We start from the raw sequence: 144,179 nt of genomic DNA, 5'->3' as shown, positions 1-144,179 counted from the left end.
GCTTCCAGGAAATTTCACAATCTCTCATTTTTCAAGTCCAAGTCTAGGGGAAGATACATCCCCATTCCAAACCCCAATTGTCCATGCCTCAAAACTTAATCCTAGCACTTATCCAACCTCTCCTCATGAGATTTAACTAGAATTTGGGCAGCATAACCTTTGTTTTCTCAACGTTTCCCAATTTAAACAAAAGGTACCTAATTGATTCTCAGCCCAACCAATTCAATAACTCAATACATAAAAAGCATGCATATATTGAATTTGTAGTAGGCATCATTTACAGTACATATTCATTACAAATCATGGAACTTAGCTTACAAAACACTATGATCATTCCCTTGGCTCCCATCAACAAAGAGATAACCAAAGGCATGAGCATAGGCTAAGTCCATTCCAAATAAACAGAACATACATCTATCAATTATCTATTAATTACAATCCTATACATGTGAGCTACCAAACAACATGTATAATATCAAAATACAGGATCCTCATGCATCACTACTAGTCCAAGTATGGCCACTTGCCACTGGTGGCTCTTGCAGCATCCTTACCTGAAAGGGGGTCCCCACAACACGGGGTGAGATATACGAATATATCCAGTAAGCCAGGGGTCCTTGGAGCATCTCTCCACCCCACAGTTCCATATCAGTGTAATAGCAATAACAATAATAATGCAGTAAATACATATCTATGCAAAGTGCAATAACATCTCCAGGAGAAATCCCTCGAGCTCTCAAGCTGTCCTAAGGAAACTCAGATGCAAATAGTTCTACTGGCCAGCTAACTACAAAGTATGATTTACGCATCGTCATGCAACATACCACATAGGAAAACACCATCCTATGCCACACCAAATGCATACGCATACGTATAACAAAACATTACACTATTTCATTGCATTTATATACATTATAATCACCACTACCCTTTCAGGGCTTGGTGGAATAATCAAGGGAATTACACCCAAGGTCCGAAGGCTTACCTCAAGCTTCAATTCGACCTTTGTTCACCACCCACGGATTCTACAGTCAGTCAATTACAATACTCCACTTCTCAAACAAAACCTACACAAGGTTTAATGCAATTAACACATATTGCATCCAATAACATCTCATAGCTATCAACCAAGCTATACAATTCATACCAAACATAAGCATGAACTTACCTATCCAATGGAGCTAATCAAACTCCATAGCTTGCTCCAATGGTTGGTCTCTCAAGGTAGGTCCAATTTCCTAAATCCTAGACAACACCAAGGCATAATCAACAACCAACCAAACCAAACCATTTATTAACAATGCAAGAAATCCAATATCTAAGCGTCATATTCTTGCCATTTTCCAAATATACTCATTTAGCTATCTAAGCTCATTTTCACCGATTAAATGTCGTTCCTAGCATTTTTCACAACATGCTCTAAGCTCCATTCTTCCTAGAACATAGCTAATTTAACAACATTTCATCAAAAACCCTAAAACACTATTCATAAACCCTAACTCATGCAATTTCAAGGAATCATGAGGTTCAAGGGGTAAATCTTACCACCAATGGTTGCACAACCAAGGGTTGATGGCTCCTCAAGCTTCAATGGAGGTTGAAGCTCTCAAACACCTCAATTTCTCCAAAAGGTCGAATTTTTGAGGGGCAATATCTCACCACACAAAGCTCCCCACTAAGAACCAAGCTTGGATTAATGATGAGGGCGAGATTCTAAGCGATTTAGGCTTTTGAATCACTCAAAATGGTCAAGGCTTCCTCCCTCCTCTCTCTCTTCTTCTCTCTTCCTTTCTTCTTCTTCTCCTTCTGTTTGCTGGTCCGACGGAAAAATGGGGGGTTTTAGGTTCTTTTTGCTTTCTAAGTCACTTACTTAGTTAAGTGACTTATGTGGGTATTGGTTCATCTATCTATTCAACTTCATTAATTACCAAACTTTACCCAAAAGTCTGGAATATTATTCTAGGAATATTTATATTTATATTTTTATATTTTGGGTACTTTTGCCTACACCCATTTATATCCCTTAATTTTCACTAAGTACATTTTTTAATTCCAAAGTGACTCAGATTCATTTAATTAAGCCTTATACTTAATTTTACTCACTAAAACATGTTTAATTATTTAATTACATGTAATTTGTTAATTAATTAGGTTAGGGCTATTATATAATGTCCCACATCGGTTGGAGAGGAGAACGAAGCATGCCTTATATAAGGGTGTGTATATCTTTCCTTGTAGAAGGCCTTTTGAGGGTAACCCAAAACGTAAAACCGTGAGCTCGACACCGCTTGTGCGCATGGCAAAGCGGACAATATCCCCCTACAGGGTTTGGGGCTGTTACACGCTGCAAGTTGGGTGTAAGCTACAAAGAGAAACCAATAACGAAGCAAACGCAGGTTAGGGCAGTTATAGATCCAGAGCTTTTTCATACAATGAAATAATGAACCGTTCATGCTAAAAGATGCCTGATAATTAGTGACAAATTAACTAGGGAATTGCTTTTATTATGTAACATAACTTAAAAGCAAATTTTCTACTCTCACAAAAGGAGGAGAGAGGAGAGAGAATAGGAAAAAGAGAAAAAATTTAAAGTGAGTCCCATATAAATTTGTGTGTGTAGGAAGATGATTTTAGGTTATGTTACATGATAAAAACAATTCCCAATTAACTATTTTTTTGAAAAGCAAACAGGAAACATAAAAACAAAAAAAGAAACTAGGAACACCTCCTAGACCAAACTACTCCTACATAGTCCCTTTCAAGTTTGTCACGACAACCAGAAGGAGGCGAGTCAAACTCTTGTAAAGACCAATCAAAGGAGTAGGCAAAAGAGGCCATCCAATCAGCAACCCCATTCCCTTCCCTATGAATATGGGAAATTCTAACCCTCCAATTCCAATCCAGCATATTCCTTATGCGCAAGACCAAGTTAGAGGCTAGATGATGAGAGCTGCACCCTTCTCTTATGAAAAACTGGGCTACTAAGGAATCACCTTCAAGCCAGACAAAACGGAAACCTTTCCTCCATGCAATCTCAAGCCCAATGAGACAACCCCAAAGTTCTGCTAACAAAACATTACCACAGCCAAGATTTTTACAAAAGCCAACAAGCCACCTTCCACTAGCATTCCTAAATACACCCCCACAAGCAGAAGCTTCTCCATTATTCATACTTGACCCATCCACATTGAGCTTAACCCAAGGGTCCGAAGGAAAAACCCAAGAAACTAATTTCTCTTTATTCGAGTTAGTCTCAAGACCAGCAACCCGAAGCGTGTTTTCTGACCAAGAAAAATCTTCACCATAGACCATAGCAGCTCTAAAAGTGCCATAAGCAGGAACAGAAGATCCCTGAAAAATTTTCTTATTCCTAGCTTGCCAAATGAAACAGGAAATGATACCAAACAGAAGAGGCCATGATGGCAAATTGGACCAATTACGATCCTCAGAGATATTGGACAACACCCATTGCTGAAGATTAAGAGAGAAAAAATCCTCCCAAGCCTCTCGCTTAACTGCAATCTCCCACACTTTTTTTGCTGCAATACAATCTCTAACCGCATGTAAGGAAGTTTCCGTAAAACAATTGCACAGATGACATATATCTGAACCCGCCATGTGCCGTCTGCAACGCCTTTCATTTGTCAAAATTTTATCTCCTAACAACAGCCAAAGGAACGTACGAATCCGTTCAGGTCCATGCCACTGCCAAACGCGATTCCAAGGTAAATTGGTAGATTCCTCGTTACCCCTGGATATGGCCATATAAGCGGACTTCAGCGAAAAACTCTCATCAGATGTCCTTGTCCACAAAATTCGGTCATGACCATTAACATCCGAAGGAGGAAGGATGTTATTAATACGAGCATTGACGTGATCAGGAAGACTATGCTGGAAAGCCCCCCACATCCAACTTCCGGAGGATGAGACAAGATCAGAGACCATTAGCTGATGATTTATCTGAGAGGGATCAGAAATAGCAGCATAGGATGAGAGTGCACCACAACCCGGAACCCACGGGTCATCCCAAAAATGAGTAGAATTTCCATTACCTAGCAAAATTCTGGAATGCTGTAATATCACAGGCCAAGACGAAACAATTGCTTTCCAAAGAGAGGAGCTATTCCGAGTAGCAGAAATATTAGGAACCAAATCAGACTGAACTTTATACTTGGTCTTTAAAACTCTAGCCCAAAGCGCGTCTGGATTAGAAAGGATCCCATAACCAATTTTCATAATAAAAGCCCTGTTAACTTCCTTCATTTTCCTCAGACCCAGCCCTCCATGATCTTTATCCATGCACAACTGATCCCACGCAACCAGATGAGGACGAGTAGATGCTCTATTAGAACCCCACAAAAACCTCCTAATATGTTTCTCAATATCATTGCAGATTCCGAGAGGAACAACAGAAACTTGCATTGTGTAGGCTGGAATAGCTGAGAGAACAGCTTTCGAAAGTGTAATTCTTCCTGCTAGAGAAAGACTGGTGTGGTTCCAGGCATTAATCCTAGATTGAACTCGATCGAGGATATGACTGAAAGCCGCCCTCCCAACTCTGCGATGATGAAGAGGAATACCCAAATACTTTCCAAGATCCACCGTCCTTGAGAAGCCCAACTCACCACTAAGTTCCTCTGCCAAAATATGATTCACATTGTGGGAGAAGAGAATTTTTGTTTTTTCATGGGGCAAACAATTTGACTTAAAGTGATGAATGAGATCGTTAAGAGGTAGGTTGGCGCGGTCTCTCTGGAGAAGAAAACGATGACAAATCATTTAGATGGTAGGAGACCGTTTATAAAGATTTGAGCTCCATGAATCTATGATATATGTTGAAGTACAATGGCGTGTAAGACTCTATGTAATTGGCTGTAAATATTTAGAATAAAGCTTGAGTGTTGTTGTTGTTGCAAGCAACATGTACCATTATAAATATATCAGTATCAATGTGTTCTAGTAAGTAACCGATTTGACTTGAGAAGACAGAACATACAAAAAGGGAGAGTTAACACAGCTATGTAATAACCGTATAAGTCAAATAATTCATTAACTTTTTTTTTTCCACTAATGTATAAGGAAAGCAATGATATAGTAGTAAAGAGAATATTAATAATTCATTACCATTCACATATATATATATATATATATATATATATATATATATATATATATATAAAGCAATTCAGTTCAGTACCACAATTTGAAAGTCGGATCTCATAAGTAAAAACCAGATGATTTTTATAAAAATATATTATAGATTTAAAAGAATTCTTCATTTAATATAAAAAGGTAAATTTTTGAAATTCTTAGTAACTATCCAAAACTTGTAATGGCATTATTCTTATCATATTATGTCTTCCTATTTTCATTACTACACAACTAAATATGAGTGAAAGCATAGAAGAACTGGATACTGATGAGTATCTTAAATTATGAATTTAATATAACCAAGGCATCAATAAATGATATCTAGCTATATGACAGTACTGTATATGCTTTGTTGAGAGCATGAAAGCACAAGCATCTATTAAACATTGCGCAGAAAAGTCAGTATATATAAGCAACCATTCAAAGTAAATTAACTTGTAAAAGATAAGGTAGATATTTAACGTTTATGTTAGGAATGAGATTTATCATTTAAGTTTCTTAAATCAAAATAAAAAAGAGAATTAAGAATAGATCCTAGTGAAAGATACATTATCAGGAGCTTAGGTTCATCAATCTGACGCTACTAGAAATAGTTTCCTCTTATTATCTAGTACAAGTGAAATTGTTTTCAATGACCTTATGGGTGTGTTTGGTACAGGAGAAATTTTTTTGTGACCGGGAATCATGATTAATGGGAATTCAGTAGAAATTGAGTTTACTTGGAATCTTACGAAAGAGGTGTTTGGTTCGCTAAAATATTACCGGAAATATTGGGTAAAAATTACTGATTCCATATTTGGTTTAGAACGAAATATGAGGTTATTTTACAAAAATAACCCCAAACTATTTTTACTTTTGTAATTGATAGATTGGGTCTAGATTTTTATGTATATTGGGGTATTTTTGTCTTAAAATTTATTGTTGTGCTTTCCTTTTGCTTGGTATTCTGATTGGTATTCCGAATTACCATATTATTTTTGGTAATCTGAATAGTGACTTTTCTTTATAAATCAAATTACCGGTAATCCTTGGATATCCGGGAATCGTAATTTATTCCTTCTACCAAACATGGTAATTACATTTACCAAAGAAGGATTACCGGTAATCCTCTCCAAAAACTTGAAACAAACACCCCCTATAGGCAAAGTTGTAAGAAGTACCTTTTCAATTTGAATAAGGACTTGTGTCTCTGGATGATCTTCTTCAGATTTGAGTATCACCAAGCCACAATGATATACCTCTAGTTCTTCCAGCACGGGCAATTCTAGCGTGTGCAATCCAGGATAAAAGCATTTGAGTACTGGCAATTCTATCAGCACCAATGTGGTCAGACAATTAAACACAAACTCTTTTGTTGCTCCTTCTGCGGTTAATTCATCCTTTGAGAATATTTCTACCAACTCTGCACAGTATTTTACTCTAAGCACTTCAAGTGTGATAAGATCTTTAGCCATCGATGCTGGAAACAAAATTTTAAGGCTATCGCATTTTTTAACTTGTACATCCTTTAGCACTTGAAGGCCAATAATTCCTTCAGGATCATTGTCCCAGACATGCTCCAGTTTTGGTAGATCAGTTAAAGACAATATTTTCAAACTGAATATTCCCAAAGCTTTTGTCTCCTTAATTTTATTGCTATTAAATATGGGGAAAACATTTTCTCATGTTGCATGGAAATTCAATTCTCATGTTGTGACCCTTCGATTTGCGTGCAAAGTTTTTCTTTTTTTAATAAATGTGGGACCCACCACTAGTTGAGTCACAACATAAGAATTGAATTCTCATGTAACATGAGAAAATCAAACCCCTTAAATATCACCTGCACTTCACTGCAATCCCTTATTTCTAACTTTTCCAAATTCTTAAAGCAAGGAATTAAATGAGATGGAATTACATGCACTAGATTATTACATCCTGCTGCCACCAAACTTTTCAAACTGCGAAATCTACTCACTTGCACCAAATCATGGCTATGCCATACTTGTTCTATTAATTCAGGATATTCAGAAAGCTCCAGATCCAGCGTGTATTCCCAGGAAAGCTGTAGAAACAAATAAAATTAATACAATATAAATTATTACCGGGCACTCTAGATTTTAATGGTACACCAGGAAAATGAAGGTGTTGCGAGTTAAGACTCTCAACCAATCACTTGGATAACATACTTTTTCGTTTGGGTACGGCTTTGACCAAGTCCATCATTGACATGTTTTAATAATAATCTTATAGTAGATATACCAAGTTGTCTTTGCAAACTTCAAGATGAACAAAAATATATAACTTTGATTCAAAATATCTCGAAATATCTATACAAAAAGTAAATTAGTCATAAATCAAAACATATAACTACACATAGTATAAAGCTTCAAATAATATTTAACAATATGAATTGAATTTATATTATTGGGTTCACTTTTTCTGCAGGCTGCAGATAAGTTATCTGCAATAAGCCCAATACGACGTCGTTTGGGGCGAAAATTATGACGTTTTTGTAATTTTAATTTATTTCAGGATTATAATAGTCTTTATATTTATAATTTTTTAAGATTTCAATACCAAAACGACGTCGTTTTGAAAATAAATGCAGACAACTTATCTGCATTAATTACAGAAACATTTTTCCCTATATTATTTTGATTAAAAAGAAAATGTTTACGATGATGGGAGATTCTCTCCATTCTTTGACAAACAACTAGATGAAGCAGTCGAATTAAAATCATGACGCGCTTTATCGATGAAGACAAACATGTAAATTTTTATTTTCTCTCTTGGAAGAAGAAAACCTCATAAAACTAAGAGAATTTGTATTTATCAAAGAATAAGTATACCTTATCTTTGAAAACTTTTTGTATGGTGGCATTCAAGTCATCCTCCCAATGCCATTGCTCTTCCTCTTCTCCTACAACGACAAGTATTTTTAGCAGCTTTGGTGCACTCGCGCGGGTGACTCTCGGTGAATGTTTTCATCATGGGGCAATCTCTCACAATCAATTTTTCCAATGATGGGAATTTAAATTCACATTTCTTGTAGCTGCAGAAACTCGTGAGGTATTTTAGACTCGCAAGTTCTATAGAAATCAATTTGCTAAATACAATTTCGATCACTCCGTCTTCTTCATTTCCCTCATGAGTTACTATTTCCTTTACTTTTTTACATTGGATTACCTTCATGGTCCTGAGTTGAACCAAGCATTTGGCCGTTGAGGATGCAATTATATAGTTTAATCCAATACATTCAGTTACTTCCAAATATGTTAAGTGAGTCAAAGATACCGAGGAAGGTACTAAATTGATCAAATTGCCGCAGTCATGTAATTCCAAATGCTCTAGTCTCTGTAGAACTGGGTCTCGTTCAAATCCTAGTTCCTTTATCGATGATGCCCAAAAAAGCAATAGCTTAAGCTGTAATACGGTTCCCAATCTTTCTTGTGGCGCAATGTTTCCACTTGGTACTAACTCAACAATGTCAGCGTCTAACAAGTCTAACCTTTCTAGATTAGGCATTCTTTGCAGAAACCAGTAGAGAAGTTCAATACTTGTCAATGACGTCAAACAAAGCTTTTTCATACGGTGCATTCGGTCAAAGAAAGCTTATAAGAATTAATTGGTACTACCTATACTAACAAAATGCATCTTCTATTCGGCAGCCCGGAACGGAAGAACTCCATAGTTAAGCGTGCTTGACTTGGAGCAATTCTGGGATGGGTGACCTCCTGGGAAGTTTTCCCGGGAAGTGTTCGAGTGAGGAAAAAGCACACTGAAAAGTCTCGTGTTAGTATGTGGGGATAGTCATTGATTCTTGAAGTGGCCGGGCGTTACAAGTGGTATCAGAGCAGGGCCTCTCTTCCAGTACGGTGTGGTTCGAGGACGAACCAGGCGGAAGCTGGTGGGCATGTAACATCCCGAGCGCTGATGAGGGCGGGGAGTGATCGCCGGTGCAAAAAGGCATGGACAAGGAGCGGCTCCTGACAGGCTTCCAGTGGGGGGTTACATGCATGAATGAATCGAATCGACACCCGAAAGAGAGGGATTCTAAAGACTGCACAGTTTGGGATAGCTTATAAGAATTAATTGGTACTACCTATACTAACAAAATGCATCTTCTTTTCGGTAGCCCGGAGCGGAAGAACTCCATAGTTAAATGTGCTTGACTTGGAACAATTCTGGGATGGGTGACCTCCTAGGAAGTTTTCCCGGGAAGTGTGCGAGTGAGGAAAAAGCACACTGAAAAGTCTCGTGTTAGTATATGGGGATAGTCATTGATTCTTGAAGCGGCCGGGCGTTACAAGACACACTTTCACTGTGATTCTATATTTTTGTAGGAGGAAAGCATGGAAAGAAGATGTTACAAACAAGAGTTTCACGCGAATAGCGTGATAATGGCGCAGATTGCGCCATGTCCATTGCCTTTTCACGCAACTGGCGTGAATTTCACGCTGATAGCATGAAAACTAAGGAAGAAACAACATGCTACTTTCATGCTACTTCACGCTAATAGCGTGGATTTCATGCTAATCGCGCCAAGGTGGAAGAAAAAAGGAGCCAACCCACTGCCTCTTCACGCAAGTAGCATGGAACTCACGCTAATCGCGCCAAGTACAGGGATCCTCAACTAATCGTCCGCGCGGATCGCGCGAAATTGGTGTTGATCGCGTGGACGTTGCGAATGCAGCCTGATTTTATGGGATTTGATAAAAATGGAAATTTAATCAATTATCTCATGAGATTATGACCTGATTGGATTGCTGGTTATAAAAAGGGAGTCAGAAACAAAAAAAAAAAAAAAAAAACTTTTACACTGAGAGAATTACGAAGACAGAGATCGGAGAACAACTCTTGGCGATTGAAAGATTCAAGAATTCTTCTTCTCCTTTTTCTGGTTATATTTTATGAACTCTTTTCTATTTATTGAATTGTTAGACATGAATATGTCTGGCTAGTCTTTTATTATTGTGGTAAGAGTCACAACCCTTGATGTGAACCCTTCTAGTTTGATTAATTTTATATTTGTTTATTCCAATTGAATTTATTTTCCTTTTTTCTTCATCTCTTAATTCTTCTAGAACTGATCACTCTATCGGGATTGCGAGGGTTAGGGTTTTTAATAGGGATATTGGGATTCTAATTCCAGACAAAAAAGAAAGTAACTGTTCATGTATGCACTAGGGATAGGCTACATGAACCACAAACATTAAGGATTCACTGATTCAAAAGTTTAACCTAAAAAGGGATTTATAAGGGATTAGGATTCTAATAGTGTTAATAAAGTTAAGATCACTAAGGAATTAGGGTTTAACTAATCAATTAAAAGATAGTAAATTGTTTGATCAATGGTTAAATTAAATGTAAACATTAATTCAGATTACAAGGTGGAGATCATAAATGTGTTGGCATCTCTTTACCGCAATATTCTCTTAAATATTTTCTCAACCTTTAATATCTCGTTTTTGAATTTCTTAAGATTCTTTGAATTATTCACACTTTATTAAATTGTTCTCAATTTCCACAAAACACAATTATTCTCAAACCAATTTCATTAATCCAATAAGAGAGGAAAAGTTATAATAAATTCGGTGCCTCAATCCTCATGGAGACGATACTCTACTCATCCTTTTATTACTTGGAACGATCGGTACACTTGCCGATTTTTTGAAATAGCTTAACCTGATGAAGATCTTGTACTACAAATTACTTGGACAAAGGATCAATTTGGATATTCCTGGCATTATTGGTGTGAAGAACTAATTATAAAAGTGTACGGTAGGAATTCATGACATTGTTGTAATCTCTTGTAAATATATGGTTTCTGGAATACTGACATACATATATCCTATGTTGCACCGACACGGGATACGACATGACACGACACTCCGACACCTTAATTCTAAAAATGTTAAATTTTGACATGTTAGGACACATTTTGATATTATATAATATTTTTAATTTATGTAATGTATATTATATTTAGTATTCAATAATTTAACAAAAAAATAAAACTATACTTATAATACCCATCAATTTTGTAAAGAAACATAAGATATCCCAAATGTTTATATTAAACCCAATAAAATCATAATCGTAATATAACAAATCTAATAGTTGGAACTCAAAATGCAATACAACGTAATCTTTGAACCTTTTTTGAACCTTTCCAATGAGTATTGGTAGGGGTGTTTATCAACCGATCCAAACCGATTCAAACCGCGGTGACCGAACCGAATAAATCGAAAATCGAAAAACAAAAAATCAAAAAAAAAACCGCAAATTTTAATTGGATTTGATCGGTTTTTGGATGGGTTGATGAAAACCGATTCAATCCAAACCGATCCAATATATTATTTTCCCTCTACCTACTTGGACCTTTCCTTAATCATAGCCTAAAAATTTCTAAACCCAAGACCCATTAACCCATCATCTAAACTCAAGAAAAAATGTAGTCACATCTTATCAACAAAATTTTATCTTTGTAGAGCTTCATATCTCATTGCAAAATAAAATAAAATATATATATATATATATATTATAATTTACTAATTCTTTTTTATTTCAATTTTTTTTACAAAGCCAATATATACAAAAGATGTTATTTGTACAATAATCATGAAATAAATTTCAGGATTTTCAAAAAACCGAAAACCGATCCAATCTATAATACCCCAAACTTAAGTATTTAATTAATTAATTTTAATTAAGTAATTAAGCCTGAATTAGTGAGTAAAATTAAGTATAAGACTTAATTAAACGAATTGGAGTCACTTTGGAGGTAAAAAGTGTACTCAGTGAAAGTTAAGGGGTATAAATGGGTACTGGAAAAAGTGTCCAAAATATAAAAATAAAAATATTAATATTCCTAGAATAATATTCCAGACTTTTGGGTAAAGTTTGGTAATTAATGGAGTTGAATAGATAGATGAACCAATACCCACATAAGCCACTTAACTAAGTTAAGTGACTTAAAAGCCAAAAAGAACCCCTACCCCATTCATTCCCCACGACACCCTGCACCAGAGAAGAAGAAAAGAAAGAAAAAGAGAGAGAAGGAGGAAGGAGGGAAGGAGAAGGGAGGAAGAGGGTGAGAGGGCGATTCTCCACCGATCGGAGTGATTCCAAAGCCTAAACCACTCAAAATCTTCCCCTCTTCCATAATCCTAGCTTAGTTTTGAGTGGGGGTTATTGTGGAGAGAGATATTCTCCTTCAAAAATTCGAACCCTAGGTGAAATTGAGGAGATTGATGGCTCCTACCTCCATGGGAGCTTGGGAGGCTTCTATTGCATGGTTGTGTGACCTATTGTGGTAAGTTTCCACTTCTCCAACCTTGTATTCATGGAAGTTTCTTGAGGTTGATGATGATGAATAGTATATTTTGGGGTTTTATGAGTTTGAGTGTGATGGAGGCTTGGTGTCTTTGAAAATGTTGTTAGTGATGATAAATAAACGGTGAAAATGAGTTTAGATTGTCATTTGAGTATAGTTTGACATTTGAGTAAATTATGCTTGAGATTAAGGATGCTCTTAAATGTTAAGATATTATTAGCATCAATTGATTGTATTCCTTGTGTTGATAGGATTGAGGCAAGAAGACCAAGTAGAGTGACCAACCTTTGTGGTTGTGTGCAATTGAGGAAAGCTCAAGAGCAAGGTAAACCTTTGGACCTTGGGGTTGATCCCATTGAGTGTTCCACCATACTCCATGGAGGAGAAATGGTTTATGAGATGTGATATGTAATTATGATTGTAATTGTATGCTCATGCATTGATTCATGCATTGATACATGTTATGATTGATTGATGATTATTGGTTGATGTTTGATCGTTTAAGAGTAATTGAGGAATGGTTATAGAAGTAGCAATAATGAATGAGGTAATGGTTGAGGATTGTGATTGAGGTTATGAGTGATAGTATTATGATGAGAATGATTGGTAGGAACTTCCCTTGGAAACAGCCCAATGTGGATCTCCATGTGGTTAGAGCCTAAGAGGAACAGCCCTATGTGGATCCCTCTTGGAGGTTCCTAGATTGAGGAAAGGACTTCCCTTGGAAACAGCCCGATGTGGATCTCCATGTGGTAAGAGCCTAAGAGAAACAGCCCTTAGTGGATCTCTCTTGGAAGTCCATGTGATGCTTGCTGATAAGAATGTGTTAAGCTATTATGATTATGTGTACATCGAAAGTGAACCTTAGGGTGGAGTGATCTCCAAGGACCTCTGGTTTACTGTGAGATATACAAATATCTCACCCCGTGTTGTGGGGCATCATTTCAGGTACTGATAGAGGTGAGGTTGATCGAGGCAAGAAGCATGAGTAGATTGTACCTGATATCTGGGCATGTTGAGTTGCATGCCATTTAGCATTGCTATATGTATATTTTGATGCCACATGATGTATTTTGGAGGACTTAGTGCATGATCATTGTAGTAGTAATGGGTATCTGATACATGGTTACTTGCTTTGATCATGTTCCTTTTGTAACTAAGTCCTTTGGCATGTATATGAGATTTGTAATTAAGACATGATGGAATATTGTAAGTAATGAAGATATTTATGTATGATGCTTACTGTAAGTTAAATGCATGAATGTATTTTATGTATTGGATTGTTGAGCTGGAAAGTCAATTAGGTACCTTGTGCTAAGTTGGGAATCGTTGAGAAAACAAAGGTTATGCTGCCCAAATTTTAGTACAAGCCATGAGGAAAAAGGCATGTATGTCCCTTTAGATGTGTTTGTATTATGCAAGAACTAAGAACCATTTATGGAGAGGAATTTATGTGATAGATTTGGACCGTGGTGTATGTATGGAAGTTGTAGATATTTTTCTTAGCTTTCCATAGAGACCAATATTATGTGAATTGGGCAAGTACAACTCTAGTTAGAGGAAAATACTAAGAATTGGTGAAACCTTCAGAGCTTTGGCGCACCTGGCGCCAACCTTGGCGCACATCACGCCATTTTGCTCGAAAGCTTCTGTTTCGTAGCGCAAATCGCGCCGGCATTGGCTCAAATCGCGCCGGGATCACCAGCTGGCGCACCTGGCGCCAACCTTGGCGCCTCCAGCGCCATTTCGACCGGGAGCTTCTGTTTCTATGGCGCCCGCCGCGCCACAGCTGGCGCCGGTCGCGCCGGGATCAGCAGGATTCACGCGCTCGTTTCGTAGAAAACCCATAACTTGGGCTGCAGTGCTCCGATTTGAGCGCGGTTTGAACCCACGCGTAGCTAACGAAGAGATCTACAATATAGTAGAAGTTGTGAAATAAATAAGAAGTAAATTAATGGTTTAAAAATGGAATAAGAACATGATGTTAAGCTTGGTTTATCTGATTCCGCGAGGTAATATGGTTATGATCACGCAATTGGATATTTTAAATTCGACGTCGTTTTAAAAAGAAAAATTTACCCGGATTTTTAGTTGAGCCAATGTGATTGTAACTGCGCTTAATATCATAATGCGATGTTAACAAACTGGTTCTAGAACGGGGTGTTACACAATCCAAACCGAAAAAAATTGGATTGGATTGGATCGGATCGGATTTGGAAAAAAATTCAAGCCGAATGGATAATCATATGATCAAACCGAAAGAATTGGATCGGATGATTTTTGCTTCCAAAACCGATCCAATCCAGACCGCGAACACCCCTAAGTATTGGAGTGTCGGAAAGTGTCAGTGAGTATCGGAAAGTGTCGGACACGACACGTTAGGATTTTTGAAGTGTCGGTGCTTCATAGCATATATATATATATATATATATATATATATATATATGGGTAAATATTTTTACTACCACTTTAGATAAGATTATTTACAGCTACCATTTATAATTTTGTACTACCTATAGTATATAGTTATAACATTAAAGTTGCTTGTTTTCTTCTCTCTGCAGTAATTTTTCAAAACCTGCTGATGTGGTGAGAGAGAAAAAAACAATTTTAATGTTATTAAAGAATAACTATAGATAACCTTATCTAAAGGGCCGTAGAAATATTTTTTATTATATATATATATATATATATATATATATATATATATATATATATATATATAATTGTTACTAAAAAAAGTTTGTTCAATTATTGGTGGATTGTTCTGTACAATTTTCTTCTTATATTTGTTGGTTTGTTTGTGTTATAATATTATGATTCAAAAATACTTTAACTAATCATTGGAGTAATTGAAAAGAAGGCTACCAGAATCCCCCCTACAATACACTTGTGATTTGAAAGCTTGGGAAGATGAGCAAACGTTGAACCCCCATTAGAATCCAGATTTAAATTGAAGCTAGATAGAAATAAATGGACAAACTACCCTGTTCGAGAAAAGACCAGTAAATGGAGCAATGGTCCGAATATATGCCAAAGTTGTCCCAACCAAGAGGAATCTATTCTTCATGTGCTGCGTGATTGTAAGTTTGCCCGTGAGATTTGGAATGAATATTGGTTTAGAGGAAGAGTGCCACATGAATTCTATAGGTTGGAAACAAAGGACTGGTTTGAAAGAAATATGATGAAGAAATAGTTTTCTTATAGAGCATCTGATTGGAGAGATATATTTTTTCCTACATACTGGTTTTTATGGAAATGGCCAAACCAACAAATCCATGAAGATGGTGTTTGCAGACCTTCCAGAGGTTTCATTCTGATTTCGAATTTTATAGAACAAATCAAGAAGGCTAGAATGAAGGATAATGCGAATTTGCAAAATGCATCTTTTGTTCCGATCTTACGAAATTAGATTCCTCCAGAAGAGGGATATGGTTTAAGCTCAATGCAGATGGAGCATCATCCAATATTAGGAATCAATCAACATGTGGAGGTATTGTGAGATTTCATAATAGCATATTCAGAAGAAGATTCAGCTATAATATTGGATATTGCAATCCACTAGATGCTAAACTTTGAGATATTTTAAAGGGAATTGAATTGTCATGGGATACAGGGATAAAGAAGTTGATGATCGAGAGTGATTCCACTATTGCCATCAATTTACTACAAGACAGACATGAAGATCCTAGAAACTCAAGGGTATTCAAACAAATTCGAAAATGGTTGTCACAAGACTGGACCATACGTTTCAAGCACATTTGTAGAGATAGTAATTCTTGTGCTCACTGGCTAGTGAAGTACTCTTCTAGGACTTGTAATATGATCAATATCTATCTAGACCCTCCTCAGCGTTTACTAGAGATGCTGGAAGAAGATAGGATTAGTGCTATGTCTGTTTTGTAATCTGTTTTTGGGGCTTTGCCCCTCCCCATTACAAAAAAAAGAAATAAATGGACAAAATTAAGGGTTAACAAATAGAACAAATATACCTTGCGCAAAAAGTTCCTGTGAATTTGACTCTGGACAAACCACTCGCATTTTTTTTAATATATATATATATATATATATAAACAGTGCATAATACAACGTACTTACTGAAATGATTTATCTTTCTTCTTCATAACAATCTGTAACTTGTAAGTTATAATCACACACATTGTTACATTAATATATAGAACAATGTATTTCTTCATCAAATCGGTAACTTAAAATCACACAAGATTTTTTTTATTTTTTATTTTTTTATTTTTTAACACACAAGCAAACACAGTAATACTGGATTAAACACAAAAAAATAAAAAATAAAATAGGAATACTTGACAACTTTGTTCCTCTTCAGCTCCTCATCATGTCCTCTTGTTGGAGTCGGATCAGCCTAGACAATTTATAAAACAATGGTGTTAGTTTTATAATTTATAATCCCACACATTATTACATTAGTATATAGAACAACGTACTTACTGATATAGTTCATGTTTGTTCTTCATGACCAGCTGTAACTTATAACCACACACATTATTACATTATTATACATAACAATGTATTTCTTCTTCATCAACTGTGCAACTTAAACCCATACAAGCATAATTCTTCTTCTTCTTTTTTTTGGTTTTTTGTTTTGTTTTGTTTTGTATTTTTTTTATTTTTTATTTTTAACACAAACAATCATAGTAATGCTAGATCAAACCCAAAAGTAATAATATTGGTAGTACTGGACAACTTTGTTCCTCTTCATCAACTTTCTTTGTCATCACTCTCCTCTTCCTGACCTCTCATGCATTATTCGAGTTCGACTCAGCCTGGATAAATTACAAAAGCATCTGATGTTAGTTTCATAACTAATATTAATCACACACATTATTACATTAGCGTATGGAACAATGCATTTCTTCTTCATCAACTGTGTAAATTAAAACCACACACGTAATTCTTTTTTTTTCTTTTTCAACACAAAAGTAAGCATAGTAGTACTGGATTAAACCCAAAAAAAGAAGTAGTACTGGACAAATTTATTCCTTTTCATCGCTGACTTTGCCATCAATCTCCTTTTCCTCTCTGGACTCAGCCTAGACAAAGTATAAACACAATAGTTATATAATAATGATGAACAAAATAATTCAAGATTTAACCATTGAAGCTGTAAATTCTTTATTGAAAATTAAAAGTAATGTTTCTAATTAACATTCTCATAGGACACACTTCTCAAGAAAAAGGATGCTAGATGTAGAAATTTTGTGGTGTAAAAAAATAAATAAACTATTTAACATACTCCTTGCCATCAATTTGGGACAGAGTGACAAGGCAAACAAAATATTCATTGTTTCGTGTCTCTCTAATAACAATAATATATAATGTAATGTTCAATAAAGTTTGTATCATCAATAAAAGAGAAAAAGATAAATGAAGAACACCTACCGTTGCCAGAAACGCCTTCCGTATGGTAGAATTGAGATCAATTTCCAATGGGATAGCATCTGAGTTCTCCTCAAATTTAACTCTTAACAACTTGTCTGCATTGATGGTACCGGGACAGAAAGTTTCCATCCTGTGGCAATTGAATACTGACAATTCCTCCAAGGATGGGAAACTTAAACTAAAACTCCCATTATAGAAGCTTGTGAGGTTTGGTAAATATTCAAGATTCAAAGTTTGGAGCTCCCCAAATATTATCTTATCATCAGGGGATTCAATCATACAAGGGAACGTGAGCTCTAGATTTGTTCCTTTTGGATCTGCATTATCCTCTGCAACAATTACCATCAGCCCCTCACAGTGTTTCACAAATAGATTTTCAAGTTTCACAAGATCTTTGGCCACTGATGCTGGAAACAAACTTGTAAGGCATTTACAGTTCTTAACAACTACTTCTTGAAGAAGTTGCACCTTTAGAAATCCATGAGGATCTTCATTCCAAACATTCTCCAGATTTGGCAGCTGCTCTAAAATCAATTTCTTGAGGGAAAAAGGGAGGGGGAGGAGGGCTGGTTCCATAGTTTTCATTTTTCTGTCTTCTGTTATGCATTTCACATCAAATATGGTCTTCACAGAACTACAGTCTCGAACTTCCAGCCTTTCCAATTTAGTTAAGAAAGGAAGTAAATGAGACGGCAGAACATCTGATAAAAATTGGCACCCATCCACGATCAACACCATCAAATTACTGAAGCACATGTCTGGGACTGGCAGTATTCCATGCCATATCTCTTGTAGCGTGCTCTCTCTGAGATCCAAATGTGATATATTCCGTGCTTCCTTTGAAATCTGCGCATGCAAAAGAATGAACTCAAAAATTTATTATTTAGGGGGGTCGGTAAGAATTGATATTTAGAATTATATTTTATTTTTAATTTTCCTAACACTGAAATTGTTCAAAATGTTAAAATTGAAGTTTGACATTGATCATTAAAAAAAATCCCAGTTCTTGTATTGATCATATATGACAACTTACATATATACAATTCAACGATGACCTTTCCCTATCTTATCGAAGTTGTTTTGAATTAATTCCATCACATATTCTTAGCTTTGCTATCTGACTTAATAATATCTTAGGCTTGTCCATTTCTTGTTATATATGAGAATACTTTACTTTTAAAAATGCTTCAATGAGACCTCCTAGTTAATGAGAAGGATAAGGATGTTTTTACACTTGAAGTTTGATTGATTTGAATTCACGATTTAATGTTAAATTATTAGTTTAGTTATTTGAAATTTTTAATCATATATAATTCGATAAGATCAATAAGAATATGAGAGAGAGAATGTTATTCATCCGATACATACATACCTTTTCCGCAAACCTTTTGTGCAGGGTATGATTAAGATCACCTTCCCATCGGGGACTTCCATATTCGATGATTAAACTAACTCCTGAAGACAACTTGTCTGGATTTATTACGTTGAATGGACAGAAAGTTTTCATCCAGCTGCATGAGATTATGGACACATTCTCTAAGGATGGAAAGCACAAAGTTGAATTCCCTTTGTAGAAGCACGTGAGCTTTGGTAAACTTTCAAGATACAAATCCTGGAGCTGCCCAAATATTATTTGTTCATCCTCATGTGATTCATCCCCCTCTCTGGACACTATCTCTTGCATTGATTCGCAATAACATATCTTCATCATTTTGAGTCGAGCCAAACTTTTGGCTGTTGAGGATGTAAACAAATATAGAAGACTTTTACAATGACGTACTGTCAAATGTGTCAGATTGGTGAAAGATACCGTGCATGGTACCAAGTTTATCAATCTTCCACAAAATACTACTTCTAATGTTTCGAGATTTTCAGCAATGGAATGTAGCCAAGAGTGCTCTAAACCAATGGATTTGAGATTATCCAGATCAAATAGACTGAATTCTCTGAGGTGCGAGAGACCTCTAAGAAGACCTCTAGTGTAAACGGCATTAGGTTCAGCTGAGAAGATCTCTTCGAAAAAACCCACGCTTAATACAAGCTTAATAGAAGCCTCTAAGAATTGCCGTTGTTCAAATTTCAATCTTCGAGATACTCGATTCCAGCGGAAAAAACTGTTGAATTCTTCTTCAAATGGTTGAATTCTTCCATATCGAAATTGCAATTCTCGAGATACTCGATTCCAGCAAACCTCCTTGTTTCCAATACCGAATGTCAATTTCTCCAAGCTGGGGATCTGGATAACCTGTAAAGATAAAACAAATAAGAAAATTATAGGCGAACAGAAACTATCAGAATATCAACTTATTTTTCTACTACACAGATTTGAAGTCTTGTGCAACTTTCTACATCTTCATGATGAGAAAATGAAGCTCTACTTGCATTATCCTATATATTTAATATGAGAAATTTTTATAATAATTATCAACTTCAATCAATTGTAATTTTTCATGTTTTAATAAAAACGGGCTAAGTTTCCATATATATATATATATATATATATATATAATATGAGAAATTTTTATAATAATTTTGAGTTTCAATTGTAATTTTTCATGTTTTAATAAAAAGGAGTAAGTCTTCATATATATATATATATATTTAATATGAGAAATTTTTATAATAATTATGAGCTTCAATCAATTATAATTTTTCATGTTTTAATAAAAACGGACTAAGTCTCCATATAGGGTGCAATATAAAACCCAGTCAATTAGTGATCCTTTTAATTTGGGCTTGGATATCTGATTAGTGTGGTAATAGTGTAGACCTAACTCATAGGCCCATGATAGGAAGGAGACTAGGGTTAATAAGTGTGGCTAAGTGCCCTCTGCATTCACAGTGTGTTGGACAACCGTCACTCTACAACTTGCCCCATCAATGGTTGTAACCAAGGAGTAGTGTGAATTACAGAGGAAGATCTTAATCTTTCCAACTTTGCAGGAGCATCAGAGAAAATAAGAAGCAAGAAAGCCAAGAAATCAAGAATCATGTCTTCAACAAATAAACCTAAATCTTTTGGTGTTCTAATTTCATATAATCTCATCTTAAATTTTCTTACATTTAACTGTCTTTTTAGTTAATCATGCATGGTGTTAAATGCTGAATTGTTTTTGCGTCTTAAGTTACTTACAATGTTGTGTTTAGTATAATAACCGTTCAGTTGTAGATTTAATTATAAATTAATAATTTTAATTATAATATTAAAGAATAATTATAAGGAAAATAGAAAAGTCACTTTTAATGAAAAATGAGTTAAAAAAAGACTGTCAAGAGGTAAAAATGTATGTAGACAAAATTACTCAAAAGGTAAAAGTAATATCATGGACATTATTTTTAGGACAGTATGATGATGAGATAGCTTAAACCATAGATAGCTGAGCAATATATTTATCTATGTTATGTTTGATTTGAGGTGTATTTGACATGTTAATTAGGTGAAAATTTTATAATGGGTAATATCCCAAAGGTCCAAAATACAGACGAAATGCTGTCTGCTTTATTTTGGCCAACAATATGTAAAGTTTGCCATACATGAGGAAAAAGAGAAGATTTATTCAGTTTACCGTACTATCGTATGGATATTAATTTATCGGCTATAGACAAGGCGTTAGATTTAGTATCCCTTAAAATTTTACAGGATTAGTTTACTCAATGGAGTAATAATCTCTTATGGTGGTGTTTGGTTGAGGGCTTTTTCAGATTATCCCATGCAAATGAAGTTGGCAATCTGATTTGCACTTGTTTGGTATAGAGAGAAATGGCTGATTTCCTAGGCAACCATAATGCATAGCATTTTCAATTTTGTGAAAGAATGCTAGACTTTGGCACTGTTTAGAAAGCATTGTGAGAGGTGGTTTTATATAGATAGCTGGGTAAATCACATGGCTCCACAACAAATCAGACCATTATACCCTCTGACAACTTGTATGAGAGATGCTATGATATTATCGTGCTTCAGATTCGATTGTGCAGTTGGAGCTTATGCAAATGGCTGAGGGGATAAAAGGTTGGGCTTTATGCAAATGGATCCTACTTAAAATATTTTAATCAAATCATACACATTATAATATCTACTTCTAAAGCCTCCTTTGAGAGCTGTGCTCTCTGCCCCCTCCGAGGCCAGGTCCTCTATTTTTTATTTTTTTATAACAACAGGAATTAAAAAAAAATGGCAAACAAAACACAAGGATGCTACTATTCAGCGCTAAGAAGAGGGACATTTTTGTAATTTATAGTTATTTTAAAAATATGGACATTTTTGTAATTGTAACTTATTTCCCCATCTATATTTTACTTCAAACCAAACATAGATTTTATAAATCTTACATAATTTGCCTGGTTAAATTTTTTCTAACCAAACAACTTTTTTTATATTTTCCTATCAAACTCACTTTTCAACCATTTCCCTATCAATTACATTTTCCTAGTATTCAAAAAAAAATTCCTCAACCAAACGTCCCTATAAGTTACTTTCGACCTTGAGAGTTAAACGTGTTTAATCCCTTAAAAGAAAATTGGTTAAGACGGGATATTCTCCAAATTCATACCATTAATATTCAATTATCCAAACACGTTTCAAACAACTAATTTTACAAATATACGTTTTATTCAATGAGTAAATACCTTTTTGGTCCTCAGCAAATTTTACGAAGCCCGATTTAGTCCCTAGCAAATAAAAAGGCCCATTATGGTCCCTAAGAAATTCAAAATGGACCAATTTAGTTGAAATTGTGGTCCCTCACAATTTCAAAAAGGCCTATATTAGTCCTCAAAATGACTAAAATAGGTTCATTTTGTATTTTTTAGAGACCACAATGGACCTTTTTATTTGCTAGGGACTAAAACGGACTTCGTAAAATTTGTTGAGGACCAAAAAAGATATTTACTCTTATTTAATTTGATCATGCATGTGGAATCAATATGGAGTCCCCTGTCTCAACCAATTTTCTTTAAGAAATTATTCTTAAACAGATTTTCCTCACACAATTTTCACGGCAAAAAAGTGTTTTACAAAGTTTATATATTATTCATTGGATCCTATTAGGACTGGCCACACAACTAGAGTAGCACTTGGGAAATCCTTGCTAGGGAACCATGTGTTGGGTCAAAAACCAATATATATAAAACTATATATATATATATATATATATATATATATATATATATATATATATATATAGGATCAGGATCATTTTATACCAGTATTATAAGTTACACTCTCAATCTTATCCGTTGATCCAATTTATATCTAAGGACTCAAATTTTCTAGTAATGTGAGCCATTGGATACAAGTGGATCAATGATCAATATTGAGTGTAAGACTTCTAACTTTTACACCGGTGTAAGAATATCCTGCCCTATATATATGTTTATATATATATATGGTAACATCATTTCTAGCCGCTTTACGTACAGCAACGACAGGTGTATGATTATGATTCTTCACATTTAATGCTTTCATCTTTTGTATGATTATGATTCTCCGCATTTAATGTTTTCAAGTATATATATGGCAAGTATTTGATTGATGCACGTACAACAACTGCAGAAATGTAAACCCCTATATATATATATATAGGGCACGATCATCTTACTCCGGGGTAAGAATAATAAATTTTACACCAAATCTTAACCATTGATTTTCTACATCTAACGGTTAAGATTTATTAGGTCTCACTCATTAATTAATTTTTAATTCTTAATAAATCTCAACCATTGGATGCACGGAAATCAACGGTTAAGATTTGGTGTAAGATTTATTATTCTTACACCGGTGTAAGTTGATCCTATCACTATATATATATATATATATATATATATATATATATATATATGATTCTTTGACACCGGTGTCAAATTTAAAGTTTGACGCCTCCTCTGAGAACTGTTAGATCAAAAAAGATCAATGGTGTCACATGCTTACAAATCAGAGCCGTTGATCTTTTTTGATCTAATGGCTAACAGATGAGGTGTCAAACTTTAAATTTGACACTGGTATCAAAGGATCATACCTCATATACATATATATATATATATACACATATATATATATATTCGTTTGTTCTAAAGACGTCGTTTGGGGGTAGAAATCATGGTATATTTGTAATTTTAATTTATTTCAGGGATATAATAGTCTTAATCATTCTAATTTTTTAATTTTTCAACATAAAATGACGTTTTTTCTGTGAACATTAGATAAAATTGTTTAGAATAATATTAGATATCTTTTTTTCATATATATATATATATATATATATATATATATATATATATATATATATAGGGAATGATATTGTAAAAACCAAGTTGTGTTACTACCAATCAATCTCACCGTTAGATCGATTATATTGATCCAACGGTTATATTTATTTCCATCTTTGTATGGTTATGATTCCCCACATTTAAAGTGAAAGCATTAAATATGGGAAATCATCATAACCATACAAAGGTGAAAATAAATATAAAGTATTAAATTTGAGAAATCATGACCATACAAAGATGAAAATAAATATAATCGTTGGATCAACGTAAACAATCTAACGGTGAGATTGATTGGTAGTAACATAACTTGGTTGTTAAAATATCCTTTCCCTATATATATATATATATATATATATAGGTAGGATCCTTTGACACCAGTGTCAAATTTGAAATTTGACACCTTATCGGAGAGTCATTAGATCAAAAAAGATCAATGATGTCACATGTTTACAAATTAGAGACGTTGATTTTTTTTTATCTAATGGCTCTCAAATGAAGTGTCAAATTTCAAATTTGACACTGGTGTCAAAGGATCCTACCCCATATATATATATATATATATATATATATATATATATATATATATATATATATATATATATACACACGAGGAATAAAAACCAGTTAATTTTTACAACAACAAAAAAATATTATAGATTTGAAAGAATTCTTAATTTAATATAAAAGGTAAATATTTTTTATGGAAACAAAAGGTAAATAGTTGAAATTCCTAGTAACTATCCAAAACTTGTCATGACATAATTCTTATTATATTTTGTCTTCTTATTTTCATTACTACACAACTAAATATGAGTGAAAACATAGAAGAACTGGATACTGATGAGTATCTTAATTCATGAATTTAATATAACCAAGGAATCAATAAATTATATCTAGCAATACGACCGTACTGTATATGCTTTGTTGAGAACATGAAAGCACAAGCATATATTTAACGTGCGCAGAAAAATCAGTATATATAAGCAACCATTCAAAGTAAATTAAGTTGTAAAAGCAAAGGTAGATATATTTAACGTTTATTTTAGGAATGAGATTTATCATTTAAGTCTCATCAGTTAAATAAAAAAGAAAAGTAAGAAATTTAGGAATGATATTTATCATTTATATATCATTAGGTTCATCAATCTGAGGCTACTAGATATAGTTTCCTCTTATTATCTAGTACAAGTGAAATTGTTTTCAATGACCTTATAGACAAAGTTGTAAGAAGTACCTTTTCAATTTGAATAAGGACATGTGCCTCTGGATGATATACCTCTAGTTCTTCCAGCACGAGCAATACTAGCGTGTGTAATCCAGGATAAAAGCATTTGAGTCGTGGCAATCCTTTTAGCACCAATGTGGTCAGACAATTAAACACAAACTCTTTTTTTGCTCCTTCTGCGGTTAATTCATCCTTTGAGAATATTTCTACCAACTCTGGACAGTCTGTTACTTTAAGCACTTCAAGTTTGGTAAGATCTTTAGCCATCGATGCTGGAAATAAAATTTTAAGGCTATTGCATATTTCAACTTGTACATCCTTTAGCACTTGAAGGCCAATAATTCCTTCAGGATCCTTGTCCCATACATGCTCCAGTTTTGGTAGATCAGTTAAAGACAATTTTTTCAAACTGAATATAATTCCCAAAGCTTTTGTCTCCTTAATTTTATTGATATTAAATATCACCTGCACTTCACTGCAACCACTTATTTCTAGCTCTTCCAAATTCTTAAAGCAAGGAAGTAAATGAGATGGAATTACATGCACTAGATTATTACAATCTGCTGCCCTCAAACTTTTCAAATTGCGAAATCTGCTCTCTTGCACCAAATCATTGCTACGCCATACTTGTTCTATTAATTCCGGATATTCAGAAAGCTCCAGATCCACCGTGTATTGCCAAGAAAGCTGTAGAAACAAATAAAATAAAATATAAATTATTACCGGGCACTAAATTTCATCAAAATTTGTGACTAAAAATATTTCTGTAAAAAAGTTTGACGAAAAAAAAAATTTGTCACATTTTTTTACGGAATCTAAATTTCGTCAAAATATTTCACAAAAAAACATATTCATCAAGAATTTCGACGAAACACATTTTCATCGAAATTTTTTGACGGAAAGAAATTTCATCAAAATTCTTTACAGAATTAAAATTTCGGCGAAAGTTTTCGACGGAAACATTTTCGTTAAACTTTTTGACAAAAAATAATTTCGTCAAAATTTTTAGCGAAACACATTTTCATCGAAAATTTGCGACTAAATATTTTTGTCAAGTTTGTGATAAAAAACATTTCCATCAAAATTTTCAATGCAACACATTTCTGTCAAAAAATTTTGTAAAAACTTTTGACAAAAAATTTTGACGAAAAAAATATTCTGTCAAGATTCTTTAGAGAATCTAAATTTCGTCGAAAGTTTCGAATGAAACATTTCCCTCAAAACAATTTCCGTCGAAATTTCGTCAGAACACATTCCTATCAAAATTTTGAACAAAAAAATTCCGTCAAAATTTTGATCGAAAAATATTCCGTCAAAATTTTTGAGGCAATTCTTTTTTTGTTTAAAACATTTGATGGAAGAAATCATTTTCGTCAAAACTTTTGATGGAAATTAAATTTCGATAGCAAATTTATTTTTGTAAAAATTTTCATTAGAGAAAAAATTTCGTCGTTTTTCGACAAAAAATATTTCTACGAAAAAATAATTTTGTGATGAAATTTTCGTCATTTACAACGTTGAAATTTCGACAAAATTTTGTGACGAAACCAAGTCAAAAACGGGTCAGGTCGGATGTGACCCACTTCAGAAACTAAGTCAGGTCATATCCGACCCGATTTTGAACTAGTTCAAAAAAATCCAAACCAAGTCAGATCTGACTTGGATCAAATTAAAGCTCGTCAGATCAAAATACCTGAATTATAAAACCAAGTTGGGTCGAGTCAGCACAAAAACCTGACCCGTGATGACCAATGCACACCCAAAACCTCATAGAGCTAGGAGAATTTGTATTTAATCAATGAATAAGTAGTACCTTATCTTTGAAAACTTTTTGTATGGTGGCATTCAAGTCATCCTCCCAATGCCATTGCTCTTCCTCTTCTTCCTCTTCTCCTTCAACGGCAAGTATTTTTTGCAGCTTTGGTGCACTCGGGTGACTCTCGGTGAATGTTTTCATCATGGGGCAATCTCTCACAATCAATTTTTCCAATGATGGGAATTTAAATTCACATTTCTTGTAGCTGCAGAAACTCGTGAGGTATTTTAGACTCGCAAGTTCTATAGAAATCAATTTGCTAAATACAATTTCGATCACTCCGTCTTCTTCATTTCCCTCATGAGTTACTATTTCCTTTACTTTTTTACATTGGATTACCTTCATGGTCCTGAGTTGAACCAAGCTTTTGGCCGTTGAGGATGCAATTATATAGTTTAATCCAATACATTCAGTTACTTCCAAATATGTTAAGTGAGTCAAAGATACCGAGGAAGGTACTAAATTGATCAAATTGCCGCAGTCATGTAATTCCAAATGCTCTAGTCTCTGTAGAACTGGGTCTCGTTCAAATCCTAGTTCCTCTATCGATGATGCCCCAAAAAGCAATAGCTTAAGCTGTAATACGGTTCCCAATCTTTCTTGTGGCGCAATGTTTCCACTTGGTACTAACTCAGCAATGTCAGCGTCTAACAAGTCTAACCATTCAAGATTAGGCATTCTTTGCAGAAACCAGTAGAGAAGTTCAATACTTGTCAATGACGTCAAACAAAGCTTTTTCATACGGTGCATTCGGTACTTCCCAAAGTTGCGTTGTAACCATTTCGCTTCTTCTAAACCAATGGCAATAAACTCCAAGTTGGAGATGACCTAGAGAAAAATGTAACAAAAGTTAATAGTTGAAGAAGAAGGAAGTAACTTTATATATATTGTATGCTTATCCACTTAGCTTAGGAGAATTTTTATTTTTATTTTAAATAAAACAGTTATTTTTCTTTGATCATAGAATTTGCAAAGACAAACCCCTCATACAATATCAAGACTAATTAAGAGGCGTTCTCAAACATCATCATCATCATCATCATTATTATTATTTAACAAGAAGTTCTAATTAAGGGAAGGAACGCCCCAATCCCCATGCAAAGCCAGCCTCATCGAGGATTTACGCTCTCTAAAAGTGAAATGATGACAAGGAGTTCGGATAGTCTACATATAAATTTACATGATCAAACTATGTGCTAACATTGTACCCAAAAAATTAATGTAAACAAAAAAGAGGGGTAAAGAAAAGACTGTATACATGATAATCAGCGTGTTGAAACAGCATAAAAGTTGGGTCATTATATTTAATATTAGTGGGGGAAATTTTAGAGGGGTCGCACGTTTGGTATAGAATTTTAGGTATTTTATTTACCTATTTATTTGTATCTGAACATCCTGCAAGAAGACTGAGCATATCGTTTTTCCTTGATGTCTACGATAAAGATGGAATTCTTATGAGTTGGAAGAATATTGTACTAGTTAATGATTTCTTACCTTTTCAGCTGAGAAAACTGCATTTCCTTCTTCATTTGTGGTTTCTGTTGTGAATGTTTGCAGCATATCACAAGATACCACTGTCAACTGCTTCAATTTTGGACACTCTATAGTATGTCTCCCCATATAGAAACGCTTAATTTTTTCTAGGTAACATAATGTGATCCGAGTTACTTCAGGAAACACTAATGGTTCATTGCTAGTTTCTGAGCCATCTTCCCCGGCAACAATTTCCATTATTCCATCACAAAACATTACCAAAAGGTATTCAAGCTTTTCAAGATCTTTGGCCACAGAAGCTGGTAAAACACTGCTAAGTTTATCACAATCAAAAACGCCTATACTTCGCAGATTTTTGAAGTTAAGAATTCTTCCTGGATCTCTGCTCCAAACTTGCTTCAGGTTTGGGAGCTCGTCTACGAGAATGAGGTCCAATTTTGTGTCTATCCTAGATGCATCTATTTGCTGAAAATCTTGGACTTCAAAAATCACTTCCACTGACTTGCAATTAACAACCTTCAAGATGTTTAATGTCCTAAACCATCCTTTCATGTGACTCGGAAATATCTTGTCTAGTTTTCTGCACCTTACAATGTGCACAGAAATGAGACTAGAAAAGGAATCAGCACCAATGACTTCAGCTTGCCAAATGTCTGTTAACATATTCATTTCGGTGAGGCGGATTTCCTCCAACTTAGGAAAAATGCAGACCTGCACTTTGATACAAAGAAGCCATTAGGAGGTAATGAAACTTAACGAAAATGCACAACAAGGAAGAGTGAGCAAGAACTTCACACCGATACAAACCTTGTCCTCACTATTTCCATCAATGCTAAAAATCTTCTTCATCATCCGACAGTCACTAATAAAAAGGCCTTTCAGTTTCTCCAAACGGCTAGCCACAGACAATGAACATAAATATTCCAAGTTATGACAACCTTCAACAGTTAATTTTATTAAATTTTGAAAGCTGGAACTTGACAAAGGCTGGTCTCTCCATATCTTATGGATCTTGATCGAGGATAACTTCAACCTCTCTAAGTTGGGAACTTCAACCTGCAAGCACACACACAATTACTATATTTGCAACAACTAAAAAAAAATAAATATTATTGATCATAAATCAGTTATACCGGAGGAAAAGAATACAATATCATACCATTTCACTAAAGAGATAATGCTCATCCTCTGCAATAGTGATTTCAGTGTGATCCCTGTTTGTTGTTTGCCCTTGTATCAATTGAGGTGCAGAAGGCTTCTCAACCTTAGTATAAAAACTAGTAAATAACGGTAAGGATTGTAGTTTCAAGGACCGTAACTTATGAAACTCAACCTTCTCAGAATTTACTTGTCTTTCCTCAATAACAATCTCCTCCAAAGAATCAGATTCAGAAACATCAATTGTTTCTAAACTAGCAAGAAATTTCACCATGTAAAAGGAGAAGAGATTCTTCAAATGGGTACACATCTTGACCTTTATGGTTTTTAATTTGGAGAATGACGCATCTGTAACTGGACTGCAACATATCATCTTTATTTCACTCAGTTTGTAGAGACATAGAGATTCCAAATTGGGAAAAGCATCCTGAGGCTGGGACAGCTCCATTGATTTAATGATATATTCAATATCCCCGTTATTAATGATCGACAAGTGTTTCAGATATGGAAATCCATCCAAATTCAACTCATAAAACACATTCTTAACACCATTTAGCTCTCCCAACAACAAGTTTTCAACTCTTCCAAACAACAATTTTATCCCTATCTGGGAATGAATTTGAGTGTCATCTTTCAGCTGCAATGCCAAAGATCTTAATGCTTCATACTTATTGGGCATCCTGAAATCTCCAACTGAAAGCATCTTGAAGTCTCCAATCAGGATCTTGTAATCATCTAACTTGTCAAAGAGCAAGTTCCGAGGTAAAACTACAGCACTAGGGATGCATAAGTCCACAATTTTCAATTGATGCAGATGCTCTAGCTCAGAAAGAAATGACTTATGACTTTGGTTTGTCTCTCCTTCCTCCTCAATTTTCATCAAGCTCTTTCTTATATACAACTCTTCTAAACACTTCAAGCTTGACATAATATTCGGTGGAATCCCCTTCCCTATGGAACATTGGCTGATGTCTAACAATTGTAGCTTAACTAAGCACTCTAGCTCAGCTGGCAATTTTTGGATTTGAGATCCAGAAAAGCTGAGAATTCTTAATTTTTTGAGCTCTCCTATGATGGATAAGTTGTGAACTAGAGTGCATCGCTCCAAACAAAGCATTGTGAGGTTTAATAGGGATTTGATGGAAGATGGCAAGCATGGTAGATGAATACCATTCAATATTAATACTCTGAGTTTTTTCATTCCTTCAAAAAAATTCTCAGGTATTTTCAAAGATGGATCATCACTGGCAATTTGGAAGAATTTAAGTTGAGGAAAATTTATAACTTTAGGAAGCTCAATGATATCACTATCGTGTATAGAAATAGCAGTGCACCTCTCGAGTTCATCCTCGTCTGGCCAGTCATCTACTTTCCCATTTCTCAAAGTAAATACATTTTGCTCCTTGTGTGCTATAGATAAAGCAGCATCTTGAACCATATCATGCATTTTGAAATTATCACTAGAACTTCCGTCCAACAGCAAACTTGAGTCTTTTAGCTTTTGGATAGATGCATATATTCTATCCCGAGCTTCCCTTAGCGCATAGACCCCTTGAAGTATGCCCAAACCAAAACAATACTTCACCAAGTCCATAATCAATGGTTGATGACCCATTTGAGCACAAAGTAAGAAAATGGATTTGAGCTCCTCACTTTCTAGATGGTCATAACTTATCTTTACCGAAATCTCCATAGATTTCTGCACTCCCATCAGTTCTTGCTTTTTAAGTTTTTCTAGTGTAGTTGCCCACACTGACTCACTCTTATTTCTTAATGCCCTTCCAACTGTAACTATTGCCATGGGCAACCCTGCACAGTATTTCTTCACAATTTCTTGTTTAAAACTAGACATTTCATCAGATATCCCAGCCACCTTCTTAAACAACACCAGAGCATCCTTCTCATCTAATTCCCTTACGCAGAAAATGGATGTTAACTTAACATCCATTTTCTCAGACAATACTTTTTTATCTCTTGAAGTTAGCAAAATTTTGCACCCTTTATAATCACCAAGAGATTTTTCCTTTTTCACCCCTTTGAAGTTAAGATCCTTTTTATCTTTGATTGTCATCTGGCTTAAACTGTCATCGTCGTCATCATCATCAAATGGAATCCCTAACTTATTCAAGTCTAATTTATCCCAAAGATCATCCAAGATTACAAGGGTGTTCTCCTTCTCTTTCTTTAACCTCCTTCGCAGACGATCTGCTCTCACAGTCTCATCTTCCTCTTCCAATGTCAATCCTAATACATAAGCAATAACTTCCTGGATATTTTGAGGTCTGGGATTGTCTGTTACCTCTGCTATAGCTACCACACTGAACAACTTCTTAGCTTCCTTAGCAATCTCTTTGATTAAAGTGCTCTTGCCCACACCACCTGGCCCATACACTCCAATCATCCTCACTGCGGAATCTTCTAGTTGTTCCATTATTTGTTCCATTGTATGTTTTCTTGAACCAAATTCCATATAGCCAACATTAGACAAAATGGCATCTATGGATGTTGGGTTCTGTTGATAGGAAACTCCATCAAACCTGGACTCATCTATTAGTAACTTAACATCTGCAGCCATCTTCTTTGCTTTTCTGCCTAGTCTGTGCCTATTCCGCAAATTGAAAAACCTCGTTTTTGTGTGGTCTTCATTGTTCTGAAACTTCTCGTTTATGTCAGTTATAGTTTTGTCCACTTTCTCAAGCCAAACTCTAACCTTACTTTCTATTCCTCTCATATTATTCCCAGCTTCATCAACTTGATGTTTCACCCTCTCTTTTTCAAGGCCAAGATTCTTTACACGTTCCTTTAGTTCATTAACATTTTCCCTGTAATTCCAGATGTAACCCAGATGCCGGAAACTCAGGTCCCACACAACATCAATTGCTTTTTCTACAATTTTCGAGGCGCACTCCATGCTCTTTCTTGATTTTCTTCAACTACGTACGTACGAGGTACGAGTACGACTACATCTCCTTCCCAACAGAAGAGGAAAAGTGGAAACAAATCAGTAAAGAACTAATTAAGAAAAGAAGATGATATTTCATCAAAAATATCAACATCAACATCAACGACACATTTATCTCAAATTAATTGGAGTCGGTGGTAAATGAACCCACATGAAAGATACAAAACCGTTGAAAAAAATAAAAAAAGCAAAAAATAAATAAATAAAAATAAACAAATAAAATAAAATAAGATAAAATAAAAATAAAATAAAATAAAATAAAATAAAATAAAATAAAAATATATGTATATATAAATAAATAAAAGTAAAAAAGAAAGGGACAAGAAGAAGTGGGGGAAATGAAGGGGAAAAGGGCTAAAAAGGGACCATCTGGAACATAGGAATAACAGCGGGTCTAACCCCCCATCATACTTATAGCTTTTCTCCAATCCGTTCTAAGACATACTGTCCGCCAATCTATATCTCACTCCATTAAATCTTGTTTTAATACCTTCCCTCAAGTAAGTTTCGGCCTACCTCTGCCTCTTTTTGTGTTTAGCTCTTGGTAACAAACTTCTGTTCTTACAGGAGCATCCATGGGCCTTCTCATGACGTGCCCAAACCACCTCAATCTATGTTCTCTCATCTTCTCGGCTACCGGTACTACTCCGACCTTTCGTCGAATATCTTCATTTCTTATCTTATCCATCCTCGTGTAACCACACATCCACCTTAACATCTTCATCTCTGCTACTCTCATCTTATGCTCATGTTGCCTATGTGCTGGCCAGCATTTCGCTCCATATAGCATTGTCGGTCTTACTGCCGTTTTATAGAATTTTTCTTTTAACTTCAGGGGAATTTTGCGGTCACATAAAAATGCAGATGCACTGCGCCATTTCATCCACCCTGCTCTGATTCTGTGATTTACATCCTCATCAATCTCTCCACCTTTTTGTAAAATGGAGCCCAAGTATTAAAAACCATCTTTTTTGGGTACCTCTTGACCATTTAGATGCACGGGCTCTTGGTCCCTATCTCGTACCAGAGAAAACTCAAACTTCAGATACTCAGTCTTGCTTCGACTTAATGTGAATCCTTTGGATTCCAATGTGCTTCTCCACAATTCAACTTTTCTATTAACACCCTCCTTGCTCTCATCAATAAGCACAATATCGTCTGCAAAAAGCATACACCATGGCACTTCCTCTTGAATATCTTTTGTTAGTTCATCCATAACTAAGGTAAGGACTTAGAGCCGACCCTTGGTGTACACCTACCGTGATAGGAAAATAACTTGATGATCCGTTACAAGCTTTTACACATGTAGTAGCCCCATCATACATATCCTTGATTGCCTTTACATACTTTAATGGAACATTTTTCTTCTCCAGAACCCACCATAAAACTTTCTTTGGAACCCTATCGTATGTTTTCTTAAGGTCTATGAACACCATATGCAAGTCCTTCTTCTTTTCTCGGTATCTTTCCATTAGTTGTCGCATCAAGAAAATGGCTTCCATGGTACATCTTCTTGGCATAAATCCAAATTGATTTACAGAAACCTTGGTATCTCTCCTCAAGCGATGTTCAATAACCTTCTCCCACAACTTCATAGTATGGCTCATTAGCTTAATGCCTCTATAGTTTGAACAATTTTGTATATCTCCCTTATTTTTGTAGATAGGCACAATCATACTTTTCCTCCATGCATCAGACATCTTATTCGTCTGGAGAATCTTATTAAAAAGATTGGTCAACCATTTTATTGTCACATCCCTCAGGCCTCTCCACACTTCAGAAATATATTTAGAATAAATTTGAAGAACGGTAGACAAAATTTCTAAAAAAATAAATAAGCAACATTTTACATTCACCAAACCGATGGAAAATCCATGGGATGGAAGGTTTGAATTTATTTGTGGGGATTAATGTTTCTCATAAAAATAATTTTATCTCTTACAAACTCGTAAAGTATACGAGATCTATTTTTTCTTTCTTTCTTGCTATACATAGGCTTCACACCTATAATGAGACAGTAACTTTAGAGTCTATCTTTGATGAAAAGTAAGTTAAAAATGACAAATAAGGGGATAAAAATGTGGATAGGAACAATTAGCCAAAAGATAAAAGTAAAAATAGAAACATGACTGGAAAAATATTCTAGTTCATTGGATAAAAGTTTGGTAATAAATAAATGTGACTAGATAGATAAATTTTTATCCAATTAAACTTCACTTAACCTATGTAAGTCAAAAATTTCAAAACATTCTTATTTCTTTTTCGTCTTCCATGAGCATCGACACAGGGAGGAAAAAGAAGAAGAGGATTTTGAGTAAAAATCTTTTAAAATTCATAGAGAGAGCTAGAGACCTCCAAATCACTCTTTTCCAAAGTCAAACTTATGATAAATTTCGAGAGGAACACATTAGTATCTATATTTTCGGGTGGGGTTCACTGTAGATAGAGTTATTCTTCCCCTAAGATTTCAGATTTCATGGAAAATATGGATTTTGATGGAGCTTGAGGCCATGGGAGCTTGAAGTAAGATTTTCCCTTTATTTTTGGGTTTGTGGTAAGGAATCACCTCTCTTTTCTTGTTTCCATGAAATTTTAAGAATTTTAGGTTTTGAGATGAATAGTGCACGAAAATTTGATGGTATGGATAGGTAGAAAGTGATTTGGATATAGCTTCCTTTATTAAATATGTTTAGAATTGCTTCTTGATGAAAGACAAAAAAAGAAATCATTGTTTATCTCACTATAGAAAATCATGATTTTTGACTATATGTCAATTTTGAAAATTTAATGGTATAAGTAGTTGGAAGGTGATTTGTAAATGAGTCCCTTTGTTAATCATGCTTGGGATTAGTTCCCGTAAAAGGAAAAATTATGAAATCGCCATTTAGAACACTTTGATAAATTGTACTTAAAATCAAGTGTAGGTGTCTTGAATGGTAGTCTTAAAAATTGAATGTGGTAGACTAGTATATATGTATTGATTGTCTTCACATATTTGGAATAGGCTGTGATATTATGAGATTTTGGTTGTGACACCTACATCAGAGGACATTGCTTGCCCGATAAGCTTTCGATTCTTGGGGTTAATCCCTCGTTTGTTTCATTAGAGAGTGAGGGAGGATGATACTTTTATATGGTATGTGGATATGACTTGCTATATGGTGCATGTATATGTATGTATGTTTGTGTGCCACACAAAAGGAGTAACCTTGTGTGTGAAGCATAAGAGGAGTTACCTTATGCGTAGTACAGGATGAGTTACTTTGTACGGGTATGTTGCAAGATGAGTTACCTTGCATAATGCATATATATTTTATTCTCTGGCCAGTAGGATTATATTATTGCGCACATGCATTGCCATACATATTCTGATGCATGCATGGATATTTTATATATTTTAATTATACCATAAGTGAGCTTAGGGGTGGATAAGCCCTCCAAGGGTCCCTAGCTTACTGAGGTAATTATATTATCTCATCCCGCATTATGGGAATTACCATTTTAGGTACAGGAGCTGACGGTGCTGAGGTATCGCGTGGCAAAAAGGCAGACGAAAGATATTACCTGACCTGATAGTCAGGATTAACTTGTTATTTTGATATATACTTGATAGGGTTCTATTTTGGATATGTATATATACCATATTATTCTTTTGGAAAGCATAGGGAGTGTTTATGCCATATCGATAGTTTGTATATGTTGTTAGTGATGCATGCTCAGGTTTATGTTACTTATTTAATTGAATCTCTTTACTTTATTTGATGTAATTATATAAGTAACATCATGGACTTATTTTGAGACAGTATGATTATGAGATAACCTAGGCTATAGATGGCTGGGCAACAGTGACGAAGCCATGTTAGGACAGGGTGGGGCCTTAGCCCGGGCTAACTTTTAAAAATTAGCCATGTTTTAAACGTGGCTAAATCACTGTTTTAGGTAGATTTTCAAAAATTAGTCACATTTTAAACGTGGCTAAAGAACTGTACATGCTAATTTTTTTTTGACCTGGCTAGGTTGCTATGTTGGCTCTGCCACTGCTGGGCAGTATGTTTTATCTATATTGTGGTATGCCTGGATTATATTAAACTATCAATCAGGTTGAAATTATCATGGTGGCAATTATCTTTAGTGGTCCAAAATATAGACGAAATGTTGTTTTTTTTATTTTGGTCATGGAAGTGAAAAAGTTGGTAATACATAAGGAAAAAAAAAATTATTCAGTTAGTTTCCGCATCAATTAACTTGAGCATGTTGTGTTTAATATCATATGAATGTTAATTAATCTGTTGTAGACGGGGCGTTACACACACTTTTATGTGTATATAAGAGATAAAATTATCTTCTACAACATGAAAAATATTAATCTTAATTTGTGTTGGTAAATTCTAAGGGTGTACAATTTGACCCAACCAATTTATGGAAAAACACAAAGTTATGTCATTTTTAATGAAACTACGTCATTTTGGTGTATTTTTACATTCTCTCTCCTCCATTTTTATTTTCTTTCTAATTTTATAAAAAAGAAAAAAATTACAAAACACACCAAAACGTAATTTCATTAAAAATGAATAACTTTGTGTCATTTAAAATGATAAATATTTTTTTTCCAATTTATTTGAGTTAATTCGTTAATGGTCAGATATAATTTGGGATAATAAATTATTAACTAGTCTTATACAAACAACATTCATTGTTTCACTCACATTATTTTATTTATTTTTATAATTATAATTTGAAAAGTTAATTTTAAATAATTATCAAAATATCTCTTGGAAAATAAATGTTTCATTTTAAAATATTTTTTATAACACTAGAATCCTAATACAAATGTAATTAATTGTATGTTTATTTCAAGTTTTTTTTAATATGTGTGGTGTGTTATTCGTCATAAGTTCATAACAATGAATAACGACTTTAAATCATAAAGTAAATTCAATTAAAATTTTAGTCATAGTTAATTTTATTTGTGATAGTATATATAATTGAATTGTATTTTCATCCTAAAATATAAATATAAATATAAATTAGCGATTTTTATTCCATATAACTTTTAATATACTTTTACTAATATTTCGTTTACAAAATACTTCTATTAATTATTTTGACTTTCATTATTCAAAATTAGCACCGATAATAATTTGATGTAATAATATGATCATACAATATTATAAATTACGACTAAATTAGATAGGCCGCAGAGACAGTGGGGTTTTATAATAAAAGTACATCACTTTTATAACTTTTTGACAGTATTGAACTCTTATTGCTTCATTTGTAAATTTTATAACTCAATTTATAATATTTAACATAAAATTTAGTGTAAATTATTTTTTAGGTCTTCAACAAAAATTATGGGGCCAATATTAATCCCTTAAAAAAAATTGATTTGTGGTCACTCTACTAAAATTCAAAATAGATCCTATTAGTTGAATTCATGGTCTCTATGAAATTCAAATAAAATTCACATTAATCCTTCAAAAAAAACAAAAATGGGTCTATTTTGAATTTTTGAGAAACCACGAGTTGACTTTTTTTTTCCTAAAAGATTAAATTGGACCCTATGATACTTTACTCTAAAATTTATAGCTCAACCATATGCGATTAAACTCATCCTTCAATGATATGATAAAAATTATTAGGAAAAAGTGTTTTTCCTATCACAGTATCTTTTGAAATCCAAATGACATCGTTTTATGATTTAAAATTAAAAATAAAAAGTATAAAACTCAAAACGACGTCGTTTTGGATTGCATTTATCTCATGTGACCCAAACTCATAATATAAAAATATAGCAAATATTTACATATTCATTTGAGCAATGGATCCCTAATATAAACACCGCAAACAAAAGGCAAGGGTAAAGGAACTTACCTTCAGTGTGCAACAAACTTAAAATGAGGAAATTCTTTCATCCTTAATCTGCATCTCCCACTCCCCCACGTTTTCCTTCCCTTATATGAATATTCGCCTCGTTTTGAAGCTGCTGCCACGCAAGATTCATAATCGGGTTAAATGCATTTTGTTAAAAAAAAATACAAGTTGTAGCTTTAATATTTGTAAAACCACGACTGTTAAAAGATCCAAATATGCATTTGTCTTTAAGTAGTATCCTTCTTTCGATGAGCGAAATTTCTTAATCTTAAACAATAAGCGAATATAGATCGATATTAGCTACAAAGAAAGGAACAAACCTCTGTTCTTTGAATTGGAAGACCGTAATAAATGTTGTGAATTAACTTCTTGATCACTATTCTAAATCGTATGCAATAAACTGAACAGAGGACCAGAAGTGGGGATGTTATCGATGAATGAGAAAGAATGCAAAGGAACAAAGCTGAGATATCCTTGAAAGTTGTATATGCTAAACTTATTGGCATGGATGGAGTACTGCATTGAAAAAACCAACACTGAAGTGATCCTCATTCTTTGAGTACTGCATTGGAAAAACCAACACTGAAGTGATCCTCATTCTTTGAGTACTGCATTGGAAAAACCAACACTGAAGTGATCCTCATTCTTTGAGTACTGCATTGGAAAAACCAACACTGAAGTGATCCTCATTCTTTTACTTTTGAGGTGTAGAGGTAATCCTCACTTTAACTTTTTTTTTTTAAACAGAATTCTCACTTTTTTTTTTTTTTTTTTGATAACACAGAATTCTCACTTTAACTTTATATATGAATGATTCCTCCCGATCTCAATTGTTATCTTATGATGCACCCACACTTAAAAAGCCTGGAGTATTGTGTCTAATATTTTCCAATATCCGACACTTTTACACATTTTGACATTTTTCATTATATATCATGAAAAAATTAATCAATATTTTATCAAATTGATATAATAAAAATTAAAAATAAATATCGAATAAATCTCACCAAAGTGTATAAGAGATTTTTCATTTGAAAATATAATAGTAAATATTTACATCTTATGTTTCTTTGCAAAATTAATAAATATTATAAGTTTAGTTTCATTTTTTTTTGTTACATTATTAAATATTAAATATAATATACACTACATAAATTAAAAATATTATTTAATATCAAAACATATCCTAACGTATCGAAATCTAATATTTTTTAGAATTAACATTTTAGAATATCATTTATATCGTATCTCGTATCATGTGTTGGTACCGGTGCAACATAAATCTTATCTTCATTGCATTATTATTGATAAAAATATCTAGAATATGGAATGTGATGCCCTCCTCACATATTTTAAAAATGGTGGGGTCCACATTGATTGTGTCTATAACATGACACAACCAATTTCCTACAACATGATACATTTATTTTCATAGTAAATAATTTATTAATCATCAAATATTCTTCATTCAAGATAATTTTATAATTCATTTAATAATTAATAAGGTTAATAAATACACTTAATGGACATTATATTATTTTATTTTTATTTTTCTATATTCAAGATCAATATATGGAGTAAAATATGCATTTTTCTATTTTATTAAAAAATAATACACTTTTGACTGCCATTTATTTCTTGCACTCACATGAAAGTATGGAACCCATTTTTTTCTTTCTCTCTTATCTACGTATAGGGTCCACTCTTCTATATGAGTGCAGTCTTGCAGAAGATAGAGATGTTTCTAGGAGAAATATTAATCCCAAAAATAAAAAGTTGAAACTATGAAAAGTGTAACAGTCCGTTGTACACCGATATTGTTAACATTGATTATGATATTAAGCGTAGTTACAATCACAGCAATTCATTTATAAAAATGCGAGTAAACTTTTTCCTTTTTTCTTACGCGAACATTTAAAACTATAATAAAGCGTAATAAATAAAAGTTGTGACCGTAACTGATAACTCTTTGCGGAATAATAATTTAACATGCCTAGATATCATATAACACTCCTCTCAAGTCACTAAGGGGTTCCCATAAATCCACTTAGCTTAAATTTCACTTTTACGTTTTCTATCTATCTGAACACGGTTTGGTCTTTTAATTACTGCGGAAAATCTGCAAGCCGTTCGCTACTCATCTTTTTCGTATGTTGTTCTAGATTTAATTATCTTTCTAACAAGCTACCACACGAGTTATAAAGTTCTCGTTTGCTCCGGTTATCGCCGTTTGAAGTTGGACAAGCAAATTTGCCAGCCAACCCCAAACAGGGCTCCAAACAACCCTCACTCTCTCAACTATTTTGGAAAATCCACTCATCCAATTGTTCTCAAATGTTTATACAGTAAACTAGACACTTCAAGCTTCAATTTGACATATCATGCACCTAATTTGACAAAGAAACGAAGCGGGAATAAATTCTCCAAAAACTGCCAAAAGCCGCCCCATGTGCAGGGGCGTTCTGAAGAATCTGAACAGTCTGTGTCCTCTGTCTCCTACAGGGTTGCGTGTTTGGTTAATTATCGTTTTACTCTTCCTTTGTATTTTGACATTAATTTCAGGATTTTCACTAATCCTACCCTTTAATCCATATTTAATATATTAATATACGTTTTAGAAGTGCGAGGTGTTATAAAAAGTATATGGGTTCGTTTTTTCTACGGTCAATGTAGATAAGTGATATACATTCAACTCAAAACGACGTCGTTTTGGGTTGAAAATCAAGTTATTTTTGTAATTATAATTTTTTTGGGTTATAATAGTCTTTCTTATTATAATTTTTTAACCCAAAAGACGTTATTTTGGGAGTGAATGTGAATAGCTTATCTACATTCACTTTAGAAACATTAAAGCCAAAGTATATATATATATATATATATATATATATATATATATATATATATGGGTTTATCGTTTCTGAAGCTGCTTGAGATAATTTTATCTCCGGTTACTAAATCATAATCGTATAAAGATGGATCGATGGTGATAAAGGAAGAGAGAAAAAAAAGGAATCATAATCATTCAAAGGTGAATCAATTAATATAAGGAAATAAATAAATAAAATGACATCGTTTTAGGGTGACCGGAGATAAACTTATCTCAAGTTGTCGGAGAAATATTTTTTCCTATATATATATATCAGATTAATATAAAAGTATTAAAAGAAAATAAATGAAGTAATAAATAAATTAAAAACAATTAAATATAAATGAATTAAATTAAAAATTTATACAAAAATTAAATTAAAAATAAATGTTAAGAAAAATTTATATAAATTAAAAATCTATACACACCATCAAGTCATAGACAACCTATCAGGAGTTTCGAGAGGTAAAGGGACTGTTGAGATCTCCAACAAACAAAATAAAAGTTTGCAATGAATACGATTAAAAAGTTGCTATCAATAGAACTTAATGCAGCTCCTCCAATAAATGATATTTTCTTCAGTTTCCCGTATCATGAAATTGTCAATAGAACTTAACGGAGCCTATAATAACTCAAATAATTAAATTAAATAATTAAAAATTATTTAATAGTTAAAAAAAGTTGATTAGATAAAGAATCTAATATTTTATAAGTTAAGTCATTTTGAGAACAAAAGTGCAAATAATAAAAGTTTTGACGTAAAAATACAAATATATAAAAAGTTATCTGAAACTTAGAAATGATTTAGTGGAAAACTATTTCATGATTTGTAAGAGCTTAGAATCACATGTTAAATACTCTAAAGTATTGAATGAAAGAGAATTAAACAAGAAGGGCAAAAGAGTCATTTACTAATTAGATATTTTTGACTAAATCAAAATCCACTATGCACTATTCATTTCCTCAAATTTCATTCTCTTCGTGGTGAAGCTTTCTCCTCCACGGCCAAACTTCATTTTCTTTCAACCTTGAAAAATCCATTGGTGATCTAGCTACGGAAATGATTAAGTTTCTTCATGAAAGTTGTCAAGTTTTCCATAAGGAGCAAAGTTCACCTATTAGTTTCAACTTAGAAGTCTTGTGAAGGAAGAAAATCTCTTTCAAAGTTTGGGGGGGGGGAATTGATCTTAGTGTAGGAAGAGTGTTACAACTCTTGAAAGCTTGTAAAAATTTCCTCTTACCCTCCTAAGGAGATTTAAGGTAACGAAATTAACTTACTTTTGAGTTTTCATGGAGATTCATGGATTTAGGTTTTTGAGAAAATATGAACTTTTGTGATTCATTAGTCAATTGTTGAGATTGAACGATGAATTATATATGTATGATATGATGAAATGCTAATTAGGTGGCAACATGGGCTTATGATATGATGATTTCATGAGATTTGATGAACTTTAGGATAAAATTTGGGTTCTTTCCAAGAGGGATTCAAATTCCAACCTGTAACGTCTGACAACTTGCAAGGATCAACGACTGTCCCACACACTAACACGTAGAGCCGGCAAAACGGGCTCTGCTCAGCGGGCCAACCCGCCCAACCTGCCAAACGGGGCGGGGCGGGGCGGGTCAGTGTAAAATAGGCTCGGGCTGGCGGGTCAACCCATCCAACCCGCCAAACGGGGTGGGGCGGACTGAGTTTTTCAGCCCACTTTCAAAAGCGGGGCGGGGCGGGTTGACTCATTTTTTGGCGGGTTGATAGCGGGGCGGGAAGCCCACTTTGCCACCTATACTAACACGAGACTTTTCAGCGTGCTTTGTCCTCACTCGCACACTTCCCGGGAAAACTTTCTAGGAGGTCACCCATCCCAGAATTTCTCCAAGTCAAGCACGCTTAACTATGGAGTTCTTCCGATCCGGGCTTGAAGGCCGAAACATGCGTGAGGGAAAAACAAAATTTTTCGCAAGCGGAACACACATGCATATCAAGATACATACTTTAAAGACGTATGTCATACCTTGTTCGTGAGAACTCAAGATGATCAAGGTAGGTCTGAAGGGTTCAGACCCTCTAACGTTGATCCACACCACCCGCGTCTAGATACAGGAACTCCTTCCAGTAAGGCCGCCGATTGATCACCACAATAAGGCTTGCTATGCGCTCAGTGTGTGATGCAGGAGGCTAGGTAAAAGTGTTTAGAAGAGTGAAGTGTTCTAAGAGAAAACCTCACAAGGGGGCGCATAGAGAAAACCTCACAAGGGGGCGCATAGATGAGTAGAGAAAGGCTTGGCTTTTCACAAAAACCTAAGGAGGAACTAACTACACATTAAGCACACAAGAGGAGCCTTTTAAGTTTCAAAAACTAATCAGATTTTTCTCCCAAAAATCTGATCAAAGTGGCGCCCTATGGGGAGAGAATAAGTGGAGTTGTTGCATTTCAAAAATTGCCAACAACATCCCAGAATATTCTCATGAGACTAAGTTCAAAACCTAGTCAGAAATCTGATCAAGAATCATCATATAATCAGCTATATGGTGCGCCCCATATAGCCTAAAAGGTGACCAGATACATTTGAGTTAGTTGCATTTCAAACTTAAATCAACTCACTCAAATATTCTCCCAACAGACCGTATCTTCTGGAGCTGATTTTGATGATCAAATCTAGCCAAAATCAGTGCCCCATTATCCTTGGATTATGTCCAAAAGATCTCCTCCTGATATGTTCAAACAAGATCTCATCTTATCCTTTTGTTATGAAACAACTTTTCATAGCCAATTCAAATTCGAATTTCAAACATTTGAATTCAAACTTTCAAACACTTAAATTTTAAATTCAAATTCAAATTCTAAATTCAATTTCAAAATTCAAATTTCAAAATTCAAAATTCAAATTCAAATTTCAAATTTCAAATTTCAAAATTCAAAATTCGAATTTCAAAATTCAAATTCAAAATTCAAATTTCAAATTCAAAATTCAAAATTTAAACATTTGATAATTAATTTAACTAATTAAATTAATTAGTAATGTCTTGGACTATCCAAGCCCATTACTTTGATCCATGCGCCCTCCACCCTCTCTGTGGAGTTCCAAACTACTTCTTGGGCTAATAACAATTGTTAGACCCAATACCTTTAATGCTAGAGCATCTAAACAATTAGGTGTTAGTGTGTGACCCATTAGGTCCAACATAGCCACTGACATAAATGGGATTGGGCTCAATAAACCCACAACTCATCTAATGACAACACAGAGCACTAGCAATGCTTTGTTGCCCCAGAACTAGTTAGATTAATGACTTGATCATCCTATTACACATATTTGGTTGCCGTATATATTTCCTTTCGTCTCGGTTACCTTCCCATAAAACCTAGGGTAAGGAAGCGTATCAACCCCTGCGGTTTAGGGTAAGCTTTATTCAAAATAGGGAATCTTCAATTTACAAACTCTAAAGGCAGATCATCTCATGATCTCTTTTACTATGCATAGATTCATGAGTCCCTGTAAATGTCATCCCGATTTCTCCGGTTTACAGATAACCTAATCCCTCACAGAGATTTGACGAATTCCTTCAGCTTATCACCCTAGCCCTGTGTTCTTTCAGGACAAGCCCAACAGTATACCTATGAGTCTCTATGTTTCAGGAATACGAGGTGCACAATCAAAGCATGCCTTCTAGAACACAGTAATAACTTCTGGTCTTAGGAAAGACATACCCAAATATAAAGAGACTACTCTAATGATACTCTCTGTGAGAGTTCCTCATAGAGTCTCTTTGTTGGTCTGTTCAGTGCGAGCTATACCCTTATAGGTCCACCCACGACTTTAGCTAAGACATCTCCATATCTGTAGCTTATGAGGTCTTTACCTTGCATCCAAATACAAGTAGATAAGTCGTGATAGTCTTACCCGAGATCACTGATCCCCATTCTCAATGTCTCTAGACTAGGAACATAAAATTAGGAATAAACATGCAGTATCCTTGAATCCTCATGATCGTGATCTCATCACAGATACTCAAGAGATATCTATTTTATTCCAAGGGGTTTATCCAGTTACTCATATAAATATTAATAGTAATATTGAGACAAAAAATGAAACAGGATAAATAGTGCTTTTATTTGCGACAATATAAAAGGTCTACATATGTCCTAATCTAATCAAAAGATTGTCTCTAGCACATCTATATACTAACATTTGCCACCTATACTAACACGAGACTTTTCAGCGTGCTTTGTCCTCACTCGCACATTTCCCGGGAAAACTTTCCAGGAGGTCACCCATCCCAAAATTTCTCCAAGTCAAGCACGCTTAACTATGGAGTTCTTTCGATCCGGGCTACCGAAAAGTAGATGCTTCTTGTTAGTATAGGTAGTACCAATTAATTCTTATAAGCTATCCTTAGTTGTGCTTTCCTATACCAGCACAATCTCTGGAATCCCTCTCTTTTCGGTGTTATTCGATTCATTCATGTACCCCTGCTGCTGGAAGCCTGCCAGGAGCCGCTCTTTGTCCGTGTCCGTGCGCACCGACGATCACTCCCCGCCCTCGTCAGCGCTCGGGATGTTACACAACTGACGATGAACAATGAATAGTTATATGTGAACAATGCTAAATATTATTATATTTAAAACATGTAATATTGAATGTCATGAAATACTAGGGTTATCTAAAATTATTTATTAGCTTACTGATGGCTACAGAATATATATATATATATATATATATATATATATATATATATAAGGTTATATTTATAAATTTTTTGTTTACAAACTACACTAAGTTTGACCAATCATACTTCAATCAAGAGTGCATGATCGGTCATACTTAATGTAATTTGTAAAAAAAAAAAAATTGTAAATGGATTCTTCCCCTATATATATATATATATATATATTATTGATTGAACTCACATATTTGGTATATGTTGGATTAGTGTGGAATTGGTGATTTTGGCTTCTTGAACACAAAGAAAGTAAGATGAAAGCCTACAAAAGGTAAACTCTTAGATCTTGAAATTAGTTCCACTTAGTGTTCCACCACACACTCCTAAGGAGTGTTGGGTAATATATTAGATGATTGTTGGTTTGTTAGAGTGGTATAATATACACTAACACAGTTTCACATATTTATTCTATACTTAGTCAATAATTTGAACATCACGAGCTTAAAACCCTGAAATCTATTAGTGTGGAACAAGTTTCCAGCTTATTTCTCCTTTATTTTAAGAATATCTCTATCTATAAATTTTGGGAAAAATATTTCTGCAGTTAATTCAAATAAATTATCTGCATTTATTCACAAAACGACGTCATTTTGGTGTTGAAATGTTAAAAAATTATAAATATAAAGACTATTATAACCCTGAAATAAATTGAAATTAGAAAAACACCATGATTTCTGTCTCAAAACGACGTCGTATTAGGCTTACTGCAGCTAACTTATCTGCAGTAACTGCAGAAAAAACGAACCCATTAATTTTTCATATACTTGAGATAAGTTATTTTTTTAAAGAACTATAAATAGTAGTTTATGAAAAAAGAGACAATATTTAATAAAAATATTTTTTGAAAAAAAAAATTACACACCCTTGATTTTAAATATATTTATTCATTAATTGATTAGTTCGAATGGAATATATCTCACTGGAAATGGCCTCTCCCATCCCATGTCCAGTTCTCGGCAGCTCTTACAAAAATGCACGCGCTTAATTTTTAACAACTTTAAATTATTTTCTTTTGACAAAAAAAGGGAAAAATATCTATTATTTTAAAGAATATAAGTTTATACCATTTTAGATTCAAATTGTTGATTTCCGTTCATCAATGGTTATAATTTATTGAGCCAAACCTAATGGGCCAAATTTATTATTAATTAATTAATAATTTTGATCCAATAAATTATAACCGTTGATGAACGAAAATTAAAGGTTAGAATCTAAAATGATATAAGTTTATAGGCTTTTTAACCCTTTTGCCCCTAATTAAATAATTAATAACCAATTTGCCCCTCCCCCAGAACTATCCACCGTCCTGCCCCCATTTAGTCGATTAAGTTGCACTTTTAATCGATTAAATGGGCTAAACTCAGAAATTATGAAACGCGAATTTTAGTCGACTAAAAACTCACCTTAATCGACTAAATTGTTTGCACTTTTAGTCGACTAAGAACATTATTTAGTCGACTAAAGATCGCGAAAAACCCTATATCCAGACCTCTCTTGGTCTCATTTTCATTATATTCGAAATCAAAACTCCTCTCTTGGTCTCTTTCTCTTGTTTGTCAGCTGTGAACCTTCCAATCACCCTTCCATTTCATCCCACCACCTCTAAGGCATAGTAATTGTGAAATCATTGTCATTTTCCTTTATTTCTCAATTGTTTCCCCCAAATCCGAACCCTAACCCCTAAAATCTGATTCCTACCCCCAAAATTCGTGTGAAAGATGAGCTCAAGTCCAAACATGTATGTTACCATGATTTACTATGATGGAAAGCATTATGAAGGCCCCAACGGTGTTCAATTTGAAGGAAAAACGAAAATGTTGAAAATCAAACGGGGCACTACGTACAATGAGCTGAAGACGAGGATTAACCAAAAATTGGGGCTACACGGCAGCCATGGCGTTCAACGGATGATCGCCAGGGTAGAGTCTACAGTTGGTAAGGATGCTATATTCTACATTGGTAATGATATATGTGACGATGAAGATGTGGATTGTGTCATAGATGCAATTGTGGACCGAAAATTTCAAAACTTTATTGAGATATATGTTGAAATAGACTGTGGTCAATCTTCATCTGCACCTGCGCATGGAAGAAGTCAAAGTCAAGAAGACAGAGTGGTCGGTTTATCTGCACCTGCACCTGTCTTAAGTCAGATACCACTGAGGAAAATAGACGAGGATGAGGATGAGCATGACGAGGATATGGACAGTGAAGACGATGGTGAACCCGAGAGTGTTATTCCGCTGAGTGACACCTCAGATACGGACGTAGAGGGAAATTTTGACGCTGATACTAGTTCAGGAAACTTGAGTTCCCAGGTTGAGATTCAATCGCACCTTCAAGGGTTGAGATTCGGACTTGGTTGGAGAGAGGGGACGAAATGGAGCGATTTAGTCGATTAGGGTTTGAAAATAACCCCCTTTGCGAAATGGGGGGTTTTTAAAAAATCTGATCTGCGACATTTAGTCGACTAAATAATGTTCTTAGTCGACTAAAAGTGCAAACAATTTAGTCGATTAAGGTGAGTTTTTAGTCGACTAAAATTCGCGTTTCATAATTTCTGAGTTTAGCCCATTTAGTCGATTAAAAGTGCAACTTAATCGACTAAATGGGGGCAGGATGGTGGATAGTTCTGGGGGAGGGGCAAATTGGTTATTAATTATTTAATTAGGGGCAAAAGGGTCAAAAAAGTAAGTTTATATCCTTTAAAATGAGAGATGTTATTCTCTTATTTTCTTTTGACAAAAAAATTAAAAGTTATGCAAAACGTCGTCGTTCTTGCGTTTTCTCTTTGGTCTCCCAAACCCTCGTCACTTCTCCAGTTCGCTTCACTGCAACACCTAAAATCTCATTTTTGGTGGCGAATTGAAGGTGACACTCTTCCATTTTCGTCAAAGGTAAGAAAGGTCTTTTCTTTCTCCTTATCCTATAACCATTTTGGTTGATTGCACCTTCTTTCTACAGAGGCAATTTAGTTGTGTTATCACGATTTTGTGTGTTTTGAATGGTTGAAAGTTGCATTTATATGAATAATACTGGAGGAATGTCAGAAGTACTTCTTCCTATGACTGAATGTTATGGCGCATCAATCCTTTAGTTAAATGTATGCTTGTCAAACCTATGAAAGCAGAACCTTATTGTGTATTTGATTTTCATAATTTTCTGCAGAGTAATAAAAAAATTGTAACGAAATCATGAAAATGAGAAACAGAAAATTGAGAATAGAAAATGTTTTTTATTCTCAATTTTTATAATGGAAAGGAAAGCAGGATCCATTGCTCTCTCTCTCACACACACACTCTCCTTGTATTTGTTTGCTTCTTTTTGTGTATCTGATGTTTTTGCATATAATCAGGATGAAGATGTCATTGATTCGGCCTTTGCTCTTGACAAGGCGAGGATTCAGCACAAGTTCTGAGAAAATTGTTGCGTCTGTGCTCTTTGAGAGACTCCCAGTGGTCATCCCCAAAATTGACCCTGTGGTTTATGCATTTCAAGAATTCTCGTATGTCTTTCTCTCTACTTTCGTTGACTTTGATATTGTGCTCTGCTTTAATATTAAATTTTTTTGTCAAATTAATATAAAATGTTTGGATTTATCGTTGTGGGAGAAAATAATCCAGTTTTTAAGGAAAATGGTGTGCTGCTGCTGGAGGAATGTAGAGAAGGAAAGGATGGTCAAACTAAAGTGTTGAACTTAAGACTCACTTAGTTTGTGTGTATTCGGTGATTTGCAAACTAGTTGCTGGATGAAGCATCCTGCTAGCAGCTATCATTATTTTTAGTGTTTTTGCAAACTAAGGTTGTCTTCTGGTTCACAGTTGCCTAGATTATAAAAATGGCAACGTGGTTGTACAAAGCTCTAAACAGGGTCCAGGGACGGGTCTTACCCATTGTATGGGTCTATAGTAGGCAAGCCATACCTTACATTTGCAAGAGGCTGATTACATCATTCGAACTTGTGATCTCTAGGTCACCTGGGAATAACACCAACCGATATGCCAAGCCTCCCAATTTATATGAATTTATTAGAAAAAGAGAGTAATATATGATATCGAATATCACTGCTTTCTTCCTCTTCTGATTTTTAAGATGGAAAAATGAGATCAAGGACATGAGGATTTGCTGTTAAAATTTCTTGGTCAGATGATTATGCTGTGGTTTGTTTAGTAAACTTGAAGAACCCATTTTAGCACTGATTGTAATTTTTTTCATATGCTCTGTTGTCTGTTCCATTCTCTTGCTGATATTGTGGTTGTTGTTCTTGTTATAGTAACTTTTTTTTCCGGGTTTGGATGGTTAGATTTCGATGGCGACAACAATATCAACGCAGATATCCTGATGAATTTCTAGACAAATCTGAGGCAAGGTATAAGCACTCAATAGGAGGTCATACTTTAAATTTTTTTGTTATTAGTTTGAAAGTTAGAGTATATTATAAGCTTCAAAATAGTATATTAGTATAGACAGATTATATTAGTAAGCTTCAAGAGAGTTGAAAAGATGAAAAATAAAATTAAGAATGAAAATAATGGAAAAGAAAGAAACAGGCAGTGAAAAAGGAATTTGTGAAACTGATTTTTTACAAAACAGTTCACTATAGATATTTATGAACTCTTTCTCTTACTAACCCTTAAAATTAATGTTACCATTAAAAAGTGTGCATCTCTACATTGTTTTTGCTAGATTCCACTCACTGGCTTCATTAAAGTGCAATGATAAAAATGTTTGATATTATTTTCATCTCTTTCTCTCATTCTCATTTCCCACATGCATGCATCTGTCTGTTTAAGAGATAACACAAATGGCAAAATACAGATAGATCCTTGTTTTCATCTAGAGTTATGTGAAAATTATGTACTACCAGGGGGAAAGGTGATTATCAGATTGACTATGTGCCAGCCCCACGAGTCACCGAAGCTGACAAAAACAATGATCGAAGGTATGCACCAATTTGAGTAGACTGATCACTTGTGTAATTTACGGTAACAAATTGTTTTCTTTTGATTTTTGGAATATATGAAGGAAAATGAATGCTATCTAAGAGATGCCATCATGTCAAATACTTATGATTTCTCCAATATAATATCAACTTGGTTCTTATATTGTCCTCATCTTTCTTTGGAATGGGGAAGTGTACATTTTCTTGGACGTGGTGTTTAGTTATGGATATTCATATCAAGGGTCATTTAGTTTCTCTTTTTTACTCCCTTACATGCTTTAGTGGTGATTGAATGAGTTTAGCTTTGAGTAATTGGTGATTATATAATACTGATGCAATCGTGCCATACGGATATTTAAGTTGTATTCTTAATGCACCTTCAGTCTTAAAAAAGCCTTCTTAGTAATGTAATATCGCGCTGTTATTAGTTCTAACTGAGAAATACACTTATACGAGGGCAGGGTAGGCCAATCTTAGTCCTGCGACTGAGGTAACAGAGTCATAGCTAATATAAATTGAATGCTTTTGGGAGACTAGAAACTTGTTTAGGCCATTTGCTTACTCTTGTTTATTTTATTTTTATTTTTATTTTTTTAGAGCTGAATTTTGCTTCAGATTTAATTGTTGTGTGACTGCATATTATCTTACTACTTGCCTCATTAGCTCATTACAAAGAGCTCTTGACAGAAGACTCTACCTTCTTCTCTATGGTAATGCATATGGGGCTCCAAGCGGGAAGCCTCTGTGGCATTTTCCAGAGAAAGTTTATGAATCAGAGGATACCATGCGCAAGGTGAACATTTTTACATGGCTTTCCTCTTTTATTTCGTTATCTTCTTTTTCCTCCTAATTTTTGAAATTTTGCAGTGTGCAGAATCCGCACTGAAATCAGTTTTAGGAGATCTTTCTAATACATATTTTGTTGGAAATGCTCCAATGGCCCACATGGTTGTTCAGCCTACAGAAGACATGTCTGGATCCACATCTTTCAAGGTATATTTACAGGAAATTTTATGGTACTTCTTGTCTAGTATTGGAAGGTTGACATCTTTCAATATGTTTATTTATATCAGTATCTGTTTGCGTTTTCTGGAAGTGCCTTCGTATGCCTTTGCTTTTTTGGTTTTACCACATGATTCCAAAACTAGCCTTTTCAATTCTAATGTCTTAATTGTCCATGTGGAAATTGATTATATTTTGTCATCCTTTCCTTTGCTGAAATCTTCTGTCAGAGATTCTTCTTCAAGTCACAAGTGATTGCTAAAAACAAGTACAGCATTGAAAAATGTGAGGATTTTGTTTGGGTGACGAAGGATGAATTGATAGAGTATTTTCCCGAGCAAGCTGAGTTTCTTAACAAGATGATCATTAGCTGATGACAGTGAAGCACAGTTGTTTAATTAAAATTATTGCAAATTAGTTCATAGAATGACTCTGGAGAACCTTACAAGAAGATCAAGGTTTCTACTCACAGCAGAAGGTTTCGATTTAAAGTTCAATGTGACATCTCTAATTTTGGGGGCTTATGTATGATTTAATGGATGCTGGAAGCCTATTGTTCAAAAACTTTTTTTTTACTTTCATCTCTATTTTTTCCTAGTTGTACTGTAATAAATAATTTGCCTTGGTGACTGTGACGTTGAGAATACGTAACCCAATTTTGTTGATATTGTCACTGTTTGGATGTCTATTTTGTCAGTTCACCAACTAGTCTTGTTTTGGAGTCCAACGTAACATTTTTCTCCTGTCTTGCCAAGGACCTTTTCCCATTTCTTTGGTCTTGAAGAGTTGTACTGGCTACCTTCACCGCTAATTATATTTTGATAAAAATTTTAATTAAAAATATTTTGTGAAAGGATATGGTGTTATTTACTAGAAACTAGCTTCTTAAAAATAAAAAAGGTAATTTGTATAGCTAGAAAATAGAGAAACAAAAAGTTTATAATTATGTGGAGAGTGAATTGTTTGCGAATTGTACATGAAAGCATTGACATAAATCTTATACGTACAACTCTATTGGTATTAATGCCTATGATGTAGTGACACGGGACACGACTCGATACGTCGATATGTTAATTCTAAAAAATGATATATTTTGACATGTTGGGACACATTTTGATATTAAATAATATTTTTAATATATATAATATAGTTTATATTTAATACATATAATAGTCTATAATAAGTCATATAATATAATCAATCAAATATTCAAATTTTGTAACATAAATAAAAAAAAAATCGTATCTTGTTAATTTTTCATGTCAAATTTCGTAACAGAAAAAAATTGATTTATAAACAATTTTTTATTTTATTTTTAGTTAATAAAAATATTAAGACTAAAAAAAAATATGTCAGAGTGTTGAATACGTGTCGGAAAAAGTTGATTGCGTGTCGAAAAAACGTGTCAGAGCATGTCAGAGAGTTGACCACGTGTTCTAAAATGTTGACTGTATGTCATGTCGGTGTCTCACATGCATTTTTTCAAAAGAATGCCATGTCCGGATATAAGAGATTAAGGCAGTAAAGCATACTAGAGTTTTATATTTATGCTTATCTACGTATGAGTCTATCGTTACTCTACCCTTAAATAATCATGAAAATAGTTTTGTGTAAGGTAAACAATTCTTCAATAGATTTCATATTTTTTATGTTATAGGAGATAAAATTATTTATTATATATTTATAAAAGTTTGTGGAGTCTATATGGGCTCATGTTAAAAGAAAAGAGAGAAAAAGAAAATATTAATTTCATATACTCTTATGTTTGTATACGAGATGATTTCATCTCCTACAATATAAGAGACATTAAACATTTCTTTAAAATATAGTTTGTCCGTGTATGGAATTGTTTTTGGGTTTTATAAGAATTATGTTGTAGGAAAATTGATTGTGTAATATTATAGAGATTCGTTTTGCGTGCTTTAGTTTTTTTTTTTTTTTTTAAAAGTGCGGGGCCCACAAAATATTGTGTGTGTAGAAATTTTTTGTGTGTTATGTGACATGATAGATGCAAACACCATTGTTTTTCCTTTGTGTTTTGTTCAGCGATTCATATAAAGATTCAGTTTTGTTACGCTCTAAAACATTGTATCACAATTTTAGGAGTAAATGCAGAACCTTCGAAATTTTCACACCCATTTTCTATCGGTTAAATTAATCAAATTTAATCGAACATTATACGTTGATTCAAAATTTGCGTAAAAAGGTATAAAAATTTGATTTTCCTAGTAAATAATGTGACATAACACACATCAAGTTTTTAAAATGAAATATCGAAAGCGTCAAAGAGCATGCAATTGATCAAACCTATGTTCTACCGGTTGGTAAACAGAACATTTTTTCAACATGTGTTATTAATTGATGGTAGAATCCTTGTGTCCTAAGGCAAGTTAAAACAGTGAGATGCTTAGATATAAAAAAAAAAAGGCCTTTTCACCATAGTAATGTGAGACAGGAAACATTTACACAATTAATTCAAATTTTAAATATTTCGTCAAAAAGCAAACAAAAAATAAATAAATATTTTCTCAAAATATTATAGGAGATAAATTTATCTCCTACACAAATATAAAAATTTGTAGAATCCATGATTTTTCTTTCTCGCTCTTCTCTTTCCATGGATCTCACATATTTTATATGTGTGTAACATATAAATTTATCTCCTATTAACATAAAAAAATATTAAACCCCAAAATAATTCAAAAACCTATATAGGATCTGCACATTCAAATTGTGCACCAGGTGTACGTTTCACTATAATATTTTAAAAAAATATTTGAATTTTAATTCAATGGGATGAAAAAAATTACTTCCCAAAAAAAAGAGCTAAATTTAGAAATTAAAGATTCTCTATATTTCCACCAAAAAACAAAGGAAAAATAAATAAATAAAACACTAGTCTCTACTATTTTGGACAGTTTCCTATATATAATGGGTAAAGTGTGTGTCATTTTAAAAGATGTAAAGTTGTGTCATTTTAAGAAAGAGAAAGAGATAGATAAAGGAGGAGAAAGAGTTGATAAAAAAAATAAAGGTATGAGTCTCATCTCTTTGTAAGAGTGAAAGGATATAAATTGTATCATTTAAAAGGATAAACACTTTTCCTATATATATAATGGGAAATATAACAATCATGTTGCAGGAATGGCACTGTTCATTCCTCCAACAAGGATACGGCGTCGTATCCTGACTTTGGTCTGACTTTTTTTTTTTTTAAGCGTGGGACCCACACTTGATTTGTGTGTGTAGGAAAGTGCTCTTGTCATGTCAAATGAGAAGAAGGTAACCTATATATAATATACCAAAGCAAGCTAAATTTCAACTACTTCTGTTCAACTGCTTTTTAAGTACATGCTATGTCACAAAGGAGACGTGACCTACATGCATCTTCGTTATCACCAATGCATGCTCTCAGTCTCATTTAGAATATGCGTGTGTGAGTGGCTGCCCAACCTCTTCTACCTTCCACCATCTTTCTCCTTTTATAAATTTCAACCCTAAATTACTCTCATTTTCTCTTCAGTCTCAATTCCATTCTAAGACCTAATGGAAAGCCAAGACCTACCAAACCCTTCACCACCGTCATTGTTGTTGCCTCCACAAAACTCTCCTCTCTTCCTCTTCACTCCCTCATCGATGATGCAAAACCCTTTGGACCCTCAAGGCCTTCATGATGATGACATTGATTGGGCTAACCTTTTCTCTACCCAAAACAACTTGCTTGGAGATACCAAAGCAAAGATGGATTGCGCTTCTTCTTCTACTTCTTCTTCTTCTTTGTCTTCATCGTGTTCTTTGATGGCTGAAAAAGGGGCTCATGTTGTGGAGGAGAAGGACAATAAGGAGAAACGAAAAGGAGGTAGAAAGAAGAAGACAACGAGACCAAGGTTTGCGTTTCAGACAAGAAGTGAAGATGATATTCTTGATGATGGTTACCGTTGGAGGAAATATGGACAGAAAGCTGTGAAGAACAGCATATATCCCAGGTGTGTAAAAATAAACGTAATTGCCTTTCTTTGACATTCAATGCATACATGAATATTTGATTAGGTCAAAGGGGGAAAAAAAAAAAAAAAGAGAGGAAATGATTGATGTGTTTTTGGTGAAGAGACATCAGGTGTTTGATTACACTGAAAAATGAAAATTAACATGATCAATATGAGGAGTCATTTGTATGTGTAAAAAAGTTGCACTTTTTTGAAGCTTCAAATGGGGTTACCAATTTTCGTTGGTTAGAAGTTTGAACTTACAAGCACTTCAATTAGCCTCTTCAAATTGGATTGAACTTTATCAAACTACCTTAAATGAATGAGAATTAGATAAAACTCAGATGTATTAGCCAATTTAGGGTACATTTAAGTAAGTCTAAAAAAATGCCTTAATGATTTTTTTGTTTAAAAAAAACTTTAAGCTATTTTTTTACTTACTAAAATAATATTTTTAATGTTTTTTCTTTTTGGAAAAATTTATTTAATAACTATAATATATTTTTTAATTGAAAAAGTTTGTTCAAAGAAACAAATAAGCGAACACTTAATTTACTGATTGAACTAATTAATAATTAATTTTTTTCTAAAAATATTAATATATTTTTATTTTCGTAAGTATTATATGTTATTTTATATGAATTATTTACATAACCTTCAAACTTAAAACAAAAATATCAGCATTTCATTTTCCTATTGGTTATACTTTTAACAATATTAATTAGAAGATTGAATATATACATGTGAAAAAGAAGGGAGACCCGGGGTTTAGGAGAACAAAAAAGTAAATGACGAAGTCATATCCATATACCAAGAGGAGTACTAAATGTTTATATTTATTTTCATTTAATGTCATCTAGGAAACCCCGAATTTTCACCTTCTGAAACAATTATTCTCTCTAACACTAATAATTATTTATAAGTTCAAATTTAATTTTGACTTCAACATAAGATCATATAATATATATTCTCATACATATATACATAAATTTATTTCCAGTATCTAATGATAAAAAAAAATTAACACTTGTTTGCTTTAATTAGTAAAGCACGATATTGTTTTTTCAAGAAAAAAATGGCAGAAAGGAAAAAGTGAAGACACTGTAGACTATATTTTAATCTGAAATCTTATTTTACATTACAAATTTTCTTTGGTAAAGTACTATATAAATGTTTTACCCAAAAAAAAGGTACTATATAAATGAATATCAATCAAATAAAGAGATGTTATCGTTGGGGTCGCAGCATATCTATCTACTTTCCATGTAAATATATAAACCCTAAAGTTTTAAAATATTCAAGTTTTGATATTTTATGTATAACTCGAATAACTAAAAACAGGAAAAATGGAGTATTTTTATTAGACCTATCTTTGTCTTCTGACCAGCAGCAACCTAATTTTGGTTAAACCTCAACTAAAAAAACATTTTCACGCCATCTTAATCCGTTAGCAATAGATGAGAATACAACAAAAAAGTTTAGATTTCGTCGAGCCAAATAATTGTCTATTAAGTATTTCACAATTATAGAGACACATTTAATAAGAATTATACAAATTAAGATCAATTCATCAATCTCTTAAGAAAACACTATATATAACAGATTATATGCGAATGCTTGGATTCTTTGTCTTGTTTTGAAAGTGCAACAATTAATTTGAGGTTATTGGTGAAAAGCTAAAGAATACTGAATTAATTTGTTAGTGACTCGATAATTGATATAATTGATAATTGATGATTTGGTGCTTACTCTCATTTGCATAACGAACATGGGCAATAAAGAAGCTACTACCGCTGCACGCATCACACATGCAATGTAAAGAAACAGGTGCAAAGGTTATCCAAAGACACAAGCATCGTGGTGACAACTTACGAGGGAATTCACAACCACCCATGCGAGAAGCTTATGGAAACCCTAACGCCTCTTCTGAAGCAAATGCAGTTTCTCTCTAGATTCTAATAACGGTGACCCTGCTTCTCTACTATGCATGCATGCATGCAGCTTACATGCATTCACTTACATATATGTAATCTCCATCAAGCACACAAGTTGACTTATATTTACGCTCTTGGCTTTCTAATTAATTAATGTGATTGAGATATACAATATACTGTAACTGGTTTAAGTGTCAACTTTTGTGTATATGAATCTATACCGGTATGGTTGATCACGTACGTTCATGTAATAAAACTTTTGTCCGATTAACTTTCCGAATTAAGTTACTTATTCTTGCTGGATTTCATGATGAGATTGTGAAAGCTGGGATATGTTGGAAATATATTGATAATAGAATCCTATGTTCACATATAAGCCCCCCGATGAGAGTATAGTTATTTGGGTCTATACCGCTTAAAACTCAATAACTTGCATTAATTTTAAGATTTTTTTTAAAATTAAAGGTAATATTGTTGAGCATTTTAAATTTAATACCTTTTGATATTAAATTTTTCTCTCTCAAACTCTAAGCTCTAACTCGATATGTTATATTCAGTTCAACTAATCGAACTTAGTACTGGATTTTGATGGTGCGCCAACCAACTTTGTAACACTTAAATTATTGAGTGGAGATATATAAATAATTTTAGAGGAAGGTTATACTTATAATTTATTTTTGTTTATAATCTGTTACAACTACATCTTAACCGTTAATTTTGATTAATTTAATAGTTACAACTTATTTGGTCATATTTATTAATTAATTATTAATTCCCAATAAATTATAACCATCAGATTGACGGGAATCAATGGTTAAGATATGATGGTAAGAGATTGTAAACGAAAATAAGATGTAAATATATCATTTCTCGTAATTTTATATTATATTATACAGATATTAATGTTTCTCTTGTCATAGAAAATACTTTTATCTTATATACACACATTATAATATATGGGTTTCATGTGGGATCATATGACGAGGAGAGAGAAAAAAAATATGAGCCTCTGTTTACTTTTATATGTTTGTATTATGAAATAAAATTATCTCAATAAATATTAATCCCTAAGACTAATCATATCGTATCAGCAAACAAAAAGAAAAACTTGTGTCCAATATTTTGGGTTTGTGATGTGGTATAGCTCATTAGCCCATGAATAATAATTTTCCGCGCCGTGGACTCTTTGACATACCTGACAAATCCAATATTGCCGAGAAATCAAAGGGTCGTACAAAAAAAAAAGAGAGAGTCATTTTCCGAAAAATTGTATTAATTTAACAAAAAAATAGAAATGTTAAAAAAAGGTAAAACTAATTTTAGCTGAAAAGAAAAAGTCAATAAAAATCTGTAGGGAAGTGCATGGTACAGTACAGTTCTAGTTGAAAATGTTGGACACGTATGCATCACGTGTCGGGTGTGGAAGAACGACGACGTATACGTGTAATGAGCAGGAACCTCGTATTAGTATACTAGGACAGGGTTCTGTTGCCATAAACGTAAGGTGTCCATCGGTGTTCATCGCAGATTGAAAATGTCGCAGTTACTGGATAAAGCTAAGAACTTTGTGTCGGAGAAGATCAACGACGTGGCCAAGCCTGAGGCGAGTGTCACCGACGTTGACTTCAAGCGCGTGAGCAAGGATAGCATCGAGTACTTGGCAAAGGTCTCTGTTGATAATCCTTATTCAACTTCAATTCCAATATGCGAGATCAAGTACTCTTTCAAAAGCGCATCCAGGTGAACCTTCCTTCTTAATTTTTTTTTGTTAGTTTTGTTTGCGTTTATTAAAAACATTTAAAAAAGAAAGATTAAACACCATTTTTGGTCCCTGACAATATCTACGAAATCTTTTTTAATCCCTGATAATAAAAAAGTTTTAAATTGGTCCCTACCAGTATGTAAAAAAGGCTACGTTTGTGATGGAGGAGTTGACATAAGGACCAATGTGACCCTTTTTTCATAATTTTAGGGACTAATTTGATCCTTTTTTATTGTCAGGGACTAAAAAGGATTTCGTAGATATTGTCAGGGTTTTTACTCAAAAAGAAAAAATCAATTCAAGTTTTTGAAAGAGAATTTCTTCTTTTAAATTCATCTACCTAGTAATTTGTAATTATTAGAACGTTTCATTTATAATAAGTACTTATAGGTTTAAATCACATATATTTTTTTATAAAGTAAAGTATACATGAGACAAATTAAAAGTGCTTTGTATATTTTTTTTTAATACCAATCAGTGTCAACTAATTCGATCGATTTTGGGTTGGTGCTGTCCACTCTTTTCAAGATTTGTGATTCTCATAATTCGAATTTATTACCTTTTGCATAGGTGAAATTCCATGATCTAAAAGTGATAGTCTTTTGTACTTTAGACTTTAAGTAATGCATGTATAGTAAATGCACTTTAAAGAACAAAATTTGATTAGCTGTTTTCCTATGTAAATTTCAACTTTATCATGTATTGTGTTGGGTGCATGGTAAAAGGGAGATAGCATCAGGGACAATACCAGACCCAGGATCCTTGAAGTCTAAGGACAAGACTATGGTGGATGTGCCAGTGAAGGTGCCTTATAGCATATTGGTGAGCTTGGCAAGGGACATTGGGGCTGATTGGGACATAGACTATCAATTGGATCTAAGTCTCGTTATTGATCTTCCTGTCATTGGCAACTTCACCATTCCCCTTTCTCATAAGGGAGAGGTCAAGCTACCAACCCTTTCTAATACGTTCGCCTAGTCCCAGAACAGAATAATGTTTAGAAGGAAATAAATGCATTGCACCCTCCATCATGTTTTCCTTTTATGTGAATTTCAACCTAGTATAATAGTAGTTCCCATCATTGCACCGTCCATCACGTCTTGTTGGTTATATTAATAACATTGTTCAAACCATATTAATTTAAAGAGAAATATTACTCTCATCTCACATGAGAGAATTCTTCTCTCACCCACTCACAAATCAAGAGTGGGGTCTACTCTCTATTTTTTTTTCTCCTCTATTCTCTCTCCTCTCTCCTCTAAGTTGTGAGCTCTATTCTCTCTCCTCTCTCCTCTAAGTTGTGAATGCAGGAGAGAAGAATTCTCTCCTGTCACATAAGAATAATATTCCCCTAATTTAAATATATTCACAAACGATTATGGTTAAGCTAATCAAGGGGAGATAATATTATTAGCCTTCCAAAACTTCAAGTATCTTTAATCTTCTCTCTCAATTCATAACTTCCAATCATTATCCTTATTACTGAATTTTCTAACCGTTATGTCCTTAATCAATCTAAGTGTTTAATTGAAGAAAATTAACGATAATTAATCTTAATTTCTTAGTAAGAGTACTAAAATATGGGAAAGGTTATACTTACAACCTATTTTCCTTTACAACATCTTACCACCAATATAATTAACGGTTAAGATTTTCGCAAATAAAATTTATTAATTAATTATTAATTCGCAATAAATCTTAACCGTTGATTGGCGGAAATCAACGGTTAAGATATTGGTTGTAAGAGGTTCTAAAAGAAAATAGGTTGTAAGTATAACATTCCCCCTAAAATATTATTAACCTTTCAAAACTTCAAGTATCTTTGAAACTTCTCTCTCAACTCATAATTTCTAATTATTACTCAATAAATTATAATCGTTAGTTTGACAGAAATCAACGATGATTAATTTAGCAGTAGGAGTAGTAAAAAATTCCAATAATAATTAAATATAACCATCTTTTTTTTTTTTTTTTTTTTTTTTGGTAAACAACCATCTTTTTTACAATATATTAATGAATAATTTTATCTCTAAAAAAGTTATTACTCTGGATAATAAATTTCAAAAAAGTTATTACGCCGTTAATGTGTTTTTCACATTATAAAGTAAATGAGAGTTTCTGTAAAGTCTTTCTGAGTCCTTAATAAAAAATATGGTCCTTACTTTAATCTTTTATAAAAAAATTAGTCCAAGGTCTTTAAGAAATTTAAAGTAGACCCATTTAATTAAAATTATAATCTCTCACAAATTTAAAGTGGACTCATTCTTAATGCTAATTTTTAAATATGAATATTAATATAATAATTATTTTAAACAAATAAAGAAAACAATTTAAAATAAAAAAACATGTGATGAGATAATGTACTATCTTTTTGCTCCTTCTCCATATTTCAATATTGGCGTGCGCAAATAGGAATTTTACCAATTTATATTGTATACAACAATACCTAGAAAAAAAAATTAATGTGTGCTCACTCAGACTAAAAAAGTCAAGGATCTTACAAATTAACTTGAGCAGGCAACGTGATAATGACTGGTGTAAATCGTCAATGACATAAAATTAAGGGGATCTTACAAACCGTACCAGCGTTTATATTCTATTGGTCAAAAACAACAAAAATATTTTTTATGGGATTAATGTTTTCATACACACACCTTGTAACATTCTCTCTTAACTATTTGTATACTTTGATGTGACTTCTCTACTATAAAGTTCGAAATGAATAAGATTTAGGAATATCTGTATGCCGCCCCAGATGCATGTATCTTAAATTTCTAACGCTAGATTAACTTTTGTTAATGCGCTGATACCTGTTTCATTTTTCATTTAATAAGATTATATAACTGAATATTAACTATATAATTGTTAAAAGATATAATATAAAATTATTTATAATTTTTACTTAATAACTTAACTTTTAGATAAAATAATTGTTTGTCACGTGTAGTATCCACAATTCAAGTCTTGAACTGTTTAATATACAGTGAACCATATATTTATCCCTCAAGGGGGGATTATGTAGAGCGCTCTTAGTAGCTATGATATGAACTAATTAAGGCTTTGTTAGAACTTCTTAGTCATCGTATAACAGGAGGATGAGGGTGTTTAAACAGTTACAATGGTTATTTATACTCGCAGAGTAACAACTCATATAAAGTGAAATGAATAATGATCTCCTTCGTTGGAGAAGGGAGTATTTATAGGTAGGATTGAACTCCGTAGACATGGACAGTGCATCTTAACATAAGATGCCGTCTAGAGTGCTCTAGGCATAAGCTAACGATATTGGGCTTTGTTGAATGGATCAATTAACTAGAACAAATCTAAAGAGCTCTTCCGACGTTAGATAATTCTTTACGACGATTTTACTCCAAATTTGTTTACAAATCACAAATAATTTTTCAAAGAAACTATTGACAAATAGAGCATATCACGTGTTGCCAAAAGGATAAAAAGAAAAAAAGAAAAAGAAGGATCACATGTGTATGAATTAAATTAAAAAAGAAGCACAAATACATACCTTGTAAGTTATAAACTGACATACTATCTTGCTCAGGCTCAGATTTTTCTCTAGTGACCCATAGGATTACTTGCACAAAATTTATAACATCAAAGCCAAACATTGAAGGGGATGTTTGGTAGGGGAGTTTTTTTTGGGTATCTAGAAAAGTTGAGATGGCTTCCTAGTTGACTATGATTGGTAGGAGATTTTAAAAAAATTGTCCATTATTGGGATTTGTATAGCAATTTCAATTTGTGTGCAAAATTGAAAAATTTTGCCATTTCAGAATATCACCTCGTTACCCTCTTCAAACCAAAAAGTAAAAAAAAAAACAATGGACACAAATATTCTTTCTAAAAAAATAAAAAAGTTTCAAAAGAAAGCTGGAGAGGGAGAGTACTCTCTTTGTATTTAATTAGTCAAGAGTTAGTTTGATAATTTTATGTCATTTTTTCATCAATATTTTACCTTCAACAAAATATAGACTTAAAAAATTTAACCCAATTTTTTCGATAATATTTTGATCTATCAAATACTTTTTTTTTAAACTTTTCTATCAAACTTATTTTTTTACCATTTTCTTAATAATTATATTTTTTCGATAAAAAAAAATCATATACCAAAAGCCACCGTGAGGTTGGGAAAGGTCAGTCAAAACATTGAAATTTTTGCACATAAATCCACAATTTCTTGCATTCACTGCTATAAAGTCAACCAACTACGAGGAAAATGGGCCACACTGCTACCTCCATAGACCCCGTAGTCACACATTCACACTTCATATAAATGATAAATAGCTAGATCAAAGCAGAACAAAACAAACACACTTTCAATTTCCAAAAAACTTCCTGAATTAATCAAGTTTCGTAGCCAGCCATGGCGGAGAATGAGCAAGTTAGACCCCTAGCCCAAGTGAGAGACCACGATGATGAGACCACTCTTCACCTCCAAAAACTCGGTCGTAGAAAATTCATCAAAAGGTGTGCTTGCCCATTAGCCTTTTTACTTCTTCTAGCAATAGTAATCATAGCTTTGATATTCACTGTATTTCGTATTAAGGACCCCATTATCAAAATGAATGGTGTCAAAGTCACAAAGCTCGAACTTGTCAACAGCATAACCCCTAAACCTGGGGTTAACATGTCCTTAATTGCAGATATATCGGTTAAAAATCCCAACGTTGCATCCTTTAGGTATAGTAACACTACCACAACTTTGTACTACCATGGCATCATGGTAGGAGAGGCTAGAGGACCACCAGGTAGGGCCAAGGCACGGAGAACAATCAGGATGAATGTCACGGTTGATGTTATTACAGACCGCATCATGTCAAGTCCAGATTTGACGACAGAACTTGGTTCAGGTTTGTTGACTATGAACAGCTTCTCAAGAGTTCCAGGGCGTGTGAAGATATTGAACTTGTTTAAGAAACATATTGTTGTGAAAATGAACTGTACCACCACTTTCAATATTTCTACACGGGCAATTGAAGAACAGAATTGTAAGCGGAAGGTTAAACTGTAGTGATCAATATATTTCTTTTCTCCTTGAATATCTTTGTAAAATTCTTGTAACATAAATAATGAGAAAATTTTCTTTTTCTTTTTTTAAAAAATTTTGGTCTGTTTTTCAGTTTTGAATTTTTTTTTTTAAAACTGATCTTAATTACCTCTTTGAGGCGAATCAGAACTCACAGTATCCCCACGGGTTCGACTCTTTGAGCCGCCTATGGGACTAATCTAGAGTTCGGGTACGATTCCAGGGATTACGGTACTTATACCTCTCCCCAGATGGTGTTGGTGGGATTCGAACCGAGGTCCTTTGATAAGGAGTCATAATATGGAACAGTGACCAAAATGCCACTATTCACCAAGTTTTTTACCTAAATGTCACGCGAACAGTGTTATTTTTTAATCTGCCACGAGGGCAAGTTCGCTACCTGGTATAGCAAACTCGGTTTGCTGACGTGTCACATTTCCAATGGACACCAAGTTCGCTACCCAATGTAGCGACCTTCAAATTTTTTTATTTTTTTTTAACTTGGTACTTGTTATTCACTATAAATGTGACACGTCAGCAAACCGAGTTCGTTATACCGGGTAGCGAACTTGACCCCGTGACAGATTGGAAAATAACAATGTTCGCGTGACATTTAAGTAAAAAACTCGGTGAAAAGTAATATTTTGGTCGGTGTTCCTCCTAATATTGCTTTTTATGAACTTCTGGGTAAGGACCGCATAAGTGTAGTAAATAACGAGCCCGTGAGTGTGTTTATTCTTCTAACTTGAAGCAAAATTCAAATTGCTCTAAAATGTTGCTTAGTCTTCTCTAACCAGTAACCAGTACTCATGCAATAAATGAAACCAGAGACATATCTTCGAAACCATATTAAATTTTTAACCATTTGGTTATAGAGCTTTTTTTTATTTTATTTTATTTACATTGAGGATGTTGACACGGCGATAATGAAGTTTGAAGTTGTTGAACGAAGACAAATAACTTTTTGTTTGTGACACTTGTGATGAAAATGCTTCTCTTGCCCGGAAACAACGTATCCTAATCTCTTTCGCAGATGACAATATAACTGTACCCTTTAACATAAACGATTTTGGCCTTTTGGCAAATTTGAAAGTAATTTTAGGCAATTTTGATTTATCGGAAGGTTAATAAAGTAACCAAACATGCAACCGCCTGAGGCTTGTTTGGGAGTTGATTTTAGGAGGGGAAGAAAAGGAAAATGAGGGTTTTAGTAAATTCTTTTTTTGTTTGTGAGTTTTAAAAAATGAGGAGAGGGAATTGGGGATTTTTACTAAACCCTCCTTCTTCTTAAAATTAAAGTTCCCCAAATTTGGGAGGTTTGAGGGGAAAAATATTAAAAATTACTTATCTACCCTTAGCATTAAAATGTAAAAACTACATAAATGTGAGTCATTTTTAAATGTGACATTATTAGAAAAGTATCAAACACTGACAGAATTTATCGACGAAAAATATTTCTTCAAAAATTTCATCTAGTGATGAATTTTTTGATGAAAATCATATACGACAAAAAACTTCAACCAAAAGTAAAGACGAAATTAGAGACGGAACAATTTTGCCATAATCACTGACATAAATTTATGTCATAATACAAATAATGTATTTTAGGAAGGATTTTATAAGAGTTATGTTGTAGGAAAAGTGATTGTGTAATGTTATAGAAATTCGTTTTCCGTGCCATAATTTCTTTTTTTTTTCTTTTTTCTTCAAAAAGTGTGGGCCCCCACAAAATATTGTGTGTGTAGGAAAATTTGTTGTATCATGTTAAATGACAAATGCAAACCCCTTTTAGAAATAATAAAAATAATTTTATCCTTATCATTAGTATCATTATTTCACTTTCAAGCTAGACGATTTCGATTTTCTCATATAATAAGATATAAGTATGTATTTCATGCTATAAATACATTTTATGTAGGGACTATATTTATTTTAAAAAGAAAAAAGAAAATACTGCACAAAAATCAAATAATTACTGATATGAGAGTTCTCTCTTACAACATGAAAAAAAAAATATATATATATATAGAATAGTATTTCTACAGTTACTGCAGATAAGTTATTTGCATTTACTCCTAAAGCGACGTCGTTTTGAGATTAAAAAATTATAATTATAAAGACTATAATAATCCTGAAATAAATTAAAATTACAAAAATACCATGATTTTCGTCCCAAAACGATGTCGTATTAGGCTTACTGCAAATAACTGCAAAAAAAGCGAACACACATATATATATACATATATATACTTTTTATGCAACATAAGAAGAATATCTTCATACTACACTCACATCATTTTGCGTGCTAATATTTTTATTTATTTATTTTTATTTTTTCAGTGAAGTACACATGAGTATGTGCATGTTGAAAAAAAAATTATATATATACTTTTTATGAAACATAAGAAGAGTATCTTCATACTACACTCACATTATTTTGCATGCTAATGTTTTTATTTTTTATTTTTTCAATAAAGTCCATCTGAGTATGTGTATGTTGAAAAAAAAAATTATATTGACTAAGAAGTATAAATCCTATATATATATTATAAAAAAAGGGTTTTATAAGAGTTATGTTGTAGGAAAAGTGATTGTGTAATGTTATAGAGATTCGTTTTGCGTTCCGTAATTTCTTTTTTTCTTTTTTCTTCAAAAAATGTGTGCTCCACAAAATATTGCGTGTAGAAAAGTTTGTTGTGTCATATTAAATGACAAATGCAAACCCCATAAAAAATGACAAAAATATCTCTTTTTTAGAAGTACTACACAAAAATGACAGGCAAGCTATGAATCTTGGTTCTTCTCCGAAAAACCACTCCTTGGAAAATCAAAAAGAAAGAAAGACGATAATGGTGTTCTGAATGAATTGCTATCTCTTTTGGCTGTGTTTTTTACTTTGATCAAACAGACACAAGGGTTTTGAGAAAGTGTTTTCAAATTAATTAGTTTTACTTAAGAGATTAAATCTCGAGTCAATCATTTAATCGATTAAATATTTAAGTTAATCGATTAAAGAGAGACAAATTGATAGATAATTTTCAATAAAAGACAAAGTAATTATTAATTAATTAATAAAAAATAAAAGGGTCTAAAAATCATACCGCACGTCTCGTGCACAACTCACTAAAATCGTGCAATGTTGATATAATCATAATCATCTATGACAACTACCTCTCAATTGCGCTTCCCCACGATTATGGTAATAATGTTGTTATGTGACACAATTACCATATATTGATTATTAAATTACTCACTAAACATTAATATTTATTTTATCAACTAATAAATAAAATATTATTTATAAAAATAATTAACTAACACATTTAATTATTATTCATAACAACATATTATTTATAGTTTAAATGATAAAAAATTAATTAGTAATTAATTATTATTATTATTCAATATCCATTCTTTATTAAATAATGTTTAATTATTACAACACTATTCATCACTATGTATAAAAAAATAAAAAATAAAATAAAAATATAAGCATCACTATTCTATGATTTCTATCTAAAACTAATTTATCTGTCTTACCTAAACATGTCACTACCAATACCAAATATCACTACCGTACACATTAAGCACTATAATTTTATAACTATAAAAAAATTGAATAGAAGAGTCAAAGAACAATTAAGAAAGAGCCCCCTTGAGAATGAATATTAGAAAGGGAGTGGAGGTTATGAAATTGGTTTAAGTAGGGTGATACAGGGTGGGAGAGTTGCACACGCTATATTACGTGATAGTTGTGCAAAAGATGTACATAACTCATGAAAATGTGCCATGCAATGCAACAGGTGTGCATTAGATATATAACTTATTGCAGTAAATACTTTAGCAACAACATTATTTATGTAAATTTTTTAGAAAAAGTTAGAATAGATTAACTGTTTTGTCTTATTATATTAATTAAGTGCTTGGTCGTCCACACTCAAGCTAATTTATCACCTTTCAAATATGAAAAACGTTATATTTATAAATTTTTTGTTTATAAATTTTTTAAATTATATTATGTCTGACCGATTATACACTAATAAAGAGTGTATGACCGATCATACTTAATGTAATTTATAAAAAAAATTGTAAACGAATTATTCTCTTTTAAATATTATATCTGCTAATTATTTAATTAAAATAATGTTGTGTCAGTATTATAACGGACTAATTTTAAGGAACTAGTCACAGACATGTTTCTAACTAATATAATAGAGGGGGGATATTTTGACTACTAAAAGTGTCCACTACCACCTTACTACCTATCAAATCACCATTGGATCAAAGAGAGAATGTTAAAAAGTTTTTGAAGAGAGAGAAAATATTAATTCAACGGTAAATAGATAGGTAGTAAGGTGGTAGTGGAAACTTTTGGTAGTCAAAATATCCTCCCTCAATATAATAGTGTCCCTGTGTAAATTTTTTAATACAATGTATGAACCCAAACTCCAACTAAGATTATGGTTTATATTCAAAGGTTCAAGTTGGCAAGAGATTCTTTGCTGCAAGACATGCAGATTCTCTGTACATGTAAAATTCCAACTAGCTCCAAATGGTTGATTGATTCATCTACACTCACTTCCCTTCCCCCACATCACACCTCAAAACCTTTTTATTCACTCCCAAATTCCAACCTTTTTCTTTCTTTCTTTCTCTCACACTACTAAACTTTCAATTCTTCACCACCATGATGATCAGAAAAAGTGCATCATTCCTGAATATTAAAAAAGTCTCTTTCAGTAATGTAAAATAATAGTAAACTAGTATTAGTGTTTCCCTCCACTTCCAAGTTCCAAAAAAGACCCAAAGTCTTTCACCAATCCACCACCACAGCAACAACAACAATTAAATGCAGTTAGAGAAATGAGTAACCCCAGTATTAAATGCAGCAACTGAAATCCCCACCCACCCTTGTGCCCCTCAAAAAAATATCACAACAAGAAGAACCTTCCTAATTCCCTTACCTCTCCTTACACAAATGGAGAATTCCCCATTTCATCCCTTTTCTTCTTCTTCTTCTTCTCAATGTCCTCCTCTTACCCTAATTCTCCACCCCCCACCACCTACCTCACCAATCTCGGCTTTGGCTATTCAATCGCCATCGCCCTCGGCTTCCTCTTCCTCTTCTCAACGCTCATCCTCTGCTCCTACCTATGCTGCCGCACTCTCCGCCACCGCAACCGCAACCGCAACGGCACTCACAACCCCACCAACTCCGACGGCGTCGTTCTGCCGCGGATAATCTTCGTGGCGGAGGACGACGACGAAGACCAGCAGCGTGACGGCGGCGACAACATCGTTATGGGTCTTGACCAGAACGTCATAAACTCGTATCCGAGGTTCCGGTACGCTAAGGATGCGGGACACGACACCACGTGCTCGATCTGTTTGTGTGAGTACAAGGAATCGGAGATGCTGAGGATGATGCCGGAGTGTCGCCACTATTTTCATCTCTGTTGCCTCGATTCTTGGTTGAAGCTCAATGGGTCTTGCCCCGTTTGCCGGAACTCCCCCATGCCGACGCCGCTCTCGACGCCGCTGCAGGAGGTGGTTCCGCTCTCTCAGTACGCCGCTGATAGAAGGGGAATTAGGTGACTTTTCTTCTTTGGGTATGTGGGTTTTTGGGTTTTGCTAGTGAGAGATGGCGAGTTTTTCTTCTTCTTCTTTTTCCTTTTTTTAATTTTTTTTTTCAGGGAAAAAATGATGAGGTGGTTGATTTGCTGGTGAACATTGTATCTGGTAGATGTTATTTGCTTAGGGGTTTGATGATGTGATTCAAATTTTTTTTTTTTGGGTCTTTCATAGAACATCAAATTTTCCTCGATGAATCTTGGACAAGGGTTACAATGATGCTTGTTGCCCATTAATCTTAGGGTGAACTTATTGTTAGTGCCCTGATTGTCCCTGTAATGGAAGATCATCTGCGTTTTGTTGTAGTGTATCATATTTTGGTTGATTTGATATTGAACTTTTCTTCTATTTTTTTAATTGATATTGTCCCTGGAATGCAATGGTGCAAGTGTTTTTTGTTTATTTTTTTGAAAAAATTTGTCTTTTACAGAACACCAAATTTTCAACTAAAACTGCTTCAGTTATTGCTTGCCTCAATGAATGTTGGATAAGGGTTACGATGATACTTTTTGTCCGTTCAACTTTTTTTAATGGTAAAATCATCTGCGTTTTGTTCTATTGTATCATATTTTTGATGATTTGACATTGACTTTTTCATCAATTTTGTCCTGGACTGTTTTGTTGACTGGTTACCTACTAAGTCAGTAGCAGTTTGACCCACATGTCACAGTAGAATGAATCCCTTGTTGAGAACATTACAACCATACTGTTTTGTTTTTTCTTTTCTTTTCACTTTGTCTTAATCTGCCTCTATTTAGAACAAGAAATTCCTACGGTTCATTTTCCCTTTATCTATTCATGGACCCATTTAGTTGTTACTTGTAGACAGCTTGTATTTGGTACACATTCATTCTCGGGACAAGTTCTTCTGCCCTTGCTTTTGGCCCAATATTCTCGTTCTGTTATCCTTAATTACAGGAATTAGATGTAATATCCTATTCAGCATAGAGAATGCCAAATTGTCAACGGATTATGGATCCCTAGCACATGCATGAGCACAGTAACGTGTGCTCATGAAATATTCGCTAAACCAGCTTAAGTGGTGAATTATATTTTATCCTTAGCTTCAGCTGCACTTCATACTTTTCGCAGTGAGAACATTATATGTATATATATGTATAGTGTGCATGTGCCAGCCCTTTCTCAAAGCAGTGGCATTTCCTAGTTTCATGCTAGTAGCGTTCCTCTAGATCCGTTTAAGAGTTGAATCACATATTATTTTCAACAAGTTGTGGTTACCTTAGATGTAAGATATGTTTATGCGTTGACAATCACTTTTTGCTGACTGAAATTTAAGTACTTGTTAAGCAATCACTAGGATGCTTGGATAATCGGCTAGGCAAGATCCAAACTCTATTTATTAGCATGCTTAGGATATGGAATCCATTCTCAATATCCACTATTCGCAGTTTTTCATCCTGGTTTACCATAACTTTAGAGAATAACACACTTCATTCTTTCACCGTCAAAGTAATCAGCTTCAAGGTATTATCCCATGATTTACTTTCCTGGCCTTATCTCAATTTCAATTTTGATGTTATGGCTGTATGAGTATCTTCTTCTTGAGCTGGATACGTTCAGTCATTTCTTAATCTGAAACTGCATATCTCAACATCACGGTATGTGTCCTTTGAGAACTTGTCTCTCAATACTTTTATGTAAGAACGCATGAAATCTTTCGATATTCTCAAACCTGAAGATAAGGGAATGACAAAACAGAATGTTAATACAAAGTTAAAAAGATGGAGAGGTGTTTACCTTTTTATCTTTGTACCGGGTGCTCTTGCTCTTCTCCTCTCTGGTGCTGCCATATCCAAGTTCTTCTCCTTCAAATCGTTTCTTGGTACTGAATCTTTATACACCCATCTGAATCCTGAATGCCCAAATGGGAATGAAAATGAAGTGATGATAACTGTGCAAATTGTAATTCAGAAAATTCAAGAGGAGCTGGACAAACTGAGGGAAACAGAACGGGATCCATCATCATCACCATCTCCATTGAAACAAGGTGCCTTTCTTGCTGACATATTAGGACTTCTCGAGTCAATGGCGACGTCTCATCTGCAAAGAGAAAGGGGTAAACAGCAAAATGGTAGTTTCACAGTTCATCCTCTCTTGAAAGAAAAGAAACAATCTGATGAACCTGCTGATTACTTCCTGCGAGAAGAGCTTCGCAAGTATGTCAAGATCAAGCCAAACAGATTAGGAAAACAAAATTTCATGGGGGCAAATGCAACCTTCACCAGCATAGGCCATGCTTGCTTTGCAATGAAGGAAGAGCTAGAAGAATACATGGATTATGATATTGGAGAAATCTGCAAGGATGATTGGAAGCTAGCTCAAAAGCTTATGGTTCATGGGTGTGATCCTCTACCAAGGAGAAGGTGCTTCTCAAGATCCCCCAAGCTATACAACCAACCATTCCCCATCAACGAGTCCATGTGGAAACTCCCTGATGATAGAAATGTTAGATGGAGTCAATACCGGTGCAAGAACTTTGCTTGTCTAGCAAGCAACACCACTGGTAAGGGATTCTTCAAATGTGCAGATTGCTTCAATCTCATCCATCATGAGATGCCCAGATGGGTAAGATTGGAGACTGATTCAAACCAGACAGCTGATTTCCTTATATCTGAGGTTCTTGGAGTTAAGCCAGGAGAAATCAGAATAGGATTGGATTTCAGTGTTGGAACTGGGACTTTTGCTGCTAGGATGAGGGAATTCAATGTGACAATAGTTTCAGCCACTATCAATCTTGGGGCACCCTTCAGTGAAATGATAGCTCTTAGAGGACTTGTTCCTCTCTACTTAACTATAAATCAAAGGCTACCATTGTTTGACAACACCCTAGATTTGATTCACACTACAAGATTCCTAGACGGGTGGATTGATTTTGTTCTCCTGGATTTTGTATTGTTTGACTGGGATAGAGTTCTGAGACCAGGGGGGTTATTATGGATTGATAGTTTTTTCTGCTTGAAAGAAGATTTACATGATTACTTGCAGGCCTTCAAAATGCTGAGATATAAGAAGCACAAATGGGTTGTTGTTCCAAAGCTTGATAAGGATGATAAGGAGATGTTCTTCTCTGCTGTTTTAGAAAAGCCTCCTAGGCCATTCCGTTGATCTCACATTATAGTGATATCTTCTTGCCTATGCGGTTTTCAACATTCTTCATTCTCGGTTAATATTTGAGACAGGTCAAGTTTTGAATATTAGAGAGTTGTCTTTGTTTTGTGTTCATAGATTTTTAGAAATGTCTATTCTATATATGTCAATAATGAGCTTCATAGTTGAATATATAGTTCAATGCCTATTCATTGAGGCACTTTCATAGTTGAATATTTAGTGACGTCTTGCAATATTTGCATATTGCTCCAATCGGGCAAGCCATGTCATAGTCCTAGTTATTCAAACCTGCCATAAGCACTTCACAAACTCCCTATAGATAGATGCGACCTTGGGGGTGTAACATCAACCGAAACATCAGCCTCCACGAGAATTTGAATATTAACATTTCTTGTTCTCACTCATATCGGTTTAGCTTTATGATTGAATAAATCTACCGGCTGCAGCTGCCCAAGCATCTTAACGAGGTCATGGCTGCATCAAAATTAGCTTTACTATATTTTTTTAATAATTATCCCAAGTTAAAATGATCGACTCGAAGAAAATTGATTTATGATAATTCATAGGTCATGTACCATCCCTTCTATGTCATATAATGTCATATTATAACTGTTAGACGATACCCTCCATATTTTGATGTTAAAATCATATAAAATAATATTACATAGACATATTAAAAAGAAAAAATATTTACCATTTTAAATGACACAAATATATATCCTTTTAGATTAAACGACATTATTTTAGTGTATATTTGATTTTACATTCTCTCTTCCTAATTTTATGAAGGAGAGAAAATATAAAAAATCATCAAATATATTAGCAGTGTCATTTAAAATAACATACACTTTTTCCTATTCTAGCAAAAATATTTGTCATTCTAAAGAACACGTTTTTGTATTATTTTAAGAGAAATAATTGTATTTTGGTGTATATTTATTGACTTTTTACATTCTCATTCATATACAAAACTAGAAGAGGAAAAAATAGAAAGCATTGTGGAGAAGATAGAATCTAAAATATTAATAAATATACATTAAAATATGATCGTTTCATTTAAAATTACATAAGCTTGTGTCTTTAAAATTAGTAAACATTTTTTGTATTAAAAATGTATAAACTATTATATTACTATTAGATTAATGACATAGATTATTTTAGGGGTTAGTATTTCTTATATTATAAGAGATAATTTTATTTCTCATACATATAAAAATATATAGAACCCATATATATAAATATAAAATAAAATTATTTTCTAGAACATGATAAATATTAATATAATTATTTATGGGGCAGGATATACTTACTACTACAAAAATTTACCACCCCTACAACCAACTTAATCATTGTTAACTTCTGTCAATCTAACAGTTATAATTTATTATAAATTAATAATTAATTAATAAGAGCGATCCAATAATTCTCAATCAATTATATTTTTTTAGCGATAAGTATATTTTTCTCCATTATTTTATTGGATTATATTTATCATATTACAAGAGATAATTTTATCTCCTACATATGTATAAAAAAAAATATTAAGGTCATATAAAGCCATGTGAATATATATATATATATATATATATATAAATTTCACATACTTGAGAAAAATATTTATCTCCTATAATCAGAAATATTAATCCCTTATTTTATAGGGTTTCATTTTATCCTTTAACATAACACAACAAACTTTTCTACACTCACACATTTCGTGAGGCCCACACTTTTTAAAACAAAAAAATAAATAAAAAATTAAAGCACGCAAAACGAATCTCTATAACATTACACAATCACTTTTCCTACCACATAACTCTTATAAAACCCTATTTTATATTACTAATACATGAAAATAACTTTGTATATTATTATACTTTTGGTGACTTTGCAAAAAGGATCAGCCGTCCAAGTCTTCGATTGAGTCGCCACCTGTCTCTTCACCTTTTTCCTGTCGGTGACTTTTGGAAAGCACCCACCGCCATAGTGACTCTGCACAGCACGAATCACTGACAACCAGTGACCTTTTTTTTTATTTGAAAATTAGGAAAGAAAAAATAAATTTGCATAACTTGAATAATTTAAATTAATAATTAATTTATCATTATTTTCAAATATAAAATAATAATATATCATTTATTAATTTATTTAACTTGTACATTCTAAAAATATAAAATAAACCATATAAATAATTGTGAACCGTTAATTAAGAAAATAATCCAACGGTAAGGAATAAGTTAAAAAATATTATAAACATTTAAGGTTATAAAAATAACCGTATCCTTAATTATTAATATAAAAATAATTCGTAGTTAAAAAAAAAAAATTAATAGTTAGTCGTTAATTGCTTAATTAGGAGCCAACTCCAAAACTCAACGCCTAGTCGTAGCAGATTCAAATATCATCCAAACCTCAGCTTCGGAACCCAAACCTCATTATTCACAACACTATAAAAGAGCCCACCGAGATTATCGATCCAAAACTTCTATATTCACTGAAAAGGGAAAAAGCTTCCGTTTCTTCTGTTTCCGAATTCGAAGATTTAGGGTTTTGGGAGAGAATGGCGGAGGAACAAGAGAAAACAGTGCCGGCGGAGGCGGCGGCGGCGGCGAGTGGCGAATCGTTGCTTGAGAAGATCACCGAGAAGCTTCATGGTCACGATTCCTCCTCCGATCCCGAGAAACCGGTCGCTTCGTCCATTAAGGACAAGGTTTATCGTCTTTTCGGGAGGGAGAAGCCTCTTCATTCTGTCCTCGGCGGTGGAAAACGTATAAATCTCTCTCTCTCTCTCTCTCTCTCTCTCTCTCTCCATGTACTCTGTTTACTTATGGTTTTGGTAGATCTATAATGTGAGCTGATTCAGTGGAGTTGCTACATATATATAATTCACGGATCGGTGAAAAGTAGATTTTGAATGCTACATTTTTGTTTAATTCTGTTCTTCAAGGTTTATTACCATTGAATTTAAGGAGCATTTGCTTGTCGTATGGTTCTCTAATAGGATTCAATTGATAAATCACTTCATTCTTTTAACCGTTGAGATTTTGATTTTTTTTTTTAATTATATTATTTCTTATTTCTTATTTATTTTATTGTGTAATCGATAATTGCAGCTGCTGACGTTCTCTTGTGGAGGAACAAGAAGATATCTGCTGGTGTACTTAGCGGAGTGACTGCTGTTTGGATCTTTTTTGAGTTGCTTGAATATCATTTTCTTACTCTAGTCTGTCACAGTTTGATTCTATTGCTTGCGGTTTTGTTTTTATGGTCCAATGCTCATACCTTTATTCACAAGTAAGAACCTGGAAACTTTAATCTATTGAACCAATCCATAGGCGTGTTTACTTTGGGATATGCTTTTTTTATCTAACCATTTGCGTGTAATATCAAATAACATTGCAGGACTCCGCCTAAAATCCCAGTAGTTCATCTACCCGAAGAACCATTTCTGCAAGTTGCATCTGCACTGAGAATCGAAATCAACCGCGGCATTGCTGCGATCCGTGATATTGGTTCTGGAAGAGATTTGAAGAATTTCCTCATTGTATGTGACCTGTGAACTTCTAATTCCATGCATATTATATATTCTTTTTTCATAAGTCATCTTCATAAATTATAGAAGGCAAGCCTTGAAGCTACGGTAAGGTTGCTCCTTCATGACCGGTAGGTTCGAGACTTAGGAAGATCTTTTTTGCAAAAATATTAGGGTAAAACTGCGTACAATTGACCTTCATCTTAAGAGCCTTGTGCATTGGGGTTTGCCATCTTCGTAAATTATGTGGGCTAAATGCTAATTTCTTGCAATTGCAACTCTCAAAGATGTTGCCTTGAAATTACAACTTTCGTAGGACTACAGATTGGTGTACCTATGATTCCTAATTTATTGTTAGTTCAGCTTTCATTAAGTATTGAACTATTGTTGACATGTTGTTGTCTTTTGCTGAGGATTCTTTTGCTGATGTTCTGTTAGGTTATTGTTGGCTTATGGGTTCTATCAATTGTGGGAAACTGGTGCAATTTCTTGACTTTGTTCTACATAGGTAAGTAAGAATAGTTTTATTCTCATAATCTTTTTTGGTTATGAACTATGGAATTTTACTGATTTTCATAATCTTCCTTTGCTGAGCAGCTTTTGTTTTGTTGCACACGGTTCCTGTCGTGTATGATAAATATGAGGATAAGATAGATCCTCTGGCAGAAAAGGTAATCATTGAGATTAAAAAGCAGTATGCCGTTTTTGATGCAAAGGTCTTGAGTAAGATCCCAAAAGGTCCCTTGGAAGGCAAGAAGTTAGCTTAGTGTTCAAGGATTTGTCCTCTTAAGGAAAAAAGGAGGAGCTCCACTTGACTGTTTTTTATACGCAGGAGCCTCGTCTCCTTTATCATACAGCAACCCATGTTTTGGGTTGATTTTAGCCCGGTGGGTGCCATGGCACCCATGGGTTTATCTTCGAGACGTGGTTTTTGATTTTGCTATAAGCATATGGATTTTGCTGGCTACAATGTTTGTTGGACTTGTTCTGTAGTCTTTCGATAAATCACTGTTGCTGTAAGCTAAAAAATATTCATATGTTTTTTTTTCTTCGATTAAAATGTTTGGCATTTGATTATATTTTAATTTTTCCTTTGATTAAATCAAGGGAAAAGCTTAGATTCCTAAATTGCATTAATGTGATTCATGGCTACAATATCGTAGTATTACCTTGCTTGTGTACATCAGCTTTTCTGGTCAAATGCTGCAAATTAGAATGCACACAAATCAAGTCTTATACTCTTTTAGGATTCAACCTGTTTCTTTTCAATATTTGAATGGAGTAGATACTCAAATTCCTTTTACGACATGGTGAACGTGATTTTTTAGCTTAATGTTTCTTCAAAATAATTTTTTTAAAAAATAAACGACTAAGTGGATATTTATTTTAATTAAAAGGGCATTATAATTTTAAATTTATTATAACTCAAATAAATACATTCTTATTTATTTTAATTTTTTTCAATGTTTGCTCTAAGTGAGAATTTAAGGATTATTTTTTATTTTTTTATTCAATTATCTTAATAATTTGTATTACTTTTTAATTTTTTAGATATTAGGTATTTTTTTATGATATTTTATATTTTAAATTTTTAGGGAGATAATAACTTCTCTTGTTGTAGGAATATGAGAAGTTACTATCCTTCAACCGAGATGGGCCTAGCTCATTTTTATTTCTCTCACCTCTTCCATTTCTTTCTCTCTTGATTAGTGTACGAAGAAAGATAATAATTTCTCCCCTTTCTTAGAAGTTAAAAGTTAAAACATACCCAATGAGAGTAGTAAAAGTGATTAAAAAAATAGGAAATAGTTATAGATATTACTATTTTAGCTTTACAATTTTTACTATTTGATTGATTATTATTGAATTAATTTGAAATTAACTATAGCTAATAATTAATTTGAAATTAACTATAATTAATTTTTTTATTTTTCAACTGTTGATTTCAAATTAATCTAACTGTAACTAATCAAATAGTAAAAGTTATAAGGCTAAAAGAAAAAGTTATTTTTTCCTTTATAAATTATCTTAATTCAAAAAAACTCTTTATAAATAAATTATAATGAATCGGTGAGATGAATTAGTTGTCATTAATTTAAAAAAAAATCAAATTGTAAGATTTCCATGTAATTTATCAATGAGAAATGATTACTTAAAATGAATGGGTTTGATGAGTGTAAATTGATGATATTGTATTGTAAAAGTTTGTGTAACAAGTCTTGCCATTCTTTAGTAAATAATTTCTTCAGGACAATTTCAAGGAGAAAAGAATGCAAATTAATATAAAAAAGTGAAGTTTTCAGGTTAACATATTCCCATAACATGATTACACGTTAAGCAACTTTCTTGCCATTCTTTAGTAAATAATTTCTTCAGGACAATTTCAAGGAGAAAAGAATGCAAATTAATATAAAAAAGTGAAGTTTTCAGGTTAACATATTCCCATAACATGATTACACGTTAAGCAACTTTCTTGCCATTCTTTAGTAAATAATTTCTTCAGGACAATTTCAAGGAGAAAAGAATGCAAATTAATATAAAAAAGTGAAGTTTTCAGGTTAACATATTCCCATAACATGATTACACGTTAAGCAACTTTCTATGAAAAATATAGGATCATATCAAAATATACATTACAAAATAGATATTATATTATAACTGCGAACTAGTACAAATTGAACTATATACATTAAAGAGATAGGAATGATATTATGTACGTGAACCACACGAGATGACAAGTAATGGAACGAAAAGATTTTCGCAGTTCCCCTTCCTCCTTTTGTGAAAAATACACTCATTTTGAATGTGAAAGAATTAATTGAACAAGATTGCATGCCTACAATTTAACAAACAATTATATATACCTTTGATCAATTCCATAATCCAATGTATATTTAGTGTCTAGGAAGCGGGTTTGAACCAGTAGTTTTGCCATCAGATGATGTAAGAGGAACTGTTGAGAACTCAGAACCAAAATGTTCAGAATGCCGAAAATAGCGACGAGGGGGAGGACTGATGTTTTGATTAGTTGAGGTACTTGGAAAAGCAGATGCAGATGCGGTTCCAGTGCTAAATCTCTGATTGGAAAATGGTGCAGCAGCAGAAATTGTATTTGGACTTTTATCATGTGAATCTTCAGTAGCTTTACCTGTATTTCCTGTTGATTCTCTCTTCTCTCTTTCTTCCGTTTCCATAAGAAAATCAACCCACAGATCTGCAAAGGACTGCAAGAAGAAAAGTACTTGATTAAAGCTAAATTCATGATAAGAAAACTTGAAAGTTCTAGAATCGAGTGCAGTAAAAAAACAAAAAAATTGGTCCTGTGAGTGGAAAAAATCATTGGCTGAATTGAATTTATAAAGTACAAGGCTACAAGCAATTAGATAATAATCCATAGAATCATGTAAATCTACACCCTAAAATTTCTCATCAATGGTTATTGCAGTTTACTCTTGAATTCTGCTCAAAAACAGCCATACGTAACCAAAGGAGAACAAGTTATACCAGATCAAAAGGAATCACCTGGTTATCAGATCCCGCATTTGAAGCTGCTTCAGTCGAACTTCCTCCCAAAATGCCTCCAACCAGGCGGCCAGGCAGCCCAAGAACTCCACGAACAACACCTTTGCCTGCACCTTGTTGAGCAACACCTATCCTTTGCTTATCCTCATCAGAGAATCCTAGCATGCGAACCATAAGATCCAAAACCTGTCCCCAATATCACAAACATTAAGTGCGGGATCAACTTGAGCAAGACATTAAACAAACCAGATAGAAGAACACAGCCAACATCAGCAGTACAAGTTAAGGAAAGCAATCATAGCAAGCTGCAAGAAGTAAACAAATGCAAGTGAAGAATTTAATTTTATAGCCTTTCCAATAAACAGGTTAAAAAATGAACTAACATTGTGTTTCATGTGTCTAATTACCAGTTCTTCAGAGCCTATCCCAACATTCTTATCCCTTATTGTCAGATAGACTTCCTCATGGACATAATTACTATATACAAATTTACATGGTTAAAATGCTAACCATATTTATAAGAAATTTGGAGTATTAACTGAGTACATGAAACCGTGCTCTCAGCCACCCCTGGCATTCATTCGCGCACACGTGCACACACAAATTATGTTAGTTTCGTGTATGATAAAGGATATGGGGCTTCCATTCCAGTCCAGCACAATGCATCTGAAGTAACAAGATTAGAAGATTTTCATACCTCTCTGCTGTGATTTCTCTGGAAATAAGTTACAAGTAATTTTATCACAATGCGCCTGCAACCAATAGTACAATAATTTTCTATATCAAACAGAAGCAACATAATAACAGAAATTATCCCAATTCTAAATTCAGCCCAAATTCATAATTAGAAGACTCAAACAATTAACTTGTTAGGAAATGAAAGAGAAAGATAATGTAGCAAATACCCCTCCGAGGAATTCATCTATTTATTATAAATCACATGGTAAAGCAGATATTGCAAGAAAAACACTCTAAGAAGTAAAAACACAAACAGGCTAACCTGTCAACTAGATAATCTGAATCCACTGACATTCTATTTAGCCGTGTCATACTCTGCTCAAGAGCTCGCCTCAATTTGGCATTGTCTTCCTCAAGCTTACTTACTCTACTTCTCCATTCAGTTTGTGCTTTTTCAGATTGTGAAAGCTTGGATAAAATTTCTTCTCTTTCAACCCTTAATACATCTGCTCTGTGATCTGCATCCTGGTAATAGCAATAACCATTTAATCTATGTGTTACTAAATCAGAAATGCCAAAAGTTAACTTATCCTTTTTCAGTCAAGAAAAGCAAAATTTGGGGAACAATGAGAGGTAATACAGATGCATAAAGCTTTAAGTAATAATAGAAAAGAAAATATATAGACTGCAGAATAGGAAAACATGAGAATAAAAAATCAACAAATATATATGCATATAAAGTAATAAGAGCACATCCAGGTGGTCTGTACTCCATTGTATTTAGAGACAGAGAGAGTCATACTTTCAACAGTTGAGAAAGCTTAGCTGTTTCTTCTCTTGCACGAGCCACCTCCCCTTCTAAATGTTCCTAGGAGATAAAAATAATAAAATATAGTGCATGTAAGTTTACTCAAATGTAACCATAGTAGAGACATGCACATGGAGTTAGAAAAAAAATTGACATAAAAATGTAAGAGCGAACTGTATAAAAAATAATGTAAGAGGAAAAAAAAATTTAATAACCAAACTATCTTTTAAATTTACTATTAATTTATGACTAAAACAATGAAAGAATGGCATGTTTTTATACCTTGGCTTCAATTTCAGCATAGTATTGTCCAAGAGCTGTCTGTAGATTTAAAAGTTCAATATTCTTAGCATCTATTGTGCCCATACTGTTTGTAAGCTTCTTGTTCAGGTCATCAATGATTTCCCTCAACTTGAGAATTTCGTTGTTGTTTGCCATCTTCAGTTCCTCCTGACTTGCAATTGCTTGCTTTAGTGTTTTCTCAAAATGTGATATCTGAGCCCTTAAATAATTATTTCTATCACGTAGCTCTTCAATGACTTTGCTGTCCTCATCCATTTTTTCTGATTCTTCTAATTCCTAAATAAAAAGCAGCAAGGAAAACATGGCTGATGCTGCAGAAAGAGTGATATACTAAATCTATCCAGGACGAATGCAATTTGAACTCATTCACACTTAGGTAATAATGGAGAAAAAAGACACTGATCCCGTAGATAGTATTACAAAATAGATGAAACAATAAAAGTCAGAAAAAATTATCACACAAACAGTAGCCCAACAAATCCAGCCAAAGTACAGAAGGACAGCAATTAAATCATGAACACCGCTTGGGCATTAACAAAAACTAAAAAGGTAGTTCAACAAAGTACAACAAATTACCATTATAATGCATATCATCACTCTTTAGATAAAATACGCATCAAAATAAATATGATTGCTGAAAAGAAAATGTTGAAAGGGTAACTGGGCATTACTAATTAACAAGAGTCTGACTACCAACACAAATTTAATTAATGTGACTCAGTCTGATTGTATAATAATCCATAGTCAACTGCATTCATTCAGTTAACAGGGGTACAAGCCAGGTGAAATTAACACGGAAAATGTATCTCAAATATATATCGTATAATTAATGAGATACACAAATGAAAAATTAAGATTATTAAGATTTGATGAGAAAGGGTGAGAAACTGAGAGAAAATGGAAGAAAGTGAAGAGAGAGAGAGAGAGAGAGTTCTGAAGAGATGGCCTAATATTGATATACGCTGAACGAAAAGAATGAATTACACATTGTGAGATTACAAGCTCTATTTATAGAGCTGGAGTGACTCAGCTATGAGTCAGCATCCAAACTAATCAGTAACCAACACCTAAAATAAACTAATCAACAGACTAAGGTGTGAGTAACCTAATACATCCAGAACTAGACTACAGACTAATATATTATAACAATATCAGGCAGTAGTAGAAAAGCTACGCTAATAAAGATAATTGGGACAACATTTGTCTCATGAATGTCATGCTCACTGATCATTGGTTCTGCTTTAGAAAATAAAATAAGACATAATAGTAAAAAGAATGAAACCTTTTCTAGTAGATGCTGTTTCAGCCGACTCAATTCTTGTACTGCTTTGTCCCTGTCCCGCTGTGTCTCCTTCAAATCTTTACTTAGCTTCTCTAATGATCTTTCCATTTCTTCCTTTCCTGGAAAACTCTTGGAATGATCTGGCATCTGTTACCCAAAAAAAGGGCCCCATCCCCAAAAAAGAAAAGAATAAAAAAATTATTTACATGATCAGAATGCACAACCTGTATGCTACATGTTGCTATAAAGCTTTTGCTCACATCACTGATACTGCTTGAATCCTTTTTCTGAATCTGAGAAGCATCAGACAACATTTTATCTGTGAAAGACTTCCTGCTTTTTTCAAGAGCAGCCTCAATTTCATTATTTTCCATCTAATAACAAGGGGAATAGGATCACATTAGAGTGCAATTTGATGCAAATAACACAAAATCATCATTATCAATTTTTGAGGGACAAGACAGTAGAAACTTTCTATGTTGCAATTAAGTAAAGTAATGCAAGAATCTACCAACCTTAAGAGTGGTGTTTTCCTTCTCTAAGGTTTTGATAAGTCTTTTCAAGCTATCCACATCCTCAGCTGCTTCTTTGTTTTCCCGTCCAGTCAACTCAGATTGCAGACGCTTTACTTCTGATACTTTCTCATTCAATTCATTACGTATTTTGGCCATCTCCTTCAATGTCTTCCGAGCAATAATATGATATATGTAAAGGTTAGATGACCAAAAACTATATAACCCAGCCCATGACATTGCAAAAGTGTAAATTCCTTGAAAAGACTCATCACACAATGATGCAATAGAAGAATTTAGAATGTAAGCCAGAAAATAGTCAAGTCATTCCTTCTCAGTTTCAAAAAATATTCAACATCAACATCAACAACACCTTTATCCCAAATTAATTGGGGTCGGTGGTAGATGAACCCACATGAAAAATACAAAACGGTTGAAAAAAAGTAAAAAAAAATAAAAAAATAAAAAATAAAAAATAAAAAAATTAATAAATAAATAAATAAATAAATAAAAATACACAAATAAAATAATAAAATAAAATAAAATAAAATAAAAATATATGTATATATAAATAAATAAAAGTAAAAAAGAAAGGGACAAGAAGAAGTGGGGGAAATGAAGGGGAAAAGGACTAAAAAGGGACCATCTGGAACATAGGAATAACAGCGGGTCTAACCCTCCACCATACTTATAGCTTTTCTCCATTCCTTTCTAAGACATACTGTCCGCCAATCTATATCCCACTCCATTAAATCTTGTTTTACTACTTTCCCCCAAGTAAGCTTCGGCCTACCTCTGCCTCTTTTTGTGTTTAGCTCTTGGTAACAAACTTCTGTTCTTACAGGAGCATCCATGGGTCTTCTCATCACGTGCCCAAACCACCTCAATCTATGTTCTCTCATCTTCTCGGCTACCGGTACTACTCTGACCTTTCGTCGAATATCTTCATTTCTTATCTTATCCATCCTTGTGTACCCACACATCCACCTTAACATCCTCATCTCTGCTACTCCCATCTTATGCTCATGTTGCCTATGTGCTGGCCAGCATTCCGCTCCATATAGCATTGCCGGTCGTACTGCCGTTTTATAGAATTTTCCTTTTAACTTCAGGGGAATTTTGCGGTCACACAAAAATGCAGATGCACTACGCCATTTCATCCACCCTGCTCTGATTCTGTGATTTACATCCTCATCAATCTCTCCACCGTTTTGTAAAATGGAGCCCAAGTATTTAAAAGCATTTGAAGAAAAAAAATACATGGAAATTTTGATGCATTAGGAAAGGCTATCCATATTCTCTGTTATTTTCTATTACCATAATTTATCAATCAATTTATTTGATATTCAAAGGTGAAATACGAAATAGAAGAATTTCAATTTGGACTGCTATTAAATTCATAACAGCAAGCCAGTTTTTTATTTTTTCTTTCTTTTTAGATAGAAAGGAAACGTCAGATTTGTCGGTAGTTTGACACAATCTCATTGTTTTGTGTCCATCAAATACTTGAGTACTAGAGAAAAGAATTCTTTTCAAAAATTATAGTCCAGTATTAGTAAGTGCCTAATGAGTCTTTTAACAGAAATGAATAAGCCACAATTTGAAAGGGTATTCCTAAAAGGATGAACAATTTACTGAGGTGCTCTTGATTGATTTTTTGTAACATTCAGGCATTTATGTCACTAAAAGGACCAAAATGATAGCAATAAGGCAATGGTAAAAGTATCAAACACAAGACTTCCCAAAATGCACAGCAGTGAAATCTAATATTCATTTCATATGTCCACCTATTGCTTTATTTTAATAGATCTCATAAGTTTGAGATTACGTTCTCTCAATAATATAAACATAATCTGTTTGTTATCTCAAGAAACTTCTGATATAGATGATGTATCATGCTAGACATGAACCTTAAACACAAGCGTGGTGAGGGAAACATGTTGCAACCATGATCACGAAAATCTATATATCTACCCAAATATAAACTCACTTTGTCTCTTTCTGACTTTAATATTTTAAGCTCCTCCTGGAAAGACTTGCTCAATTTCTGTTCCTCTGACATTGAATAAAGAATCAGAAAGTTAGGCAGCTTCTATTCACACGATATGATACAATTTAGACGTTCCAAATGCAAAATAAAAATACCTTGGAACTTTAGCTGAATGTTTGCCAATTGATCGTGTTCTTGCTCTAGTTCCAACTTCAACTTTCTTATATCTGGTGTATGTTGTGTAGCTACTATAGGCCTATTTTCTCCATCCACCAAATCTGCAAGCTCCTAGAAGGCATTCATACATCTGTTGTCAAGTTCACTCACCACTAAAAATAAGAATATAAAGAAACCTATCAAAATGTTATAAATCAAAAGGACCAGACAAACATGCAAAGTTTTTGCATTATAAAGACCTACAGATACCAAATTATACGCTATGTCCATTGGATAAAAAGAGGGGTTCACCTCATGTTGAGGACTCCATGAAATTCAGACATAGGATAAAATCAAGAAATCAATCTATCAAAAACCAATATAGACAAGGGATATAAATGAACACCACCTAATAGTCAATCTTCCTATGTCGGTGCATTATTTAAGAACAAGAAAGCTAAGGTGTCATTACCTTGTACTTTCCTTGTAAATTTGAATATTCAATTTCTGTCTTACTTTGAATAGCATCAGAATCCAAAGCAGACATGGTTCCATTGTTTATAGCATAATGATTTTTCAGTTGCGTTGTGAACTTATGCTGTCGATTGGGTGATTGATCACTACTTCCCTGCACAAATATTTAAAAGTAGTCAACAAGAATCCTTAGCTATTTTTCAAGACCAAAGGCATATAGCCCAATATTTTCAACTATATTACAACCAAGGTAGCTAAGATTGCAATCTTCATCATAAGATCGCATGATCTTACGCTTTTGTGGGGAAGGCTGGGAATAATGCACTTACAGTTGACCCATTGCACATGGCTCAACAATTGATTCAAGAAGCCTAGAGTCAACCAAAATTGCGGCCAATAAATATGATTTAATTGTTAAAAGAAGCATTAATTTGAAATGTAACAAATTACGATCAAATTCAAGTCCAAATGAAGTAGCAGATATGATTGCGATTTGTTTGACAAGAAAAGGAAAGCAATATATTTGGCATGATTTGAAATCTAAGATTTGAGATGTATTTTGAATGATTTAATTGTAATTATTGATTTATTTTTAGAGGTTAATTTATGTTATATTTATTTTAGGAAGTTTTATTATTTTTAGGATTTTTTTATTTTGATAATTAAAAATTGAGAACTGGAGGGTTACTCTTTTGTGAAATCCTTACTTTCTGTTTAGCCATCTTTTCTATGTGTTTTCGTGAAGATAAGGGACGTGGATTCGTTCCTAAAGAAGACAGACAATCCCGTCAGATAGACCCGCGTGACATAGAAAATGACGAGCTCGGAAGGTGGACCCGAGATTTGAAGCAACAACTTGAGCAAACGTTGGACAAGAAAATTCAAGTTTTGGAGTGACTACTTGTGCGGATGCAGAGAAAGAGAATTCAAGATTTGGAACGACGACTCGTGCGGGTATGCATGAAAATCTAAAATTTGAAGCAAGCTCCTGTGGACGCACAAAGCATATAAAACCAACATTTGAAGCGGCAACTTGTATGAACAAAGTTGGGCATTCAATCCAAAGAAGGAATGGAATTAGAGGATGCATCTGATGACGAAAAAGAGAACATCAATCTCTTGGGGATTCTAAACCAGGGACAAAATTGAGAAGTACGACCTGGAAATCAGTTCACTTTTCAAGATATCGAGATGCAAATCAACATTCCTGACTTTGAAATCAATGATTATTATCTAGTTTATTATAATTATCCGATCTATGATGATAATCCAATTTATGATGATTATCCAATTTACAATAATTATCCAATTTATGATGATTATTTAGTTTCTGATAAATCTAATGGGAAATTAGATGATGGAAATTTAATCGAGGAAGAATTCTCATTTCAGCTTCTACCTAAAGTGATTGAGATCAGTGAAGATAAAGAAGATTCGAGGACGAATCTTTTCCTAGTAGAGGAGAATGATGCACTTACCGTTGGCCCATTGCACATGCCTCAACCATTGATTCAGTAAGTCCAGAGTCAACCAAAATTGCGGCCCAATAAATATGACCCATTTGTTAAAAGAAGCAGTAATTTGAAATATAACAAATTACGATCAAATTCAAGTCCAAATGAAGTAGCAGATACGATTGCGATTTGTGTGACAAGAAAAGGAAAGCAATACATTTGGCATGATTTCAGATCTAAGATTTGGGACGTATTTTGAATGATTTAATTGTAATTATTTATTTATTTTTAGAGGTTAATTACTAGTATATTTATTTTAGGAAGTTTTATTATTTATAGGACTTTCGATTTTGAATTTTGGATCAATTTGTAATTAGTCTATAAAAGGGTGCTTAAGACCCTTATTTTAAGAGTTGAATATTGCTATTTTGATAATTAAAAATTGAGAACTGGAAGATTACTCTTTTGTGAAATTCTTACTTTCTGTTTAGCAATCTTTTCTATGCGCTTTTAATGATGCCGAAAGCGCATAGAAAAGTGGCTAAGCAGAAAGTTGGGATACGATAAAAGAGTAACCCTTTGGATCTCAATTACTAATTAACAAAATTCAACTCCTAAAATAAGGGTCATAAGCACCTTTTATAGACTAATTACAAATTGATCCAAAATTCTAAAGTCAAAAATGTAAAATACTAAAAATAAGAAAACTTCCTAAGATAAATATAACATGAATTAACTTTTATAAATAAATAAATAATTACAATTAAATCATTCAAAACACGTCCCAAATCTTAGATCTCAAATCAAGCCAAACGTGTTGCTTTCTTTTTCTTGCCAAACAAATCACAATCATATCTGCTGCTTCATTTGGACTTGGATTTGATCGTAATTTGTTATATTTCAAATTACAGCTTCCTTCAACAATTGGGCCATATTTATTGGGCCACAACTCTAGTGGACTCTGAACTTCTTGAATCACTGGTTGGGCCATATGCAATGGGCCAACTATAAGTGCATCTTTCTCCTCTACTAGGAAAAGATTCGTCCCCAAATCTGCTTCATATTCATTGATATCAATTTCTTTAGACAAAAACTCAAATGATAAATCTTCCTCTATTAGATTTTCATAATTTGATTCCATATCAGATTTATCATAAGACTGGATTATCATCGTAAACTGAATCTTTATCATAAGATAAGTAGTTATCATATATGGGATCATCATCAAAATCAGAAATGTTGATTTGCATCTCGATATCTTGAAAAGTGGACTGAATTCGAGGTCGTACTTCCTAATTTTGTCCCTGGTTTAGAATCCACAAGGAATTGACGTCCTCCTTTTCGTCATAAGATGCGTCCTGTAATTCCATTCATTCTTCGGATTGAATGCCCAACTTTATCCACAAAAATCCACGTAATTCCATTCCATTCAATGTTGGATTTTCATGCTCTGTGCCTCCACAAGTTGTGTAACGCCTGGCAACTTGTAAGGATCAACGAATGTCCCCACGCACTAACACGAGACTTTTCAGCGTGCTTTGTCCTCACTCACACACTTCCCGAGAAAACTTCCGAGGAGGTCACCCATCCCAGAATTGCCCCAAGTCAAGTACGCTTAACTATGGAGTTCTTCCGTTCCGGGCTATCGAAAAGTAGATGCATCTTGTTAGTATAGGTAGTACTAATTAATTCTTATAAGTTATTCCCAACTGTACCGTCCCATACCAGCACAGTCTCTGGAATCCCTCTCTTTCGGGTGTTGATTCGATTCATTCTTGTACCCCCATCGCTGGAAGCCTGCCAGGAGCCGCTCCTTGTCCATGCCCTTTCGCACCGGCGATCACTCCCCGCCCTCGTCAGCGCCTGGGATGTTACTAGTTGTTGCTTGGATTTTCTCGGTATGGGCCCTCGCGAGTTCTCGCTCCAAATCTTGAATTTTCCTGCTCTGCGCCCGCACTAGTCACTCCAAAAATTGGATTTTCATGCTCTGCGCCTCCACAAGTTGTCGCTTCAAATCCTTGATCCGCCTTCTGAGCTCTTCATTTTCTATGTCACGTGGGTCTATCTGACGCGATTGTCCGTCCTCTTTAGGAACGAATCCACCTCCCTTGTCTTCACAACTCCGCCATCGATGACCTCTACGATTCTGTTCAGCCATTGGTTGAAGGCAACCTAGTGCTCTGATACCAAATGATGCCGAAAGCGCAAAGAAAAATGGCTACAGAAAGTTGGGATACGATACGATAGAAGAGTAACCCTCTGGTTCTTAATTTCTAATTATCAAAATAACAAAATTCAACTCCTAGAATAAAGGTCATAAGCACCCTTTTATAGACTAATTACAAATTGATCCAAAATTCAAAAATCTAAAATCCTAAAAACAAGAAAACTTCCTAAAATAAACATAATAGGAATTAACTTTTAAAAATAAATAAATAATTACAATTAAATCATTCAAAACACGTCCCAAATCTTAGATCACAAATCATGCCAAACGTGTTGCTTTCCTTTTCTTGCCAAACAAATCACAATCATATATGTTGCTTCATTTGGACTTGGATTTGATCGTAATTTGTTATATTTCAATTTACTACTTCTTTTCAACAATTGGGTCATACTTATTGGGCCACAACTCAGGTTGACTCTTGAATCACTGGTTGGGTCATGTGCAATGGGCCAACTATGAGTGCATCAGGGAACTTCATTCCCGATTATCCGTACCAACTTGGTTTGGTTAGATCGTTGCAGGATTGTTGAGCAAGCTTGTGAAATTGCGGAAATAGGAAAATTTCTGGGGTCTGGATGAGCCACCATTTAAGTGGCGGAGGAACTCATTTTCCCAGGCAAAAAAAATGCCCACCCCGAAATTTAAAATCCCAAACCTCCTTTTGGCTCTTTCCCCAACACCATTACCCTTCTATCTGATATTCTGAGTTGTTGTTCCACTTTTCCCCATCAATATGAGTTGCTGTCCAACTGCATTGGTGGTGCTGCTTCAATTCTAGTGGTGCTACTCTGCCTTACTATGGTTATATTATATACCCACTCATAGTTCTAGCCCCAACTTATCCATATAATGAGAAGCATGTTCAGAATAGGATTGTGCCATTCTATAGATACTTTTCCATGAGCATATTGAATATTATGCTATCTTCCTGCTTAGATTCAAGGCCCTTAAACCAAACTTGAATCAAAACTAAGACATAACAATGCATATGACATTGCCAGTCAAGCATCGTCATTACTAATTGAATTTCATACAAACAAAATAAAGTACCAGAAACGAAATGTGTCGGAGGACCTCCAGCACAAGACAAATTTTTTTCTTAACATACATTAAACTCCCCAAAATAAAGTTTTAATTAGAATACAGAACTACCTTGACTGAATAGATACCATTTTTAGATGCTCCAGAACCTTCAATTCTGGAGACACTCAAAGCAGCATTTGTAGCCTCCAAATTCTGCTTTAGTGATCCAGTTTCTTTATTCAATCTAACAATCTGATCCTGCAAAGGAAATGATTGGATGGTTAATCTTGTCAAAGGCCATTTAGGATCAAAATAATAGAATTATTCATTAAGTAAATTGTTAAGTGACTGTTAATGAAACTTCTCTGAGAGAGACCATGTAATGAAGAGATATAATTCTATTATGTATTCAAGAATATTAAAAGTCCTCTTGTTTTGGGGGATGAGGGAAGGATCAGAGCGTTACTTTACATAGCACAAAATCCAGAATATATATGATATTTATTTGAAATGACCCGTTGTTGCTGAACTCACTTTATTTCAAACAGACCCAAAATAAGGTCCATGAAGATTTCAAAACACAAAAAGTTAGCAGAACCAACAACATTTGTTCCAGAAGGTAACAAAGATATCCCAGCTAAATGAAATAAGCTCAATCATGTACAACAATGTAGCAGACTCTGAGATAATTGCACAATTACATAGCTCCAACATATGAAACAAGAGAAAAGAAAAATATACAAGAGTACTGGTACAATACAAATATGCAGGAAGGTAATAGCCATACTTCTTTTTCTTTTAATAGAGCTGCGTAATTAACTGACAATGCTTTAATTTCAGCCTCAGATGCTTGAAGTCTCTTGATTTCTGCTTTGTATTGTTCTATCTACAAGAAGCAAAATAAAGATTGTAATGACATCTTTCTCTTTTTTGGTTACAAAATGGTATCTTATTTAACCAAACCACTACTAAAGTAAGGAGATCCAAGGGGCAAAAACAAGTGATAAACATTTACTACACTATAATTTCATGCATTTGACAACAAATTCTCACTAATGAACTTAATGCTAATTTTATGTGGAGGAATGGCAAGTTGACAATGTTATAGTGAGATGTCATAGTGAGATTTAAAAATAAAAAAAAATAAAACCATACAACAAACATATAAAATTATTGTAAATTAGCAGAATCTCTCCAATAATTATTGTAAATTATTGGATACTATGTTTTCAGTTTCTTTAAATATTTAACTTGTCTCCAGCTCTGGAATGAAATCACGAGAATTGCAGAAATAACATGATTTAATGAAACTAAAACCCAAGACCTAGTTCAATGTAGAACCAGATGCGTTAAGTTCTCAAGGTAATCAACGATTCACACACGTTACTAGTTATAGCTGACTAGTTAAATGCATCAAGAGAGAGAGAGAGAGGGAATGACCTCAGAAGGAGAAGCATGATCGATGCCGTTTGAGAGTGGCGACCTAATTCCAGATTTGGAATGGGCGAAGCCGTGAGAATTCCGGCGATCGGAGACGGCGGAATTGTCTCCGTCGCCGCCGCCGTACATTCGAAGCATTGCATCGTCGTCGTCGTCGTCATGAACGTCGAGGGCGATCTTGTTCAAGTTCTCCTTCAAATTGGCAATTGTGCCCCACATGATTTATTCAAATCACCAACGCACCCTCAAAAATTGCAGCAAACGAAGATTATATAGATATGTAGATGCAACTTGCAATTGTTGTTGCCGATTTATTTTTTTTCTCTTTTTTTCTTTTATTATTATTCTTATTTATTTGGTTTTGGAGGGGAATCTGTGAAAGTGGGGGCACTGCAATGTGATTCTTGTTAGATCTCAGATTGGAGGAGGGAGGGTTCTCCTTCTAACTTATCATGCTTCTGTTTATTTTCATCAAATTCCTTTTTTATTTTTCAATTTTTTTAGGATTAATAACTTAACTTATTGCCATATATTCAGTAAATCGTAAGGGTGTTTTAAATTTTAATAAAAATTCAAAAGCATAAATAAAATAATTTATTTTATAAAAAAATAATTAATTTAGATAATATTCAAAAAAATTATATTGTGAATATAAATCAAAATATGTGCATAGTTGATTAAAAATTTAAATTTAAAATATAAAGGAAGAAATTAAAATAAAACCAGTCATTTTAAAAAGAAACTAAAGTAAAAAAATATGAGTCATTAAGGTTGTTAAATCGCAATATGTATCGTTGGATCGATTTTTTGTATTATATATCGTATCGAATTATAATATACAGAAATATAATATAAAATAATTTTAAAATAGATATTAAATATTTATTTAATTATTTTCTTTATTAATAGATTTTTTATATTGATTTTTGAGTTTAAATCACAAATAAAATCTTTATTTTTTTCTTGTTAATAATTTTTTTTAGAATTTTTTAATATGAATTATAAATCAAATTTTTATTTTTTATTATAAAAATTATAAAATTTTATTTATTTTTCGTACCCTAAGATATAGGATACGTATCGTATCATCCGATATAAAAATCACTTTCCCATACCGTTCACGATGTGTATCAGAGTGTTTATGAATTATATCGTGTATCATAAATTTGCTAATATGTTTTGATTCAATAAATAAAATAAAATTATTTAATATCTGAAAAATTTAACTGAAGGTTAATTTAAAAGTATAAACAATCAATATTAAAGAGAAAATAAGAAAAAAATTAAATAAAGGAAAATTTAAATATTTTAAAAAATAATATAAATTATGTCAACGAATGAAATTTTCACATATATGGAAAAAATTAATTATAATTTTTTATTTTTAGTCACGCGATGTGATACTTGTGGTGCAAGTGTATTGATGAACAAGAAAATGATAAGTGTATGCGCTTCCTTTTAATTTTTTACTAATATATTTTTGTTAATTATTATGGAAATATTGTATTATTTTGTTCTTTAAATTATGTCAGCGACTCATTTTGCGGTGCCCTTGTCTCGTCTGCGCGTAAATGTGCGTTCTTCTGTATTTTTTTTTTTTTCAATTAATATACTTTTGTAATATTTTCTTCGCTTATTTTAATTGAAGTTTAGAAGCCATAGTTTTAACTTTTAAGAGGGAAATATTTTTATGACCAAAAAAATCTATTACCAACTTATTATTTATTTAATAAGTATTAATTTAATTATTATTAAATTAATATTTTTTCTTTTTTCACAATATTTTTAGCATTCTATCTGTTATCTAATAGTAATCAGATAGGTAATGAATTGAAAAAAAAAATTGTTGATAGTAGAGTATTCCCCCTAATTTTAATAGTAATAAAAAAAAATTATTAGGGTGTATTTGATTGTATTCTAATTTTTTTATAAAAATATTTTATAGAATAATTATAAAAATTAGTATTTTTTCTGGTGGATCCCAACTTTTTTGTTTTCTACGCTGCACATCCACAATTTCTACAGTAACAGCATTGCAAACCCTTCACTGATATTAAACTGAAGTATAAAAAATTAAATAATTAATACATAATAGAAAATATGTTAAAGTATATTTTTGCAATTTTATAGGTCACATTCTTTTAATTTAATACTTATTTTTATAATTTGTCCAAAAAACGCTATATAAAGGAGCTTGAAGTATCAACATCCCTTGCAGCTGCTATTGATTTTAGGGTTTATAGTCGCCGCTACATGTCGTTCATCTATTTTCTTCTATTTGTTTCGTTTCGTTTAACAAAAAGATGATGCAATGAAGAAAAACAAAAGAATGATGGGTAACATAACCATCGATTGCGGATCACTCTGCAATATGATTCCTTTCACTATTATGGTTCGTATTCACTGAGCATCGTTACAAAGCCTTTTTTATTTAATTTTTTTTTTACCTTTCTCTTTATGTTTTCGTTCGATTTCATATTTGAATCGAAGGTTCCTATGGAGGAAACGCCATAAATCAGTGCGTTTTTTTTTTCAAGTTTGCCTTCGGAAATTGAATCGAGATCTCATCGCGACCAAGTGTTTCGTCATTTGGCTTGGTTCATCTTTGGATTTTGATTTTCGTACATCATTATTATTATTATTATTATTATTATTATTATTATTATTATTATTAAAATTAAGAATGCGAAGATCCCAGCAGAGTGGCGAGTACTCTTGTTGTTGAGGCCACTCTAACAATGTATTTCAATACCCTTCGCAGAGTTATTAGCCGAATCGTAGGATGCCCAAATTAGTGTTTGATTTTTGGTGCATCTAGAACCCTCGGCTATATTCCATAACATAAATTCTGTCCAAAAATTTTATTCGAAGTTTTTATATATTGAAGTATTTTCCATTTTTTTCCTTTTGATGAAAAGTGTAGAAATTGTTTTCAAATTCCTCCTTATTTGAGTTTATCAATGGCAGGGCTGTTGTTAAAAATTTTTTAACAACTTTTGGAATGTAAACCAATTCAACCATCATTGATTATTGCTTTGTTAAGGCATTTCTTGATTCGTGTAAAGAAGCCATTTGATAGTTCAATATTTCCTGATTTTACTGCATCAAATAATTCTGTATAAATGTTTGATTTGTTTGATGCAGTAAAATCAGAATTGTTGAGCAAGCTTGTGAAATCGCTGCAATTCTAACGGTGCTACGACTCTGCCTTACTATATAACCATAGTTCTAGCGCCAACTTATCCATATAATGAGAAGTGTGTTCAATATAGGGTTGTGTCATTCTATAGATCCTTTTCTAGTTTTCCTTTGAGCATATTGAATCCCTAGGATTACGCACAATGTTACGACCACATCCGTTGATTTTCGCCAATTAACGGTTATCATTTTTCAAATTAAACTCATTAATTAATTATTAATTCGCAATAAATGATAACCGTTGATTGACGGAAATCAACGGTTAAGATGTGGTCGTAACATTGTGGGTAACATTATTTGTGTGTCACACTATCCTATCCCATTGAATACTATGTCAATAATCCTTTTTATTTTTTTTCACTTTTTGATCTATTTTTATTTATTTTTTTAGCCTTGTGCCATCCATCTACCGAAGATTTTCATAAAAAAAAAAAAAGAATAAAATGGAAGTATAAAAAAGACCAAAACATATCTAAATAAAAAGAATAAAATAGATAAAAAAAAATCAAATATATTAAAATTTTACAACTGTGATTTTTTTTATACTTTTTTTTGTCTTTAGTATATTTGTTTTTCATTTAAACTATTTTTAATTCTAATCTTTTTGTCATTTCTGTGATTATTAACATATTTGGACTTTTTTTTAATTAGACACATTTATTTTTTTTTCTTTTAGTCTTTTATCATGTGATCTAAATCTTTTTTATTATTATTTCATTTTCTTCTTCTTCTAATAAGAATAAAATATAGGGAGATGTTATATTTTTTTTTATTAAATTTTAACTTTTTATCAATCTAACGGTTATATTATTGAATTATATTTATTAATTAATTATTAATTATAATAAGTTATAATTGTTAGATTTACGAAAATTAACAATAAAGATTTAATAATAATAAGTATAACCTTTTCCTAAAATGTATATATTTAATTAAGTTTCTAATAGTGTTAAAGAAAGATGTGGTGGAAAAAATCATAGGAGGTCAAGTGATTAAAAAAAGAGAAAAGTGTGTGTCATTTTAATAGATGTAAAGTTCTCTTATATTAAGAGAGATAAAGAGATAGATAAACGAAGAGAGAGATTTGACAAAAAAAAAAAAAAAAATGTGGGTCTTATCTCAAAGGATATAAGTTGTATCATTTAAAAGGATAGACATTTTTCTCTTAAATTTTTTTTTCATAAACTGTGGTTTACTTTTTTTATCACTTGTCCGTTATGTTTTGTTATCTCTTTTATTCATTTTATCTTTTGTTATCTCTTACTCACCTTCAATCCATTCAAGCTGAATGCAGGAAATTAGCATATAACCATTTAAAGCATTAGTGCCCAAGAAGCCATCACAAACCTGAACCAAAAACCTATTCAAAACTCAAACAAGTAATCAACATTTTGAAAACACAAATGAACTACTGAAAATCATTATCATTGCTCAAATAATTATCACAATTAACAAATAAGCAAACTTGAATCAGCATCAACTACAATAAAAAGACAAATATTTCCGCATCCAGTTCATATCATCAAGTAGTTTGCAAAATGCAGATTTGCAAGTTGGAAGAGCCATTCACAAGTTCCTGTATATGCATTTTAAAAATACATGAAGATAGAGATGGATAGTGATCATGGTCTTTCCAATGTAATAAACCCATAATGGAGTGTTCTAGGAGGAATTGAATGAAAAAAAATATAAGGGGATAATTGATAAAAAATAAATAAATAAATAAAAGTGTAAGTGATAAAAGAATAAACCACAAGAGGATTTATGAACTTTTTCCAAAAAAAAAAAAAACTGATTCAAAGCAATATCATAGGAATTTTTGACTTTTCCTTTTATATATTAAAGTATTTTCCATTATTTTTTTCCTTTTGAGGAAAAAGTATAAAAATTGTTTTCAAATTCCTACTTATTTGAGCTTATCAATGGCAGGGCTTTTTAACTGTAGATTTAGGTAATCAAACTGAAGCCCTTATGCAGCTCATGTCACTTAGAGGAAGCATGAAAGAGAAAAATATTTTATTAAAATATCAAAACCATAATAATCATCTCTGTTTTTTTCTTTTTTCTTTTTTTAACATCAAGGATGGCAAGCCAAAACATAGAGGAAATGCCAGCCACAAGTGAAGTCCATGCTTTTGCAAAGAGATCCCAATAGTCACCATGACAGTATAGTGTAAAATTCCAAAAATAAAAGGTGCTGCACACGCATAGACGATAACAAAACAACTTACACTTTCTGAATTTCAATAAAGACTCCCCCCTTGTATAGGTGAAATAACAATATCAAGGGAGGTCATGTAATACCGTAAACTACAGTGTTTTTAATTTTATTTTATTTTTGATATTCTGACTATAATTATTTTTTTGAGACAAGTCAACTTTTAAATATTCCCATAAATTTAAACTTTGAATAGACTATTGAACTAATCCCAAGTCTGAGCTTAATTATAGTTAAAAAAATTTGCCCCTTCTCAAAGATTTATTTGGTGGGAATTAAATTAAGATTTTCTTCCAACAATATTCAGCCTGTATTGTCAACTGAGCTACACTTATAGGGTAATTACAGATTTTTTGTTTAAGGTTTCATAAACCTCCCGAGAGGTCGATGTAATTCACTCAAGATAGTATCTCATAATTAGTTCAAAGACAACTTTAGAGTTACAACTGAATCCTTACTCTCCCAAGGAACTTTCTTTTCCCTCTGTCAATTTCTACGAATGCTAGAATTGTTCCAGCATTTCTGTATTAAAGATCAAGTATTTAGTAAACATGCTACCATAACGTTAATGATACACTTTATACGTTAAAGTTAAAAACAGCACAGCAATACGAGACTAGCCCAATACAAGATAATAACTATCAATCAGCAGAGTGTAACATCTCATTCCAAAATGTATAATGTTCCAATTTCCAGATGTTAAAAATAGAATTACCTGAGGCTAAAATTCTACATACAATCCATTTATTTATATATATGAACACAAAATTAAGAAGAGAACATCAAATTATAAGCATTACAGTTTATTTCAAGAAAAATATTTTCATTTTTGCTGCATAAAACTCACTCACATAAAAGTGATTGGGTAATCATGAAGGAAAAGAAGAAATATTGAACCCTTACCGTCTTGCACCCTAACACGATGGGAAAATGAGATTTTATTGAAAGAAAATCACGAAGTCTTAATTTATCAAACAAGAGAACTGCTACTCATAATGTTATTAACAACTGTGACAACAGCTTGGACCTTTATTCAATGATATAATTAACCTTGACTCAGAAAGTCAAATGACCAAAACAATAAAGCATTCACTCAAATTGAGCTCAGAAGCCACGCCATCATCCTTCTGCCTTTTAATGACAAAATTGATAGAGTATTGGAATGAAAAGAAGTCTAGATTTATACATCAGCAAATAAATTATTCATCAGTATAATGACATAATCTACTATGTTCAAAACAAAACAAGTATTCTAACAAATACAAGTACCCTTCTGGTTCACCAAGCAAAATGAATACAGCCATAAACACAATAGGAACAAAGGAGAGAATTTCAACCTATCAAATGGTGTAATTAATTTTTCATCCTTCACTGACTTCAGATGGTGTCTTAGCCACAATTGACAAGGCATGCAATCCAGACTGCAACTCCTCTTGCAGAAGGTTATAGATGAGCCTATGCCTCTTGACCAAACTCTTCCCTTCAAACTCTTCAGACACCACTTTAAGGTTGAAATGTGTCTCACCATCACTCCCTCTAGCACCAGCATGCCCTGCATGTTGATAAGAAACATCTTCAACTTGCAATTGAACAGGATTAAGCTCCTTTTCTAGCTTCTCCTTGATCCTCTTCCCTCTTCCTCCCAATTCTGTATGCTTAACATCAACCTCAGAACTCAAACTAACATCTGAACTGGGTGATGGTGATGGTGATGGTGATGGTGAACTGTTTCCACCACTTGAATTCTCAACAAATTTATCACCTTTGAACTCAGAACTTGAAGCCGAGCTCAATTCAGCACCCTTTTCCGCTTCCACATAGAGCATAAGAGCCTTTTTCTGCATCAATTTGAGCATATTCAAGAACCCATTATTCCTGGAAGGGGTTAAACTCTGCTGCAACCCGAGAAGCACAACGAAATCGGGCGAGACCCGAAGAACTTCATGGACGGGTCGACCCGAAAAGCCGTGAACGAGCAAAGCGGCGAGGCCCTTAGTGAGCATAGAATCAGAGTCAGCTTCGTAGATGACATTGTTGTGAGGGTCGAGGTAGGCTCGGACCCAAACCTGGGAAACGCAACCTTCGACCTTGTTGTCTTTGCTCTTGAATTGGGAATCGAGGGGTTTGAGGTTCTTGCCATAGAAGAGAAGCTGCTCGTACTTGGCTTTTGGTTCCTCAACGGACTGAAAGAGCTTCACGATTTCTTGAAGCTTCGGAGGGAGCTCTTCGATGGGTTGCAGAGAAGTGGTCGATGGTGATGATGATGATGATGATGCTGATTGTTTCGTTGGAACTCTCTCGAAGGAGATAGGCTTGAAGAATTTGGTGGGTGTTACGAAGAAAGTTGAGTTTTTGGAGAGTGGGTTTTTGTCGTAGAAGGAGAGTGGGATTCTGGTTGTGACCAATCGAAACGAACATGAGGAAATCGAATTCGGAGACATGATTGCAGTTCCAGCTATTGCAACTTTACCAGAGGGTGAGAGAGAGAGAGAGAGAGGATTATTCCTTTCCAGATCTTCTAGGCTTTTTCCTTGGACTTGATTGATGACAGGCCCAACAAAATTCATTATGATAATTGATAACACTTTTAGTTATCAAATTAAGTAATTAACTTGAATAAAAAATAATTAATAGTTAATAAAATATTTAATTATTAACGTTATATGAAAATAATTGGTTAAATTAACTTTTTTTTAATTGGCTTTATGTATGTAAAACTAAAAAGTGTATCTACATATTATTACAAACAAATAACACAATTAAGTCATATAATGATTAAACTTTAAATATGAATTCTGATGTTATACTTTGTAAAATTATAAATATATTTATATTAATATATTTCACATTACAGCCACATAGTTATGCATTTTTTGTATCAAAAAAAAAAAAGTTATGCATTTTGCTATTTATAGTTGCAAACAAGAGTTCAAATCCAATCTTTTATGCTAACTGAAAAGGGGTGCACGAAGAGGGCTAATTAATAAATTACTGTAAAAAGTAGGGATATAAATAAATAAACTAAACGAACCGTGAATCAATCTCAACAGTATAAAAAAAAATCATATTTTTTCAAACCGGTTTAAGAAACAAACCAAATTGGATTATACCTACTCCTAGAAGTTAAAAAAAATCAAATGAATTAAACCAATCTGCAAATTGAACTGAATTATATTATATTTTTCCGAATTGATTTAAGAACGGAACCAAATTTTTTCAAATCAGTTCAAGAACTGAATTTTTTTTTAAAATAGATTCGGTTTGCTCAAACTGAACCACTTTTCCAGTTCGTTATATAAAACCAAACCATGCCCCTAGTAAGAAGCAAGAATTTAAAAGTATGAATTAGTCTTGTGACACCAGAACACAAGTTGCTTCTATGAATCTATGGATAAAGGAAGACAGTACTAGTAATTACATTATATATACATGGCTTTTCACACTCACTAGTTACAATAGCCAACAAATACCCTATAAAATGGTGCCAATAGATTCGAGCACCATGTAAACCAAGTCTAAGTCGAAGGCAAAAGTCAATTTTCTCACAGCTTTATATGACAAGCAAGATGCCAGATGTCTAGCTTATTAACGTAATATGAATAATTTACAACAAAACTTTTTGAAGAACTTGAGCAAAATTATGTTTTCTTAGTAGATGAAGATATTTCAAAATAAGTTGGTCTTGGGGTCGAGGGGCAGCCAATAGATCGAATTAATTCTTCCACGCCCAGCACTTTAAACCTAGGAGGTGAATTCACAGCAATGTTGTCAACCCGGTGCTCAAAAATCTTGCCTTGCTTGTCAAGTTTATACTCAGAGGTTCCATCAAACCTACCACGACTTTCCCATGGAACTCGTGGGATCCCATGAACAGTCCAGCGAACCATAATGATGTTCTCAGTAGGCTGCCATACACTACTTAAGTCTATCCATAAAGCTTTGAAAAACATCCTCCCATGAAATCGTAGTGCCCAGAAGATCGACTTGTAATTCTCGATACCGATAAATGTACTCAGAGGATCCTTAAATACAATGTCATCCCTGAAAAAAGGAGCTATTATAGTCAGTAAATTTAGCATAACAGAGCAAAGAAGACACTCATTAGAAGTTTATTATTTTAAGAAAAGCACATAACCCTAGTGCAATATAAGTTCATAAAAAATAAGGCGCGCAGTAGAAGCTTCCCTCTAATCTTATTAAATCAATTAAAAGATTTACGGTGTCCTCTAATTATTTTGACTATAGTCCAATAATCTTCTTGAATACATTAATGCAATGCTTAGGACTCAAACCTAGAGTTCCTTAAACAAGTGCATCTACCTTTGGCATAAAATAAAGTGACACAAGTCACGATGCAGTATTACACCAATAACAACTTCAATATACTCAACCAGATACCATGGTAAATGTAGGCAAGATTTAACACTTTCGCGCCTTAGATTTTGAGAACCAGGAAAAGGATGCAGAAAAAGAAAAAGTAGTATAAGTAAGGGGCCGTTTGGTATGAGGCAAATTTCCAAATGTCTAGGATTCTAAACTTGGTAGTCTAAGATTGCAATGTTTGGTACCTAAAAAAAGAAAATTATCTTGGGAAAAAAAAAATTCGGGATTTTCATGCATAGTGCAAAAGTGATCCAAAATTCCAACCTCAAAATACCAAAAATAAGTTAGAATTCTTCTTTTCCAGAAGAAATGGAGCAAGAAGCCCAAAGCAATAGACCAAAATAACCCTATTGATGCATTGTGTCATAGCTTTCTGAAGCTTTTGGAAGAAATTGCATCTGAAGCTTCATTCCAAACCGGAGGCGAGAGGCGAGCTTCATTCCAGACGGGAGGCGAGAGGCGAGATGCATCGGGTTTTGGAAGCTCTTGGTTGCTATGTCATGTCCATAAATGAGCATGGGAGGCGAGAGGCTCTAAAGCCAACATTGTTCTTCATGCTTCAATGTGAAGCAGAATTATGAAACTGAATCTTAAACATGGTATTAATTGGGAACAGCTTTGAAACATACGAGTGGGGCATATTTTGGCTGTTGGAAGATTACAAAGCTTTGTATCCCCAGATGAGGCCATGGGGGGAAACATAGAAAGGGTAAAGGTGGGGTTATTTTCGTAAAATAACCTCACATTACCACTAATATTTCACAATCAACCAAACACACACTCAGTAAATTTAAGCATAAAATCTCGGGAAAGTTTGACCTTACCAAACACCTTTTTAGTAAAATTTTAGAAAAATTTATTTCCCACTATATTCCAGTAATAATTTTTTCCTAGATAAATAAAATTTCTCTTCTACCAAACGCCCCCTAAAGGGCATGTATCATTACACTTTTAATTGCTAGGAAATTGTAATTATCCATAGTTCGGAACTATCAATAGCAGAACAAGCTTCATTGTTACAATCCTTATGATTTTTGCACCCACTTAAGTACCGCGTGTGGTTTACACATAAATAAGTCATCATGTGAACTACACACAATCGGTCCCCAAGCCTCTATGATAGTTAAACTTAAAGACAAATATAAAGAAGTCTAAGGGCATATCAGGCGAAAGCACTGTCTTATTATGATAAATGAGAGGAATAGATCTTGATCCCTGGATCTTGTATGAATAGCCAAGATTTGGAATTACATAAAGGTCACACGACCACTTAAAAGAGTCATACAGCTTAGTCATAAAATTCACAGGGACATGCATGATATCAAGATTAGCTCATCTCAATGTCATAATAGCTCTCACTTGATATGCTTAATGTCCAGAACTCCTTCAAGCTGCGGCAAAGTCAACCGGCTCCGGCTAAGGCTACTGCTCCTGCAAACAAAAACCCAAAAGCTGTGTCTAAGCCAAGTGTCAAGTCCACTTTCAAGGCCAAGGCTGTGGTGGCAAGTGCCAAGCCAAAAGGAAAGCCGGCTAAGGTGACTGCAGGGAAGAAGGTGGCGGCTAAGCCAGCAAGGAGGCCGCCAGTAAAGGGTGTGAAGAAGCCCAAAGCATGGAATCGCCGGCAAAGAAAGCTAAGAAGTGAAGATTCTATCTATCTACACTAGTAGTAGCATCCTCACTTCTTAGCCAGCAATTTCATGCTCTTGGGCTTCTTCACACCCTTAACCGATGCCTTCCTTGCTAGCTTAGCCGCCACTTCCTTCCCCTTAGTAACCTTACATGACTTTGCTTTTGTCTTGGCACTTGCCGCTGCAGCCTTGGGCTTGGGTTTGGAAGCGAATTTGACCCTTGGCTTAGACACAGCTTTAGACTTCTTAGTAGCAGGAGCAGTAGCCTTAGCCGGAGCCGGTCAACTCAGTGGCAGCTTGAAGGGGTTCTTGAACTTGATGAGTTTGCCAGCCGGCCACTGTATTTCTTGACACAGTTGAGAAGACGCTTCAGGAAGGTAGGAGGAAGATCCATGTGCTTCCCCTCGACGAACTTGGCTATCGCATACTGGCTCAAACCGGTCCTCTACTTCAGACTCACAATGATCATAGACTTCAAAGGTCACATGACCACTTAAAAGAGTCATACTACTTTATGTCATAAACTTCACCGGACATGCAAGGTTTCAACATTAGCTCATCTCAATATTATAATAAGACAATGTTCTCACTTGATAAACCCTTAACTCAATCAAGCCACTTTAGTAAGTAAAATACAATAATAGTACTTTAACTATAACTACAAGCAAGGCAACTAAGTAACACCTGTAAAACTATAATTATGAACGGGTAGAATGTCATTGAAGGATTAGCTCCAGTTGAAAGCAACTACATACCTAAATCTTATTCAATTGTCACTTAATTTATACCATTAATAATCACAACGCAAGTGATAAAAAAAATTATGAATCTTCCACGAAAGTCATTAAAAAAAAAAGCAGTGATTTTACACATATTCTCCTCCTATAGTCAACATCCATCATGCAAAATCATGAGTGAAACCCTAACCTGTAGATGTCAAAGCTAAGTTCCCTGTAGAAGAGATCAGGGAACTCTTCCCTTAAAGTTCGAATGGCATATCCCATATTAACATAGTAATTCTGCTTTTCTTCTTCTTCTTCCTCTTTGCTCTGCCTCGATCCTCCCTTAACCGGAACCGAGAACTGACCGTACGAATTCACGTTCTGATCCAAACCCAAATCCAAAACCGCACAATCTTTCACTTCACAAGAAATTTTCACCGCACGCTTTGGTCCAATTGCCTTAACTTTTGTGTAGGGTTTGAAGCCGTGAAGTTTGCTCAGCTTAGGGTTAGGATTATAGGCAATTTGAGGGACAAGGAACATTTCCGGGGAGTGGATTAGGAGGGCCATGATAAAGCTTAGATTTTTATTTTTATTTTTATTTTTTCAGAGGAAAATCGAACAAGAAAATTTCATTTTTCCGGGAAAATGCGACACGGGAACTTTCTTGAGGATGGAAAAGGAGATTATGATATGGATAATTAGAAATATCATGTCATTAAGCTGAAAAGTATGTGATTGGTTGGATTTTATTTCATCCTTTTACTTTTTAGTCCTCGCTTTCTGGCTTTTTCATTAAACAAAAAGGTTTTAATGTTTATAGATAAGTTATCTACTTTTGCTTTCAAAATAACGTTTTTTAGGTTAAAAAATTAAAAAATTATAATGAAAAAATTAATATAATCCTGAAATAAATTATAATTACAAAAATATCTTGATTTTTGTCTCAAAATCATATCGTTTTAGGTTCAATGTAGATAATTTATCTACATTAATAGTAAAAAAAACCAATCCAAACAAAAAAAAATACCAAACTTTTTTGAGTTTTATAAGAGTTATGTTGTAGGAAAAATGATTGTATAATGTTATAGAGATTCGTTCTGCGTGTTTTAGATTTTTTTTTTTTGCTTCAAAAAGTGCCCCACAAAATGTTGTGTGTATAGCAAACTTTTTTGTGTCACGTGACACGATAGATATGCAAACCCCAACCTTTTTTGGACATAAAGATGAAGAGAGAAAAAAAAAGGAAATGAAAATGAAACATCATAATAATTAGTGGGAAAAGATTTAGGATAATTGGGTGCCCTTGACTTTAGTTGAAGGCATATTCCTTATCTTTCACTTTTATTTTTCATGTCTTTGCTTTTTTAGGAAAAAAAAATTGATTTTTTGTACGTAATTTTATGAAAGTTTCATTTTTATTGTAATTTTCTTATAATTTTAACTTCAAAGTTTTTATTTAAATCTATGCAATTGTTAAATGGTTTATTTGAGTCTTTATTTTTACATCTATAGAAATATAATTGCAATATATTATTAATGTACAAAAAATTATACTATCATTTGATCATGTATTATGAAATTATGAGAAAATTTAAATACTGTATCTATTATTTGAGAATATTAATTATTTAAATTATGGGTCGGGGGAACAATCTTCTTCTTTATGGTAAAATAGCTGATCAAATTAGATTATATTGTAAAATAGTGATAGTGGAAGTAAAAATTGGAACAAATACAGAAGTGGAGTAAAAACTATTTACACAATGACAAAATGGATGGAAGTCACAAAGGTAGCATAGCATATTTATGGTAATATTGGAAGTGATAATAGTGATGATGATAACAATGGTTAAGTAGTGGAGGGCTAGTTATAATTGTAGGCATTAGGCAATGATATCAAGTTTTTAATGTTAGTAACAATGTGTGTTAATGATAAAGGTGGGAATGGGGCGGTTGTACACTATGGTAGTGGAGGATATTTTTCTCTGTTTCAAATAAATACATTAGGTTTGAATTAATTACGTTTATGAATAAGAAATTTGATATGAAAAATGCGTTTTTTTCTCATTGAACGGACGTGTCTTTTCGTGTCGAACGAATGTGTTGTTTCATCGACGAATATGTGTTTTTTGAATCGAGACTTAACGTTTTCTATAAATAAATAGAGAATCAAAATTTTAGGTAGAGTTTTTTGTGTTTTGCATTCTTTTGCATTTGCATTCTTCTATTCTAGTCTAATTGATCAGGCATAGGTTGTGTTCAATGAAACTATTTAATATGGAAGTGTCGCCACAAAAATAGCGATAATTCATTCTATCCTGGAAAATAGTTGTCCATCAATCTTGGGCACCATAGAGAGGGTACTATTGTCTTAAGGACACAATGAACACTGGCCTCAAATATTCCCTTACTGCAACTTTGTGTTATTGTATGATTCAATTTTTGGTGTGTATTTTATAATACTGTGAATATTGTTGAAGTGATTTTTCTAATACAAATTATACCCTCTCAATCATTTTAACATCATTTTGGATAACAATTAGTTATAATGATAATAATTTTAATAAGCATATATCATTTCTTCCCATTTAGAAGGGATCTCCTACACTTTTATGCCCTCTTTTTTGGGAGACATTTGGATACTACACTTGATAGTTTGATAATATCACTCGATGTATCCACTTGATCCCTTGATACAACAAAATTCCACTATGTTTCCGGCTAATTAGGTTCGAGACCTATGCAAGTAGCTTTGGTAACGTTGCATAAGTGACTTGACTTTGGGAAAAGAAATGAGCTATATATGTAAGGTTGAGTTTTGTCTTAAATGAGTTTAACGGGCAAAAAAAATTAATTTTTTGTTTTTTTAATAAAAAATTACGAATAAGTAGTCGTTTTGAAATTAATTACGAAAATATAGCAGTCAAACACGTCCTATAGGGGCGTGACCAGTTGGAGAGAGACACGCCCAATGTTGGGCGTGACCTAAGCGTGACTCACGCTCACATGGGGCGTGACCAAGTTGGAGAGATACACGCCCAATGTTGGGCGTGACCGAGGAGAGAGACACGCCCAATGTTGGACGTGTTTCACCAGGTGCTGGCACGTGTCACAAAAGTCAATAATTTGACCGTAAAACTTTAGAAGTCCATAACTTTGGACTCGGGTATCCGAATTAGGTAAAAAAAATTTGATTCCACATAACTTTTCGAGATCTACGTAATGACACCTAATTTGACCTATTTTGTCTCTCACAAAAAAATTTGAATTTACAACAATGATACCATAATTATTAAAAATGACATGACTTTGTTACCTTATAATTATTACTAAAAATAATCTAACATTTTTATAATCATGAACAAAAACTTAAAAATCAAAATAAAACAAAAAGCACTCACTTAACTTTTTAATATAAATTATTCGATATTCTGTCACCGACAGATGATAACTTTTATTAATTATAAATTTCATAAAATTCTTCATTCAAAATTTTAATATATATCTCAATAACATACATAATTAACCTTATCATAACTTACCATAATCATAAGGATCTTTATTATGAATGTTTCTAATCATAACAGTGGTTTTCTGTCCATTAATTTTTGTTTAAACGTTCTTATGGTATCATTATTGTAAATTCAATTTTTGTTTGTGAGAGACAAAATATGCCAAATGAGGTGTCATTACGTAGATCTCGAAAAATTATGTGGATTCAAAAAAAAAATTACCTAATTCGGATATCCGAGTCAAAAATTATGGACTTCCAAAGTTTTACAGTCAAACTGTTGGTTTTTGTGCCACGTGGCAACACCTGGTGAAACACGCCTAACATTGGGTGTGTCTCTCTCCTCGGTCACGTCCAACATTGGGCGTGTCTCTCTCCAACAGGTCACGCTCCTATAGGGCGTGTTTAACTGCTATATTTTCGTAATTAATTTCAAAATGATTACTTATTCGGATTTTTTTATTAAAAAAACAATAAATTAATTTTTTTTTCCCGAGTTTAACGTATTTCTCAAATATAAAACTTGAATATGACATATTTAACAAAATAGGCCTTTTCTTGATGGCGGTATTGCTGATTTTATTGGTATTGCAACGAACCTTCTCACTCCCTTCAAGTGTTTAAACATAGTCTTATGAGTTTTTCAAATTTATTGCGTGGGGAGGACGAGTTAGGTATCTATGTGTCTAGAACTAGATCTGTGAAAAAGAAAGACGACCTAGATCTTGATCCAAACCTTGGTGGGTAACAAATCTTTCTCTTATGGTTGTAACTTTTTATATAGAGAAATGATTTTGCTACACTTTTCTTATATTTTTATTTAGTTAAAAAAATTTAATGAGAATAAGAATAATATAAACTCTATGTATTCGTACATGTAATATGGTGGTTTCTTACTTGATTAAGAAAAATAATGTCAAGTGATATGTTTTAGGGGAGGGGTTATATTTACTACCTGTTAATCTTACTACCTTTACTACTGAATTATAACCATTAGATTAACTTTTAATCTAATGGCTCATATTTATCCCTTATAATCCTAATTTTTCCCTCAATCACTCACCTCCTTTCTCTCTCTATACGTCTGGGAACTGCACAGACACTCCCTGCTCTCTCCAAATTCCTCTATTCATCGTTGCTTTTCTTTCTTTTGTTTTTTTAAATTTCTTTTGTCACCATTCATCGCTCTCCATGAACGACAGCGAGGAGCAACAAACTCAGGCGGAAAACTCTTTTTCACCGGAATGCATGCCGGCAAGCATCATGCCCCTGGTAAATATTTTAGCTTCTTCTAAGAACTTCGAACATTATTCTAAGATAAATAGTAAATTGGTGTTGGTGTGGCAATATCAAATTGAATTGTCAAAGAGTCACTGATTCATGAACTATAAGAAACTTAAAAAAATACTTTGAACTTAAAATACTTTTGGCTACAGTAAGTATCATAATTTGTCTTATTCCAATGTAAATTCAGGGAATACGAGCCCAAATGTTAAAGGTGTAATAGACAAGTATTACACCACAAGGTTAAAATCACTATTGAATTAATTATTATCGACTTTTGTTCTTCAAGATTGGAGTTGCAGGAAAAATTGCATATGCACGAGAACCGAGCATTAATTATTTCAACACTTTGAAATTGAAAGTGTTCGATGAGGATTGAATGAGAAAGGGAGACCCTTCTAGTTAAAATGATACTTGCTTTTGAAATTAGTAAGTAAATTAGTTAACGTAGCCCTCTAGTTAACCCATTGTACCAAATGATATGAAAGCAATATTCCATTTGTACTGTGTTTTTTAGTTATATCTCATAGAATTTGACTATATAATTGTCACTTGTTTATTTCAATGAAGGTCAATATGGAAGATGATCCAATTAATTATATTGACTTCAGTCATGATTGCGTGTCAAATGAAATGGAATACGTCGGAGTAGGAAATGAAATACCTGATGAAATGGAAGATGACATATCAAATGACTTGCCTAACAATATGTCAATTGTCATTCCATTATCACCGACAAAGAATGCTAAAGTTTCCATTGAGGTGGGAATGGAATTTCCCGAATGGAAGGATATAGTAAACTTATATACAACATTTGGTAGGATAAGAGGATTCGGGATCCGGAGACGAACATCCAGGGAGGACTACGTGAAGCTAACATGCATTAGAGAAGGTCATCCACAAACTAAAAAGGAAGAAAATGTGGGTAAATTGTGTGAGGCCAAGTCAAGGAGAACATCATCGTCACGTATAGGATGTGAAGCTTGTGTCAAGGCTTCTAGGAATAAAAAAACAAATATGTGGAGAATTACACATTTCATCGACAACCATAATCATGAGATGGTTACTCCGAAAAGTGTTACATATCTGAGATCACACAGAAAAATGCCTGATGCTGCAAAATGTTTGGTAGAAAAATTCAACAACTCGAGTTTGCCAACTGGAAAGGTAGCCACCATATTCAAAAGCCATGATCTGGGGTTTGACAGTCGAGATTGTTATAATCATATGAAAAATGTGAGAAGAAAGATATATGATGCTGGGGATGCACAAGCTGTGCTACATTATTGTATTAAACAACAAGCATTAAATCTGGATTTTTTTTATTCCATCAAGTGTGATGATGATGATCGAATGGTAAGCTTTTTTTGGATTGATGCAAGATCCAGACATGCCTATAAGCTTTTTGGTGATGTGATAACGTTTGACACGACATACAGGACTAATAAGTATTACATGCCATTTGGACCCTTTGTTGGTGTAAATAATCATATGCAATCGCTCTTGCTCGGATGTGCTTTATTACAAGATGAAACTGAGGATACTTTTATATGGCTATTCGAGGAATGGCTACGAGCAATGAATGGGAAACATCCAGTTGCCATAATTACTGATCAGGTATGATCAATTTGCCATAATTAATTGCCAAAGATGATACTGTCAGATAATTGATATATAGCTATATAATAGAATAATTTTTTGTAGGTAGAATTTACAATATTCCTATGTGTTTGCAGGAAGATTTAACTTTGAGTTTGTTGGATAAGTGCAAGAAATCACTTTATGTCATCAAGGGGATTATGGAAAGCACAACAGATGATTAAGTGACACTTTATGTCATCAAGAGGCTTTATGGAAATCACTTTATGTCATCAAGGGGATTATGGAAAGCACAAACCGAATGTCAGAATGATGGAATTAAAAACATAGTTATGCAGATTTGATTTTAGATAAAAAGAGATGCAACTGTCATTGATGGTGAATCTAATGATGCAAAAATGAAGTTTTAGTTCTAAATTTTGATGTTTATCTTATATTCATTTTTGGATCTATGAGTGTGCAATAAGCATATCTCTAGGCTTCTTTTGTTGTCCCTTGCCTTTTCTCCAAACAACAGAAACACATTCGGTTTTTCATTTGTGTGGTTTTAGTTATTTTAGTTTTGAAAGTAAGTGGCCTTTTAACAGGTTTTTTTTGTGTGGAAGAGAGGGTTCTTGCATGCTCTTGCTTTAAAATAGTCTGATAAAAAAAAATCTGCAATAGTTACAACTATCATATTGATTTAGAGGGATGACTTCTTAATGTTCGATACAGATAGAACTTGAAAACTGGTTGCATGCCTTCATAATTGAACGAGATATTGTTCAACTGGGTTATGGGAAACGAAATTTAGGTATTATAACTTCAGTGTAGGTTATCAATTTGTTGTTATTTTTAATTTCTTTCACAAGCTATTCAAACCAGTTTTTTGGGCAGATGTAAATAGATCTATTTGTATAAAGTCAAACAAATGTATGATACTATTATGTGTTGCCACTTAGTACATCAATGACATTGCCCATTCAATGATAGGACATTTAGAGACTAAAAAAAATCAAAATAGATAGAAATAGACAGAAATTTAGTGGTCCTAGAGGGTTTAAATGGCGTGACATATGTTTAAAGGGTCTTTTTGTTCTAGGAGCTGAAAGCCTTTTCCTTTTGCTTCTAGCCTTCCTAGGAACAGCAAAATTTTGCAAATGAGACTCAGATTTCCGGGTTCTCTGCAATGTGCCTGAAGCTTTGTATCTTGTGCTTGTGCTTGTAGTCTTAACACCATTACGTAGCAACACACAACTTGGAGGGCTGGCAAAAAGTCTTCAACAAATATTGAAAGCCATTCCAAGTCTTAATACCATCAGCTGTTTCTTCTGGTTCATTATGAAGGCACCTGATGAGCCATTCATTCAATTTTTTGACATAAATTTTTAGTCTTAACCCAATTGTTGAACTGACTGCACCAATTCAGAAGCTCCTTTTGAAGTTCTAAGATAGCCTTCAAACCTTCATCTCTTTGCAAACCAGTGTTAATCTTAACAGACTGAGTTTTACTCTCCATGATAGCTTGGAACTGTTTTTGGTGGCATATGAGCATGAATTTCCACATTCTTATTAACCTGCTGACAAATAGGCAATTCGTCAAATCAATAGCTCCGTAACTTCTAACTTAAAAAAAACAAAATATTTTTCCATTCCAAAACCAAGAAGTATAATACTAATAATGACATGTAAACTAGTCTTCAACCACTTCCCATGTGATGAGAGATAATCACTGAAGCCTATTTCTCATCCATTTAGTCCCTCAAAGATATAAATTGGCTTCGTGTCATCCTTGTATCCATCTTAGACAAACCTCCTCAATGGAATGTCTGAGTTGACACATTAAGTACATATGTGAATAATTTTAGCATATGCATATTGGAGGAATGGAGGCAAATTACAAACAAAGGAATGATCTCCTAGCACGTCAAAATTTATAATGTGTCATATTTTAGCATGATCCCATCGTTCAGAACTTGCATACAGATTAGATAATAAAGCAAGAGTACCAATGCCATCATTTGCAAAACAAGTAATTGAAGGGACTCAGTTGGGCATTTTAGTGCATCTTTATCAGAAAACTGAAGAGAAATTACCCAACATTTTGCATTTAGATTGATAAGAAAATGGCATCCACATCAAGTGAAACTCTACATTTTATCTACATCTCCCTTAAAATCAAGAGCTTACCCAAGCAGGTCTTGCACACGGTTTGGACGGCGGAGCAACAGGGGTGGATGGTGGCTTTCGGCAATTCGTCGAAAATTCGATTAACCTCCGCGCTGCTTTGACGGGACCGACGACATCTCAGCCGCCGCCGGAGACTGCAGAGAAGACGGCGGCTCCAATTTCATTTGGAAGTAGCGGGGGTCGCCGCCGGACATTAACTTCTCCGTCGCCATGGGAACTTGAATTGTCGGCGATGGAAAACGCTGCGAGGGAATTGAATGCGACGAAGAGGAGGAGCTGCAACGACGTGGTTGGTCGTTTTGGATCCAAATCCAAATTCAGAAAGAGAAAGCTGGTTTTAGTCAGAATAGAAAAAGATGTGAGGGTCTTCTGTTACGGTGAGAAAGGGAATTTTGAGAAAGAGACGAGAGTGTGACCTAGAGAAAGAGAAAGGAGGTGAGTGATTGAGGGAAAAATTGGGATTATAAGGGATAAATATGAGCCATTAGATTAAAAGTTAATCTAATGGTTATAATTCAGTAGTAAAGGTAGTAAGATTAACAGGTAGTAAATATAACCCCTCCCATGTTTTAGTAATGTTTTTTTTTATCTTTTTGTTATGATATTATGAAAAATGTTCAATACTTAAATGTCAAGAAGTTTATTTTTTTAATGAAATGTATCACCAATAATATTGAGCAAACTAATTGAGATAGAAATTAATCATTGTGGATCCTTTGAAAAATATTGAGGGTGATTGTTTCAGATCTCTATAATAAACTTGTATTTTATTTAACTTTTATTTCCACTGATGTATTTTAACTCTAGGTAGCTACCATTGTTAAATATTAGGTGAATAGTCACTTAGTTTACTTTATCTTTGGGGACGTTGACCGTATTGTCCCTTTTTTTAATATAATAACCTAAATGTCACGTAGTAAAAAAAAAAATTCCAAACTGATAGGGCACCATAGTCGCTGAAGTAGTCAGTTACTATAGACGGGACACGTGTCGCTTTCCTAGCAGCTGGAACACCAAAGTAGCTATGTAGTGACTTTGGGTTGAATGAGTTGTGTGTCCCGCCGTTGGGGACGTGACACATGTCTAGTCTATAATTTGAAAAAAAAATTGACTCTGTGAAATTCAAGTATATTATATTCAAAAAAGAAACAGTACGGTCAATGACCCTTACCTTTGTATCACCACGGTTTCGATGGGCTTTTGTTTTTCTGTATCATGTCTTTCTTTGTATCTAAATTCTAAACAGAAGCATGAATAAAAGATGCTCATTTTCTATGATGCACGGACACTGACACGGGACACGACACGACGACACGTTAATTTTAAAAAATGACATATTTTGACACGTTGGGACATGTTTTGATATTAAATAATATTTTTAATATATATAATATAATTTATATTTAATAGATATAACAGTCGATAATAAGTCATATAACTAATCAAATATTCAAATTTCATAACATAAATATAAACAAAAATAATTTTTCGTACCTTGTTAATTTTTCATGTCAAATTTCATAACAGAAAAAAATTGATTTATAAATAATTTTTTTTTATTTTTAGTTAATAAAATAAAATTAAGATTAAAAAAAAACGTGTCCGAGCGTTGACCGTGTGTCGGAAAACGTCGACTGCATGTTGAAAAAATGTATCGGAGAGTTGACCGCGTGTCCCAAAATATTGGCCGCGTGTCAGAGTGTGTCCGTACATTTTGGAAAATTTAACGTGTCCGTGCATTGGAGCTCATTTTCATCTCACCCAGAATTTCTCTACGAAAAACCTAAGACTAAAATAAAGGAAAGTCGTAGGTGTTCGTAACAAAATAAATATAAATATAAATCTTATACTAAATGTGTACTATCTTAATTATTCGGAAAAAAAATGTCAATGCAGTTCATCCATTTTTATTTTTATTTTTGAAAATATTCCATCGATTCATCCATTTTTAATGAAAATACCCCCAGCGTGTACAATCTCAAAGACTTTAGACGCTGTGGTTTTACTGATACTATATGAAAGTCTTCTTTAATTTGTTTAGCGAAATGACATGCATCACAATCACAAACACCATCACGATGAAATGGAATGAAAGTAAAACGAGTTGACATTTCTCGTAAAATAGTTTCGGGTACATGACCTAGTCCCCAGTGCCACAATGTGGAATCACCTTTATTCTCCTTACAACTACTTGTATTATTACATATTTTTCAAACATCTACTGGAGATTCCTCGATCTTCTTTATAGCAATTATGTTTGACATCAAATATACTCCACTTTTTTTTTTCAGTTATACCAATCATCACCTTGGTAAATACATCCTGAACAATGCAATAAGAGGAACAGATCGGATATTAGGCAACAAGGATGATTGCTTAAAAGTTTAGTCACTGATATTAAATTGACTTTAAAATATTAGGAACATATAAAACATTGAATAGGGTAAGTTTAGGAGAGGTAATAATGGTTCCTGAATATGAAGCTATAACGCATGCACCATTGGGTAAGTTGATGGAAACTGGTTTAATCTTTTTAATAAAGGAAAAGTAAAGCTTAAAATAGGTAATGTGATCAGTTGCACCTTGTCCAAAATCCATTGTGTTTCTTGGATACCTGAACTTAGCATGTTCTCAGTATGTATGTTGGAGACCTGTGTGAAATTGGTGGAATGGATGGCTGGATTGGCTAGGTGCTGCATTGCTCCTTTCAAGAAGCTCTAGTTCAAAAAACTGTATGCATCCCATTATGAGAATACTCTGACTTATTTTGAACAATATGGCTTGCTTGCTCCTTGATTAGCACATACAGCCCCTCACTTGCCTCAGCTATACCAATCGTCCTCTTGGTGTTGGCCTGTTTAATGTAGCAATGGAATTTGTGAAAAGTCAGATAACATGGAATAACTGACACAAGTTTGGATACAGAGATTAAATTGACTTTAAATTCGGGAACATAAAGCACATCTAATAATGTGAGAGAATCAGACAAATGTACAGAACCAGAAAGGGTAGTTACCACATGTGTTCCATTTGGCAACATAATGGATATAGGTGAAATTTTATGTGTGGAAGAGAATTGTGAAAGTATTGGACAAATGTGATCCGTGGCCCCAGTGTCAAGAAGCCAATGGACAGATGTATTACCTGGTTGGTTATTGTTTAAAGGAAGGAGAGAGTTTGAGTTCATGGCTACAGCTTGAACCAAATTAGTTGAATGGGTGACTTCTTCACCGGTAGATGAATGTAAATGTCGGCCATGTAACAGATCAACAAGCTGTTGATACTGCTCCTGTGAGATAGTGAGCCCAGCTTGAGTATCATTAGTTGTTCTATGTTCAGAATCACCAAATTGAGCATAATTGGCTGCACTGCGAGGTTTCAAATTGGATGTTCTGTATCCTCGAGGATAGCCATGAATTTGATAGCAAGTTTCCACAGTATGGTTGAGTCTACCACAATGTGTACACACCTTGCTTCCACGATTATTGGTAGAACCAGCATGACCATTGTTTCTAAATCTTGTTTTGTCAGCAGGAGCATATCTTTTTCCAGTGCTCGAATTTCCAGCAAAAACTCGTGAATCCATGGATGAGTTTCCATCATGTTGAAAATGCCTTTCTTGTTGTACTACAAGAGAAAATGCTCTACTTACATGTGGAAGAGGATCCACCATCATGATTTGTGACCTTACATGAGCATATTGCTCATTTAAGCCTTTAAGAAACCTCACTGTATGATCTTGACTTCGATAGTCTCTTACCAGAGTGATGGCACCACATGTACATGGAGTTACACATCGACAAGAAGGCAAAGGCCTCAAATTATGTAGTTCATCCCAAAGCTTCTTCAATTCAGTAAAATAATCGGTGATACTTAGCTCACCTTGTTGAAGTTTGTAGACATCTTCTTGAATATCTGACATCCTGAAGATATCTGACTGACGAAAACGATCTCTAAGATCATTCCAAGCTTCGAAAGCACGATCAATCCAAAGGATGGATTGCTTAATGGAATCATTGATTGATCTATGGATCCATGCAAGAACCATAGTATTGCAGCGTTGCCAAGCCAAGAACATAGGATCTGTGGCATCTGGTGGAAGTAGAGAACTATCAATGAAACTGAGTTTGTTCTTTGAAAGAAGTGCCATACTCATGGCTCGCGCCCAGGAATGGTAGTTCCTCCCATTCAGCAATGGAGTAACTAGCACCAAGGAGGGGCTTTCATTCGGATGTAGGAAATAGGGCTTTTTGACCCTTATGCCCCTTAATTAATAATTAATTACCAAATTGCCCTTCATTCAAAACTATTTCGAAAATTTACCCTCCCCAACAAACATAACACCAATCTGCCCCTGTTTGACCGTTGACCACGAAGCCTACCCGGGTACACCATTACCTACCCGGGTAAATTTTGAAACTTTTTATCTACCCGAGTATGTAGGGGTGTACCCGGGTAGAGTTCTTGAAGCTGGGAAAATGTTTGAATTATTTACCCGGGTAAGGAGCAGTGTACCCGGGTAAATCGCGTCCAGAAACCCCAATATGTATGGGTTTCGGCCATTGTTGCGAGGTATAGGGTTTTTGAAACCCCAAATCTTTCTCTCTTACCCTCTCTAATCCGAAACATCACACATATTTCATCTCATCATTTCAGAAAGCTGAATCTTGGTGGGACATTGAGATTACATCTCCACACTCCCATTTTGTGCTAAAAAATCCGAACCAACCTCCAAACCCAAAACCTAGATCTAATTTTTGTGTGAAAGATGAGTTCAAGTCCAAACATGGTTCCTATAGTTATTTACTACAATGGGAGGCATTTTGAAGGTCCGAACGGTGTCCGATTTGAAGGAAAAACAAAAACGATGAAAATCAAAGTGGGCACTACATGCAATGAACTGAAGGAGAGAATTCTTCAAAAAATGGGGTCAGAAGGCATACATTCTATCCACCGCATGATAGCCAGGTTAGAGACTGTAGTGGATATGGATACAATATACTACATTGGAAACGATATAAATGATGATGAAGATGTGGAGTTCGTAACAGATGCGTTTGTTGAATGGAAAGTATTAAAATATATTGAGATATATGTTGAAGTTGATGTTGGACAATCTTCATCTTTACCGGTGCATACAACCACTACTGCACACTGTACCGGTCAAGAAGATACAGTTGTACGATCTTCTGCACCTCCTCAGGTAGCATTGGATGAGGATGAAGAGGATGAAGACGAGGACTATGTGGACAGCGAAGATGAGGGAGAACCTGAAAGTGCTATTCCAGAAGGTGATTCGTCAGACACTGACGTGGACGGTAATTTTGAGGCTGACATGAGCGCTGTAAGTCTCGGTACCCCAGCCTTGTCACCACTTCATGTCGACCCAGTTCGTGGTACCCGGGTAGACCAGTTGCAGATGCTGTTGCAGAAGCTGTTTTGGCAATTTTTGTTGCATTTTGGTAATTGTTGTGCAATACCTACATACGGTATGACTTGGGGGTGGATTGATTTCGTAGAAATAGGATGCAATAATCAAGATGTGCGCCAATGAAAGTTGAACATGAATATTAAAGTACTTTGGGTTGAATTGATTTCCAAATTAATTATGACAATATTAATGCAAGGTCCCATACTAATGCATAGAACCAACAAGTCTGAACGTGCGCAAAACGAAAATTTCATTCATTCAAATTTTGAACATCCAGTACAAAAACATCCATGCAATGTAGGTAAAGTTCCTAAATGTACCAAAATGACTACATTACATCAAACTAAATCAATGATATGAAACCCTATGGACACACTAATCCGATGGCGTGTCCTCCCCATTCTCTTCATCCGATTGTGTGTCATCCCCATTGTCATCATCCTCCTCATCCTCCTCCTGAGTATGGGAACCCTCGCCAATTAAACCCTCCAAGCGTGAAACCCTTGTGTCCAACCGTGCAACCCTTGTGTCCATCTGGTTTCGCCACTTGCTCGTGCTCTGTCTATATCCTCTAAAGTCAGTAGTCAGATCATATAAGGATGCCATGACATGATCAAGTGTCCATCCACCCTCAGGAGGAGCTGGTGGTCGCCGACTGCGGGTGGGACGTGTCGGTCTGACATCAACCTCAGCAACGCCATCATCATCGTCATCATCATCAAGGCCTACATCATAAACCATGAAAAACAAACTTCAATACCACATTAAAAATTAAACAACACAAAATTGCATAAACTCATAAAGACCAACACATCACCTGCAGGTGCATCCTCCATCTCAGCATCGTGGTGGAATGGGATCTTAGGTGGTTCTGGTGCCTTCTTCCACATCCAGATACCCGCTTTGTTCGGTAGGATCCCACACTACTTCAGGAGCCTCTCACCAAATATAGCATTCCAGCCTCTGGCGGTCTTCAAGGTCTCTGTTGCCGTAGGCACTCCAAATCTATGCAGAATCTTCTGCACCAGAAATGCAAAAGGCAATTCAGCCTTCTTTGACTTGGCTGCCTTCCACATCAGTATGCATATGTAATGCCTCCAGTTCACCTGCTGACTGTGAAGGAGGGCCCACAGGATGACAAAGTCCCCTTCCAGCACCTTTGAGTGATTATGCGGGCGCTGGAAAATAATATGTGTCACCACATAATGAAGAATGCGAGCAGAAACTAACAAGTTGCTAACAGGATAATGAGCAAAATGACCGGGCTCAGCGTCTGCCCTCCTAGTCTCTGTAACAATGGTCTCCCGGTTATAATCACCAAATATATGATGGTTGTCTCCATCATATAGTGCTGCTCATGTGACACCATCAAAATCGAACCCCAGTAGCTCCGTCCAGATAGGAGCAGTCATGATGATATCAATCCCGCAGACACGGGAAGTCAGCTCGCCTTGCGAGTAGCCAAGGTTCTGGTAGAAGGCTCTTACCATAACCTCCGAGTATGGGCACCGCATCTCCGCCAGGTGAAGTAAATGTGTCTGCTCAAGAAGCGGCACAATGTCAAAACGCTCTAGGTTGAAGAATGCCGAATCCAGTGATTTCGGTTCGCAGATCTTCCGGGTCATGAAAAACTTCACGAACTTCTCGTGTGAAGGAATGTCATCCTCAAACAAATATCCGAACGTCAAGTCCGGAGCCTGACTCGAAGCAGCCTGGGGCTGAGAGGATGACGACCCATCGTGACGACTCTTGGTTCTTCTCTCGGAATGGGTCACTTGCAGCTTTGAAACGCGTCGAGAGGTCATTGTGTCACACTATTAAACTGAAAAAATAACCAAAATCAGAAATTAGATACATGTTAGGGTTAGGGTTAAGGTTAGGGTTAGGGTTAGATTCAGGGTTAGGGTTAGGGTTAGGGTAAGCGTATGACATACAAATTGATAAAATAATTCGGACAGAATCAAATGATATAAACGAAAATACAATGAATCAGAACAGAAATCATAACATAATTGAAAAAACTGAAAAAAAAATGCACCTTTGATCGATTTCAATCGGTAGAAGGCAGAGAGGTTGCAAGGTCCGCGAATGATGATCACAAACAAGACGAATTAGTGCAAGATTATGCCTGAAATCGCTCAAGATGACACTCTTCCAGCAGCTCTACTCGGGTACCCCTTTTGTGGGTTTTCGAAATGGGGCTGCTGGGGTATTTTAAAACCCTACCGTCGATGTTTACCCGGGTACACTGCTCCTTACCCGGGTAAATAATTCAAACATTTTCCCAGATTCAAGAACTCTACCCGGGTACACCCCTACATACTCGGGTAGGTAAAAAGTTTCAAAATTTACCCGGGTAGGTAATGGTGTACCCGGGTAGGCTTCGTGGTCAACGGTCAAACAGGGGCAGATTGGTGTTATGTTTGTTGGGGAGGGTAAATTTTCGAAATAGTTTTGAATGAAGGGCAATTTGGTAATTAATTATTAATTAAGGGGCATAAGGGTCAAAAAGCCAGGAAATAGGGATTTGCAGGATTAGTAAGGTAATCTGGAAGTGGCAATTGATTAGCCATGGAAGATCGAAATCAAGAAATCAAGAAGGAAGAATGAGCGAGAAAAAATGGAATTTTCTGAGTGAAAAGGAAAATGCAGCGGAGGTGGATACCAGAGCCTAGATACGCTCTGATACCATATTACTAAAACTGAGAAAAATATTCATTGCATTAATGAGAGCATCTTGCTCATGTAAATATATATACAAGGTTATCAGCATAAGCTGAAGAAATAAAGTTAGCTATCAGAAACTAGCCAACAAACTAACTAACAAACTAAGAACGGCTATTAACAAACTAATAACTGACTAACAAATCTTGAAACTAATCACGTGGGTGCAGTTGAACTGGGAGGCTTGTTATCAGTTTGTGAAGCTGCTTGATCTATCTGTATTAAGAATACATTGATATTGATCATTGGAGAATGAAATTAATTGTTGAAGAGCTCTCTAGTTTCTCAGTAGTATAATCAATATGTGGTTCTCGACTCACATTTTGCACATTTTGTGTAGCAGCATTCTTTGGTCTATATCCTTGAGGAAATCCACGAAGATGAAAACAAGTCTCGACTGTGTGTTATTCCTCCCTATTAATGAAAAGATGATTAACAGATCATCCATTTATACTATAATCAAAGGTGGGAAAGCTTATATACCCAACTAAGTGAGTTTAACAAAATCCAAAACATAATAAACCACATTTAGTTAATTTGTTGCATGGTCGTTCTGCTGGCGTGGCTCTAGTTTTAGCTCAAACTCTCTTCTAGACTTTTGCTTATCTAGTTAAAAAGTTTGAAAAAAAAAAATATGATTTTTTTTAAATGCTTTCAGAAAAAATATGAGTTTAGTTAGTCATGTGCTCTTCTCAGGTGCATAGACGGAACAAAATAAAACATCTTTCTCTTTCATTTCATTCTTTTAGTGAAATTGAAAGTATCAATGTTTATCATTAAATTTATTTTCATAGTTGTTGATATATTTTTTAAATAAAGTACAATATTAATTGTTCAATGAATACCTTGTTAGGTATTATTAGGTGGTGAATGCAACTCGCAATAATTATATGTACAGAGTTGACCTACCGATACGCTATACAATATTATCATTAATTCATTAAATAGTCAAATTATTTTGAAGAAAACGGAATATAGGTCCACACACACATAAGACAAGGGTAATTACGTCTTTTAAAGATGAAAGAAAGAAATCACCGTTGGAGACTTTAGAGTGAAGGGGAAGTTGCCCACAACTAACCACCCTGCCACGTGGCACTACATTAAATATTCTCTTCCCATTTAACTCCAAAAGCTTCCTGCTTCACGCATCATCACAGCTAACAATTCCTTTTCTCTCATTCTCTCTCTTCATAAGTTTTTCCCTTTCTCTCTCTTCCATTTCCCTGTGCATTAATCATAACAGCATCAATGGAGGTTCTGTTGCATTTCTAGTTAACTTTTTTTTTTTTTTTTTTTTGCAATTTGGTTAGTTGAGGTTGTTGGTTAGGTTTGTTACGTTCCGTTACGGCCATGGAGTTGGAGCATCCAACAACAACGCATCTCAACTCCGCCATGACCTTCGATGAAGTCTCCATGGAACGCAGCAAGAGCTTCGTCAACGCCTTGCAGGTTCTCTCTCTCTCTCCTAATTCTCACTATTTTACTTTTTTTTTGCTGTGAGTTTTTTATTTTTTTTATTTTTAATTTTGGCCTAGATCTGCATTTGTTTAGGTTTTATTTGGTGGACTTTGTTTCTTACAACTAGGTGTGTTCTCAATGAATTGGAACTGAAGCTATGATATCTCTTACGTGTTTAAATTGAAATCTTGAATGAATTAGATAATTGGAACTGAACTCAGTGGGACTAGTTGTAGATCCAAATATACGAATGTGTGGAATTGAATAAGGTGATCCTCTTGATAATATTTAGCACTTTTTTTAAGGAATTGAACACAAATGATCCTCTAGTTTTTATCTTCTTATGGTATTGTTTGAATGTTTTCTCTTTGATTGTTGAGGTTATGATTTAAAACATGAATAGCATAAGCAGTCATTTGATCCTCGTATTATGTTCATTTCAGGAACTTAAGAACCTGAGGCCTCAACTTTATTCTGCTGCAGAATACTGTGAAAAATCTTATCTCCATAGTGAACAGAAACAAATGTAAGGAATTTTTTATTTTTATTTTTTTAAATTTGCTCTTGAAGGCAATCTTACCCTCTTCTTTCTAGCTGCTTTTCTATGTAAATGACTGAAGCCACAACTCATCAAACAATTAGTGGTGGAGTTTTCTTCCTTTCAATTCTTACCCGGGATGCAAATGTTATAAATTAAATTTCTCATTGCATTCTGCTGGGGCATTTTAATAAATGCTAGTTATGTATAGCATGTATGAAATGCCATTAACTGGCTTTGAGGATTGTAACACTGTCAATTATTGCAATTATTTTGCTAAATGTGAATAACGTGAAATTAAACTTGGATAAAAAAGGATGCATAACTGCATGGATGTTCCCTTAGTCGTATGTTATTTATGTGTTAGGGTACTTGACAACCTGAAAGATTATGCTGTAAGAGCCCTTGTGAATGCTGTTGATCATCTTGGAACTGTTGCATACAAGTTAACTGACCTTCTTGAGCAACAAACATTGGATGTCTCAACTGTGGATTTGAAGGTTTCTGCCCTAAATCAGGTACTTACAAACTTTTTTGAGATATTATCTTTTAATAGATAAATATTAATTGGGGTTGAAGTCACATATTTGCTTACTGGCAGAAACTTCTTACATGCCAAATTTACACTGATAAAGAAGGTCTTCGGCAGCAGCAATTGTTGGCTTTCATTCCCAGACATCATAAGCACTACATTTTGCCAAGTAGGCCTCACTGCATTTATGTTCATCTGGAAGTAGTTATTGGCACCAAATATCTATAACCGTAGTTTTTACTAATGGTTCTCTATGTTTGTTTAACAATGCAAGCTAGATTCTGTCAATAAAAAGGTACATTTCAGTCCCCATATACAGATTGATGCAAGACAGAATCCATTTCAAACCAGAACTCGTTTTCAATCTTCAGGTGTGTGTGGTGGGATAAACTTTGTCCCTTATAGAGTTTTGGAATTGTTTTGACTTTTTTTTTTGGAAGTGAATGTGATATTATTGACGTAAGTATATCTTTTTATATCTAGGTACCCCTGCATCAAAAACTCTTTCATGGCATTTAGCATCAGAGACTAAATCTACCTTAAAAGGGACTTCACAACCTTCACCGAAGTAAGTTTAGGAAAATTTAATGGTTCGAGATTGTGCAAGACTGCTTCTTTTTCTGTTTTCCACTCTCAGCATGGATAGTATTATCTTATCATTTCTACTTTTACAGCATTGAAAACCCAAAATTTTCTGCCAAGGCCGCGGGAGTTTTCCACCTTTTAGGTTTGTGGAATAGTTGTATCCCTTTTATTATATAACAATTCAGTTTAATTGGCCAAGCAATGGTTATTTCTTGATGTAGAAATCATAGCTCCTTACAGTTCATGGTTATGTGCATGTAGATAATGAAGAGAGCACCTGGATGAAATCCTCACCAGCAAAAATTCACTTACCAAATGGAGTTCCTACTTCTGGTGTACCCATGCATACTTTGGGTGGCACACGCAGGGTAATGTCATATTCATCAAGTGCCAGTGCCTGGTGGTGCCATGCTTGATAGTTGATAGTCAACTTGTGATTATTATTTCCTATTTTTTACCAGTTGCTTGTCAGTGTTCTAAAACCTTTTTGTTTATGTTTAAGTGAATTTTTTTGGCTAGCACTTGGGTAAAAAGGAAAAAGGTGTTAAATTGTTATAAATTACCAAATAATGTCATGTATGAAATGTTTGAATGACCTGGACTTGTACAACAGTTCATGTAGGTAATAAGCTCTGCATTTTAGTAGTCTATCTTGGTTATAGCTGTAGGTTTACGGACACAGGTGCAAGGAGAAGTTTACTTTTCTGGGATAGGACAAAGAATTATTTTTCTATATTTCTGACTTATTGTGGTTATGTGACTACTTCAGTTGATAATTATAGCACATTGCTTTAGAATTGATACTTCATAAGTCCTGGCCATTTGCCATTTATGCTATATCTCTATCACTGACATTATTTTTGGCAAGAAATGATGTATGGATTAAGAGGTGTCTGACTTTAGTCCTTGGGAAGAAAGAGCTGCTATTTTAGTATGATGCTCTTGCAAAATGATATAGCAGTGAATATTTTGTTTATGCTTGTGCTTTAAACTGTTTGTTCATTGGGAGCAGTATTTTATTTTGGAGTTCCATACATCAAAAACTTTATCACTTTTACTATTTCACACTGACAAATTCTGGTTTGGGGATGACTGGTCATGTTCCAATTGCATTGTCAACTAAGATTTGTTACTTGGATTACATTGTCACTAAAAAAGATAGGAAGATGCAAGGTTGTGCTGTGGTGGTCCAAATGTTGCTGAATGACAGTGGAATTAAGATTTAAAAGGCTAGGGTTAGGGTCAGGAAATTTGGGGAATTGAAGGTTCACTGGAGTCATGCTAGGGTTAGAATGTTTTGCAGGTAGAGGAATGGTGATTAAGGACTTACATACAATAGCAGGTTTAAGTGTCCTGATTGGTCCTTGAGCAGATTGAAGGGGGAGTACATTATGGTTTGAAAGAAAAAGAATAATTTAGATGTTTGGTCAATACAGAATTGTAGACAGTGTCAAATTGAGAGATGATGTAGTCAACATAAGATGTCTTGGTTGTGTTAAATTGAAAACTAAATTACAAATTTAAGAAGAAATGGTAAAATATTGTAAAAGTTAAATTTGATCTTTGCACTTAGGCCTCATTAGAAGGCACAACAAATAAAATGGTAACTGGTATGTATATTAAATCAATATGTCCGAATAAGACCTAGGTATTAAAGTAACATCCAATAATATAAGAGCAGCATAAATTACAAGCATTCAATACCAGGGACTGCAAAATTTAAATAATTTTTTTAAAAAGGAAAAAAACTAAAGAAAACGTACTAGAAGCCCTCTAAACTTAAAATTAATGCGAAATGTTAATGTAATTAAGCCTTTTTAAATATCACATTCACAACCAGGTTAATATAAAAATTAGTCCAAAATATTGAGTTGATGCTCTGATCTGAAAGCTTATGCTCCTGTCTATTAAGTACTTGATATAGTATTTTGCTTATAGACTTGATCTTATTCGGTGACTTCTGCTGAATATGTGCTTCTCATTTAGTATATTTAAATTGTGTGAATGGATACGATCCAAACTGGGTATTCTAATGGCGACAGTAAACTTCTATGGGAGATCCATTTGACAGGATTTAGATTTACTAAGTCCGTATGTTAAGGACTTGAAGGGAAAATGACATTAGATTGGAAATGCAAATAAAACATTTTTCATTATTGAATTCATGTATTATATTTAAAAAATGCTCCAAAACATCTAATAATGGGAAGTTTTTTTTTCCTCCTCTTGAGCTTTGACAGGTTGTTTCCAACTTACTGGGAAAAATGATTATTTTTATTTGATTTGCATTGAACATAAGAAATGTTAATGTTGTCTATCACTTAATGCACCGGCTAGCCATATTTTCCTGCTAGCCATTTTGCTTGAACTTAAGAGTCTTAAGAGTTGAAGGGTGCATTTATTCATGTTCATAAGTGTTTTACTAAAGTAAATTTTCTGTGAAAAACTACTCATGAGTCTCTATCTGCAGGATGCATTGGAGGGTTCCAAACCATTGACAGCATTCAAGTCACTTGACAACCCGAATCGGCGTGAGAATGTCCAAATTCCTACTCGGAGCAAAAGTGTGCTATCAGCTTTCTTTGTCAAGCAGAAAACACCAAAATTGAAGGCTGGTTCTTTCTCATGAATACCTCCCAAGGCAATCCCTTCCCCCATGCAACTGCAAGGTTCTCCATGGATGTGGAGATGTCACTAATTTTTGGATTAAAGAGTGGGGATGTTACTTTAATCTAGCCAGATGCTTTATTCTCTTTCCTTTAACCATGCCTCTACAAAATGCTCAGAATTAAGTGGTTTCTGGTTCAAGCCTTCCAATAATGACAGTGTATAGTATTCAGGCACCTGTAAAAGGTATATTTGTGGTATGTCTATGCAAAAAAGGTTACATTAACTTTCTTGTCCTTAGAATTTTGAAGTTTCCAAGGTAGGCTCTTGTTCTGATATCTATTCCTTTTGACTAATAAGATAGCATTAAACCGTTTGAAGGGCAGAGATTTGATATTCCAATCTAAGTAAAAGTGTTCTGGCAAGTTTTAAAAATCAATTTCATGCTGTAAATTATAGAGTACCGCTATACTCTCAAACGGAAGAGGTGGTGGATGGCCAAAAACGAAGAAAGGTTCTTATGGCTCAGGGATCGTCTCGTATGCACTTAGAAAATAATCACACATGATGCCGTATTGAATCTACCGATTCAGATTTCTTCCGTTGGATTTTCAATTTTTCTTGTATTATAAAGTGAGATATTTTATTAGGTTGGGATTATGTATAATTTCCACTATAATGGGTAACAAGAAAATGTGAACCCGTTACAAAAAGAAAAACACTTGCGTTTGCCGGGAGTCGAACCCGGGTCTATTGCTTGGAAGGCAATTATCCTAACCGTTGGACTACAAACGCTGTTGTTGTTTGGTAGCATCATATAATATATCAATATTGATCAACTTAGAATCGCTGCGCGGGCAGGAAGATACGCAAGCTCTGTTGTGTTTAGAGTTCAACTACCTAAAATCTCATAATAATATGTTTGATAATATTTGAAGGACCATCTATTTTCGTTTACAATCATATCTTAACCGTTGATTTCCGTCAACCAACGGTTATCATTTATTGTAAATGAAAATAGGTTGTATGTATAACATTCCTCGTATTTGAGATAATACCAAGTTTGAATCAAAATTTGAATTCCAACAAGCAAAAGAAAATTATTGTTACTTTTGGGGTAAGTAAAATAAGTTTGTGTGTATTCGTAATTATATTTTAAACATTTATTTATTTTTTATCTAACTAAAGAGATAAAATTATATTATTTTTGTAATAATAAATTCAAAAGTGAATTTTACTCATCCTCTCCAAACAACAATAATCATATCAAAATTACTTTTCAGATAAATGTTTCAAAACATAAGTCAATTTACCCAAATTTGCTTTTAATCAAAATTATTTTTTAGCAAAATCAAGTTTATATAAAATTAAGTTTGGAAACTTTAACTTATACGCACACTGAATGAAGTGATTTCTTAAAAGCCTGGGTTCACGTGCAGGGAAGTAGGGATTTATTGGGTCTGAGGCAAGTGAAAAATTCATCATAGAGGGCAATGAAAAATGGAATTGAATCAATGAAATGGTCCAATATTTAGAAAAATTCATCATAGTCCATCCTAATATTTGGGGGTCTCTAAAGCAAAAGTGGGTCGTGACTTAAAACTTTGGGCATGAGGGAAAGATGGGTGGCTGGCAAATGGGCAATAACTTTGGGCCATAGCTGATAAGAGCTGAGCAAACTAGTTGGAAGCACGCAATAACTTTGGGCAGTTATGGGGCACGCTTGGCAGACCGGAAGCAGCACAAGAAGGATTATAATTTATATAAGGACAAAACAAAAAGGAAAACAGTTAAACTCAATTCTTCATAAAAGGGTCAGCCGTTTACCCTCTAGCGGCCAAAGACAAGGGCAATAATGAGGCTATAATAGGAGAGGATTACTGCCAAAATGCTGCTGCTGATGAATATTGCCTCATCAGGGTATTATAGGTATTGATATCATAAAGTAGCTTTCACGGGGCAAGCAAGTTTTCATTATTTTATTTAGGAATGATAGGTTATTCTTTCATTGCTCCAAAAATAAATAATTTTATACTCATTTTTTTCTTTTAAGTATTATTCACTTATATCCACAGGCATCGCACGGGTAATTCACTAGTATATCCGCAAGCGTGGACATAAACTTTTGGATTTTAGTTTTTTTTTTTTTTTTCTGTTGTAGTCATGTAGGTCCTTATTTATCTCTTAGTTCAATATTTATATTAGGAGTAAATATTCTTTTATATCCCTAACAAAAAATATGGTCCCCATTTTAATTCCTTACCAAAAATTAGTCTGGAGGAGGTCCCTAAAAAATGAAAGTGGATCAATTTAGTTAAAAGCGTGGTCCCTTACAAATTTAAAAAAGATCTACATTAGTCCCTCAAAAAGACTAAAATGGGGACCATGCGACTATTTTTTTTTTATAATGGACTAAAGTGGGGACCAAATTTTTTATTAGGGACTAAAAAAGATATTTATTCTTATATTAGTTAGCAACGTACGGAGATGATTAAAATAACGTAGCAATGCAAATTGATTAGAAAGAAAACTTATTCTTCATCCTCTGTCACGTACCCATCCACATGCTTCCTTCATCCTTTGTTATGGAAGCAACTAGATTATGAGCGGGTTCAAGCGTTAATTTAATTTTTTTTACAAAAAAAAATTTGGGAACACTGTCCGGCCGTCACTAAATGTGCGGATATAAAAAAAAAATTATAGGTCCCCACTGCTTATATCCCACGTTGTGTTATTTTGAACCAACAATGGACAAAAAGGCCAACAAAATCGTTTTTGGATATATATATATATATATATATATATATATATATATATATATATATATATATATATATATAACTTGAAAATTAATCTTTTTATTTGTTATTTAACATCATGTGAAATAATCCTAATCATATAAAAACGAATTAATTGTGATGATTTTATAATTATATATTCTAATATTTTTCCTCTTTCATCCCTTACTATCATTAATCCACATTTGTATGATTAGAATTTTCTCATATGACAGGATCATATTAAATAACATAAAATTCACTCTCATATTGCTTTCACAATTCAACCTTTGTGTAGTGAAAATTAACTATTTTCCATGATTTTTTTTCTAGTATTTAATTTTTTAAAGGGTGTTTGGTATGAGTATTTCAATTGGAATGATGAAAAATTGGGTGAAGTGAAAATTTCTTTTACAACTCAACCGTGGTGTAGTGAAAATTAACTATTTTCCATGATTTTTTTCTAGTATTTAATTTTTTAAAGGGTGTTTGGTATGAGTATTTTAATTGGAATGATAGAAAAATTGAGTGAAAAATATTTATTTACCATGTTTAGTACGAGAAATGTGAACAAAATGCTAACAATTTTTTATTTTCTAGCATTTTCCTTTTGAACTACACAAAGCTAAAAAATTATGCCACCCAAGTCATGGTATTCTTTTCCCCATTCTCTTGGATTCTGAATATAACTTTTAGAGACTTAAAGAAATGAACGTTTGATGATGGCTCACTTACAATATTCAAAAAATGATAGGTATTTTGATAATTTTGATTCACATTCTTATCAATATTTTATCATCAACTAAATATAATATCAGTAAAATTAATCCAATGTTACTAATAAAATTTTGGCCAACCAAATTCTTTTTCTTAACTTGCCGATAAAAAAATTTCTATCAAATTTCTTACAAATATCTCCGATAACAAATGCACTAAGATTCAAACAGTTATTTTTAGCTTGTGTTACTGGCCAAACAAACACTAACGAGTTACCAATTTGAAGTTCCGAAACCTCCTTTGGCTCAGGCTATAATTCATTTGACCTTCATTTGCTTGTTGACCATGCCTTTCTGAAGTGGCTTTTCAACTAGCAAACAAAAACGAGTTACCAATTATTAGGAACAGTTAGGAAATTGCTACTTCTCTCTGAAGTTAAATAAGTTAGAGAAAATGAATGAACTCATTTCGGGGTTAAGATTAAAGGAAATAGATAAATTATATAATTATATTGCGAAGCATTTGAAATATTACATATTTTTGGTTTTTTATTTAATTTTAATTAGTCTTTTATTTTAATTTTATTTAGATTTTGAATAAATTAGTCTTTTTTATTTTTTTAAGTTTAAATTGAATTTTCATATATTCTTAAGGCGAGTCAGCACTTTGAATATCCTCACAAACTTCAACTATTTGAATCGACTACAAGCTCGAATCATAATTTAATCATAGTTAAAGCTACTTGCCTCTTCCCAAAAATATATTTGGTAGGAATATAAATCAGATTCTCTCATCACCCACTCAACCCGTGTTGCCAACTAAACTACTATATATATATATATATATATATATATATATATATATATATATATATATATATATACATATATATATATATATGAGATATGTTATTCTGCCTATTCTTATTTTGCCTACTTTTGTCTATCTTCCTCAACACCGTTAGATTACAGTATCATCCAACGATAGAGATTTACGAGATAAAATCAATTCTTTCACCCTTTCTCTCTCCTCTCCCTTTTCTCTTCCTCGCTGCGGCATCAGAATCAGAATCAAAATCATCCTTCTTGATACACTTGTAATTGACAAAAATAGATTAAGAGGGTATGAATCACTGACAATGGTTTGGAGTCTCAAATTTGGGTTTTCTGACTATCCTTTCTTTCTTTTGTATGATTTTTATTTTGAATATTCAACATTGGATTGGTAACAAAATAATATTTCTTCCAAAATCACGACCTAATGTTGGAGGATGATTGAATTTTGTATGAAATAAGGATCAGATTGTTGGAGGATGATTGAATTCAATCACGAACAACATACAAAATAATATTTAGTATGAATATTCATACCCTCCAAATGGATCGTCCAATTTGGTCGTGGATTAATTTAAATCACGACCAACCCAATGTTGAATATCATAATTTTAAATCACTTAACAATTTGATCCTTGTATACAAAATAATATTTTATAAAAATTCAATTACCAACAGATTGTCAATTACAAGTAAAGAGTGATTGAATTAGCGAAACTTGATACCCTTCAGTCGTTTCAGTATTCTGATGCCGCAGCGAGGAAGAGAAAAGGGGGAGGAGAGAGAAATGGTGAGGGGCAATGGGAGAGAAGAAAGGGTAAAATGAGTGATTTTATCTTATAAATCTCTATTGTTGAATGATATTGTAATCTAACGGTGTTGAGAGAGGTAGGCAAAAGTAGGCAAAATAGGAGTAAGCAGAATAATCTATACCTATATATATATATAGGGATAGATTATATATATATATATATATATATATATATATATATGAGGTATCATCATTTGACACCTCATCTGAGAGCCGTTAGATCAAAAAAATCAACGATTCTGATATGTAAGCATGTGACACTATTAATCTTTTTTGATCTAACGACTATCAAATGAGGTGTTAAATTTCAAATTTCACACCAATGTCAAAGGATCCTATATATATATATATGGGGAAGGATATTGTGACAACCAAGTTGTGTTACTACCAAGTTACTACCAATCAATCTCACCGTTAGATCGATTATATTGATCCAACGGTTATATTTATTTCCATCTTTGTATGGTCATGATTCCCCATATTTAAAGTGAAAGCATTAAATATGGGAAATTATAACCATATAAAGGTGAAAATAAATATAAAGTATTTAATTTGGGGAATCATGACCATACAAAGATAAAAATAAACATAACCGTTGGATCAATATAATCGATCTAACGGTAAGATTGATTGGTAGTCACTTGGTAGTAACACAACTTGGTTGTCACACTATCCTTCCCCTATATATATATATAGGAGAATTATATTTACAACCTAAATTATTTATAAACTCTTACAATCAAATCTTAACTATTGATTTCCCTCAATCTAACAGTTATAATTTATTGGGTTATATTTATTAATTAATTATTAATTACTAATAAATTATAATCGTTAGATTGACAGAAATTAACAGTTAAGATTTGATTGTAAAAGTTTATAAACAGTTTAGGTCATAAATATAACTCTTTATATATATATATATATATATTAATTTTTGTAATACATGAAACTATTTTAATTTTAACATCATAGCCGTACGTTTTTTCTTGAACGAATAATAAGTTATTTCATGCTTACACCACTGTAAGAAAAAATTCTACAACAAAAATAAATAAAAGAATCATATAAAAAATAAGGGGAATATGTTTTGCAAAGTGCATGACATAATTTTATCTCATAACAGAAACTATTTTAATTTTAACATCATAGACGTACGTTTTTTCTTGAACGATTAATAAGTTATTCCATGCTTATATCTCTGTAAAAAATAATCTAAAAAAAAAATTCTATAAAAAAATAAGGGAAATATGTTTCTTATAGTAAATGACATAATTTTATCTCATGCAATAATACACAAAAATATGAATGTGACTTGTTAAGAAGAAGAGAGAGAATAAAAACAAATCTCATCCATTTCTTATATGTGTATAAAATGAAATTATCTCATTTTATCTGATAGAATACGAGAAACATATTTCGGAAACATTCAACAAAAAAAATACATAGACCATTTTTCAATGTCATGAAAATCACACTAGCCCGGTCCGACCAATTCACCCAAAAATCGAATCTTCGAGCGGTTCAGTCAAGTTAATTGATCGTATATGCACTTAAATAAGTATCGAATAAGTGACTTGCTTGCAAATTGGGTTTAATCCTATGAAACCGGACTAGTTAAACACGAGACCTGTTGGAGTAATTTAGTAACAGTTACCACTAGGCTTTTTGACCCTTATGTCCCTTAATTAATAATTAATTACCAAATTGTCCCTCATTCAAAACTATTTCGAAAATTTACCCTCCCCAACAAACATAACACCAATCTGCCCCTGTTTGACCGTTGACCACGAAGCCTACCCGGGTACACCATTACCTACCCGGGTAAATTTTGAAACTTTTTATCTACCCGAGTATGTAGGGATGTACCCGGGTAGAGTTCTTGAATATGGGAAAATGTTTGAATTATTTACCCGGGTACGGAGCAGTGTACCCGGGTAAATCGCGTCCAGAAACCCCAATATGTATGGGTTTCGGCCATTGTTGCATGATTACGTATTGTTTTTGTGTAGTACTTTGTTTTGTAATGACAATCACTTTACGTATTGTTTTGTTTCCTTGTACCATAAACTTTATCTTGTATTAGTTATGTATTGTGTTGTTGAAATGTATTGTTGAACTGTATTCTTGTGTTGTTGAAATGTATTGTTGAAATGTATCCGTTAAGTTTAGCGAGTCACTCGTTCCGTATTGTGCAATCCGAATGTCTACCATACCCATTTACCCCTTCCCCGAGTCAGTTAAGGTTATTGTATTACACATCAATTACCAAGATGCTAACAAAATGGATTGAACAGCACCTGCTGCTGCATCTGCAACTGGTCTACCCGGGTAACTCGTAATGATATACCCGAGTACATCTTACCCGGGTAGACTATTCGTGGTACCCGGGTAGACCAGTTGCAGATGCTGTTGCAGATGCTGTTTTGGCAATTTTTGTTGCATTTTGGTAATTGTTGTGCAATACCTACATACGGTATGACTTGGGGGTGGATTGATTTCGTAGAAATAGGATGCAGTAATCAAGATGTGCGCCAATCAAAGTTGAAAATGAATAATAAACTACTTTGGGTTGAATTGATTTCCAAATTAATTATGACAATATTAATGCAAGGTCTCATACTAATGCATAGAACCAACAAGTCTGAACGTGCGCAACGAAAATTTCATTCATTCAAATTTTGAACATCCAGTACAAAAACATCCATGCAATGTAGGTAAAGTTCCTAAATGTACCAAAATGACTACATTACATCAAACTAAATCAATGATATGAAACCCTATGGACACACTAATCCGATGGCGTGTCCTCCCCATTCTCTTCATCCGATTGTGTGTCATCCCCATTGTCATCATCCTCCTCCTCCTCCTCCTCCTGAGTATGGGCACCCTCGCCAATTAAACCCTCCAAGCGTGAAACCCTTGTGTCCAACCGTGCAACCCTTGTGTCCATCTGGTTTCGCCACTTGCTCGTGCTCTGTCTATATCTTCTAAAGTCAGTAGTCAGATCATATAAGGATGCCATGACATGATCAAGTGTCCATCCACCCTCAGGAGGAGCTGGTGGTCGCCGACTGCGGGTGGGACGTGTCGGTCTGACATCAACCTCAGCAACGCCATCATCATCGTCATCATCATCAAGGCCTACATCATAAACCATGAAAAACAAACTTCAATACCACATTAAAAATTAAACAACACATAATTGCATAAACTCATAAAGACCAACACATCACCTGCAGGTGCATCCTCCATCTCAGCATCGTGGTGGAATGGGATCTCAGGTGGTTCTGGTGCCTTCTTCCACGTCCAGATACCCGCTCTGTTCGGTAGGATCCCACACTGCTTCAGGAGCCTCTCACCAAATATAGCATTCCAGCCTCTGGCGGTCTTCAAGGTCTCTGTTGCCATAGGCACTCCAAATCTATGCAGAATCTTCTGCACCAGAAATGCAAAAGGCAATTCAGCCTTCTTTGACTTGGCTGCCTTCCACATCAGTATGCATATGTAATGCCTCCAGTTCACCTGCTGACTGTGAAGGAGGGCCCACAGGATGACAAAGTCCCCTTCCAGCACCTTTGAGTGATTATGCGGGCGCTGGAAAATAATATGTGTCACCACATAATGAAGAATGCGAGCAGAAACTGACAAGTTGCTAACAGGATAATGAGCAAAATGACCGGGCTCAGCGTCTGCCCTCCTAGTCTCTGTAACAATGGTCTCCCGGTTATAATCACCAAATATATGATGGCTGTCTCCATCATATAGTGCTGCTCCTGAGACACCATCAAAATCGAACCCCAGTAGCTCCGTCCAGATAGGAGCAGTCATGATGATATCAATCCCGCATACACGGGAAGTCAGCTCGCCTTGCGAGTAGCCAAGGTTCTGGTAGAAGGCTCTTACCATAACCTCCGAGTATGGGCACCGCATCTCCGCCAGGTGAAGTAAATGTGTCTGCTCAAGAAGCGGCACGATGTCAAAACGCTCTAGGTTGAAGAATGCCGAATCCAGTGATTTCGGTTCGCAGATCTTCCGGGTCATGAAAAACTTCACGAACTTCTCGTGTGAAGGAATGTCATCCTCAAACAAATATCCGAACGTCAAGTCCGGAGCCTGACTCGAAGCAGCCTGGGGCTGAGAGGATGACGACCCATCGTGACGACTCTTGGTTCTTCTCTCGGAATGGGTCACTGGCAGCTTTGAAACGCGTCGAGAGGTCATTGTGTCACACTATTAAACTGAAAAAATAACCAAAATCAGAAATTAGATACATGTTAGGGTTAGGGTTAGGGTTAGGGTTAGGGTTAGGGTTACATTCAGGGTTAGGGTAAGCGTATGACATACAAATTGATAAAATAATTCGGACAGAATCAAATGATATAAACGAAAACAATGAATCAGAACAGAAATCATAACATAATTGAAAAAACTGAAAAAAAAAATGCACCTTTGATCGATTTCAATCGGTAGAAGGCAGAGAGGTTGCAAGGTCCGCGAATGATGATCACAAACAAGACGAATTAGTGCAAGATTATGCCTGAAATCGCTCAAGATGACACTCCTCCAGCAGCTCTACTCGGGTACCCCTTTTGTGGGTTTTCGAATGGGGCTGCTGGGGTATTTTAAAACCCTACCGTCGCGATTTACCCGGGTACACTGCTCCGTACCCGGGTAAATAATTCAAACATTTTCCCAGATTCAAGAACTCTACCCGGGTACACCCCTACATACTCGGGTAGATAAAAAGTTTCAAAATTTACCCGGGTAGATAATGGTGTACCCGGGTAGGCTTCGTGGTCAACGGTCAAACAGGGGCAGATTGGTGTTATGTTTGTTGGGGAGGGTAAATTTTCGAAATAGTTTTGAATCAGGGGCAATTTGGTAATTAATTATTAATTAAGGGGCATAAGGGTCAAAAAGCCGTTACCACTACGACACTGGTTGATTTGTGTTATTATTATTATATAAATTCAAATCAAATCTTAAGCGACTCGATGACTGGTTAGATTTAGATAATATTTTTGGGTTTTATAAAAGTTATGTCGTAGGGAAAGTGATTGTGTAATGTTATAGAGATTCGTTTTGTATGTTTTAACTTTTTTAATTTTTTTTATTTTAAAAAGTGCGAATCCCACAAAATATTGTGTATAAAAAATTTAATGATATCATGTTAAAGCACAAACGACAATCCCAACATTTTTATGTTTTCAAAGGAGCGAGTTTTTAATTTTTCTCTAATTGAGAGAAAGGCTATATCTTCTTAAACAAGTAGTATAAAATTCTTATTAATGTATTTACTATTGGGTTAACTTTTTATGCAGCAGATAAGTTATCTGTAGTAAGTCCAATACGATATTATTTTGGGACAGAAATTATGGTATTTTTATAATTTTAATTTATTTCAGGATTATAATAATCTTTATATTTATAATTTTTTAAGATTTTAATATCAAAACGACATCGTTTTGAGAATAAATGGAGATAATTTATTTGCATTAATTGCAGAAACATTTTTCCTTTTACTATTTTGGTGTCTATCTGTTCTGAAGTTGTTGTCACTTTGTCAGTGGTTTTTTTTTTTTTTTTATAACAACTTTGTCAGTGGTTTACATAGATATGTACGACTCTACCTATATTGGTAAAAAAAAAGAAAAGCAAAAAATCAAATGAGTTAATCACATCACATTTGTTTATTTTCACAATTTTCCATCCATGCAAAAGTAGTCACCTCTCGTGCTACCTCCACGCGTGATCCTACTCATCTCATATTAACATTTGACAATACCAATTTAGCATAAAAAGCACACTTATCGTTTCATTAAAAGGAAAAAAATAAAATAAACAAAAACACTCTTACCCTTTAAGAAAACACAAAAAAATGAAAAATAAATAGGGCCATTTAACTTTGTATTTTTTTTTTTTTATTCTTTTAAAGATTAGATTCGTTCATTTCCGAGTCTCTAGCTCAGAAGCCATTGTCTTAAGCGTATGAATTTTGTTCAACCCCATATATCTTCTTTGTTTCTTTCATTTTTCCTTTCTATCTTCTCTCCTTCAGTAAAAATCACTGAACAGCTCCTATCAACAGTGACACTCTTTCACAATTAAATCAAAAAAACCAAATCCACTATCAGAACCCCATTTTTCATATTTCAATCCACCTTCACCCCCATAATCTTTCTTGACCTTTTTCTTGAATTCAAACATCAAAGTTCTAGTCTTTTTTCAACTTCTTTCACTCTCAGGGGCTCTGTTCTTGAACCCCATTGAAGGGTCACATCTGGGTACTCTTGCTTCCACGTGGGTTTTTGAGCAAAGTTTGAAGCTTTTTCCTCTTCTACTTTGCCCCCAATTGATGGGACTCTAAATGGGTTCTTTGGAATCTGGGATCCCATTGAAGAAAGGGAGCTTGTTTGGTCCTCAGTCCAATAGAAAAGAGAGGCACCCTTTTTCTCAGAGGTTCAGATCGAGCTTCTCGCGTTTGATTTTCAAGAAACTTGATTATGTTCAATGGATTTGCACGGTGGTGGTGTTTCTTTGCTTGGTCGTTGTGTTCCAAATGTTCCTTCCAGGTTCTGTTTTGGAAAACTCAGAGGATTCCTTGAGAGCTGTGAAGATGCATTCTAGGAACATGTCTCAATATAAAGACATAGACAAGTATGTCTTGGACACTGGGGAGGGTGCTATTTTTCTGCCTAGGATTTTGGAGAAATTCAGAAGAGATGATGGTAGGAATGTGAATCTGTTCAATCACACTGTGCAACATTTCGGGTACAGAAAGCCTCAGCTGGCACTGGTTCGTTCACCTAATTTGGAACTGTTTAAATGGAAATGAAGTTTGTTATTAATTAATCTTTTAATACTCTCTGAATTTTTCTCTGTCATTGTTGCATGAAATTTTATTTATTTTATTTCTTTCTTGGACATTTTACAGTTAACATAATTTCGGTTTCTTTTGAAGGTATTTGGAGAATTGTTTGTTGATTCACAACAATTGCTTATGGTAACAATTGCAGCTGCTTTGCTAGAGATTGGCTACGCAATTCAGGTGCTCTATTTACATTTTATTCTCAGTATTTAACCTGGAATTTTTATTTTTATTTTTGAGTTTAGGCATAAGAAAATAAAAAAGGATACCAGCTATTAGTTTAAGTCAAATGTTGAATATTTGAGTTATTTCTGGAGAAAATGGAAAGCACAAACAAAGAGAGATGTTGAATTTTAAGTCAAATGTTCCTCTCTTGTATGTATGCTCACTTTACTATTAGTTTCAAATGCCTCATTTGATAAGCGAAGATATAGTAGTCTACCAGATATTCATTCACCTTCCACAGAGAACCATGCACGACGCCTGTTTTAAATTTGAAGCAGGCTTGTGCATTTAAGAATGTATATTGAAGTCCTTAAGAATGTGGTGACTTATCAAAGTTACTCTAAAATATCCTTAAGAATATGTTCACCTCCTCACCAATTGCAAAAGTGGTTTTTAATTAATATTATTATGTTTATTTTTGTTCAAGTGTTCCCTATGCTTTGCAGGTCTTTTCACTGGAAGATGGACCAGGGCGTAATGTGTGGATAAATTTAAGAGTTCCCATCACGGTCATTCGAACCTGTGACCAGCCAGACAACACCGTAGACTGGCTAAAGTATGATTATTATTCTAATTTTTACTTCTAGACCAAGCAGTTTGCATTGTTTTAAGATTTGAAATGTCTAGAAATCAGAACCAACTAACTTTAGCTGCTAAAATGGCTGTCCGTTTGAATTCTTCAAGGTTTATAATATATCTGACATGAGCTCTAAGTCACTGTTGATTCTCCTTGTATCTGTTCTGGTTCGAGGATCTACTGAAGTTAACAACTCATTGGAAAATTACTGTCAATAGTGTCTTGTTTTTATACGGCTTGATTATAATTCTGATTTCTTGTTTAATTCTTTATATTTTGTTCAAAAGGTTATAGTTACAACCTTTTTTTTCTTACAACCTCTTACAACCATGTCTTATCACCGTTGATTTCCGCCAATCAATGGTTATGATTTTAGCAAATTAAACTCATTAATTAATTATTAATTCACAATAAATGATAACCGTTGATTGACGGAAATCAACGGTGATAAGATATGGTTGTAAAAAAAAAGGTTGTAAGTATAACCTTCCTCCTCTTTGTTCAATTATATTATATCCATGTTCAGTTTGTGAAAAATTATGTTACCTCATTCTCTTTTTCATCACTTCCAGTATTTTTATCCTTATAATGATTTTGTATTTTAGCTTGTTTGGATTAGCTTATTTTTGGGCCAAAAAGCTTTTGATCAAAAGGATCCTTAGAGAGTTTTTGAAGAACAGAAGAGATTATTTGCCCAAAATAATCTATTCCCGACCATGCTTAATCCTTTTAATTTTTGAATATTCAAAATAATATGGTGTAGTTGTGTTTGCTTTAGTATATCCGACTTCATGATATTCACTTGGACTTGTTTCTTAATATGTTACCGACTGAGAAAATCCTACTGTTTTGGTTCGATTAACAAATTCTGGTTGCATCTGATAAGAATGCATGTCTTTTGCAGCTATGATGGTATAATTGTGAGCTCTGTTGAAGCCAAGGGTGCCTTTTCTTGGTAAGATGCTTATTTTATTTTCTAAGGAGAAGATTCTGAATTTTTGTTGTTACCTGAATCCTTTACAGACTTTGCAGCCATGAATTGTGTTTTAGGTTTTTGCCGTGAATGTCCTTGTTCAAGTAACACGAATGATTTTAGTTGTTACAGTTTTTTGCAGGAACCTTTCAAGTCTATACCGCTTATATGGATCATTCATGAAAATGCTCTTGCTAATCGTTCAAGACAATATACTACAAGAGGGCAGATTGAACTTTTGAATGACTGGAGAAGAATTTTCAACCGTTCAACAGTTGTTGTCTTTCCAAACTATGCCTTGCCGGTAATATTTAGAAGACAAGTTATTTATTTAATTATTATTTGATACATGGGAATCATACGTAGGGCTCTACTCAAACCTTACTCACCCAGTCGTTCAATCTCATTATTATCTGATAAGCTAAGCTTTAGCCCAGACTGGGGGACAAGTTATTTTTGTAGTTACTGGTCAATGGCATTTTCTTGTAGCCATGCATTCCACGATTGATTCATAATCTGCTTTGAGTCAAACAGCTATCTCATTGTTAACTGCTTTTATATCATTTAAGAACAAATCTGACTCAGATTGTGTAATCAAGTTTCCTGTTGGATACTATTATCCTTTGAGTTTTAATTCTATGGTATAAACATTATAGTTATGATTATAACTACTAACTAGCATATGATAACTTATCTATTGTTTTCTTAAATCTCATTGTGCTGGGACGTAATTAGTTATGACAACTAATGCTGTAATTCCTCAGGTGATTTACTCCACGTTTGATGCGGGAAACTTTTACGTCATTCCTGGTTCCCCTGCTGCAGCAGTAGAAGCAGATGCATTTATGGGCTTACAGAAAGATAATTTGCGTATCAATATGGGCTATGGCCCGGAAGATGTGATTATCGCAATTGTGGGCAGTAAATTTTTGTACAAGAGCATGTGGTTGGGGCATGCCATTGTTTTGCGGGCTTTATCATCACTTCTGGCGGACTTCCCTTTAAGCAAAGATAATTCCAGTGCACAACTACGAATCATTGTTCATAGTGGGGAATTAACAAATAACTACAGTGTGGCTCTTGAGGTATGTATCCTACATTCTTCATGTTTATGGATATATAATTTGAAGTTTCTTATCTTGTATTCTGTTTCATTAGACCGTGGCACGTAGCTTGAAATATCCAAGAGGTATTATAGAGCATATAGCTGGAGATTTGAATGCAGATTCTGTTCTTGGCACAGCAGATGTTGTGATATATGGATCCTTCCTTGAAGAGCAGTCTTTTCCAGAGATTTTGATGAAAGCCATGTGCTTTGAGAAACCGATTATTGCTCCTGATGTTCCCATGATCAGAAAATATGTATGTTCATGCTCTATTTCTTTACTTTATCATACCATGGGTCTATTTTGCTTGGTACAATGGTATTTTTATCAATCCTCCTGGAAAAATCCAGAGTTTTGCTTTTTATGGCATTTAAACTAATTTCCAAGCATCTAAAATGTTATCGATTTTTATTTTTTTATTAATTTACAAAATTTGAGTTAAAGTTTCTCATATCATGTATTTCTAAGGAAACCTCTAACTGGTTTCTGGACATTAACTAGGTAGACGACCGGGTGAATGGGTATCTCTTCCCTAAGGATAATATTAGAGTTCTGAGACAAATTGTGTTAGAAGTGATCTCAAAAGGGAAAATATCACCCCTGGCTCGTAACATTGCTTCAATAGGGAGAAGCACTGCAAAGAACCTTATGGTTTCCGAAGCAATTGATGGATATGCATATTTACTTCAGAATATTCTCAGGCTTCCATCGGAGGTTGCTCCTCCTAAAGCTGTTTCAGAAATCCCCCCCAATGTTAAAGAACAATGGCAGTGGCATTTGTTTGAAGCAGTTCCAAATGTGACATATCAAAATAGGGTATTAAGAAGTAACACATTTTTAGATAAATATGAGGACCAGTGGAATCATTCTCAAAAAAATGGTTCGGCTACTACGGTTGCAGCTGATGATATATTTGTGTATAGCATATGGGAAGAAGAAAAATATATTCAGATGACTATTACAAGAAAAAGGAGAGAGGATGAAGAGGTAAGATCAGTGAATGTTCAAATTTATAAAAGAGTAATGCTATATGATATTATATCCTCCTAAAACATCCTCAAAGTAATCCTCCTAATACTTTATAAAGAGTTTTAAATGAAAAAGTAAATGCATTTGATATCTTGGAAACATAAAAAACATTAAATACTTCATTTAATAACTAGGAGGATTATTATGAAGAATGTTGAGGAGGATTTATGATTATTCTTTATAGAATTAGGGTATTGGATCTTTCCTGACTTCTATTTGCAAGGCTAGTAGGTCAAGCTTAAGTCATGTTGAATTTTAATGCAGTTGAAGGATAGAACGGAGCAGTCACACGGAACATGGGAGGAAGTATATCGAAATGGTAAGAAGGCTGATAGGTTAAAGAATGATTTGCATGAAAGGGATGAAGGAGAGCTTGAGAGGACGGGACAGCCCCTATGCATTTATGAACCTTATTTTGGGGAAGGATCCTGGCCTTTTCTACATCAAAGATCTCTTTACCGTGGAGTTGGCCTGGTAAGTTGTGTGTGCATGTGTTCAATTGTATTTTCATATGAATCCATATATACAGTGCAAATAATAATAAATTTCCTTTTATAATGGCATAATATTTGT

The 144,179-nt window shown here is 33.9% G+C and overlaps 15 protein-coding genes, 1 long non-coding RNA gene and 2 other non-coding genes across 22 annotated transcripts in view; 11 read left to right on the top strand and 7 right to left on the bottom strand.

Annotated features, from left to right (window-relative positions):
* Window positions 1–8,015: 8,015 nt before the first annotated feature.
* LOC133295044 (uncharacterized) lies at window positions 8,016–13,548 on the top strand. Of its 2 annotated transcripts, none has more exons than XR_009749291.1 (3): window positions 8,016–8,199; window positions 12,718–12,791; window positions 13,415–13,548. It is a non-coding gene; the product is annotated as an uncharacterized LOC133295044 (long non-coding RNA). The 2 variants fall into 2 exon arrangements; XR_009749292.1 differs by lacking the exon at window positions 8,016–8,199 and adding an exon at window positions 12,320–12,445.
* Window positions 13,549–17,134: 3,586 nt separating this feature from the next.
* On the bottom strand, window positions 17,135–18,675 carry LOC133295147 (uncharacterized). Its single transcript, XM_061493943.1, has 3 exons — window positions 17,885–18,675; window positions 17,470–17,535; window positions 17,135–17,268 (listed from the first exon to the last, which is right to left on the bottom strand). The coding sequence occupies exons 1-2, from the start codon at window positions 18,638–18,640 to the stop codon at window positions 17,479–17,481; spliced, it is 813 nt and encodes a 270-aa protein (XP_061349927.1). The 5' UTR covers window positions 18,641–18,675; the 3' UTR covers window positions 17,135–17,268; window positions 17,470–17,478.
* A 9,993-nt stretch (window positions 18,676–28,668) lies between these two features.
* Window positions 28,669–32,752, bottom strand: LOC133295103 (disease resistance protein At4g27190-like). The gene is made up of 4 exons (XM_061493901.1): window positions 29,843–32,752; window positions 29,491–29,739; window positions 29,163–29,394; window positions 28,669–29,054 (listed from the first exon to the last, which is right to left on the bottom strand). Exons 1-4 carry the CDS (start codon window positions 32,750–32,752, stop codon window positions 28,669–28,671), a joined length of 3,777 nt encoding a protein of 1,258 aa, XP_061349885.1.
* Window positions 32,753–49,082: 16,330 nt separating this feature from the next.
* On the top strand, window positions 49,083–52,979 carry LOC133295061 (uncharacterized). 3 transcript variants are annotated; one of them, XM_061493845.1, is made up of 7 exons: window positions 49,083–49,166; window positions 49,625–49,774; window positions 50,573–50,638; window positions 51,137–51,211; window positions 51,899–52,004; window positions 52,079–52,204; window positions 52,444–52,979. In XM_061493845.1, the coding sequence occupies exons 2-7, from the start codon at window positions 49,626–49,628 to the stop codon at window positions 52,585–52,587; spliced, it is 666 nt and encodes a 221-aa protein (XP_061349829.1). In that variant the 5' UTR covers window positions 49,083–49,166; window position 49,625; the 3' UTR covers window positions 52,588–52,979. The 3 variants fall into 3 exon arrangements, with proteins under 3 accessions (XP_061349829.1, XP_061349828.1, XP_061349827.1); XM_061493844.1 differs by having other exon boundaries at window positions 51,887–52,004; XM_061493843.1 differs by having other exon boundaries at window positions 51,875–52,004; window positions 52,444–52,977.
* Window positions 52,980–55,759: 2,780 nt separating this feature from the next.
* Window positions 55,760–58,158, top strand: LOC133295137 (probable WRKY transcription factor 24). The gene is made up of 2 exons (XM_061493934.1): window positions 55,760–56,199; window positions 57,981–58,158. The coding sequence occupies exons 1-2, from the start codon at window positions 55,760–55,762 to the stop codon at window positions 58,156–58,158; spliced, it is 618 nt and encodes a 205-aa protein (XP_061349918.1).
* A 1,509-nt stretch (window positions 58,159–59,667) lies between these two features.
* On the top strand, window positions 59,668–60,947 carry LOC133295141 (desiccation protectant protein Lea14 homolog). The gene is made up of 2 exons (XM_061493938.1): window positions 59,668–59,873; window positions 60,621–60,947. Exons 1-2 carry the CDS (start codon window positions 59,668–59,670, stop codon window positions 60,871–60,873), a joined length of 459 nt encoding a protein of 152 aa, XP_061349922.1. The 3' UTR covers window positions 60,874–60,947.
* Window positions 60,948–64,229: 3,282 nt separating this feature from the next.
* On the top strand, window positions 64,230–64,921 carry LOC133295143 (late embryogenesis abundant protein At1g64065). Its single transcript, XM_061493940.1, has one exon. The coding sequence runs from the start codon at window positions 64,274–64,276 to the stop codon at window positions 64,919–64,921; it is 648 nt and encodes a 215-aa protein (XP_061349924.1). The 5' UTR covers window positions 64,230–64,273.
* Window positions 64,922–69,866: 4,945 nt separating this feature from the next.
* On the top strand, window positions 69,867–70,906 carry LOC133295120 (RING-H2 finger protein ATL67). Its single transcript, XM_061493917.1, has one exon. The coding sequence runs from the start codon at window positions 69,962–69,964 to the stop codon at window positions 70,529–70,531; it is 570 nt and encodes a 189-aa protein (XP_061349901.1). The 5' UTR covers window positions 69,867–69,961; the 3' UTR covers window positions 70,532–70,906.
* Window positions 70,907–72,235: 1,329 nt separating this feature from the next.
* Window positions 72,236–73,693, top strand: LOC133295102 (probable methyltransferase At1g29790). Its single transcript, XM_061493898.1, has one exon. It carries the CDS (start codon window positions 72,236–72,238, stop codon window positions 73,691–73,693), a length of 1,458 nt encoding a protein of 485 aa, XP_061349882.1.
* Window positions 73,694–76,192: 2,499 nt separating this feature from the next.
* Window positions 76,193–78,302, top strand: LOC133295062 (reticulon-like protein B1). The gene is made up of 5 exons (XM_061493846.1): window positions 76,193–76,461; window positions 76,807–76,987; window positions 77,096–77,237; window positions 77,664–77,733; window positions 77,823–78,302. The coding sequence occupies exons 1-5, from the start codon at window positions 76,254–76,256 to the stop codon at window positions 77,990–77,992; spliced, it is 771 nt and encodes a 256-aa protein (XP_061349830.1). The 5' UTR covers window positions 76,193–76,253; the 3' UTR covers window positions 77,993–78,302.
* A 1,640-nt stretch (window positions 78,303–79,942) lies between these two features.
* On the bottom strand, window positions 79,943–93,474 carry LOC133295060 (golgin candidate 3). The gene is made up of 15 exons (XM_061493841.1): window positions 93,095–93,474; window positions 92,442–92,540; window positions 91,784–91,912; window positions 86,949–87,104; window positions 86,476–86,608; window positions 86,321–86,385; window positions 84,334–84,501; window positions 84,079–84,192; window positions 83,819–83,965; window positions 82,516–82,812; window positions 82,228–82,293; window positions 81,748–81,950; window positions 81,445–81,499; window positions 80,748–80,933; window positions 79,943–80,449 (listed from the first exon to the last, which is right to left on the bottom strand). Exons 1-15 carry the CDS (start codon window positions 93,311–93,313, stop codon window positions 80,120–80,122), a joined length of 2,367 nt encoding a protein of 788 aa, XP_061349825.1. The 5' UTR covers window positions 93,314–93,474; the 3' UTR covers window positions 79,943–80,119.
* Window positions 93,475–95,777: 2,303 nt separating this feature from the next.
* LOC133295149 (small nucleolar RNA snoR145) lies at window positions 95,778–95,931 on the top strand. Its single transcript, XR_009749295.1, has one exon. It is a non-coding gene; the product is annotated as a small nucleolar RNA snoR145 (small nucleolar RNA).
* Window positions 95,932–99,551: 3,620 nt separating this feature from the next.
* Window positions 99,552–101,026, bottom strand: LOC133295087 (sufE-like protein 1, chloroplastic/mitochondrial). The gene has a single exon (XM_061493882.1). It carries the CDS (start codon window positions 100,949–100,951, stop codon window positions 99,872–99,874), a length of 1,080 nt encoding a protein of 359 aa, XP_061349866.1. The 5' UTR covers window positions 100,952–101,026; the 3' UTR covers window positions 99,552–99,871.
* Window positions 101,027–102,039: 1,013 nt separating this feature from the next.
* On the bottom strand, window positions 102,040–105,925 carry LOC133295117 (uncharacterized). Its single transcript, XM_061493914.1, has 2 exons — window positions 105,449–105,925; window positions 102,040–102,551 (listed from the first exon to the last, which is right to left on the bottom strand). Exons 1-2 carry the CDS (start codon window positions 105,811–105,813, stop codon window positions 102,149–102,151), a joined length of 768 nt encoding a protein of 255 aa, XP_061349898.1. The 5' UTR covers window positions 105,814–105,925; the 3' UTR covers window positions 102,040–102,148.
* Window positions 105,926–116,531: 10,606 nt separating this feature from the next.
* LOC133295101 (uncharacterized) lies at window positions 116,532–117,965 on the bottom strand. Its single transcript, XM_061493897.1, has one exon. The coding sequence runs from the start codon at window positions 117,963–117,965 to the stop codon at window positions 116,532–116,534; it is 1,434 nt and encodes a 477-aa protein (XP_061349881.1).
* Window positions 117,966–123,115: 5,150 nt separating this feature from the next.
* Window positions 123,116–128,066, top strand: LOC133295081 (protein ABIL1). Its single transcript, XM_061493871.1, has 9 exons — window positions 123,116–123,416; window positions 123,869–123,951; window positions 124,331–124,481; window positions 124,565–124,664; window positions 124,774–124,866; window positions 124,979–125,063; window positions 125,170–125,222; window positions 125,342–125,448; window positions 127,551–128,066. The coding sequence occupies exons 1-9, from the start codon at window positions 123,318–123,320 to the stop codon at window positions 127,707–127,709; spliced, it is 930 nt and encodes a 309-aa protein (XP_061349855.1). The 5' UTR covers window positions 123,116–123,317; the 3' UTR covers window positions 127,710–128,066.
* A 344-nt stretch (window positions 128,067–128,410) lies between these two features.
* Window positions 128,411–128,482, bottom strand: TRNAG-UCC (transfer RNA glycine (anticodon UCC)). Its single transcript has one exon. It is a non-coding gene; the product is annotated as a tRNA-Gly (tRNA).
* A 10,344-nt stretch (window positions 128,483–138,826) lies between these two features.
* The window catches only part of LOC133295063 (uncharacterized), an 8,221-nt gene continuing 2,868 nt past the window's right edge, over window positions 138,827–144,179 (top strand). For both annotated transcript variants that reach the window (XM_061493847.1, XM_061493848.1), the window contains exons 1-9: window positions 138,827–139,624; window positions 139,790–139,876; window positions 140,368–140,477; window positions 141,403–141,453; window positions 141,604–141,775; window positions 142,236–142,556; window positions 142,630–142,833; window positions 143,079–143,564; window positions 143,871–144,080. In XM_061493847.1, the coding sequence (XP_061349831.1) occupies window positions 139,196–139,624; window positions 139,790–139,876; window positions 140,368–140,477; window positions 141,403–141,453; window positions 141,604–141,775; window positions 142,236–142,556; window positions 142,630–142,833; window positions 143,079–143,564; window positions 143,871–144,080 (2,070 nt within the window). In that variant the 5' untranslated portion in view covers window positions 138,827–139,195. The remainder of the gene's footprint in view (window positions 139,625–139,789; window positions 139,877–140,367; window positions 140,478–141,402; window positions 141,454–141,603; window positions 141,776–142,235; window positions 142,557–142,629; window positions 142,834–143,078; window positions 143,565–143,870; window positions 144,081–144,179) is intronic.

The sequence above is a fragment of the Gastrolobium bilobum genome, unplaced genomic scaffold, assembly GCF_033153095.1.
Source record: "Gastrolobium bilobum isolate Gb01-03AN ecotype WA unplaced genomic scaffold, APGP_CSIRO_Gbil_v1 utg913, whole genome shotgun sequence".
In the NCBI taxonomy this organism is placed as follows: Eukaryota; Viridiplantae; Streptophyta; class Magnoliopsida; order Fabales; family Fabaceae; genus Gastrolobium; species Gastrolobium bilobum.
This window is presented reverse-complemented; position numbering and strand designations above follow the sequence as displayed.

Excerpts from the sequence above, each read along its gene's own strand:
- LOC133295147 (XM_061493943.1), bottom strand. The coding sequence starts at position 18,640 with ATGTGCTTCAGTAATTTGATGGTGTTGATCGTGGATGGGTGCCAATTT. Across the intron at positions 17,536-17,884 it reads GGAAGGCGTTTCTGGCAACG|GCTGAGTCCAGAGAGGAAAA; the intron begins GTAGGTGTTCTT and ends TACTTTGTCTAG.
- LOC133295103 (XM_061493901.1), bottom strand. The coding sequence starts at position 32,752 with ATGGAGTGCGCCTCGAAAATTGTAGAAAAAGCAATTGATGTTGTGTGG. Across the intron at positions 29,395-29,490 it reads ATGGAAATAGTGAGGACAAG|GTCTGCATTTTTCCTAAGTT; the intron begins GTTTGTATCGGT and ends ATCAAAGTGCAG. Across the intron at positions 29,055-29,162 it reads AGTGGAAGTGATTTTTGAAG|GAATTCTTAACTTCAAAAAT; the intron begins TCCAAGATTTTC and ends GAGATCCAGGAA.
- LOC133295061 (XM_061493843.1), top strand. The coding sequence starts at position 49,626 with ATGAAGATGTCATTGATTCGGCCTTTGCTCTTGACAAGGCGAGGATTC. Across the intron at positions 49,775-50,572 it reads TATGCATTTCAAGAATTCTC|ATTTCGATGGCGACAACAAT; the intron begins GTATGTCTTTCT and ends TTGGATGGTTAG. Across the intron at positions 51,212-51,874 it reads GACAAAAACAATGATCGAAG|CTCATTACAAAGAGCTCTTG; the intron begins GTATGCACCAAT and ends TTGCCTCATTAG.
- LOC133295137 (XM_061493934.1), top strand. The coding sequence starts at position 55,760 with ATGGAAAGCCAAGACCTACCAAACCCTTCACCACCGTCATTGTTGTTG. Across the intron at positions 56,200-57,980 it reads AAGAACAGCATATATCCCAG|AAGCTACTACCGCTGCACGC; the intron begins GTGTGTAAAAAT and ends TGGGCAATAAAG.
- LOC133295141 (XM_061493938.1), top strand. The coding sequence starts at position 59,668 with ATGTCGCAGTTACTGGATAAAGCTAAGAACTTTGTGTCGGAGAAGATC. Across the intron at positions 59,874-60,620 it reads TCTTTCAAAAGCGCATCCAG|GGAGATAGCATCAGGGACAA; the intron begins GTGAACCTTCCT and ends GCATGGTAAAAG.
- LOC133295143 (XM_061493940.1), top strand. The coding sequence starts at position 64,274 with ATGGCGGAGAATGAGCAAGTTAGACCCCTAGCCCAAGTGAGAGACCAC.
- LOC133295120 (XM_061493917.1), top strand. The coding sequence starts at position 69,962 with ATGTCCTCCTCTTACCCTAATTCTCCACCCCCCACCACCTACCTCACC.
- LOC133295102 (XM_061493898.1), top strand. The coding sequence starts at position 72,236 with ATGAAATCTTTCGATATTCTCAAACCTGAAGATAAGGGAATGACAAAA.
- LOC133295062 (XM_061493846.1), top strand. The coding sequence starts at position 76,254 with ATGGCGGAGGAACAAGAGAAAACAGTGCCGGCGGAGGCGGCGGCGGCG. Across the intron at positions 76,462-76,806 it reads TGTCCTCGGCGGTGGAAAAC|CTGCTGACGTTCTCTTGTGG; the intron begins GTATAAATCTCT and ends CGATAATTGCAG. Across the intron at positions 77,734-77,822 it reads CTTGACTTTGTTCTACATAG|CTTTTGTTTTGTTGCACACG; the intron begins GTAAGTAAGAAT and ends TTTGCTGAGCAG.
- LOC133295060 (XM_061493841.1), bottom strand. The coding sequence starts at position 93,313 with ATGTGGGGCACAATTGCCAATTTGAAGGAGAACTTGAACAAGATCGCC. Across the intron at positions 84,502-86,320 it reads TAAAGTCAGAAAGAGACAAA|ACATTGAAGGAGATGGCCAA; the intron begins GTGAGTTTATAT and ends ATTGCTCGGAAG. Across the intron at positions 83,966-84,078 it reads ATTCAAGCAGTATCAGTGAT|ATGCCAGATCATTCCAAGAG; the intron begins GTGAGCAAAAGC and ends TTTGGGTAACAG.
- LOC133295087 (XM_061493882.1), bottom strand. The coding sequence starts at position 100,951 with ATGTCTCCGAATTCGATTTCCTCATGTTCGTTTCGATTGGTCACAACC.
- LOC133295117 (XM_061493914.1), bottom strand. The coding sequence starts at position 105,813 with ATGGCCCTCCTAATCCACTCCCCGGAAATGTTCCTTGTCCCTCAAATT. Across the intron at positions 102,552-105,448 it reads CTTAGCTTTGACATCTACAG|GGATGACATTGTATTTAAGG; the intron begins GTTAGGGTTTCA and ends TCCTTTTTTCAG.
- LOC133295101 (XM_061493897.1), bottom strand. The coding sequence starts at position 117,965 with ATGAGTATGGCACTTCTTTCAAAGAACAAACTCAGTTTCATTGATAGT.
- LOC133295081 (XM_061493871.1), top strand. The coding sequence starts at position 123,318 with ATGGAGTTGGAGCATCCAACAACAACGCATCTCAACTCCGCCATGACC. Across the intron at positions 124,867-124,978 it reads AACTCGTTTTCAATCTTCAG|GTACCCCTGCATCAAAAACT; the intron begins GTGTGTGTGGTG and ends TTTTATATCTAG. Across the intron at positions 125,223-125,341 it reads GGGAGTTTTCCACCTTTTAG|ATAATGAAGAGAGCACCTGG; the intron begins GTTTGTGGAATA and ends ATGTGCATGTAG.